Consider the following 142,487-nt stretch of genomic DNA (forward strand, 5'->3'; position numbering starts at 1 on the left):
GAGATTTTTGTATCAAACTCCCACCGCATTCCTTTGCGGAGGATGTTTTCCTGGCGTCTTCCTGCTACTTTCCTCTTCACCTTGACTTTCTACCTTCAGCTCTGCTTTTCGACTGTCGCTCATTCTTGAATACCAAATTGAACGCCCACAGAGCGCAGCCACAAAATGTGTGTAATCATTGTCAGGATGATGAAAATAATTTGCAGGCTTGACGATGAGATGAATGGCAGCATGGAGGCATCGCACGGATGAGGAGAAGAAATATCCTGCATTTGCTATTTTGGTTACAAACCGTGGCCAAGCGAGATGCGGAACAATGGCAAAGTCACGTCAGGACGCTCAAGTCAAGTGACGGTTCAAGGGGAAAAAAAACGTCTGCGTGATGTTATTTGATTTCTCCACTGCTGAAGATAAATCCTCAGCGGTGGAAGTGTTTAGAAAGTGGGGCCAGAAGCTCCATAAATGCCCGCGGGCGCGTCCCTAAAAAAAATTCACCCATCACCTCCAGTGTCTGTGTCTAAATTCAAATCAGGGCGCGGAAGGTGGATTTAAAGCAAAAGTGTGGATTACAAAGAAAAATATTTCATGAATATATCTGCCCCATTTCCCCTTCTCCCACCCGCGCACAATTCCTGTGCAATTAAAATGGAGTTTAGGTTTGAAATACAGCAAATTCTGCGGCAATGGCCTTACGTGCGAAATTCTCAGCGAACAGAGAAATTCTAATTAGGAATTAATGAATTTATTCGATATGAATTAATACTTACCGTGGAGTGAATAATTTGGAACATTACACATTATGCCATACGGCGGAAAATTTCATTTCTCCCTTCATTTATTCAATTCCATTATCAAAATATGTGGAATTGAAATGAAAACTGTGCCGAACATGAGTGCCGGTTATGCATTTTACGTGTTAATTGCACGCAATCAGTCATTGGCTGGAGTGCAACTGTTAAATAAGATTATTACATTTTCGGATAAATCGAATTATTGTGCTTTTGTGCTTTGCATTATGTTTTGCGAACCAATCGAACGGACAACCCACAGATTTTATCGTGCACGTCCGTAAATCCACATCGCCATAGATTTATGTAGTTTCTATAATTACCAGGAATTGTGTAAAAATTTAATTCCTGCTAAATTTTGTATATATATTTGCTTTGCACAAACTGTGCCAACGGCAAAGAGAAAGTTGAACTATTGCATGGGGTTATTTATTATTTAGTATTTACTTAAAGCATACTAGAAGTGCATACTTTTCTAATCTGGAGGTTAATACTGGAATTTCTGTGTTAATCTTCTCTCCTAATGCTTTCTAATCTTCGGGAAAACTCAGTTGAGCGCACACAACTTTTGTTCAAAATCTGTATAAGACTGCTAAGAGAGAGGCAAATCAATAAAATAATTGTTTCTCTTCGTTAAAGAATACATTTACGCTTGTGAATAATTAAAATTGCCATGAAAGAGCCGCGCGTTGGAGTTCGGGTGTTAAAGTCCACAGTGATTGCTTATCCTCTGCTTTGGCACTATCGACCATTCCCAATTTGATTCATCCGAAGAGCCACAGAAGGCAATTGTTGTGGATTTTTTTTTAGAGCATCCACTGAAATATGCATTTAACGATCCTCCTCTTCCCGTACCGAACTTTGTGATATCCCTGGTCAACTCTTTTTCCAGCTCATTCCATTACCCAATTCGTCCATACAATAAAAAACACGAGGGAAAAACATGATGCTCCACTGAATTATGCAGTCCAATTTACATTTTTATTGCAGATAATTCAGTTTATTCCCTACTCTCTCTCTCTCTTTCTCTCTCTGGGATGCAGTAGTTTGTGTAATTGTGTAGGTAAAAATCATGTTGCAAGAAAAAGGTTGGCAAAAAATATTCACTGTTCGCCAAAATGTGCCTCATGAACAGCAACAAAAAAAAAGACGAGCAACTCCCTTGGCTCTCTTCAACTATAGGCCAGGAGCAAGGATGGCAAGGGAGTGTGAGGCAGTGAAATGGGTGGCACACGATTTCTCTCCAGCTCATTGAATTGTTTTCCGAAGTGGGATACCTTTTATATCGCTACAGTAAATTTTATTTCTCCTCGCTGTTCTCGCCTCTGTGCCGTTTTCCACTTGGGAAGAATTAAAAATTTAATTTTTCATTGAACGTAAAATACCAACCTCTCGAGCCTTCGCAATCAAGTGCAGCCGGCAAACTTTCCCAAAAGTCAGAGCATTGTTGAAGGAAGTGAATTTTTCTCGGCACTCAATGGCATAGCAAATATGATCGAATACTCTGTGTTAAAAAATAACACTCATTTAATTGTGTGTAAATTAGGAGGAGTTTAAATAAAGGGTATTTTCAGCTGAAAATAATTACAGCATTTTCAATGAAAATCATTATCCTGATATTATATAAATTCTCCTGCATTTCATTGAGTTTTGCCGTTGTTAACAATATTCGCTGTCTATACATATTAATTTCCCAAAAGCTGCCAGTTCTCGTGTTGTTTACGTCAATATAAAAGAAATTTTCTAATTAAAATATCCAATGAGTACACGAGAAACATTTGCAAATTGTTTGCCAAGAACTCCTCAAATACTTCCCGCTGCCGTCGCGCCCCCGAAAAAGAGCCCAGAGGCTCCAGAGATTGGGATGACTTGAGTTTATGCATGGATATTCTGTGGGCCGCTTGAAGGGCGGCGGCGGATGACATGCCAGACGTGGGAGGAAGAGGAAATGTGATTGGGAAATTAATGCAAGTGAAGGTGGCTACAATGAGGTTTGAATTAAATTTGCATTTTGCATAATTACAATATCGATTAAATGGTTATTCCATCATAAACACACAGGATGGAGTGTGCATTTAGTGCGATGGGAGTTGAAAAGGTGGTAATTCAGCTAACCATTTAAATACAAAAGGACGAGCTCACAATGTGCTGTGCAAGGGTTTTTCCTGTACACACTTTCTCCACCCACCCACCCACACTCCCCCATGCTTCCGGCTGCCACCATCGCTCGGCTCCTGCTCATGCGGTGGCCCACTGAATAATTTCCCATTAATAATCCGGGGTGGGTGTTTGCTCACAGATAGCGAGGGGGTGGATGCCAGAATTATTGGATTGGTGCACCATAAAACCACTCCCTTTCGTCGATTAGATCCTCGATTAGATCCACTAGGGCCACTGTTTTCTCGCATCTAAAGTGATTCTGCACGCATCAACGGATCACCATGAAGTATTACCATCAACTGTTTGCCCTCCGTGGGCTGTGTGCACTCCGCCCGGGGCGCCGGTCGTCGTAAATCATAGCGCTCCGCTGAGGTTTACAGAAGGATTAAACTTTCCCAAAGCGCTGCATAAAATAGTTGATTGTATAAATTGCTAAAATATTGTCAAATCGTCCGTTATTTATTGACTGAAAAACCATTTAAATAACCTTAATATATCAGCCCAAATATTTAAGGAGAATTTCAGAATTAATTCTTTCATAGCACTTCAAAAAAAAAAACATGACAAGAAATTTCTGTGAAATGTAACCTGAAACTACCCCGACTTCTCCTAAGTCTCGTAACTTCATAAACAAACAATTAAATAACTTTCGGAGGAAGTTCAGTAATTGGTTAATACGTTGTATATTGCAGACATAAGAATGGACTTTGTGCTTAAACAAATCTGTGGGAGAATGAAAAGTTGTCAAGCGAAAATGAACCATGCAAAGCACACTGTGAATTTATAAATTAAATGAAAACATTCTGCACGTTTTCAATTAGCCAAATGTTTGATGAAATATGAAATTTCGCAAGGGAACATATTATTTTTTATATCATCCAAAAATTTTTTAATAAAAAACTTAAGCGCGGTTCATTACATTAAAATATTTTCTGTTGCTAAATTGCATTCGCTTGCTATTTTATGCTAAACTATTTAGCATCAATTCGATAAATAATATAATCTTTATTTTTGCAGTGAAGTGAACATTTCGTGTGTGCCACTTTGTTTCCACTCGAATTACACATTAAAACAGTGGCAGGGCAAAAAAACAACCACAGAAATGCAATCGATAATCCCCTTTGAAATTAAATGCATATTAATGAGGATTTAGTGATGAAATCACTGCTGAAATACGCATTGCATTTAATTGTGTATCCCCAATGGGATGTGGAGAAAGCCGAAAAATGTGCACATTACATGATTACAATCAATTAAATACTGTTGCCTGTAATACAGTGATTTGTGAGAATTGATCCGCATTGGGACAACATACTTGGGTGCAAATTGCACAAACATTTAAAGTGTTTGAATTCCATTTGTCTTCAAATTGCGGCACCATTGGGGTTGATAAAGCAATTAAATCGCTTCACACATTGCTGCACAATTGCTATGCACCACCCAACTAACTCTAATGCTCATTAATCACGCTTATTTATCAAATAATTCCTTCGGGAGCGTGATTTATGGCCTTTTAGCGCTCCACAGCTAGAGCGTCACCTCTTTTTCAACTTCTCCACATCTTCAGCGCTGGCAATTGAGAGATTTTCTCCGCCACTTAGTCATCATTGACTCCGTGTCAATTAATTTTCATTCTCACACCCTCCAGATTTATGACTGCTGAAGCAGTCGAGAGCGCGGCGTTCCATCGAAACTCCACTTCAGGCCAAACGCATGTAATGAGTTCAAGCAAGGGCAGAAGCCAGAGGTCGAAGAAGGACACAATTGTGGTTTCATCATAGTTTATAGAATACTCGAATGATCATCAAATCTTGCTCAAATCATACTTTCTTTTGGGAACATCTTGTTCAAATCCCGAAATGCGTGGGAAACTCGACTGCGTTCCCGGGAGTTTCACTGACATCGACGCAATCTCACAAGCACCAGCCATGAGCTGTCCGAAAGGCACTCGCTGGCCCTCCAGCTTAGCCAGCAGATGAGCCAGAGCTCCCACGAAGGCATCCCCAGCTCCTGTTGTATCCACCACTGAGTCCACAGGCGCTATTCTCGCATGGAGAGTGTGCGGAGATGATTTCTCCCGGAAAACTGCGCCATTCTCTCCAAGAGTGATGATTACTGTGTTGGCGCCCATTTCCTGTAGCCTCTCTACAGCTCTCTTCGCATCCTCAACACTCTCCACTGTTAGTTTAGTCATCAGAGCAGCTTCAGACTCATTAACGCAGAAAATCGTGGATAACTTGAGGAGTTCCTGCGGAGTGTTCTCAAGAGCCGGCGCAGCGTTGACAATTGAAGTGCCGGGAAAGAGTTCAAGAGCTCGAATTGTGGCCTCGATGGGAGTCTCAAGCTGACACACCAGGACTCGTGCCGTGAAGCTCTCGGCAGCGGATTTGGCGTCCTCTACGGAGAGGGAATTGTTAGCTCCAACGATAATCACGATATGATTTGCTCCATCGGACTCAGACACACTGATCGGAGCCACTCCGGTGGTTTGACCGTCAATCACGCTCAAGTGACTGATATTGATGCCCTCCTGCTCAAGGTGGTCTCGATACGCCTGGCCCCAGGAGTCCTGACCGAGTTTCCCGACCATGGCGCAGCGAGCACCGAGTCGCGAAGCTGCCACACACTGATTGGCACCCTTTCCACCGAATCCCGTGACAAATCTGGAGCCATGAATGGTTTCACCGACTCTTGGAAGCCGTGGGACGTAGCTGGGGAGCAAGAAATTCATTAGCACTGCAGTTATTGTTGGCACAGGTGAGTGGTTACCTGATCAGGTCCATGTTACAGCTCCCGAAGACGACCACATCGAGATGATCACCCATTTTCACCCACTCGATCTTTCCGTCTGTTTTTTCTGGCGTGTTTGTCAGCGAAATCACTCAAAGATAAGCCGCGTCAACAACTCTCGCATTGTCTACTCTGATCAATTGATTACATAACAAAGAGAGGTTAGGATTCCCCCACCTGAGAAAAACCACAATTTCCTGGGCATTTCGCCCAGCAGTCAAACACCCTGCTTGCCAGGACTCATCGTGTTATTTCCAACTACATAATGTACATGAAATCATTCACCTAAGTTACTTCTTCAGGGCAGAAGGCTGAGGACACCGGAAGGGCGCCAGCTCAATCTCCGCTTCGTGGTAGCTGTGTCTCCCGTACAGGAAGTACTCTGGCACCTTGTAGTCGGCATTGTGAGACGCTCCAGGGCCCACCGGCTTGCCTCCGTCGGGCTTCAGAACAACGTTTGTTGTCAATCCGGACACTTTGGACAGAGGATCCGGCTGTGATGGTGGTTTTCCCTGGCTTCCGGAGCTCGATGGTGAGGCGCTCTGGCTAAAGGGACGCAGCAGTCGCAGAGAAGCCGGAAGCACCCTTGAAGACATCATCCTGAGCACTCGATTAGGGATTCCAAAGATTTTCACGACAAGCACCAAACTTTTGACAGACAGCTGAGATTTCCCCTGCGAAATTCACTTCCCCTCCAAATTTCCGACAGGCCGCGAAAGCAAGCCGAATATTTGTTTGATTCTCTTTTGGGAATAAAAGGAGGAAAATTAGAATTACACCAAAGAATTTTGCACCAAACATGTGAAAATTGCGCTTTTCCTCCTTCCCGCTTCTTCCTTAGACTTCCGGACACACCCAAATGGCTATAAGGAAACAACTCTTGGTGTTGCGTGGAAATAAAGTGAAAATGCATTGGATTTTGAATTACTTTTCGCTTATATTTTCCATCTTCATGCATTCTTCGATTAGTTTTCTTTATAATTGTTATTCGTTTCTCAAATCATATGCAATATTTCATCAGTTTTTTCAATAAAAGTACTCCACATTTCTGCACTATCATTCTCAATTTCACAATAATATAGTGTAAACAATCATAATTCGCGTATTTTTAGTCATTTCTCTTGCATATAGTCCAATTTTTTTTCATAATATATACTCTATATGTAATTTACTTTCTTTCTCATCTATAAGTAACTAAAAATTCATATAAGATAAACATTGTTCTTGTTCTTTTGTATGCTGTGTACTCATTTTCTAATTAATTCATTACTTATTGTTTTACTGACAGGATCGACAGGATAAACTGAAGAGGAAAAATTAAATTGTTAGTCTACGATATAGCAATTGCATGTCTATTATATTCTTGCATCTTCTCCTATTACAGGTGATATAAAAAATCCTTTCAGCTACAACTTAAAATCATAATTTGATGCTGAATGTCAAGCACTGTCAATCTCATCAAATTTACACAAATATCTTTTGCATTTCTCTAAACTATTTTCCTTGTCCCATTCAACACACTAATGCCACTTCTATGAAAAAGAACTTGATCAACTCTCTTGCAATTGAATCTATTTTATCTTGAGAAATCAAAGGCCACAAACATATTTTTTTTTATTTATTAATCATTTTGCACTCTCAACGCCTTCCCATTAAACTTTTCATCCTTTCCTACACAATAAAAAAACTGCATATCAGGGATCATTCAAAAAGGTCTTCCACTATTGACGAATATAATTTATACACAACAAATTATCAATGCCTCTTTCTCCCTCCCTCTTTCTTATATCTCTCGTTACGAAACACAAAAAGTTTATCCATAAAACAGTGTCTATTTAAAAAATTGTGTCCTATCTGCTGCTTTTGGAGTTTATTTCCTTTACTTGGGCTTCTTTTATGTCAACAAATTTGTACTTATTGTTCTTCATGTTTTTTTTTCTCTTCTCTTTATCGTCTCATCTCAATTTCTACAAGCATCAACTCTCTGTTCATATTTTTTATGCAAATAATCTACAAGAAATTATACACACACTTTCGCGCTCTCCTAATAAATCTTCCTCTGTGCAGTCTCAATGCAAAAAGATAATAAAAATGTTAAACAATTCTCTTCACAATATTCTTGCCATTTGACAAATTTTAATACATAGTTTTTTCTTCTTCTTCTTTAATATGAAATGGACATGATAGTAATTTTTATATAGATTATCTTTAAGACTTTAATTATACTCTCTCTTCACCTCTTAGGATAATTTTGACAATGTTTTTCTTTTCTTTTCCTTTTTACTGCGTCGTCCTTCGCAATACATTTTTCTCTCTTCATCCATCGTTAAGATGTTCATCTTCCAACCAATCCTCATCATCTCCTTAACATTAAACATTCGTAGAGTGTACAATGAATCAATTTCAATCTCATTTCAAAGAGAACTTCTCTTAAATCCTTCATCGTTTTCTTTGTGTTTTATTTTTTCCTATCTCTAGCCAGACTTAATTGTACGTACAAAATAAATTGTTTACTTCATGACATTAGTTTAGGACTTAAATTTAAAAGTTCTCATACTTTTTTTTTACCTCTGAAACGCGTGTGTTTCATTTATTTATTGTATAAAACGAAGAGATGATTTTGTTGCTCCTTTTGTCGGCGAGTTGCGTGTGGTTCCATCAAGTTATCATTTACTTTCTTTGAGTCCTGAAATATGCTAAACACTGTCTTGCGGGAAAGGAAGAAAATGTCCAACATTCCTCTACACTTAGTCACAATTTCACACACATTTTCCTTATGAACGCCTCCAATTGTAAGAAAAATTCAGCCATTTCCTCTGGAGGTTTTTCTCTTTTTTTTTACTATTCTTTTGAAGTTATTGAACATATTCATCGTGTCAGGCTTATCGTATTTAGGAAACCAACGAAATTACTTTCATTTTTATCATTAAAGTGTTGCACAACTATTTCGATTAGAGATGCTCCTCCACGGAGAAGTCTATTTAGCAGCATTTGATTTAGTCACACGCGATCTTCACACACTTTGCATTTATCTACTTTGCTCCCTCGTCGCACTATCACTAAGTTTTGATAAAACATCGTTGAATTTGACAAAAGTTACACACAACATCCTCTGTTCTTTTAGCGCTGAGAGCAATCCAACTGTTATTAAATGTTCATTTTATCTCTGAAAAAGGACACTGAGAGTTAGTTTTATGCTTTTATATACTTTTTTGTATTATGATGCAAATATTGATTAAACATCTTCTCTTTCTTCTTATATAGGAAACATCTTTTTTCAATTGTTTTCAAAATGTCCATTTTCCCCTCACTATTGAAACAACTGTTCATCATCATTATTCCCCTTTGTGTGATTTCGCTAATACACTTCCACGCGCTGTCATTTGTGCCTCACACACACATTCTCTCTCTCTCTAATAAATTGTTGCTTGTTGTTGTTTTAGGCGAAAGAAAATAACACTCAATTGATATCATCAAACGCAGTGTTCGCAAAAGATAGAGCAAGAAGGGAAAACACTCTAGTTGCGATGTCCTCTGCTGCCACCACCGGAACCGCGGCCACCCTGAGAGCGCAAGTCAGAAAAAGTGAGCGACACTTCATCTTGCCAGGCTAAAGTCAGGCTTTCTTACCCTGTGATGCTCTCTGTGGCCCATTCCTCGACCGCCGTCGCGATGATTGTAGCCACCGCCGCCGCTGCCGCCGCTGTCGTGGCGCTCCATCGGACGCGGCTCGCGGTTGTTGTTGCGACTGTTGTAGTCCTGCTGTCCGGGATCACGAGGATGATAGCCTCCATCGTAGTGATCTTTCGGCGGTGGCGGAGGACGACGATTGTCGTAGTTGCTGTACTGTTGCTTCCCATCGTATCCGCCACCTGAAAATATCAGAAGAATCAATCAGAGATCATATTCTCAAGTATCAAACCTAATGTACAAACTGTGCTGATTATCCAATGTAATAAATGTGTGAAAAAGAATTCTTCCACTCTCCATCATCATAGACAGTATTTGTATCTCAATCTCTGTGGTTATAATTTCTCATCAAACAAATTAATCAAACGCTATAAAATTAATGATTATTGCTTTCCAAAAAACCGCAGAAACACTTGTGTATCAAACAAATCACTAATTTTCTACCAAAATAATACTTTTCTTATCTCAAAAGTGAGCAGAATAATGATAAATCATCATCCTACGTGTCGAAACTTGAGCGCCAATTACAGATCTTTATTGAAATGCCACACACAAGACGTCAACACTCATTTTCTCAACATCTCTCAGCAGTTGAATGACCTCCCAAGTGTCAGAACTTCAAGTGAGTTTTATTGGCTTTGCCATATTTGGGCTAATCTTATCTCCTTCCCAAATACATTCCAAACATTCCTCCATATGCAGACAATTCCTCTCTGGCAGTAAATCATATTCAAGTGGAAGAACATTTTTCGAATATTCCCTTCATTATGCACGAAGAGAGAGAATAAAAGAAACTATGTGTATATGAATGGTGAAACGTGAGAAACCATTGGAAAATTGCAATAAAGAGCATTTAAATTGCCACCCAAGGAATTTTCGTGTATAGAAAAACGAATGCTTCTTCAGAATATTATTATAGTTTGATTGTGAATAATTGCATCCTCAATTGCACGAATGCAATTATTCCGAGTTTTTGTGTCGTCGTGTGTGTTTGTGTGTCTGTTTTGTGTAAACTTCTTTCTCACCTCGACTGTAGCTCTTCATCGGCGGCTTATCGTATCCACCTCCGCCACCCCCGCGCTCATATCCATGGTGTGGCTTGTCGTATGGACTGTTGTGGTTGCCAAAGTGTCGCTCGTACGGCTGATTGGGCGGCGGCTCGACGTGCTTGCGCGAGTCCTCCTCCTCCTGGCGCTTCTCATAGTGTATGAAGTCATCGAAGATCGACGTGGTGTGCTTGTAGGCATGGATGATCTTGTACACCTGAATCCCCTTGGCATGGGGCACCTCTTGTGTGTCACGCGAGTGCGTCACAGATTTGTTCTCATTATTCTCCAAGCGAATGTGGCGCAACTGCATATTGGGCACATCCTTCACATACACCCACTTCACTTTGAACGTGCCCTTCCACTTATCCTGCGACCACACACTCGAATTCGAATTGTAATCCACATTGCTCAACATCTGGGCAATACCACAAAAGTGTCCGGATCCATTCACGGAAAAGAACAAATACACTACGCCAGTCTCACGTTCACGCTCACGAAACGCCTGATCGAGTCTCTTATTGCCATGTTCAGTGGAGCACCAGATTTCATATTTAATACTACGATGTATGTCGTCCTCAGAGTAGGATTTAATCACGAAAAATCTGCAAGAGACAGAAAAAAGAAAGAATTTCTCATCCACTCTCAGAGATTCACTCGCAACCATTGATTGATGACAGACGAGCGAGAGATTAATCCCACATTACCTCGCATTAGCTACTCTGTCGAGGTCAAGCTCCAGCGGATTGTAGTTGTTCTTGTCCCGCAGCTTCTCGAGAACATTGGCCGGCACGACGCCGCTGGCGGACATCGCCGATGGTGACGGTGGTGGCATTTTTCCCGACGCCGGCGGCGGGGGCATTGCCTGCTGATGACTCGGCGGCGGTCCTTGATATCCACCCGACATCATCATCGGCGGAGGACCTGAAAGCCAATCACATTTCATCATCAATTCCCCATTTTTCACACAAGCACAATCTCCAGAGTCAATTGACTGGATCTCGGTCAGAAGGCACTCTAAACTTGTGCCAGATCATTTCAACAACACAGAGCAATCAAATTGATTAGCGTAATCATTTACAGACAAAAATAACTCGTAGATTAGAAATAGTTGACTCTCTTTAAAATAATTCGCTAGAGAGACTTTGTATTACTCTGCATTTCAATATCATTCTAACATTTGACTTTGAGAATTGATATTTCCTTACGATTTGATGAATCAACAAGTCTGTAATATTGAAAACACTTCTCTCGACGAAAACCTTTCGTATATTTCCACTTTTGCTTCAAATATACTCCTCCAAATCCACTGTGTCTACAACCTTGTGACTTGTTTTGCAAACTTTAAATGATTTTACGCAATATTTATACAACACTCTCATCATATGCTTCTCAAAAGCAAGTCAGACGAGAGACTTTGAGTGAGATCATGGCTTCTTCGAGGCGTCAGTTATTTGTGAGGATAACGAAATAAATAAATGTGTCAGAGAACAGTTAATTCTCACGCCAAAAGTACACTCGCCTCGCTTAACTTATGGAATCTCTCTAGACTTAATGCGGCAAACAAACGCCTTATTTAGGGCTTACAACATTTTATCTTTCTACTCAAATTCAACTCCTTGAGGCCGACAGACAAGGTTTTGAGGGAATTAATTGAAATGGACTCGAAAAATTGCTCTGTTAGGAAAACTTCCCAGTCAACGCTGAAGACATTCTCACCTTGACCACCGTGGCTGCCGTGACCCATGGATCGCTGATGCGGCGGCGGCGGCATGCCCATGCCCGGATGTCCTTGCATGGGCGGTCTGTTGGGCCCTGACCAGGCTGGGCGCATGCTTTGATTGTTTGGTCCATCATTGGGCGGCGGCGGTCCCATGTTCTGGTGCATCTGCGGCGGCGGTGGCCCCATGCCCGGGTGATTGGTGGAAGCGCTCGGCTGGCCGGCGGCCTTTTGATTATTCACCACCAGCGGCGATGGGACGACAGGTGGCGGGGGCGCCGTCACCACAGGCGGCGGCACCAGTGGGCCATTCTTCGACGGCGAGTCCCACGTGCCGATGTCCAGATTGTGCTTGCCCGGCACCATCGGCGGCGGCGGCATGCCAGGACCCTTCTTCTTCACCGTCAACGTGGTCGTGTTCACCTGCGGCTTGGCGGGCTGCGACGCCACCGAGGCCCATGTCATCTTTTTGGGGACACTTTCTTTCGGCTGATGAGACGGGTGATCGTGGTGGGACGCCTTGGAATTGACACTGTTCGATGTGGCCTCCTTGTCGTGATGCTGACCACCCGCCATCTCGAGTCCCAGTCCCTGCATACCCTGCTCCATCGCCTTGAGACTGTCGTGCGCATATGCCTGATCTCTGTAGTAGTCATCATAGTGCTTGCGCTGCGGCGGCTGCTGTTGCTGCTGCGGCGGCGGCGGCTGCTGCTGTTGCTGCTGCTGTGGTCCACCCGCATTCGCATTAACCTGCTGTGAGCCCCACGTGTTGTAGTCCCCGTTCCCCGGGAAGTAGTTGTACGAGGATTGTTGTCCAAAGGACGGACCAAACATGTCGACGCCATAGTTATCATGCGCTGCTGAGTATCCGCCTAGAATTGCTAAATTCTCATTTCCGCTCGACCAGGTGCCATCGCTTACGCCAAATGGTGGATATTGGAATTGAGCTCCTGCATTCAAGGCAAACAAGAGAGAGAGAAAACACACAGAGATACTCATTAATCCGCCCACTCATACTGCTAAAGGAGTTACACTTCCAAAATCAACACGTTCATCGTCCTTTCATTTCACATTACAGACTCTTGCATATTTTCTATTGATTGCTATTGTCTTTCTCCTATATTCTATTCATTGATTTCAATACGACGACCAGCCTCAGGTCATTGTTCTGAGAACGTTCAGAGATCCATAGAGTTCCCCACTTTTTCCAGGAAATCTCTCTCTCTCTCACACACAGTGTCTACACAGAGAATAGAAAACTTAACAAAAACCCCGAAGCATTCCAAGGATAATGACCCGATGCTGTGGAGAAAACACACCTGTATTGTTGTGATCCGTTGGTACATAATTTCCCGGTTGGTGTCTCCACGATTCATATTCATCGCTATGATCTAGATTATACATGTTTTTTTTTCAAACAATATATATTTACATCAAAATTAATACCTTATTTTACATACACTTTCTTTTCGCTTTGTCTTCATTCCGCGCAAAACCCCACAACACAACACATATTCCCAATAAAATGTACGAAGCATATCTCAAGACATATAAAGCAAAAAGACATCTCTAAACAGAGAAAAAAAAAACATTCAGCAACAGTCTCTTCATTTTCTTTCCTCTCCCTCTTTCTCCGTTTTCGCGAATAAGAATGAAACAAGAGATGAACGGTGAATAGAAGACAACTCCTTCTTTATAGTGCAAAATGCTCCCCAGCATACAAATATGATGCGAATTTTAATCACGATATACTCTCAATTTCTCAACCACAACGCTGCAAACACGCTCTTCTGTGTGCCTCAAAATCGACTCACTCAACGCAACATTGTTGCAGACGCAATTTATATGCTCAGAATGCTCAAAATCAAAGAATATCAATCAATCCACATGTCTAGGAAGACGCTCAAACAGCGAGAAGTTCACCAATTAACACCCCATCGTTCTTTTCTCACCGTTTACACAGCTTGTCTGGTAAATAAAATGCTTCTCCAATACAAACGCGAATGCCAGATGAAAACTCTTCTTGCTCAACAAACACTAACAAATTTAATGATGATTCGCGATGCAAAAGAGGAGAAAACACAGTGAAATATACACTCTTCACTGGTAATTGGATCTGACTTGAGAAAAAATTTATCTAAATTGCTTTTCTTATCGTGAAGACTTTTTCATGCTTTTCAATTTCATCTGCTGATTAATTAATTAAAAAAAAATTATCCAAAGGTGCTCATTCATTAATTAGAGCTTTTTGTAAACAAAACTTTTTGAGCTGCTGTACTTTTGTTGATGTTCCACCAGTGCAATGCAACGGATGCTTCAGTAAACAACCATTGGATGCTTACTGGACTTTCACAATTATCTAATTTGATTCTTACATGCTTTCCACCAATTCTTTGGACTTACAAGACCTACTTTTCCTAATCTCTGTCAATCTAGGAATGTGACTTAAAATCCCACTATCTTATCATCAATTTGTCTGTTTGTTTGTTTGTTTGTCTACACACACTTTCCACTCACGATTGAGAGGCTGCGTGTGTCTGATCAAATGTTTTGCAGTGAAATTCTCAATAAACACTTTCGATAGTTTGACGATTTCAGCGTCTTATTGCGTGGAAATTCACACAAATTTCACTTTACATCTTCACGCACTCACACTTTCATCTCTGCAGTCAAATCCTAATGGCAGAAAATGCATTGGGAATTCCCTCCTCTGCACAAAGACGGCCTTTTTCAGAGGGAAGATAAGACTTCAGAGCGTGAGTCGCTTGTGATATTGAGAGCGATAGAGAGGCACACAGAAGGTCAGGCCGGAAGTATTTTTCCCACAAACACAAACACACACTCTCTCGCCGCGACTGAGTCACTCCGGGCGCCCGCAATTGATGTGCATGGAAAGATGATTGACACGTTGATGGATCACGGGAGATCGACTCTCTTCAGCCTCTGGCACTTCTCACAGTTCACCGAACGCCCGGCCAGCGATCGGATTCCCCGGGAGTGACTCCTCGCCCGCCGCCACTGCGCGCCCTCCCACCCGCACCATGACCGATGCCCCGTGGGGGCACCGCGGCGGCCTCCCGGAACTCCGCCGCTAGTCTGCGTAGTTTTTCTGTCTACGTCACAAAAGAGAGAGAGAGAGCAAAAAGGCCTCACCTTGATTTCCTTGTCCTTTCATTCGCTGCAAGGAGACACAGAGAGGTGCATTAGTGAGATTTGCCGGGTGTGCCACCACCCCGGCCGGACATCTTTGTGCACTTCCGAGAAATCCGGCGCGGGGTTTGGCAAAGAAAGGATCGGCAAAGTGAAACTGTACCTGATCTGACACGCCTGCTGACATTTGCAATGGATTTTTCCACAAGTCTTCTGGGCACAAATTGACACTTTGTCCAACGTATCACTTGTGATTGTCTCTGTGGACACGTTTTCTCACCTCTTACACCACTTTTTGTGTCCCTTTCACAGTATTTAAGCACAAAATCACTCCGCAAAGAATGTCTCTATCGCCGCAGACGTAGCAATGGCCTCTCCTTCTTCTTCTTTTTCCACCTCGGCTGTCAAAACTCACAATGGCCGCCGGCTTGTCCCAAAGTGTCCCAGAAAAATATTCTAGCAGTGCTGCCAGAGGCGATGGTGGGAAAATCACCCGAAATTTCTCGAGAAAATTGAACGCTTTTTTGCGGAAACAAAGTGAATTTAGCCTTCTGCAATTTCATACAACCACGGTTTTAGCGTGTGTTGATAGAATCATTGAAGGAAATTTGATATTTCAGCCTCAAGATCGAGCTGTTTGTTTGCCATCTGGCAAGCTGGTGGAATTTTCAAGATTGGCTCACATAACCTCAATAAACAAACTTGGTCGGGCAGTGAAAATTTTCTGAAAATCACAATTTTCTCCACTTTTCTGTGGTTTTCTGCAACTGTGCCTTGGTGTATCCACATTCTCTAGTCATGAGGCGTTGTGTAATGTATTTCCCACCCGTAGATAGTATAATTTAGTGAATTTTGGGAGGAATCTCAGGACACCTTCTGGCTTTCGTGTTATTGTGATTTTCTTCTAATGCCAGCCACTAAAATCCGCGGTAAATCAGCAATTCTAGTCAATAGTACACCCACCGCCCAGACGCTGTTGAAGATCGAATCGGTGGTGCCGAAAATTGGCAGCCGTAGCAGCAAATTGGCAAAAAGGTCACACAGCACTCTGAGTGTGGCTCTGGTGAAGAAGCTCAACGAATCCCGACGGAATGTGCAGCTGGCAAATGGGAGTGAGGAGAAACCACTGTCTAGCTATGGAGTGTCTTGGATGCAGACACAGAATGGTGTGTGCAGGATCAAGAGAACGGATCAGGATAAGCTCAAGCTGCCAGACAGGATCAATCTGGACAGGAGGGGGCTCACGATGATCCCGTTTATTGAGAATGAGCCCAATTTGCGCCTTCTGTCGCTTCAGCACAATCTCATAAATATTTTTCACGTGCCTCATGTCGCTTCCGGCGAGGAGACAAAGGTGGAAGCTCAGCCAGAGACTGAAGTGCCCAAGATTCAGCCAAGCAAGCCACCACCAGCTCAGCCTCCGCCTCCACCAGCACCGCCAGTTCCCACGAGCGGGCCATCCACGGGGAAATTAGTTCCCAGGCAGCAATTGCATCTCAGCCAGCGTCCCGTGCGGAGTCTCATGCCCACGAATCCCACGCCGCTCATCAATTCGATGAAGAGCACCCTCGGCATCAGCTACACCAACTCACCAGGCTTCACGTCGCCCAATTCTGTCACTCCGCTGGTGCAGAAATCCATCCTGTTGTCAGTGAACCAGAAGAACATCCTCAAGAGGTCCAACAGCTTCATGTCCTCCACACTCACACTGGGCAAGACACTGCCGCCCGAGAAGATGCCCACAGGAAAGACCCAGACACTCCCGGTCGCCACGGCGGAGCCCACAAGGCCCGGCAGTGCCGTGGCTACAAGTGAGTCTTTTCCGGTGAGCAAGACCAATATCCCACCCATGCCCGAGGGCGTTGACATGAGCGGCTTCAGCGTGAGTCTGCAGAACCTTGTCTTTCTCGATCTGTACGACAATCAAATAGACAAAATAGCCAATCTCGATGGCCTCAAGAGCCTTACAGTACTGCTGCTGGGGAAGAATCGTATCCACGACATCTCTGGCATCATATCGCTGAAGAACACCCTTCGCGTGCTGGATCTGCACGGGAACAAAATCTCCAGCATTACCCAGAAAATCTGTCGTCTGCAAGAACTCAAATCTCTAAACCTGGCCGGGAATCAGCTTCGCCACATCAGCGCCAATGACTTTTCCGGACTTCTGAACCTCAAGGAACTCAATCTCAAGCGGAATCGCATCAAGCGCATTTCCGGCTTTGACGATCTCCGCAGTCTGGAGCGCCTGTGGCTGTGCCACAACGATCTGCAGCGCGTGGAAGAGATGTCATGCATCGCCAAGGCGATAAATCTCAAGGAAGTCACCATTGAGAACAATCCTGTGTCTCTGGCGGGCGATTGCGTGTCATTCCTGGTCAGCTACTTGCCATGCTTGGTGTCTCTGAGCCAGATGCAGGTCACTGAGCAGGTGAGACGCGCCGCCATGGCGTGGAGGAAGAACAAAGAGACCTCCGACTCTAACTACGTCAGCATCAGCAGTGACGTGGGCCAGAGCATCAGGCGAGAAGAGGTGATCTCCAATGCGAGGACCAATTGGGAGTTGCTGCGCTCTCAGCAATCGAATCTCAATCGATTGGCGAAGAAGAGCCACGGAAGCAGCAACGTGACAACCACAATCCTGGCCGCGAAGGACAATGAGGTGGAAAGTAACACGAGTGAGAGTGTCTCGTCGAAGAAGCCGTCGCGTCTGAAGACTCCTGCTGGTCAGAAGAGAGAGAAGAAGCACACAAGATCATCTTCCCATGAAAATTCCATGTCGACTGTCGAGACAGCTGGCGAAGAGTTCTTCAGATTGCCACCAATTCTGGCACCATTTCTGGACAATTCCTTTCCCTCTCAGAAGACATCATCGGGATCGAGTTTGGGGCCCAACATTGATTCCTGCTCGAGCTATTTCAGCTCCGATGACGATGGTGACACGAAGAAGAAGCCCTCGAAGAATGTGCATCGAGATGTGCGGGATTTTCCGGAGAAAATGGAGAATCCTGAGAAGGAAATCCTCACGGAGGTGGTAAAGAACAAAGACAACGAAGATTGTGGGTCAGAGTCTCCAGTTAACAGTGACACGGCACTAATTGCCACCCCTCAAGTCTCCAATTCGGCTGGTGAGGAGCAAATGGTGAAGAGCTCAGAGGTTTCCAGTGTCACAGAAGTGCCTGAGGTGAAATCCCCACCAGACGATACAGAGAAGTCCCCAATATCTGACGATGTGAACCAGTCAGACAGCAAATCAAATCTCTCGACGACATCCTTCAAGTCAGACACGTCGGTCGTGACGAATTCGTCAGAAGATCATAGAGTGACGAAACTCAAGAACACAAATCCGCCCAGGAAGTACTTCCAGGGCACGTCAATTCGCGCTCAAACGGCCAAGAATAGCTGTCTCATGAGCGCCTCCACGGCCTCCGGAACGGGGAGCAATCTGTCCAGCAATTCAGCGAAATCCCACCGGGTGCAGTCGGACAGAGAGCGAGAGCAGGGCGGAGACTATCTCATCGAGATCTGCGGAAGGTATTTGAACGTCTACGGCGTTGGCGCTCTCAAGTTCATCGACAAGCAGTGGAATGTCCAGAAGGCGAACGACGTGCACACAGTCAAGTTCAGCTATGTTAACTTCAACAGCATCTCCACGATCCTCAGCAAGGTGAAGGTGCGCTTCCCGAATGCTGAGAACTTCATCTTCCGGGAGACGAACATCAATTGCTTGGGGCAGATCAATGCTCTAGCGGAGATTCAGGGCATCAATTCGCTCATCATCGATCCCGAGGGCAACGGTATTTGCACGAAGAGCTGGAGGAGCTACGCCATCTACCGCCTCTCTCATTGGGGCCTCAAGCAGATCAACGGTACAGATGTCACGCCAGATGAGGTCTCCATGGCGGAGTTGGCATACTCCGGACTCTCAGATCTCGTGCTCTGGTCGCTGCCGGAGAGTTTGCTGACGCCGCTGCTTACCAGATTGCGCCTCGACGAGACGTGCTTGGCCAGCAAGAAGAGCGCCAAGGAGTGGCTGATGCAGGCGGACGCCTCGCTGAAGAGTGTGGTGGGCAAGGAGGCGCTTCAGTGGCGCCGGAACAACACATCCTTCCAGGAGGAGACGGCCGTGCGCCAGAAGGGCCGCCTCTACTTCTCCATCATGATGGAGAACACCTGCAACGCCGTAGAGAAACTGCACAAGCTGGAGCAAGTGTGGCCAGTGATGCTGGTCGACATGATCAGGGGCACGCTCATTGACTACTCCCAGATCGAGAACTACGTGAAGAGCCTCATGAGTGAGATTCTCAAGAATCCATAAAGTGTCTCACCTATAGTGCAATTTTAATGGTAAATGCATCAAGTATTGTGTTCAAATTCATTCTAAATCACACTGAATCAAAGATATATCAATAAACTTTTCTGTTTTCACTTAATTGGGCGATTTTTATTGGATTCTTATTGTTCCAATAGGAAAATCAACTGCAATTGGAAACGTGTTGGAGTTTCCCGCCAATTTGCTCTCTTCAGCGAATTTCAGTACAAAACACCCAACGCGTATGTGATAAAATTTCACTGACCCACTTAGCAGTGTACGGACGGGAATTTCTCTCAGTGCAGACGTCATTCTCTGTAAAGAAGTGTGGTTTCGCGTCTGGTCTGCATTAAAAGTGTGATTTGAGGTGTAAAAGGACTTTTTTCTCGCCCGCGACCGTGTGCAAAGCATGGGTGACTCCATAGAGAGCACGGAGCCGCCGGCGGATTCGCAGAATGTGGCGATTATGGAGTACGGGGCGTTCGCGAATTACCTGCGGAAGGCGACCACCATTTTGCTGCCGGAGGAAGATGTGGTGCCGCCCGCTCTCAACCTAGCGCTGGAGGACCGCAGCAATCAGGAGAGCGTCCGCAAGTTCCTCGGCGACTCCCAGGTGCAGGCGCTCTACATCCAGCGCTGCTGCTCCAAAGGTGAGCCTCCGGGGGCGCTCGGCGAAAAATTTGTCACCCAGACGCCGCCATATTGGATGAGTTGTCGAAGAGCGTGACGTCACTGGTGCACCGTTGAATTCATGGGCGTTTTCGGGCGCTGTTCGCCGGGCGGTCGGGTCTCTCTTCTCGCTCTCACGCGTCTCTCACGCGCTCTCTTTGGCTCTCACCGGGCTCTCTTGCCTGCTCAGATTTTTCCTCCTCTCTCGCTCTTTTTCGCGTTCGGCTTTGACCGTGAAAACGAATCAGCTGACCGGCAACCGGCAATCAGCTGTCTTTTGTTTGCAAACAAACGGGAAATGTAAACACAATGCGCCGTGAGGAATTCTAATGCTTGTGCGCTTTGGTTTCTTGCAGAGGATGAGAATGATCAGAGCCCAGAAGGCGATGAGGAGAAGGAGATGGTGACTTACTACATCAGCAACGAAGTCATCTACTCCAACCATCGCATGTCATCTCTGGTGTGCATCAAGCGCGGAGGAGTTGTGGAGGCAGACAAGTCAATCCACACGCAAGTGCGCCTCATCAATTTTTCCGAGGGCTCTCCATATGAGACCCTCCATGCGTTCATCAGCAAATCGCTGGCGCCCTACTTCAAGAGCTACATCAAGGAGTCGGGTCGCGCTGATCGCGACGGCGACAAGATGGTGCCCAGCGTTGAGAAGAAACTCGCGGAATTGGAGATGGGATTGCTGCACTTGCAGCAGAACATCGACATCCCCGAGATCTCTCTCATTGTCCACCCGATTGTGAGTCAGACGATCAAGAAGTGCGCCGACGACGGACACAAGGCGAAAGTGGGTGACTTTGGGGACAAAGTGGAGGATTCCTCCTTCCTCAATCAACTCCAGAACGGCGTTAACCGCTGGATCAAGGAGATCCAGAAGGTGACGAAGCTCGATCGCGATCCGTCGAGTGGCACGGCACTGCAGGAGGTGAGCTTCTGGCTCAACCTCGAGCGTGCTCTCCATCGCATTCAGGAGAAGCGCGAATCCCTGGAAGTGACACTAACACTGGACATTCTGAAGCACGGCAAGCGTTTTCATGCGATTGTCTCCTTCGACACGGACACTGGATTGCAGCAAGCACTCGCCATGGTTGCTGACTACAATCCCCTGATGAAGGATTTTCCCATCAAAGACTTGCTCTCCGCGACTGAATTGGAAAAAATACGATCAGCTGTCCAGTCTATCTTTTCGCACTTGCGTAAGGTGAGGAGCACGAAGTATCCGATACAGCGCGCTCTCAGACTCATTGAGGCGATATCTCGTGATCTGGGGCAACAGCTGCTGAAGGTTTTGGGCACCAGGCGACTTATGCACATCCCTTTTGATGAGTTTGAACGCGTGATGAATCAATGCTTCGAGGTGTTTAGCTGTTGGGACGACGAGTACGACAAGTTGCAGGCACTGATGAGGGATATTGTGAAGAAGAAGCGTGATGAGCAGTTGAAGATGGTGTGGCGCGTGACTCCGGCTCACAAGAAGTTGCAAGTGCGCATGGAGAACATGAGAAAGTTCCGGCGACAGCATGAACAATTGCGAACTGTCATTCTGCGCGTCTTGCGTCCGTCTAGACAGCCTGAGAGTGGCCAGAGTGATAGCATTCCGGAGACGAAGCAGCCTTACAGCCTCGAGGCGACTGACGCCAATGCCATTGAAGAGGTGAATCTTGCGTATGAGAATGTGAAGGAGGTAGAGTGTCTGGACATCACTAAGGAGGGTACAGAGGCATGGGATGCGGCTGTCAAGCGATATGAGGAGCGAATTGATCGCGTGGAGACTCGCATCACGGCGCATCTTCGTGACCAGCTCGGCACAGCGAAGAATGCCAATGAGATGTTCAGGATCTTCTCGAGATTCAATGCTCTGTTCGTGCGTCCGCACATCCGTGGTGCCATCAGGGAGTATCAGATTCAGCTGATTCAGCGCGTGAAGGACGACATTGAGGCTCTGCATGAGAAGTTCAAAGTGCAGTATCCGCAGAGCAAGAGCTGCCGCATCTCCAACGTGAGGGATTTGCCACCGGTGGCGGGATCGATAATCTGGGCTCGTCAAATTGACAACCAACTTACGATGTATCTCAAGCGGGTGGAAGATGTGCTGGGCAAAGGCTGGGAATCCCACATTGAGGGGCAGAAGCTGAAGAATGACGGCGACAGTTTTCGCGCCAAGCTGTCCACCTTTGAGGTGTTCCAGGACTGGGCCAGGAAGGTGCAGGAGAGAAACTTTGGCATCAGCGGAAGAATCTTCACGATTGAGTCCAGTCGTTCGCGCACTGGACGCGGAAGTGTTCTGAAACTCAAGGTGAATTTCCTGCCGGAGATCATTATGCTGTATAAGGAAGTTCGAAATTTGAAGAGTCTGGGATTTAGGTGAGTTTTGATGTGGGAGAAAATGTAGTTCCTGAATAACTTGACATTATTTTTCCAGAGTTCCACTGGCAATTGTGAACAAGGCTCACCAGGCGAATCAAATCTATCCATTTGCAATTTCACTCATTGAGAGCGTGAGGACATACGAGAGAACTCTGGACAAGGTGTGTAAGCAAGTCTTTTGTCTGTATATTTCCACCTATCACTGAGTTTTGTGCTCTCAATTTACCTTAACACGATTTGTCAGTGAGTTTTAATTGAGACACTGCAGTCATGAATCATTTCTCAACATCATACAAATGAGCTTAAGCTTCCACTATGATTTATCTTGAAACAGAGAGCAATGGAGATAATCTCTTCATTGTTCAAGAAAATGCTAAGTGTGTTTGTATCCACATGATCAAGATATTAAAGAGAAGAGAGAGAAAAAAGAAGTACCACAACATTTTTTCTGTATATTCTTTCATGCAGCTAACAAATAGGAGTTTAGCACATAATTCCGTATTTAAGGTAGTTTTTTTCCTCAACATTCAGGCTTTGCACATTTTAATAGCATATGTAGATTTTCTTTTTGCTGAAACAATTTGCAAAATGCTTGTGTGATATTAGCATTTTAATTTGATGTGTTTACGATGTAAATGAGCTTGTTATGAAATAATTTTAATTTTGCTCTCTTTTCCTGTGGCACACAGATTGAAGATCGCGCCAGTATTGTTCCACTTGTGGCGGGCTTGCGCAAAGATGTGCTGGCACTCATCTCTGAGGGTATTCAGCTGGTTTGGGAGAGCTACAAGTTGGATCCATATGTGCAGCGCCTGTCGGAGTGTGTGGTGGCGTTCCAGGAGAAGGTGGAGGATCTTCTGGTGGTGGAGGAGCAACTGGATGTTGATGTTCGTTCGCTGGAGACATGTCCCTACTCAGCGGCAACTTTTGCGGACATTCTGTCGAAGATTCAGCACGCTGTGGATGATTTGTCGCTGAGGCAGTACTCAAATCTCCATGTGTGGGTGGCCAGGCTTGATGAGGAGGTGGAGAAGAAATTGGCAGCACGTCTACAGGCTGGCATTCAAGCGTGGACTGATGCTCTCACGGGGAACAAGAAAGAAGTGGACTTGTCCATGGACACTGACGCGCCGACACAGCCGACACACAAGCCAGGAGGAGAGCCACAGATTCAGAATGCTATCCATGAGATTCGCATCACGAATCAGCAGATGTATCTCTATCCTTCGATTGAGGAGGCTCGCTTCCAGATCATGCAGCAGTTATTTGCCTGGCAAGCGATTGTCACGTCTCAGACGCGTCTGCAGAGTTCTCGCTATCAAGTGGGTCTGGACAAGCCTGTGTCTCAGACGTACAGGAATCTCCTGACCAAATTGCCCACAGGCTCAGAGACCATTGAGCACGCATACGATGCTATTGAGGGCAAGATTGGTGAGGTGCGTGTGTATGTCGATGAATGGCTTCGCTATCAGAGTCTCTGGGATCTCCAGCCGGATATTCTCTATGGACGTCTCGGGGAGGAGATCAATTTGTGGATCAAGTGCTTGAATGACATCAAAAAGTCTCGCACGACGTTCGATACATCAGATACTCGTCGCGCTTATGGGCCCATTGTCATAGATTATGCCAAGGTGCAGGCAAAGGTGACTCTCAAGTATGATTCCTGGCACAAGGAGGCTCTCAGCAAGTTTGGATCGCTCCTCGGCAATGAGATGACCACTTTCCATGGAAAAGTGTCAAAGTCTCGCAATGATTTGGAGCAGCAGAGCATTGAGGCGGCCAGCACTTCCGATGCTGTGAGCTTCATAACGTACGTGCAATCGTTGAAGAAGGAGATGTTGATCTGGGATAAGCAAGTGGAGGTTTACCGCGAGGCACAGAGAATCCTTGAGCGCCAGCGTTTCCAATTTCCCAATACATGGCTTCATGTGGACAACATCGAGGGTGAGTGGTCTGCGTTCAATGAGATCATGAAGCGCAAGGATTCGGCCATTCAGACTCAAGTGGCCAGTCTGCAGGCGAAGATTGTGGCTGAGGACAAGGCGGTGGAGACTCGCACAGCTGATTTCCTCAATGATTGGGAGAAGAACAAGCCGACTGGAGGCAGGATCAGGCCCGATGATGCCTTGCAGCACTTGCAGATGTTCGAGACCAAGTTCTCTCGACTCAAGGAGGAGCGTGACAATGTGGCCAAGGCGAAGGAAGCGCTCGAACTCCAAGAATCGGCAATTCAGAACAACAGTGGCGAGAGGATGAATGTGGTTCTTGAGGAATTGCAGGACTTGCGCGGAGTTTGGAGTGAATTGTCTAAGATCTGGACTCAAATTGATGAAACGCGTGAGAAACCGTGGTTGTCCGTTCAACCGCGCAAGCTTCGTCACTCTCTCGAGACTATGTTGAGTCAGCTGAAGGAGCTTCCAGCTCGTCTCCGGATGTACGAGAGCTATGAGTACGTGAAGAAGCTGCTCCAAAGCTACATCAAGGTCAACATGTTGATCATCGAGTTGAAATCTGATGCTCTGAAGGAGCGTCACTGGAAGCAATTGACCAGGCAACTCAAAGTGAACTGGATTCTCTCGGATTTGACTCTTGGACAAGTGTGGGACATCAATCTGCTGAAGAATGAGGCCATTGTCAAGGACATCATTCTCGTGGCTCAGGGAGAAATGGCTCTCGAGGAGTTCTTGAAGCAAGTTCGCGAATCCTGGCAAAACTACGAATTGGATTTGATCAATTACCAGAACAAGTGCAGGATTATCCGCGGCTGGGATGATTTGTTCAACAAGGTTAAGGAGCACATCAACTCTGTGGCGGCTATGAAGCTATCGCCGTACTATAAAGTCTTTGAGGAGGAGACACTGACTTGGGAGGAGAAACTGAATCGCATCAATGCCTTATTTGATGTCTGGATTGACGTCCAACGTCGCTGGGTGTATTTGGAGGGAATCTTCTCTGGAAGCGCAGATATTAAGACTCTTCTGCCAGTGGAAACTTCTCGGTTCCAGAGCATTAGCTCTGAATTTTTGGGCTTGATGAAGAAAGTGGCAAAGTCCCCGAAAGTCATGGACGTTCTCAACATTCCAGCTGTTCAGCGCTCACTGGAACGCTTGGCTGATTTGCTGGGTAAGATCCAGAAGGCTCTGGGAGAGTATCTTGAGCGAGAGCGTACTTCTTTCCCGCGATTCTACTTCGTGGGTGATGAAGACTTGCTGGAGATCATCGGCAATAGCAAGAATGTGGCTCGTCTGCAGAAGCACTTCAAGAAAATGTTTGCTGGAGTTGCTTCCATCATTCTGAATGAGGACAACACTGTGGTTCTGGGAATAGCATCGCGTGAGGGAGAGGAAGTGAAGTTTGTTCATCCTGTGTCAACAGTTGAGCATCCCAAGATCAATGAGTGGTTGAGTTTGGTTGAGAAGGAAATGCGCTTCACTCTGGCATCGTACTTGGCTCAGGCTGTTCAGGACATTAAGCAGTTCAAGGATGGACAAATTGATCCGCAGAAGTACATGGAATGGTGTGACAAGTATCAGGCACAGATTGTCGTTCTGGCAGCACAAATTCTGTGGTCAGAAGATGTCGAGTCTGCGCTGCAGCAGAGTTCTGAGAACACGAGTGGGAAGAATCCTATGAATCGCGTCCTGACAACCGTGGAGGCGACTCTGAATGTGCTTGCGGACTCAGTGCTGCAGGAACAGCCTCCGCTGAGGCGTCGCAAGCTAGAGCATCTGGTAAGAATCCTGAGATACCATGATAATTTGATTTTACTGAAGTTTTTTTATTTCCAGATCAATGAGTTTGTCCACAAGAGAACTGTGACTCGTCGCCTGATCGCCAACAAAGTGACCAATCCCAAGTCCTTCCAGTGGCTCTGTGAGATGCGCTTCTACTTTGATCCTCGCCAAACGGAGGTTCTGCAGCAACTCACCATTCACATGGCCAATGCCAAGTTCTTCTATGGCTTTGAGTATTTGGGAGTGCAGGATCGTCTCGTGCAGACTCCTCTGACCGATCGCTGCTATTTGACAATGACACAGGCTCTGGAATCACGTCTCGGCGGCTCTCCATTTGGACCGGCTGGCACAGGAAAAACTGAATCCGTTAAAGCATTGGGTCACCAATTGGGTCGCTTCGTGTTGGTCTTCAATTGTGATGAAACCTTCGATTTCCAGGCCATGGGCCGAATCTTTGTGGGTCTGTGTCAAGTTGGAGCCTGGGGATGCTTCGATGAGTTCAATCGACTGGAGGAGAGAATGCTTTCGGCTGTTTCACAGCAGATCCAAACCATCCAGGAAGCTCTGAAGTCACATCAGGACAGCAACAAAGATACTCAGAGTGAGATTTTGAAATTGATTTAGAGCCAAAGATCAGAAAGTGATTTTTGTCAATTGTTTTATTTTCAGGTATCACTGTCGAATTGGTTGGAAAGCAAGTTCGTGTGTCTTCTGACATGGCAATATTCATCACGATGAATCCTGGTTATGCTGGACGATCTAATCTTCCGGACAATTTGAAGAAACTCTTCAGATCTCTGGCAATGACAACACCTGATCGTCAACTAATTGCCGAAGTGATGCTCTTCAGTCAGGGCTTCCGCTCGGCTGAGAAGTTGGCCTGCAAAATAGTGCCCTTCTTCAAGCTCTGCGATGAGCAACTCTCCAATCAGTCTCACTACGATTTTGGACTGCGAGCATTGAAGTCTGTCCTCGTGTCCGCTGGTAATGTGAAACGTGATCGCATCATGAAGATCAAGGATAATATGAAGCAGCGTGGAGAGGAGAACATCGACGAGGCGTCCATTGCTGAGAATCTGCCGGAACAAGAGATCCTGATTCAGTCAGTTTGCGAGACGATGGTGCCCAAACTCGTGGCTGAGGATATTCCACTGCTGTTCTCCCTGCTGAGTGATGTCTTCCCGAATGTGGGCTACACCAGGGCGGAGATGAAGGGACTCAAGACGGAGATCCGGAAGGTGTGCGCTGAGGAGTACTTGGTGTGCGGCGAAGGAGATGAGCAGGGATGCGCTTGGATGGAAAAGGTGAGTTGATGTGAAATATTTAGAATACTAACTCTGTACAAAAGGTTAATCCAAAAATGCACGCAATGAAGGGATTCGGAGAGACGTGGGTGGAAAAAGTAAGTCACTAACACATTTGTAAATAACCATCAAGTGTATGCTTTCGTGTTTGTCCTTTTGGGTAGAAATCAGAGAGTCTTGTAGGTGATCAGAAAAGTGTGGTGTTAAACGTTTAGACTTGGATGTGTATTTATCTTCTAATATGCATTGGTGTTCTTCCTGCAGGTGCTGCAACTCTATCAAATCTCCAACCTCAACCATGGCTTGATGATGGTGGGTCCGTCTGGATCTGGAAAGTCTACTGCTTGGAAGGTGCTCTTGAAGGCTCTCGAGAGATTTGAGGGAATCGAAGGAGTGGCTCATGTTATCGATCCGAAAGCCATCTCAAAGGAGGCTCTCTATGGTGTCCTTGATCCCAATACTCGTGAGTGGACAGATGGTCTCTTCACGCACATCCTGAGAAAGATCATAGACAACGTTCGTGGTGAAATCAACAAGCGTCAGTGGATCATCTTTGATGGTGATGTGGATCCTGAGTGGGTTGAGAACTTGAACTCTGTTCTCGACGACAACAAGCTCCTGACTCTGCCCAATGGCGAGCGTCTCTCACTGCCGCCAAATGTGAGGATTATGTTTGAGGTGCAGGACTTGAAGTTCGCCACTTTGGCCACGGTTTCTCGTTGTGGAATGGTGTGGTTCTCAGAGGATGTCCTGTCAACTGAAATGATCTTCGACAACTACATGATGCGTCTCAGGAACATCCCACTTGAAGATTCTGATGATGACTACTTCGCGTCGGCGACAAAGGAGAAGAAGGATGATGAAGCTTCACCGGCGCTTCAAACGCAGAGAGAAGTGGCCGCTCTCTTGCAATCCTACTTTGCTGCTGATGGCCTTGTTGTGCGGTGCTTAGAGTATGCAATGGAGCAGGAGCATATTATGGACTTTACGCGATTGAGAGCTTTAAGCTCGCTATTTTCCATGCTAAATCAAGCAGCGAGGAATGTGTTGATCTTCAATTCACAACATCCAGATTTCCCCGTGACTTCTGAGCAACTGGAGCAGTTCATCCCCAAGGCTTTGGTTTATTCCCTGCTATGGTCATTTGCTGGGGATGCTAAACTGAAGGTTCGCTCGGATTTGGGCGATTTCATTAGGAGTGTGACTACGATTGGTTTGCCAAGCAACACAGGCGCTCCTATCATCGACTATGAGGTCAGCATTAATGGAGATTGGCTTCCGTGGTCCAACAAAGTGCCTGTGATTGAGGTGGAGACTCACAAAGTGGCAGCTCCGGACGTTGTGGTGCCCACATTGGATACTGTGAGGCACGAATCGCTTCTCTATACTTGGTTGGCGGAGCACAAGCCCATAGTTCTCTGTGGTCCTCCTGGATCTGGTAAAACCATGACACTCTTCTCAGCACTTAGAGCTCTTCCGGACATGGAAGTGGTTGGATTGAATTTCTCCTCAGCCACCACGCCTGAGTTGCTGCTGAAGACTTTCGATCACTACTGCGAGTATCGCAAGACACCCAACGGCGTTGTTCTGGCTCCTGTCCAGATCGGCAAGTGGCTGGTGTTGTTCTGTGACGAAATCAATCTGCCAGACATGGATTCGTATGGAACACAGCGCGTGATTTCGTTCCTGCGACAATTGGTGGAGCACAAGGGCTTCTACAGGGCCGGTGATCAATCTTGGGTGACGCTGGAGCGTATCCAATTTGTTGGCGCATGCAATCCGCCCACTGATCCGGGACGGAAGCCACTCTCGCATCGCTTCTTGCGCCACGTGCCGATTATCTATGTGGATTACCCCGGTGAGACGTCTCTGAAGCAGATTTACGGCACATTCAGTCGTGCAATGCTGCGTATGATGCCATCGCTGCGTGGCTATGCCGAGCCATTGACCAATGCAATGGTGGAATTTTATCTGGCATCGCAGGATCGCTTCACGCAAGACATGCAGCCACACTATGTCTATTCACCGCGTGAGATGACACGCTGGGTGAGGGGAATCTGCGAGGCCATTCGGCCACTGGATACGCTATCTGTGGAGGGATTGGTGCGTCTGTGGGCTCACGAGGCGCTGCGTCTCTTCCAGGATCGCCTTGTGGATGAGTCCGAGAGGAGGTGGACGAATGACAATATTGACATTGTCGGAGCAAAGCACTTCCCGTCCGTGGATCATGATAAGGCCCTCGCCAGGCCCATTCTGTACAGCAACTGGCTCTCGAAGGACTACATGCCGGTCAATAGGGATGAGTTGCGTGACTATGTGAAGGCTCGTCTGAAGATATTCTACGAGGAGGAGCTGGATGTGCCTCTTGTGCTGTTTGACGAAGTCCTGGAGCATGTTCTGCGCATTGACAGAATTTTCCGTCAGCCACAAGGGCATTTGCTGCTGATTGGTGTCTCAGGAGCAGGAAAGACCACGTTGTCTCGCTTCGTGGCGTGGATGAATGGCTTATCGGTGTTCCAGATCAAGGTGCACAACAAGTACACAAGTGAGGACTTTGATGAGGACTTGAGATCAGTTTTGAGGCGATCTGGATGCAAGGATGAGAAGATTGCTTTCATCCTGGACGAGTCTAATGTTCTGGATTCGGGCTTCCTTGAGAGAATGAACACTCTCCTGGCCAACGGCGAAGTGCCTGGTCTGTTCGAGGGAGATGAATACACAACTCTCATGACCCAGTGCAAGGAAGGAGCTCAAAGAGAGGGTCTTATGCTGGATTCCAGCGATGAACTGTACAAGTGGTTCACGCAGCAAGTGATGAGGAATCTCCATGTTGTGTTTACAATGAATCCCTCAACGGATGGACTTAAAGATAGGGCAGCAACATCTCCGGCTCTCTTCAATCGATGCGTCCTGAATTGGTTCGGCGACTGGTCAGAATCTGCTCTGTTCCAGGTGGGCAAAGAGTTCACAATTCGCGTGGATCTTGAGAAGCCCAATTGGACTGCACCAGATTTCTTCCCGTCCGCTTGTCCACTCATCCCAGCAACGCCAAATCATCGCGATGCCGTGATCAATGCATGCGTGTATGTCCATCAGACACTGCACAAGGCCAATGCTCGGCTGGCTAAGCGCGGTGGACGCACAATGGCAATCACACCTCGTCACTATCTGGACTTTATCCATCATATGGTGAAGTTGTACAATGAGAAGCGCAGTGATTTGGAGGAGCAGCAACTTCACCTGAATGTTGGTCTCAACAAGATTGCCGAAACTGTAGAACAAGTGGAGGAGATGCAAAAGTCCTTGGCGGTGAAGTCTCAGGAGTTGCAGGCGAAGAACGAAGCTGCCAATGCGAAGTTGAAGCAGATGTTCAAGGATCAACAGGAGGCGGAGAAGAAGAAGGTGCAATCCCAGGAGATTCAGATACAACTCGCCGAGCAGACGGTGCAGATTGAGGAGAAGAGGAAGCATGTTATGGCTGATTTGGCACTGGTGGAACCGGCTGTTATTGACGCTCAACTCGGTAAGTTTGCCCTTTATGGAAATTTCATTACCCTTTACGGTTGTTTTTTTCTCTTAATTGATTTTCGACCCCCAGAAGTGATGAAGAATAAGATTAATGCTTTTACACTCTCTCACAACATGATGAAAAAAATATATCACTACAAATGTGTGTAATTTTAGCTGTGAGTGGCATTAAAAAGAATCAATTGTCGGAGGTAAAGTCAATGGCAAATCCACCGGCGGCTGTAAAGCTAGCTCTTGAGTCCGTGTGTCTCATGTTGAATACTGAAACGACTGACTGGAAGACAATCCGCCAAGTTATGGTGAAAGACTCATTTATATCGTCGATTGTCAATTTTGATACATCATTAATCACGTACGGATTATTATTGCAAAAAAATTCAATTTACTTCCTAATATTTTGACAATAAATCAATTTGTGAGGAACTGAACAGGGTTATTGGTGAAATGTGCAATTTATTTATCTGATTTATCATTGCAATGTGAATTATAAAATGATTGTGTTGGACATTCTACGAATATCCTTGCTCACAAAGTGCTGATTGATGGCTTTTCTGCTGCAAAAAAAATCACCATTAATCGCCAAAAGTTCCTCACTTTGTCATGACTAACTAATGCAATTTTGTGCATTCTACTAAAGGCTATACTTCTAACTCGTTTAATCATTGCCTCTCGGCCGCAATGAACTTTAAAGATCTCTTGTGTTTACATAATGAGAAATAATTGTGCTTCTGTGACTAATAATTAACTGAATTCATTTGATGTTCTTTTTGAGATGTTTCTTTTTTCTTCATTTGCCTCAAAATCTGCACACCATTGAAACTTGTCAACAGCAAACAATATCAGCAATTTGCAGAGAACAAATGATACACAAAATTAATGACCTGAGAAAGACATTTTCCACACAGACTCTGGCAGAAAGATTTATAATTTCAACGAATGGAAACGTAACAGTTTTTTCTGTTTCAATGCGCTTTTAAAGGTTATTCTTGTGTAATATTTTATTGCTAAAAATTTTTTTGTTATACTCGTGGAATTGAATGGATTTTTGAGTGGCGGAGAGAACCTCAAAAAGTGATTAAGAGAGCCGCTGAATTACTAAAGTTCATGTTCAGGGAAATGTGCATTGAATGAACCTTTGATGGGAATTGTAAATCTTCGGTCAGAAGTGTACAAAATCAATTTAAAGCTAACACAATGATATCTACTGACACTGTTAATACGACAAATTGAATAACTTCTTCTAGCTGTAAAGTCCATCAGGAAGCAGCATCTCGTCGAAGTTCGCTCAATGGCGAATCCGCCGGCTGTTGTGAAATTGGCACTCGAATCGATATGCTTGCTGCTGGGTGAAAATGCATCCGATTGGAAATCGATTCGAGCCGTGATAATGCGGGAGAACTTTATTAATTCCATTGTCTCTAACTTCAGTACTGAAGACATAACGTAAGCAATATAATAATATGGGTTTCTTCTGGCAAATAATATCTGTAAATGTGTGTCCAACACAAGATGTTGCGTAGAAGTAGGTTTTATTTTATTTTGTGTATTTTCTTTTTGTGTTTCCCTCTATAAAATACTTTGGTAGAGTATTTATAGATACTTTATAGTCATAGAAGACACCACAATATACTACACTCTATATACATTGGCATTGTCATTTGGATTGAGGATAATTTGAGGCCAACTTCTGAGAGATGTTAAATCTTTGGATTTTCCCTTGAGTTTCGCTGTGTAGATATTTGCTTGATAAATTGTAGATACTTTTGCATGGATACTTGCTGGTGATGGTCTTTGTGTGCTTTCGCTGTATTTTTCTAGACTTAAGATCAATCCTACTAATTGCAACTTTCTCACACTCCAGCGATGATGTCCGCGAAAAGATGAAGACTCGCTATCTCTCGAATCCAGAGTACAATTTCGAGAAGGTCAATCGCGCCAGTATGGCTTGTGGACCTATGGTGAAATGGGCTATCGCTCAGGTAATTCACCAGCTAGATTAGTCAATGAACTCTGAAAATATAACATCTAATGCCATTGCAGATCGAATACGCTGACATGCTGAAGAGAGTGGAACCTCTTCGCGATGAGCTTCAATCTCTGGAGGAACAGGCTGAAGTGAACATGACACACGCACAGGATATCAAGGATCTAATATCTCAGCTGGAACAGAGCATTGCTGCCTACAAAGAGGAGTATGCACAGTTGATTTCTCAAGCCCAAGCCATCAAGACGGACTTGGAGAATGTTCAGGCAAAGGTTGATCGATCCATTGCACTGCTGAAGAGTCTCAACATTGAGAGAGAGCGCTGGGAAGCCACAAGTGAGACATTCCGCTCTCAAATGTCCACAATCATTGGAGATGTTCTCCTGTCGGCCGCCTTCATTGCCTACGGTGGATACTTTGACCAGCACTACAGAAACAATCTCTTCACCACTTGGTGTCAACATCTGCAGGCGGCTAGTATTCAGTATCGCGCGGATATTGCGAGGACTGAGTACTTGTCCAATCCCGATGAGAGACTCCGTTGGCAAGCAAATGCCCTGCCGACTGATGATCTGTGCACGGAGAATGCAATTATGCTGAAGAGATTCAATCGCTATCCGCTGATCATTGATCCTTCGGGTCAGGCAACTGAGTTCATCATGAATGAGTTCAAGGACAAGAAGATCACAAAGACAAGCTTCCTGGATGATTCATTCAGGAAGAATCTGGAATCTGCCCTGCGATTTGGCAATCCACTTCTCGTGCAGGATGTCGAGAATTACGATCCCATCCTCAATCCGGTGCTGAATAAGGAGTTGAGACGAACTGGAGGACGAGTTCTCATCTCTCTGGGTGATCAGGATATCGATTTGTCACCATCATTTGTGATCTTCCTGTCAACAAGGGATCCAACGGTGGAATTCACACCTGATATCTGCTCTCGTGTGACTTTTGTGAACTTTACAGTGACCAGAAGTTCACTCCAGAGTCAGTGTCTCAACCAGGTGTTGAAGGCAGAGCGTCCGGATATTGATGAGAAGCGATCGGACTTGCTGAAATTGCAGGGTGAATTCCATCTGAGATTGCGTCAGCTGGAGAAGAGTCTCCTTCAGGCACTCAATGATGCCAAGGGAAAGATTCTCGACGATGACTCGGTGATCACAACACTGGAGACACTCAAGAAGGAGGCTGCGGATATTGGTCAGAAGGTCGAGGAGACAGACAAGGTTATCGCTGAGATTGAGACAGTGTCCCAACAGTACATGTCACTGTCTCAGGCTTGCAGCAACATCTACTTCACCATGGACAGCCTCAATCAAGTGCACTTCCTCTATCAGTATTCACTGAAGATGTTCCTGGACATCTTCAGCACTGTCCTGTACAACAATAACCGCCTGGAAGGTGTCACTGATTACGGAACTCGCCTGGGAATAATCACGAAGGATCTGTTTGCCGTGTGCTATGATCGTGTTGCCAGAGGAATGCTGCATGCTGATCGTCTGACATTCGCTCTCCTTCTGTGCAGGATTCATCTGAAGGGCACGTCAGAGTCCAACATGGATCAGGAGTTCAATTTCTTCCTGAGAAACAAGGAGGGAATCGTCAGTGGTCAGCAGAGAGTGGAGGGATTGACTGGAGAGCAGCTGGAAGGTGTCAATCGCTTGGCTACACGTCTTCCAATCTTCCGGAAGCTGTTGGATAAGGTGAAATCCATGCCGGAACTTGGAGCTTGGCTGCAACAGAGCTCTCCGGAGCAATGTGTTCCCCAGTTGTGGGACGAATCGAAGGCACTTTCGCAAATTGTGGCTGCTATGCATCAACTTCTCCTGATTCAGGCTTTCCGCCCTGACAGAGTGATCGCTGCGGCAAATGTGTTTGTGGCCACAGTTCTGGGAGAGGACTTTATGCCTTTGGCTGAGAAGGAGTTGGACTTCTCGACGGTTGTGGAGAAACAACTGACAAGCAACACACCTGCTCTTCTCTGTTCCGTTCCTGGATTTGATGCATCGAGTCGAGTGGATGATTTGGCGGCAGAGTTGAATAAGCAAATCTCAAGCATTGCCATTGGTTCGGCTGAAGGCTTCAATCAGGCTGAGAGAGCGATCAATGCTGCGTGCAAGAGTGGTCGTTGGGTGTTGCTGAAGAACGTTCACTTGGCTCCGCAGTGGCTTGTGCAGTTGGAGAAGAAGCTCCACTCTCTGCAGCCACATGCCGCCTTCCGACTCTTCCTCACCATGGAAATCAGTCCCAGAGTTCCGGTGAATCTTCTCCGTGCTGGAAGGATCTTTGTCTACGAACCGCCACCAGGCATTCGTGCTAATCTTCTGAGGACTTTCTCAACCGTTCCCGCTGGGCGGATGATGAAGCAGCCCAGCGAGAGGGCGAGACTTTACTTCCTCCTTGCCTGGTTCCATGCTATTGTCCAGGAGAGATTGCGCTATGCTCCGCTGGGCTGGGCCAAGAAGTACGAGTTCAATGAGTCGGATTTGCGTGTTGCTTGTGACACTCTCGACACGTGGATCGACGCCACGGCCATGGGAAGAACCAATCTGCCGCCAGAGAAAGTGCCATGGGATGCCTTGGTGACTCTTCTCTCGCAGAGTATTTACGGTGGCAAGATTGACAATGACTTCGATCAGCGTCTTCTGCAATCCTTCCTCGCCAAGCTCTTCACGGCGCGCAGTTTTGAGGGTGACTTTGCTCTCGTTGCCAATGTGGATGGTGTTGCTGGCGGACCGAATGGCCAGAGGCACATTACGATGCCTGATGGTACTCGACGCGATCACTTCTTGAAGTGGATTGAAGGACTGGCGGATCGCCAGACTCCTTCGTGGCTGGGATTGCCCAATAATGCTGAGAGAGTTCTCCTGACCACGCGAGGAACGGACTTGATTAGTAAATTGCTGAAGATGCAACAACTGGAGGATGACGATGAATTGGCGTACAGCTCTGCCGATGAGAGTCTGGATCTCACGCAGACTAAGCAGGAAGACGGTCGCCCGTCGTGGATGAAGACACTGCATAATAGTGCATCATCCTGGCTTGAGTTGCTGCCGAAATCTCTGGCCACGCTTAAGAGGACTGTGGAGAACATCAAGGATCCGCTCTACAGGTAAAGATGAATGTGATTCTAAATTTCCCATTGTGAATTTGTGTGTTTTTACAAATTTTCGCGAATGGCTCATGTTTAGATGGAGAAAAAGATAAGTTCCCAAACAGAGAATATCTCTTCATCAGTGCTTATAAGCGGTGTTCCGATGAAGAGATTCACACAGTGCTTTGCCGAATTGATCTGCACATAAAACATGACTTTCTTGTTACTCGGTGTAAATTATCAAATTACCACACTTTATCCAATGATGATGATCTGCTGAGAGTTAATTTCATTCAATTAAGTATGAGATTTGAGGCGTTTAGTGATAGTTTAGCGAAAATGTTGCGAATTGCAAGCACTGGGGAAGGCATCGAAAGAGAGGTGGTGTGACTACTGTTGTGCGGGTATTGCATAAATAATTGCCACTCTTGGTGTGCTTCTTGATAAATTGAAAGTTTTGTTGAAATTCAATTAAAAACTCACTGATCACTATCGCTGATTAAAAGGGTCCACACACACTTGCCGTGTGATTAGATGCCTTTCCCGAGAGCAAAATGTTGTGTGCATGACCGATATTCTGTCGTTGTAGATACTTCGAGAGGGAGGTGGCGTCTGGTGCGAAGCTGCTGCAGACGGTCATCTCTGATCTGCAAGATGTGGTGCTGATCTGTCAGGGGGAGAAGAAGCAGACCAACCATCATCGCAGCATGCTGAGTGAGCTCGTGCGAGGCATTATTCCGGTGGGATGGCGTCGCTACACTGTGCCAGCGGGATGCACGGTCATCCAGTGGATCACGGACTTCAGTCATCGCGTGCAGCAACTGCAGAAGGTGTCCTCGCTGGTGTCCCAGGCGGGCGCCAAGGAGCTCCAGAGCTTCCCGGTGTGGCTGGGCGGATTGCTCAATCCCGAGGCGTACATAACGGCGACGCGTCAGTGCGTGGCGCAGGCCAACAGTTGGTCGCTGGAGGAGCTGATGCTGGAGGTGACGATCAGCGAGACGAACTCAGAGGCTGACCAGAAGGACAGCTGCTTCGGCGTGGTGGGACTGAAACTGCAAGGTGCCCAGTGCAAGAGTAACCAACTGCTGCTCACTTCCACCATCATGATGGACCTGCCCTTGACCCTGCTCAAGTGGTCACGATCCAGCGGTGAGCATCGCTCTGGCAAACTCACGCTACCCGTCTACTTGAACTCCACGCGAACGGAGCTCCTCTTCACTGTGGATTTGGCCGTTGCACCTGGACAAGATCCGCACAGTTTCTACGAGAGAGGTGTGGCCGTTCTGACATCTACGGCGCTGAACTAAGGTATGTCTCTATCGGATGATGCGAAGGCGTGAGGGCAGGAGGAGGAGGAGGAGGAGGAGGAGTAGGAACGAGTGAAGAAGATGCGAGGAGGAGCAGATGTGACGGGCGAGTGATGAAGAAAATGGCACAGTGAAGGGCAGATAAGATCATGTGAAAGAATTATCCAGTAATGTTTAGCGCGCTATATTTGCAATTCAATGTTATTCTCCTATGCTTTCAACCTAATCCGCAATGTTTCACTTTTATGCTTAACAAATGGAAACACTTATGCGATAACTCGCAGGTATAATATAATCGTAAATCTCAAATATAATCACAATTTGTTCGCTTTATAAAGCACACAATTGATGGGCGCTTTCTTCTGGCGCATTTCAAATGCCACCACAGAAGAAATTGCGCTCGGCTAATTGAAATATAAATTATGCAAATGATATCTATTGCGGGTGTTTTGTTTGTCACTGGAAGGATTAAGAGCGACTGAGATAATCACTCTTGGCTGCGGAGGTGTGTTGGCACGAGCTCCGGAGGTGCTTCCTCACCTTTGCTGGCGCGGAATTTCCCATCATCCTCCAAGCTTGGCAATTTGTCTCAATTTTCCCCGAACATTTGCAACATGAAGAGAATCAGAAGGTCTCGTGTGTCGCTGCGTGCAAACTGCCGATGACTCCGCGGTGTCAACTATTTGACTTAGGCGAAACCGGCCCTCAATGCATTCTTGCTGCGACTTAATTAACTTTCAGATTGAGATTTGGAGATTGTGTCGCTGGGAAACTTCAATTTGATATGCGAAATGCATGTTAAGTTGACTTGAATGGCTTTAATGAGGCTGAGCTTTATGCAGCATTGTCACGGACTGAATTATTGCGAGTGAATTGAAGGAATAAAACTGAAAAACTGCTAAGATAATGGTAAACTGTAAAGTAATGAGGATTAAAAAGAGCAAAGAAACATTCAAATTAGTCGAATTAGTCTGTTGTTTATGAAAGATTTTTTATTACGAAATTGTGGTCTGAAGTTTGAAAACTTCAAACACTAAATTTTCCTTAATAAACTCTACTTGTTAATGGACAGAGAGAAGAATTGAAAAATAAAAAAACGTTTTACATTCATTCGATGGCTTTTATTGTTACTGCATAAAATAGCGTGTATTCTGCTAAATACCTGTTCCACATTCAAGTGCAACATTTAATTAAAACATGCAACAACACGAATTATTTATAGTTAGCAAGATAACACGACGTGGTAACATTAATCGTGAGAGATTCCACAACTAATAAATTCAATTATGTTCTTAGAGCGAAGCTTTTCTGCCGCGCACTTCATGTGGACTGTTGGCGATTCATTGATCTCGCGCAGTGGGCGTCAATTGCCAAAGAGCTCTGAAGCTCCCAAAATACTCCAAAAGGAGAGTGGAGAAGAGAACAATTGATAGAGGCGTAGAAAGCAGACTCCGTTAGGCAAAAGGTCCAATTAGGCGATGATTTACCGTGGAAAGTGTGAGCAAAATGACGCAAGGGTGCCCCGAGAAGGGCCCACAATCACGACAAGTAAGCAATTTTTGTGGCGCGATTGACAAATTGGATTAATTGGAAATGAGGTGGTTTGGCGTGATCAATTTTCGCAATACACAAGAGCTGAGAATTGGAGAAAATCCCGCCGCTGACGCTGTGTCTCTCTTTCCTAATCCCGCACAGCTCGTCTCGGAGTGTGTGAGAGACAAACACGAGCCCGGGCAATTATCTGTGTTTAAGACGGTTTGCAATTATTATTTCTTGGGTATTGCCATTTAACCGGCGGACACGTTTACTGACATGCAATGCGTCTTCGCAAGGCTCTCCGGCTGGGTGATGCGGCCTGAAAAACTCCCACCGATCAATTGGCGATTGCCTATATGAAATATTTACACCGCCAACCAAGACCTTTATGATGTTGAGACTCTTGGGGGAAAATTCCATTTAGCAATTGACTAATATTAATTTTCTATTTATTGGACGTCTTTTTTATACAATTTTTGTTCTTTACATCTCCTCTCCTCTTGTGGATGGATCTGTTTTGTGTGAGAAACTCACACGCTTTCTCACACATATTCTAGCCATTAATATACAAATTACATATTTAATATTTAGGTAAAACATGGCGGAATTCTTATACGTTACAAAGTGGGAAACACACACAAAAGAAGGGTGATTCGACTTGCTAGCTAGTTAGAATGCTGCGGAAACAGATCACGCGGTTTATGCCTAATAGATGTGATTGAAATTTTCGTTTCTTTTTTAGCAAAACTTGTGTGAAGCGATAGTCACTACTTGTACTTTTGCAGCGAAGGTAGCAAATTTACATGAATTGTCGCTCGATGGTGGCTGATTAAATGAGATTTGAGGATTAAATTAGCGATTTTATCCCACACTCTAGTCGCCCCCCAATTGCCGCCCGGGACTCACGGGGTGCCGTGACTTCCCGGGCGTCGTCGCTGGATTGCGGGAGATGCTGTGGGGGTGGGGAAATGCTCAAAGGTTGCTTGGCAGGAACTCTATCCGTCATCAACGGTTGAGTTGTCTCTCATTGCCTACTGCCGGCGCGGCGGCAGGTACTCGCGATTGGGTGGCGTGGCCGATGGGTATCCGGAGTCGGGCTGAGTGGGGTAGCCGGCGCCAGGGTAGCCTGGAGCCGGTGTGCCTGGATATCCTCCGGTGCTGGGGAAGCCGGGTTGGGCGCCTGGGTAGCCCGTCGACGGGCCCTGAGGATAGCTGCCGGGGGCTGAGGGTTGACTGGCACCTGGGTAGCTTGCGGCCGGTCCTGCGGCACTTGGGTAGCCCACAGCGGGTCCACTGGGGCTCTGTCCGAATCCTGGAGCGCCGGGAACTCCGGGCACAGCGCCACCGGGCTGGGCAGCACCTGGGTAGGAGGCTGATGGTCCAGATCCTGGGTATCCACCTCCCGGAGCGCTGCCGGGCTGACTGGGGCCGAATCCACCAGCGGGGCTTCCCGGAGCCTGAGCGCCTGGGTAGCTTCCAGTGCTAGTTGTGGGTCCACGAGGTCCTGGGGCACTGCCTGGGAATCCACCAGCCGGTCCTGATGGCACTTGAGCTCCTGGATAGCTTCCTGGCCCCTGCACGCCCGGTCCACTCACTCCTGGACCCGACAAACCCGTCACTCCCGGTCCCTGAGCTCCACCAGAGCCTGGCTGTCCCACCTTGCTGTAGTCGTAGATATAGGCGTTATTTCCGTACAGTCCAGGAGCGGTTGAGCAGTCAAACTGATTCCACCACACGCAAACAAGGTGTTCCTGGCTGAAGATCGTACCGTTCGGGCAGAGGAAACTGAAGGTCTTGTTGAGGGCGCAAATGTGGAAGACTTGGCATTGAGCCTCAACGTCAGCATAGTATCCTGGCCACTGTTGCTGCACGCAATCGAAGGAGGTCACTGGGATTTCCGTGTAGATGGGATAATCGACGCCAGGCTCTCCGGGAATGGCCGAATAGTCACCACCCTCGTACTGTCCATCATCGAACTTTCCGCCGCCGCCTGGCTGACGTGTTCCGGGCGCGCCTCCGAATCCTGGGGCTCCGGCTGAGGGTCCGCTGGGGAATCCACCGCCAGTGCCGGGGAACTGGGCTCCTGGGGCAGCGCCTGGACGCTGAGCACCAGGGAATTGTGCTCCTGGGCGACTTCCTGGGGCAGATGGTGCTGAGGCACCGGGGAATCCGGGAGCTGGAGCCGAAGCGCCGGGGAATCCGGGAGCTGGAGCTGAACCACCGGGGAATCCGGGAGCGGGAGCGCCAGGAGTACGTCCTGGAGCGCCGGGGAAGCCAGGCTGCGATGGGAAGCCACCAGTGGGGCCTGAAGGCGCCGATCCGGGATAAGATGAGGGTCCAGAGGGGGCGGATCCTGGGTATCCAGTGCCGGGTTGGCTGGGGCCAGACGGGTACTCATCACCGGGGCGAGCGCCGAAGGATCCTGGGCGACCAGTGGCCGGAGAAGTGGGTCCGCCTGAGGGGTAGCCAGCAGCGGGAGCAGCTCCAGTTCCCGGGAAGGCGCCACCACTGGGGCCTGGGGCGGTGAATCCTGGACCTCCTGGCCGAGAAGCGGGGTATCCTGTGCTGCCTGGATAGCTGGGCGTGGTGCCGCCGCCGCCTAAAGGCCGCGAAGTGCTCTGGCTTCCTGGCAACGCCTGATCCGGTCGCGGATAATTGTAGCCATTCTGGGCCTGCAGTGACAAGACACGCGATCACATCCTCACATTCACAATCAGATGGGAAAATTATACTCACCAATGCCGCTCCACAGATGGCAAAGAATGCTGCAAGAGAGTGAGAGAGAGAGAGATTGCAGTGAGATGAAACAAGTAGAACAAAGACCCACCTAATTAATCCATCTCCATCAATGCGACCCTGACTCCATGGGAACCTCATGCCTAAACATGATCCCCGCGGTATTGCACCGCAATTTACAGGAATTAGTGCACCTCTGGCGTGACAAACACGAGTGTGACTCCAATTAATTAATTAAGTCAGAGTTGTACAGTGAAAAGGCACGAGATAGAGATCACTATCGCCCCGAAATGTCTGTCGGGGGAAGCTTGAGACCATTGTGAGATCACACTCGCGTGGGATATGTGATTTTCATGAAATTTACAAGTGACGAAAAACGCCTGTGAAATTTATTCACCAAGGGGAAGATTATAATTGTGAGGCGATGCAGTGTCAGTGTCGCATTGACGTAATTTGGCACTATTTTTTTGCAATATTGACGGCAATGAATGCATAATTCTAATATGAAAGTAAGATTTTAAATTAAGATTGTGATCCCAAACCAAAGCAGAGCAAACAACAGTTTTCAATAATAATATTTGTTGTTAGTGATCTGTATTCGTGAGAAAATGACCTGTGTTTGCTTGCAATTCGTGAAATTTGCACTGAAAATCTGCTGCGCCGAAACACTTAACAATCCATGGATGGATCTTTAGTGCAGCAAAGCCGAAAGCCCTCTCGAAAACACCATCAGCTTTGAGAATCAGGGAATAATAAAAGACACGCTGTCTATTGCGCGACTCTTTGAGCACACTTCGCTCTCTCTGTGGTTCCCATCGCGCCTCATCTGATCCGCTCCATTGCGACATACACCCCATTTTCCTCTCAAAGCCACTCTGCATCCACCACGAGAGTGTGGCTGACATTAATTGGACGAGGGCTAGTGAATTGCAAAATAGTGTGATCGCTGATCCCACTTGGGAGGCTCTGGCTGTCCGGCAGGAAGTGTGATTGAGCTATTTTTGGTGTCACGGACCCACAACTCCAGAGTCACAGAGTGGAGGATTTATGGACTGACGATAGTCAATGGCATCCGAAAAAGTGCCAATAGCCAACCTCATTGCCTCGCATGGCCTGATCGGAATCTTCTTTCTCCCTCTCCTCATCGGAAAATTTATTGCAAAACACGGTGTGTGTGTGGCTTCAGATCATGTACCGCGATAAGGTATGCTCTTCTCTGGCCGCGATCGCAAACACTGGGAGTCGATGGAAAAATCAGGGAAAAAATTCAAGCATTTGCATATTCTATCCCATTTGCCAGAGAACACTCTTTCGCTGTTCAGATGATGTCTCTAACTTGCAAATGGCTCATTGTGAGGCCGAAGATGATCTTGAGGTGATCGAGCTTTTTCACAAGTGCGTGGAGATGAACCGGATATCCGATTTCTTTCCCATCACAGCCAATATTGCATCATTGACGGATCAAAAGTTAATGAAAAACACAGAAATTCCTCACTTTTACATCATCTTTTTTCCAGAGATTTATCCGCGAAAAGTCCATTTTAGAGAAAGCCTTCTCCATCAGACACTTTGTCTCTCTGGCGCCCATTGGCGTGTTATAGAGAGGAGAAGACTAATGAGTCGCTTTATGCGGGCGTCTATTAGTCATGATTAATCGCGTATTTTAGTGTATTTCACGCGAGTCAAAAGGGAATGATGTGTTGCGATTAGCATATCAAAAGCACTCTCATTTAAGCGATTGAATAAGATGCTCTCTCTAAGGTAACAAAACAAGCTTGAGGACTCACCAATGAGAATTGACAACTTATGCATGGTGTTGATGCAGATCACGGGGATTACTAAAGGTACTTTTTAAGGACCTGTTCGAGAAGAAGGAAAGGATTAACCATTAGCACTGATTTTATCATAATATTCCGTGGATTTCAGGGATATTTATATATTCCAGAAGGATCACAACAACATCACACGAGTAAGTCACACTTTCGCGGAATCCTGTACAGTGGAAATATTTAATTTATTATTACCTCGCCTGTGTACGAAGTGAGGTGTAGTGAGTATTTGTTGGGGTGTATAAGACAAAGTCTAGCAGAGGACTGATTCTGCCATGATTTTTGATGGGTATTTATATGAAAGGAGAGGAGCAGCAAAAGCTTCCCGCGTCAATGATTCACAGTCACCAATCCAAATTCATCCTCCCATGCGCAGCATTCGCCACCACCACTGCCACCCACTCCACGGCGCGGAAAAGAGCCCGTACACCGCGAAAACAAATGTCTGGCCGCTTCGCAAGAGGCATGAAACAATGTGGAAAAGTATCGTGCAAGTGTCGAGATGATCGAGAGAAGGGGTACTCCCCAGGTGAGAGACGATCTCAAGCCATCAGACACACTCTTTCCCATCGCTCCTGGCACACAGACTCTGGCCGCACTGTCGGCTCGATGCGTGCCACCAATTTTTCATCAATCAATCACAGCGATCCCTTGGTTTATTGGTTTTTCTCACACATCATCCACTCGGTGGTCGCGCCTCCCTTCTCGTCGTCCCTCCGCTCGATCGCCGCGCGCAAGGTCGCAAAATGTCGAGGATGATCTCTCGGCGCGTCTATTCAACAGGCAAAGTTTACCAATATCTCACTCAATTTTTGTCCCACATAGCGCGAAAGGGAGCGCTCTCGCGCCTAATTGGATGTGCCATCTCGTTAAAATCCTTATCTCTCCACACCGCCGTCGTTTGATTAATTGACCAGAGCCTTTTGCACACTATGCACACACACAATAATGAGCGGAAAAGCTGCACATTTCGTCCTTCGGCGAAAAGTTCACCACAAATGATCAACCTTTGGAACAATCTCCCAAGGCCGCCAGCGCAATCACAGCCACAAGTGAGCTGCACTGAACCCTTAATACCAACATTAACTGACAAGATAATTTCTATTTTTCGCCAGAAATTGATTTGCACATTTTTTTGCAGACGGCTCGCGTCACAAGGCAGAATTTCAGTTTGAAAGAACTGTCGTATCATGGCCAGTGGGGGCAATTAATGTTGAAGAGAGAAATTCAGATGAGGAACTTCCTTGTGCGAAACTTCAGCTGGCAGTGAGACTGCAAACGCGCATGAATTAATGCAAATTTATTAAATTGAGGAGATTTTCCAATATTTTGCACGAAAGTTTCATAACAACAATGTCAATTCAGCCAATTTCGATCGCTACCGATTCTTTTGCTGTCAATCCTATTGTAAATTATTATTTTCTAAATGGTTGTTCTATCCAATCAAAGCGCAAATCTCTTCAATGTATGCTAAACAATCAAAAGAATAGCTCTCAACAATGCGAATCTCTGCAGCAAAGTTCATCTTTAGACGCCAATTTTGCCTTGAGAAATCAATGAATCTACCTTTTCTCATTTGTTCTCCACGCCCAGCAACTCAGAATTTATCAATTAGCCAATGATTTATCGCGGGAAATGGAATTCCGTTGTCAACCATGTCATTTGGCAGTGAAAATAGATTAATCGCCATCACTAGACTGACAGAAAATTATCTTCATAATCGAACACTTGTTAGCTATTTGTGTACAAAGAGTAATCCAGTAATCGTATAATGTTAAAAATTAAGCATCAAACTGTGCAATTGATTCGTTCCCAAGAGTTTGATTGTCATCTTGGTATTCATGGAGTTTTTCACGAGCGGCATCTCATCAAAGGGAAAAGACTGTAAACGTTTTGCTGCGGAGTAACATAAGAAGATTTTAAATTGGTTACCTCTCAAGTTCACACAACTCACCACAATGGCTGAGCCCCATTGTTGCTGATCTAATGCAATTTAGGGCAGGTGCCCGTGAATTCCCTCTCAATGACGAGATAAACTAATTATAGAGAATTATCAATATTCTCTCTCTTTATGCTCTCCCCGCATTGGAAAATCTTTTACGCAAGATCTATTGTCCTATGATGCATGTCGTATGCTATGCAAGAGATGCCGCGCGCTTGAATTTTTGCTACATTATTCTTGTGATCTAACGCTTAATTGCCATCCATCACAGTGATCTTGATGATCTTGACATCATATCATGTGTGCTTGTGACAATGCATTTTGCAAAATAACCACAATACACCCTCCGGTTGTCGCCAATAAATCAGATAACTAACCTCGCACCACAGCCCAAAAATCCACAATTTATGTGGAGCTCTTCATAGAGACATATTGCAACACCCTCGGCTGTCTCTTTCAATTAAACGGACTGTGAATATTGCTTTACCTTCTGCGAAATTGCTCAACTGATGCGTGTTATATACCCATAGAATTCATCCTTTGTAACTCTCATTAGGCCATTAGACTACATTTAATTATAGGGCACCTCCAGTGCGATTATCATACGCAAATTACAACAGCTTTGAGCTCTTCTTTCTGCCTTCACACCCTCGAGCATCACACTTGAGACCAGCGCTTGCAAGAGAATCGAGATTGTGGTCAGTGGAAGCTCTGCCAGTAGACACAGTCGTGGAAATAAGTACGTAATCATCACAATGAAGATTATAATCTTGTCAGATGAGACGGCATTTAGCAAATGTTTGCAAGTTATTAGACATCTAATAGCTCAATGAATATATTTCATATTTACATGAGTGATAAGTTTGAATGGAATAATTGAATCAATCGGAGTGCTTAAATATTCCGGCTACTGTAAAATTTTTCAGCACATCTTGTGCAATTCTGTCAAATTTCGAGAAATTAGCATTTTTCTGTTATTCACACTCACATTGTCTGTGTATGACAGTAAATTTATTGAGACAAATAAAATTCCACCTGAGACAGAACAAAAAAAAGCCAGACATTTTACAAATCGGCCTTTCCTTCCTCTTTAGAATTAAAACACCGAAAAATGTTGTAAAGAAATTGGTCGAGGACAGGTTTCTGTATTTTAGCTGGGTGACTGAGAAACGTGGATTTGAGGGGAAGATTGCAAAATCATACCATCGAATAAACCTCTAATTAATTTCACTGCGAACAACCACACTTGTAATACTGAATTTTTAAAGATGTGAATTAATTCTCCATTGCAATTTGTGGTATAAACTGCGTAATGCATATTTCAGGGGATCTTTTTCTTATCACAATTTTGTATGTTTGGTGTAGAAAATGATCATTTCAGTCTTGTGTCATAGTTTGTGTATTGAGAAAAAGCATTCAGCATATTTCTGTGGCTTGAGTCATCTTGAGCGCGCTCTTTTTTCCCTGTACATGAGCCATCAACGAGCAAAACCACAGAGAGATATTAGTTTAAATGTCGAATGACTATTTCACTATTATGCATAATGATTTAATTACTGTTATTATTATTAACAATAAACAGACGGACGCCTCTCGATGATGGCAGCAAATCTAATTTGCGTAAAATTGACTTTCATTCCGTGCCATACTTTTGCCTTCTGACCTAAACTCCAGCGCCGCAATAGCAGAGCTCTCAGCGATATGGCAAGAGTCGAAGCCCGAAAAAACACAAAGGAGGAAAATGTGGAGAGAGAGAGAGAGAGAGAGAAAAAGAGAATCTAATTAATTTTTCTTATGTGCCATTGCATATTTTGTCTTCACTTCACCATCTTTAACTTCCGAAGTTAATCACACACCGCATCGTGTCACTTTCATTTTCGTTACTTCATAGATTTGTGAGCTCGGGAGCTTGAACTGTGACTGAGATGCTAACGAGGATGAGACTTGAGGCAACTCAGCCGCCTGCGAATTTCTCAAACCATGCATCTTCCTCCTCTGTGCGGTGACAAAAAGTGTTTTCCTTTGCGGACAATGCACACGAGGCAAAATTTGCTCGTGATTATCTTTATTCTTCACACTCAATGCCAAAAGAATAGCGACAAATTGACATTTAAAATATTCTCTCAGTGCCTCAAAGGGAGAGCAAACATCGTAATTGTATCACATCTGTCTCTGCAATTCTCTGTGGTTCTGTTGAGTCACAAAAGGCAGAATTAATTCGATATTTGCATCTGAGAATCTCATTCAAAAGCTACACACGAGCGAAAGTGATGAATCGCAGAAGATAGAGAAGAAATTATTTCTGCGGATGCCAAGAAGGAAGAGAAGCCAATTGTAACGACTATATGCTTAATTATTTTCGTGAAATTGAATAGAGCTTTCCAAATATTTCCCATCTCTTCCTCTTTGGCAATGCTTAAATATTTCACTGAAAGCAATAAAGTTTGCAGAGATCGCCAACAGAGAGGAGTGATAAATATTTAGTCCAGTCGATATTTCTTTTGCATTATTATACTTTACAACGAAGTATGACTCTTCCTATGAATTAAACATATTGTGAGTTCATCCACGAGGCGGAGAAAAATCACACATTTTCTATATACGGTAAATTGTGATATTTCTCGTAAGAGTGGCAAAAGAGGACTGTGAGATTGCAATTTAATATCTCTCAAACAATTTTAATTAAATATATTTCGCGTGGTTGCCTTTCGAGATGCCATCAAAAACTCCAACACCCCAAATTTAATCAATATTAAACAGCAAATTGTGAGCGGGAGTACATAAAATTTAATCCCCGAGTTGCATTGTAAATGTCTCAAAATGAATTAAGAGGCAATATTAGGAGGTGATGAATCAAGGACTCGAAAGTCTCATCTGTCTATTTTTCCATATCATTTCCATGTAAAGCAAGACAGCCAGACTTTCGTCATCGAACGTGATAGGAGTAAAGTGGTGGAATTATTAAAGCATAAAATAGATTTAATGGATAAATAATTCTATTGGGAAATGTCCAAGTGTTTCACTATAGCTCACAATTCAATTCATATAACTTTTTTCCCCTCGCAAATTCAATCCGCCAAACGATAAATTCATATAGTCTCAAAAATACGACCAAGTTTCACCATGATCTGTGGCTTGTTTCCTCCTGCACAACCCACGTGTTTATTGCATCAATTGATCCACATTACTTCAGACAGAACGTCCCATCTCTAATTATTCAATACGATTGTCTCGAATATGTGCCACATAAAAATCACAAAATCCCATTATTCTCATCTTGCACTCGCTGATGCATTCAGACAAACTGTCCAGTTGAGGGAAGACGAGGCAGAAAAAATGCTCTGCATATGCTCTATCACCGTCTGAGATCTCATATCGAATTGCGGACTATAACATTGATTTTCGTCTGCGAAGCACAGCAGCACAAAGGAAGAAATTCACTTTCTGTGGCAATTCTCGAAAAACTCCGCCGCACTCCTACAGACTGGAACAATGGAGCAGAGATATTGCTCTTCACTCCAGCCTTCTTCAGCATATTCATCAGCTCAGTCGCGCCACCCTGTGTATCTCTCCCTCACTGAATTTTGACGCAATTATTTTTCCAAGTCATGAACTCCTCAGCCATGTACATTTCTTAAATGTTGAAACAAAACTGAGAATAGCAATTCTCATTCACATTTCAGTGCAGAATGTGATGTAAAGAGCTCCAAGTCTTTTGCCTTCAAACACCTCTCTTGTCACAATTCCCCACAGTGACAATAAATGTATAAAATGTAATTCGCAATATTTTATATTTAAACATAATGTAATATATGTGAAAAAGACTGCTAAAGATTGCAAGAACAAACACTCCATATCGCCTCAATTTATCTCAATTAATCCCATCTTGTAAATGGCACTATGTTCAACACTTTCTGCGCTCGCTCATTAGTTCTTCATTGAGTTGTAAGGAGGAAAAAAAATAAAGACAAGTACCACTGAATGCGCTGAATGCTAATAGTATATTAATGGTTCAATAAAAACCCCCTCATTAGTAAGTCAACAAGACATCCCGATTGCAGCGCAATGCGAATCGATGTGATGGCAAAAAGAGATGCTGCAGAATTCTTATTAAAATTGTGTGAAGGTAATAACTACACACTATACATTATGGTTGAGCACCATATGACTTTAATATCCATTTAGATGTACTCAAGAATCTGGCTTGATTTATTGCAGAAAAATTAATAAAATCTCAAGTTCAAATTGCTTCCATCCGGTGCGTTAATCTCATGTACATTCAGCACTGTTCTGCCATAGGCTGAAGTCAAAATTAACCAAAAGGCGGATCGGCGTATCGCACGATTGGAGGAGGGACAAGTGAGACTCAGAAGTGTTGAATCAAAATTCAGAACGAATTCCGACTTACGTGAGAGCTTATTAATTGGAAACCAATTTGTATTTTTAATTACATCAAAAATTGCAGATAGAAAGGTCAATTGATATGAAATTAAAAAATGTCTTCTCCAAGGAAATTCAGGCTGAAAATGTCAAATGACTGTGGAAAAGAACACTTACATTGATCAGTGTTTCAGGGCTCGTCTCAGATTCAGATTGTTGACTGTAATTCAAAATTCGTGTTCTCAAAATTGGAATGGCCAAGAGATGGAGGGAAAAATCACTGAAATTGGCAAGAAAGAAAAATCCCAAATCAGTCAAATGTGAAATGAAGTATTCCCACCAGATTCCAATCATTCAATTAAGCAGCTGCAAAGCAACACTTCATTTTCCTGAACTCGGCGACTCGGCATCACTGATAAGGAAGGCAAATTGATTGATGTCGGGTTCGTCGCTTAAGTCTTTTGTTTGGCACCCAAACCGCGTTACAAAACAATTGGCTGGGCAAAAAAATAAATTATTGGTAAATGATATAACGCCAAACCAACTCATCCCAATACTATTTCATTAATCTTTTGCACCCATCAGATGAGATACGGAGCCGCGTGTGGAAGTATTACGAAAACCCAGAGACGAACAATCACCCAGTGAGATCTGTCTCGCGTGCTCCTTCTGGGTATCATCTTCACCGTCAAGTCTGTGTTCTAATAACCTCCTTGCGCACGATCACCCATCATGTCTCCCAGTGTGAATATTTCGCAAACCTTCTGCACTTTTTAAATCAACTTTCCTCCGCGACTTGTGTGGCATTGAAAGAGCGAAACCTTTCGCGCCTGTGGGAAGCCGTGCGGACCGGCTCTGGCGATTGTCTATCGTGGCGACGAAATTACGTGTTGAGTAAAAGTGATGTTCACATAGCATTATTCCATTGCTCTTCTGACCCCACTTGACCAATTTCTCATGCTGTCCATAAGTCCATAAGAGCACAAAAATCGATAACACAAAGCCAACGGCAACCTTATGGAGTGCGCCAGAGATCATGTGATGGATGTGACCATTGTGGCAGATGCAATATTTCACGGGGAATTGATATTAGAGAAAACAAATTTGTCACAGGAAGCCACACACCATACAAATAGCATGTCAAATTGGACATGGCGAAGAAAGAGGTGAATGAGGCACAAAAGACTCCTCCACCGACAAATTGAACTACATGAAGCGCATTCATTTCCATCGCTTTCAATTGCTGACCACATTGCATAATATTACCTCTGCATAATTAATTCATTTAAGATACGACGCGGTGTATTTTGAAAGAGGCAACAATTACTATCAACACTGAGATATTGAGGAATATTGATTAGGAGAAAAAACGTGGCATCTTGCAGACCCTCAATGTCTGCATTAGTTGGAGACTGAGAGGATTGTTGGAAAAGAGGCGGACAATTTATCAAATCGTGCGCTCAACAATGAAGACATAGCCTAAAGCGTCATGTATGAAAGACATTGATAAATAATCGATTCAAGTCAAATTACATTCTTTGGGACAAATCACAGATTGATAAAAAATCATCAAAACTTGCAACTTAAACTCCTCTCGGAGTGTAAAATTCCTTTATAGTGCGACTTCAGTGTTCTGTGAAAAACTAATTAGACATCCATTGTGGAGAATTGAGGAAAAAACACTCAACACTGGTAATTTTCCTGCAACCAACAAAGCATCAGCCAATCGAAGGGGTGGACAGAAAAAGTTTGACTGAAAGATATTATAATTTACTTGACGTTCTTCTTCTTATGCCATCATTTCGCAAGCCCCATTCTCGGCTTTGGAGGACAAAAACTGTCCAATCGATATTGGTTCTGCTGGAGATCTCCTTTTTTCACCTCATAGTCACTCTTCATCGTCATTTTCCAATATTGAAAAACACACGTAAGCAGAGATGTGCACAAGAGAGCGCTAATGCAGAAATAACCTGAACTCGTTTAAAGGTCAGAAAAATTGCAAATTGATGTTCTATCCACGTCTGTAAACTTTTGCGCCAGAGAATCCACGATCTGCCAGCATTGGTACACACCTTGAAAATCTCCTCCATGGAAATGCAGCTCGTTTGGTGCACTTTTATTGTGTCACTGGCACATCAAAAGGCATACATTAGGAATATTCGGTATATCCAAATCATACAATATGACGGAGTATTCATTAATTGTCTGACCTATTGATTGATCAAAAAACAAACATTACACCGTCTGAATTTGAATGTTACTTCTTTCGATGCATAGGCAAATTGGTATCGTGAAGAATGCTAAGTGGTTCATCAAAACATGCATTAAAAGTGCATGAATATCACGTCAAGGTGAAAATATGATCATTTCATTATGCGTCAAAGGTACAGTAAAACGATCCACAACATCACGATATTTTCTCTCAATTTTCGGTGCATTAAATACCAAATGGCACTGTATTATGTACTTCTTTTCAGTTACACCCGCAACATACAGAGATCATGCAATCCACTGTGACGTGAAAAATTAGTGAGACAAACGATTCAAATGAGGAAGATATAGGAATGAAATGCAAATACATTCATCAAGTGAAATATAAACAAGTTAAATATAAATTAAGAAGAGATTTTGTAACTGCTAAATTTGCCATATCCCAGTGAAAAATGCACACATAGACACGATGGAATGAGAGAAAGGAAGTGTTTGTTGAGAGAGTACAGAGATGAATAAAGACTCTTAACTTGGATCACGATTCACCAAACAGAACGCGCTTCGCATTGAAGCCAAGAATTCTCATTGAAAGTAAGAGTATGTTACTGGTAAAGAGACCATCAGCGGCTTGCTGATGTTTAGTACAATGTGGAATTCAATGTGATAACAGTTCCATTTGTAAGAAATTCCACATTTTTGCACAGATGCACTCTAAAACTTTTTGTTTCACACATAAGCGCCCTAAGGTTGTCTGTCTGTATGATTGAATAAAGTGAAGCCAGTCGATTTCCCCAATTCTCAACGCGAAGGGGAACTTTGCGAAATCTCCCGCCAAAACCCATAACTCGGCGTTCTCCTTCCTCCTGCAATAATCCACGAGGTCAGGTAAGCCGATACACTGTGTAACATAGCACTTTACAATTGCATTTAATGATGCACAGCCTCACCATTGCAGGTGGAGAGGCATGGGAGAAGATAAAAAACCCACCACACCAATAAATCGAAACAATAAAGTCATTAATGATGAAATTAATTGGCAATTAAAAGAATATTATGGTGAAGAAGAGCGGATAAATAAAAAATAGTCAGGAAAGATGTACAGCGCCAAAGAAATGGGCTATAACGCAACATATGATTGCACATCATCATATAAATGTTTCATTTCGCAGAAGACAGATCACTTGCACATCGCCCAGATCGGCCATTGGTACATCTTCCCCAAGTCAGTGGAGCAGCAGCGCGAATGAGAAGTGGAACTGAGGCGAAATTCAGTTCGGAAAATTGTGCAATGGCCATTGGATGGCCCCAGAGATCATCATCTCTGAGTGATCGAGTGAGTAAGGTGACTTTTTCCACCTGTATCCTCGCGCCATGAGTCGTATTGGAAAATCGTTGTGGCATGAAAATGTCTACCTCAGGCGAATATATAGAAAATTGATTGATGGATTCCACTCATGAGAGGTGCAAAGGAGTGATTTTTCACATCCGCATACATTTTTTTCCACCATCACCACTAACTTCAAGGCGAGAAAATTATGATGAAATTGAGAAGTCACGAAGTTAATTCCCCATTAATTTCCTCAATCTCACGCCATTAAATTGATCACTAGAGACAAATATTTTGTCATAATCTCCTTTATGCCTCAATTGACGAGTGAATTGGCGATGGGTGTGTTTGGATTTGATTGAGATGTTCAATAAAATGCTTTTGAGAAGTGGTAAATTGGATTTATGTGGATCAAGAGTGATGATTGGAACGTTTTCCCTTTATTCAACCAGACTCAAATTGAGCAACAACTCTGCTCGCCTTTCTTCCTATTTGCGACAAGGTGCAGAAAGTGGTTGGAATTTGGAAGACGTGCGACATTCCAATTCCCCACATTGTGGGTGTTAAATCGTCTGCAACGACTGTTGACGGGGCTCTTTGTGGGCGTTTTGGCGCCCGTGTGACAAATTAATTTCCCATTTTTAACGAGACACGTGAGAATAGAGACATTGCATTGGAATATAAAGCGCACGAGATGTTAATTTGAGCAAATATTTGACGATTTGCACTTCTTACTTCAGCATCTCACCTTGCCCATATATTCCATTCAATCAACCTTTTCCCACAAGCATTAGCCACCCGCTGCAATCTCGCACGCTTACGATTGTTGATTTGATGAATTGATTACTCTACCGAGGAATGTTTTGTCGCATTTATAGGCATACCGGAATGATTTATCGTTTGGTAATAAGATGGTGCGTTGAGTTTGATTTATTTAGATCGAGAGAGGTCACGCTGCTGCTCATCTCGAGAGCCCATTAATTGATGGTCTCCGGATGCCTCATCGCCTCGCATCTCAATGGTGATTGCTGACTTTGAGGCTTCAGCATAATCCCATCATACAGTGCTTCCTGAGGAACAGCGTCCACATTTGGAATATTCGGCATGGGCAAAAATTATGTTGATGAGCGCGACCTCGATGTCTTTCATGTTGCATTAGCCAACAGCTTAACCACCGCATTGCCTAATGGAAAGGGATTAGAAATGAACCTTCATTGCTGATTCTAATTAAAATGATCATTATATTGAAAGTTCATCGATCGATCAACGAGGATTTATGGTGTGTAGTGTGAAAAAGTCCATTACCGTGCCGTGTAACAAGACTTTTGCCAACTCACCGTGAATCTAATGATAATCCCATGTGCGTCCAATTCATTTTACTACACATTTCTGACGGTGATGATAGGAGAGATGAGTGCAATTTTTTCAAATTCCCCACAGTGCCATAGAGCACGACCTGAATCATCACTTGCTAATCTGTCACGTTCCATCGCCTTTTTCACCCAACTTTGCAACGCCATGCAATTAAAAGTCGTTTTGTCAAGATTTATCACACCCACTGTGAAATTGCAAGAGTGCCGCGCATTAGTCAGATGCTTTAGTGCATTATGTATGAAATTTTTCTGTCAAATGCTGCTTAAAAAATTGAAAATATGCATTTTGAGTCACTCCATTGGGATGCAATCTTTCGACTTTGTTATGCTAAAAACTGCAATTCATCTCTGTAACCATTCTCAGCACAGAGTGTGCCAAGTCGACAGTGCTATTTTGTTCAAATTAATGAATCTCTATATAAATTGAAAGCCTCCCCTGCATTTCAATTTATTCACTCTGTTGTGTAGAAAGGAAAAGTGCAAACATGCAACTGCCAAGGCAATGGTAAGGGAGGAAGGAAGGAGAACATGACTTAATTCACGCATTGAGTCATGCACAGTTCTCAATGAAGATTGCATCCTGAACACCTCATCCATCATCTCTTTACACTGTCCTAATCATAATTCACTCGGTGCGCATCTTCAACTCGACTTTTCCCATTTTTCTTTCGCACAAAAACAGGTGATGATTTGCAAGGCTTTTTCATCATACGCGATTTTTCTCTAAACTAACATAAGCACTGAGACCAGAATTGGATAATCCATTAAAGTGTGTCATATTCACACGTAATAATTACACACCAATTACACATGGCATTGATGCTTGTGCCTTTATATCGTGCGCAAATATATTCAATTAGGCAAATGTCGAGTCAGAATGTATGTACGCTTAAAAAAATGACAAAAGTGTACACTTCTGTAAGTCCCTGGGAGTCTCACATATTATACCCAGTGGCTCAGATGAATTTATGTAATATTTGTGAAAGACAATTCCGCTACAAAACGCCGCGGACATTGGCATATTGTTTGGCGGGAGGAAAATCTCAATATCTATTATTATTGTTCTGGCGCGCGAGTCTTGATTTATCGTCGATACAGATCGATGGCGCAAAACTTCGCGGATATTTGGACAAAATTAACTGGAAGCTGCGATGACAACATGAAAGTGTTCATCATTGCAACACACCCTCAATTGTAATCCTTTCGAATCTTTGACAATTACATAAAATTGCCTTTCTGTGCTATATTTAGCAACAATGATCGATCATCGCGATTTGATCTCAGAGCTTTGACCATGGTACGTGCGACCGAAGCCTTCCCACCCAGGAATTTTGCAAAAGGACGTGAAGAAAATCTCTTTGCTCTGACATCACATAGAATGATGGAATTGCTCTGGATTTCAGAGATGATCTCAATTCATGCGAAAGATCATGGATTTTCATTATCTCAGAAGTGATTGAAGGTCTCTCTGAAATGTTACAATTAGCATATTAATTTGTGGCGAACCTTTTAAGCACTCTTCGACACCATTTTGCATCCAATTCGACACAGAGTCGAGAGTTTGTGAAATTTCAAACCTTTCCAACCAATCAAATACAGACATTTTGAGGAAGAACTTGATTCTCGCAATAGTTTTGGATATCGTGAAAAATTGAAATGACTTTTGGCAAGGTAATATGTCTGGAAATTGCAAAATTCTCAGCAAATAGCCGCAACATCTCTTATTAAATTCTCACAATAATTCATTATTATGTCACTTGGGGCTATTTAATTTCATTGATTGATGCCAATTTGCGATTAAATCAATAAATATTGACTCAGGGAGCAGAAATTGAGATGCAGCATGAAGTTGCAATTCACCAAATGAAAACAAAACGCTCAGCCAGGAAAAAAACTGTTATGCTATTCATCTTCAATTAGTTTTTTTTTATGTGGATCAATCTTGAAATTACACGGAAATTGCGATGGTAGAAACAATGTGAATGATTGCTGATCAAAAATACACAAGTCGTGACAAATAAAGCTAATTTTTTGGCGGTTAGAGAGAGAGAAAGAGAGAGAAAGAAAGATATCATGAACATACAGTAAAGAAATCTTACAAATGGATGTTACTACATTCTTTCTGTGATTGACTTTCTTTCTTCTGTTTCTCCCCATTCGACAAGCTGAAATTATAACGCGAGGATTGCATTATCAAATATCGCTTTGACTCGTATTATGCAATGTGTGACGGTTTTATTGTTTCATCGATATAATGTCGCAGAAATGTCTCATCATTGAAGAGAGGATGATGTTTGACGATTGACGTGTTCTAGCGTGTGTGCAACTTCGAGATCAGCATGATGGATTGAAAGGCATTGAATCACGATAAGAATTGTCGCAAGAAGTATGTGGACTTTCTATATTAAATCATCGATTGATTTCTGCAAAGCATTCCATCTGATGGTGCCATTAATTGGAATCTCACAGAGACAATCTAATACGAGAATCATCTGCTTCTCACTCTTGCCATTGTGAAATATACCAATTGTCGCGCTTCTTCTTTCCCCCAAACCATACAAGAGGCGCACACGGGCAGAAATATATGGGATCATCGAGAGCATCGCTGCACAACCATTGATTCTCGAGGCTCTGCCACATCAACGTGGAAATTAAATTTGTCATTTGCAAAACAATCAACAAGGAGAGGAACATTGATAGAGACACGCTTCAATTTGCATTTGCAGACACACAAAAGAATGATAATTTGACATTAATTTGAACACCACACATCGTCAGATCCATTGAGGAGTTGTGATGCTCTTTAGTGGGAATTTCGTGCCGTCGCATTCAGCCTTTGGAGGGCAATTCAACACGGTTCCCGTTTACATAACACCTCTTCGTCGGTCTTCTTTGCCAGGGCAGAAAGATAAGAAAGAGGAGAGCTCGCAAAACATGACCAAATTGTTCCCCATCCATCCCTATCCAAGCCTCTCATGCTCGCTATGTATGTAGAGAGATGAGTGTAATCTAATGGCATTATTGTGGCGAGGAAATTTTCAGAATATCTCACATATTCACAAAGTTACGAAACGTGATGGAGTAAGTAATGACTTTTCAAATATCACTTTTCCCTAATACGCGATGCAAGCATGTCGAAAAGACCCTATATGATATGCTCTGCAGGCAGCAAAGTGAGAAATTATCATGGATCCAATATACAAATATTCAACGACTTCAATCATTCATTTATTTTGATGAACTTTGAGTACTCATTGAGTTCATTGATAAAATTATTGATGCTGTTGTTGTTACCAAAAAGCATCAGCGGGTTCAGTGGTCTTCTATGGCACGTTATTGCGAGTTCTTGTGCATTCCTCTTTCCATCTCTTGTGCTATCCTGAAGTTGCTTTTGAACAGAATATTATGGCGTGTCCCCCACATTGCCGTCAATTGTGTTTATTCAACGCCAATCCACGCAATTGGGCTTTGACATGGCCAAGTGTGCTTGCTATGCGATAACATTTTAATGCAAGTTTCAGATTTTTCTGCACGCCTAAACCTCGTTCATAGCAAAGTCCCAAGTTGAAGGCGGACGAAGCATGGCGAAGAACTGTGGCGGATTTCAGATGAAAGACAGCGTCTTTGAAATGCTTCGATTTTATATTCTTCATAGCGAAATTGAAGTGCGTTTCTGCAATTAAGCGTTTCATATTCTGCGCGGCTTCTTGGAATGTCATTATTTCCGATTCAGCCTCATATTCGCTGATATTGCATGTGTCAAACATCATTCTTTTTTCCTGTAGAATTTCTGTGTCTCGACGCAAGCCCTCCAATACTTCGCTAGTGTCTCTATCAAGTGCATTTCCGTGCTCATCGCGCCAGTCATCATTGCCAGAGTCTGGATTTGAACTCGGATCGTTTTCTTGAGAACGTTCTTCCTTCCCCACTGTGCTCATTTTTCCTATCTAACCCTTATTATAAAAGACTTGCATTGTTTTCTATGATGCAATATCAATTCATTTATTATCACTAGTGCACTCGCATATGAGATAAGCCCTTGGTGCAGAGCAAAAGCTCACTACATTTTTGCAAACTATCGTAATTACTTCATTGTGAGTTCAAATCTGTGCCTAAGCAAATTTTTTCCGAGAATTATTATTGAAAATGATCACGAGAATGATTAATAAAGAAATGTGTAATAAATTATCCTTCCCAAACATGAAGATTCGCTTAATTTGCTTACCATTTTCCAGTTTAGTGGTCATCTTTCGTCGCTCCTGGACAGTTGGCAAGCAAATCATCCATATCATTGTACTTCACGCCACACCAGTGGCAAAAGAGATGCATTGAACGCAGGTAATTGGACAACATGTCCAGTTTTTCAGCCGGCTACAGATAAGTTAAAATAATTAGCCAAATCCTTGGTTAGCCAAAATCGATATTTAACTACCTCAAAGTCCTCCTCTTCCTCCTCATCGTCCTCCTCTTCCGTCTCTTCTGTGTCTTCCTTGCTCTCCTTGGGCTTCGGTGGCCAGAACCACTCCATTTCCGGTTCTTCTGTTCCCAAAGAAGCATCAAGCCTTTCACACGTTCGCTGGCATTTTCTACAAGAATCACGTAAATATTAGAAAATTGCTAACGATAGTCTTTTGAATTTGCATACCCCAAATCACTCTCAATTTGTTGATTTTCCGCCTTCCGGAACATCCTATTGCGGAACTCCTCAGCAGACACCGTTCCAGTTCCTGCTCTCTCCAGTAATCTCTGCTTTAGGATCGCCTGCTTCTTCTCCTCAAGCTGCTTCAGTGCTGCATCTCGTCCTAGACCGCCACGGCCAGTCTTCAGTGTGATGCCAATGGGTTCTACAATGCCCTGACTTCCGGATTTGCCAATGGAATCGCCTTGTTTGTAGCCCATCTTTGCCAGGAGGGCGAAGCCTTTGTTCTCAGTCGTCAAGGCACTGCTGAGGCCTTCCTCCAGACGCTCCCTCTCCTTCACATGGCTGGGCTTGTACTTATTTCTCTCCTCCTCGTCGAACTTCATCTTCTTGGCCTGAACTTCCACTTCCCTCTGACGCTCCCGGTTCTTAATCAGTCCCGGACGGATGTTTGGCACGTTCTGTGCTAGAAACTTGTCCGACATATAATCCTCCTCGTCAGATGACATTTTCTAAGTCAATTATTCAGCGAATTCCTGGTCAAAAACTGTAAAAAGCGCGAGAGAACGCGATGTGAGCCAATTGAAAACAACACTCCCGGGCGATTTGACAGCGCGTCAGTGGTGCTCCCTAACCTAACATTTTCACGTGGTGTTCTGTTTTGTTCCGCACAAATAATCACTTTTGGACACATTTTTGTGAAGAATGGGCAATGTAAGTATCAAGGATATCTGTTGAAGATTCTTTTCCACTGACTTGAGCTGTAAATTACAGAAAAAGGTAAAAATAAGCGCAGCAAAGAGGACAAAACATCTCCATGGGAAGAAGAATGTGGCTCCCAATCAGTCGAAGAAGAAAGCCCCCGTGAAGGGCAAACCGGAGGTGAAAGGAAAGCCTCTAGCGAAGAAATTAGATAAAGGACAAGATGTGCGGCATGGGAAGCTTGGAAAGGGAAAGAAGAAGCGGCCAAAACACTTGGGAATGCCGGAGATTCATGGAGAAGTCTCGAGTGATGTCGACGATGTGATGGACATGATAGATGATGAGGATCTCTCGTACCTGGAAGAGAATTTCGACGGGAAAACTGAAAATGGTAATGCTGGGAAGGCCAAGAAGGGAGATAAGAGGAAAAATACCTCAGATATTTCCCTGGACAGCCATGAGAAGAAGTTCCGGAAGGATTACCAGGAGATTCGTGCCGTTGAGGAGAAAACTCGTCAGCTTCTGCCCATAAAGACTAAACAAGGCATTATTCCTCAATCCATGGTCGTCAGTGACGATGATGAAGACGCTTCAGAGGAGGAAATTGAGGAGGCTGCAGAGGAAAACGATTCGGAAGTGAATGATTCCGATGACGAGGTCATCCGGGAGTACGCAGCTGATGGAACGGTGATCAAGACGGAGGACACTGCGGTATCTGTGGCAGATTTACTGATACACCGGGAGCAGGAGGTGCAGAGGCAGAAGTTCCGCATTGGAATAATTTGTTCGGGCATTTTGGAACGTCCAGAGGAGAGAGTCAAGAACTTCTCCTCACTCTTTGATCTTATGGCACGCACCAGCAAGGAGGGCGTCGTCAATCTCATCTCTGTGAGGAAAGTGGCTCTTTTGTCAGCCCTGGAGGTGTTCAAAGACATCATCCCAGAGTACAAACTCGGCGTTGTGGAGACGGAGAATGTGAAGCTGAAGAAAGACACTCTGTTGCGAGTGACATTTGAAAATGTTCTCCTGCAGCAGTACAAGAAGTATTTGCAGACTCTGGAGATGATGACGATGGCAGTGTCTAAGAAGAGAAGCAATGGAGATGGTCCACTCACTCCTGCTAAGATCAGTCTGGCTGAAGTGGCCACGAATTGTATGTGTGAACTCGTCCTGGCGCATCCAAACTTCAATTTCAGCACAAATATTGGCCAGACGCTCGTCTATCTCTCCAATAGTCGCTTCCCGAAGATTCGAGAGAGGGTAAATGGATGCTTCAGAACGATCTTCAAGACAGACAAGAGGCTGGACTTGACTATTCATGTAAGAAACGGTGTTTTATCAATCTCACTAGATATTTATGGGAATTTTTTGATTTTCAGATCATCAGGAGGATTAATCATCTCGTGAAGACGAAGCAAAACAACGTCTATGTAGAAGTTCTCACCAGCCTAACATCTCTCTACATTAAGGACATCAATTTGGACGCTGAGAAAGAAAAGGAGATCAAGGAGAAGAAGTTGGAGGCGCGCAAGAGTCGCGTGATGAATCTCTCCAAGAAGGAGAGAAAGCGTCAGAAGAAGATGAAAGAGCTGGAAAAGGAGCTACTGGAGACGAAGGCTGAGGAGAATAAGGAATCCAGACAGCATAAACTGACAGAAGTCACCAAACTCATCTTCAACATCTACTTTCGCATCCTCAAGAACGATCCCAACTCCAAACTCTTGGCCACGACTCTGGAAGGCTTGGCAAAGTAAGAAAGTTCCCGCCTGAAAGCTTTATAGAGTTACTTATGGAATGTCTTTACAGATTTGCACATGTGATCAATCTGGAGTTCTTCTCGGATCTGGTGAATGTGCTGAACAACATCATGGAAACTGTGGATTTGGACTATCGAGAGCAACTGCACTGCATTCAGACGGTTTTCGTACTGCTCTCGGGTCAAGGAGAAGTGCTTAACATTGATCCTATTCGCTTCTACAATCACCTGTATCGAAATCTCCTGGTTGTGCATGCTGGGAAGAATCACACGGACTTCCTGGTGATTTTGAAGACTCTCACGGAAGTGCTCGTGAAGCGGAGAAAGGATGTGACTTATCAGCGATTGCTGGCCTTCACGAAGCGCATAATGACAGCTTCACTGCAATTGCTGCACAACGGATCGCTGGGTTGCATTTGCGTGGCCAAGAATATGCTCCAGCTCACCTCTAAATCCGTGGACGTTCTGCTGGACACAGAGACATTCGTCGGATCCGGAAGATACGATCCAGAACTACTTGATCCGGAGTACTGCAATGCGAATTGTACGCTCTTGTACGAAGTGTCCGCCCTAATGAGACACTATCATCCGACGTGCGTAAAGATGGCGAAGCATCTGGCCTCGGGGGCGCCCATGAGCGGCGATGGGAGTCTCAGTGTCGACGTGGCGAAATTGTAAGAACCCCTCATTCATTTGTTTGCGTGGTTATTATACAGTTTGTGCGCTCTTTTGCATGCCAAATTGTATTCCTCGCAGAAGAATTTGTCATACTATGAATTCACAGTGGAATTTGTCCTTTGCAGAGCCCCAGAGGAGTTATTTGAGCAATTCGACAGCTCCACGATGGCATTCAATCCGGCCATTCCGCCGCCTCGCATGAAGGATGCCAAGAATGCCAAGGGAAATTTCTTCTTCCGTGACGACACACTCAAGGCGCAATGCAGCTCTGCCCTGAGACATCCTGTAAAACCGCTGAAATCCACTAATATGGTCGACTTTTGTGCTGATCTGTGCAACAGAAAAGTTCCCTAAGATAAGATAATGTTTCTTATTAAATAGATATTGCTTTATAAATCAATTAAAAAAAGAACCGATAAAGCGTTACTCTCTTGATGATCAATTAGGCAAATTCTCAGGGACGGAAAAAGAAGTTCAGAGACAAGACACATATTCTGCCTTTTGTTAGAGTTTCTTTTATTATCAATTACAAAAGAAAAAAGTTAAATCGTAAAATACTCTTATCATTCAACTGAAGGACAAAAATTGAATGACGACGAAGTAAATTGCAAATCAGTGCCTTTTGCTAGAATGTCTACACATAAAATGATTTTCTCTTGTATAATTCCTACTACGATTTCTCATAAAATCTTTTATCTATGCTGCACTATATATCTTTGGTTTTATCTTCGCATTAAAATTTTATTTAAAGACTTAAATCTTGCTTCACTCTCTATGCCTATAAATTACAATTACACTTTTAATCTTTTCGCTTATATGCGCTTCTCTATGGTATAGAATTTGCGGATCTAGAAACTACTGATAAACCTTATCATTGCTCCCTTTCGCACCCCAACACAGATACAGACACGCGGCGGAATTAATGGGCACTGCAAATGTTTTATTGTTATACTTTATGCTTAATTCGTGTGACTACTGAAACATCTCTTCCTCGTATAATCTGACTTTGTGACCCTTTGGCGACAATGCCAAATGTCAGGAGGGACAAAAAGCTAAAATCCTTCATAATCTAAACGCTAAATCTGACAGTCCTGTGATGAAATTCACAGACGCACAATCTTATTTTCCCTTATTTTACACAATACAATCGGTTCAGTGCAATGTGAGGTTGTTTTTTTTTATAAGTTTATTAACTGACACATAATCAGCCTTTCCAACTTTTCAATCAAGCCCACAATTCCACTGAACCTCCTCCAAAGCCTTGCCTTATCGCTTACTCTTGATTTCAAACTTAAGTGTTAATATTATCCTTAAAATACCTGTCTTAAATGCAAATTGATTGATTCAGGAGGTAAAATGAATATACCTACACAATCTATGCGACACTTTTTCGCTTATCGACCAATTTAACGTCCTGCACATGGAGATTGTGCTTCGACTTGGCTGCAAACTTGATCACAGCTTGGGTGGGCACTTGGGGCACATGCCTCAGGTCGAGACGCGTCAGCGCCTCACATTTCTCCAAATAATCCAGCGAGAGATCCGTCACGAGCTTGCAACTGCTCACGTTGAGCTCCACCAGTGTGTTTATGGCACTCGTCGACGTGCCGATCTGAAAGATTCCCGCATCCGTGATTCGCTGGCACGACGAAATGTCCAGGGTGAGGAGTGAGGGCAGTCCCTGGGTGATGTAGCGCAGCGCCACGTCTGAGATCTCCGTGCCGGCCAGCTTCAGTGTCTTCAGATTCCGCAGTCGAGACTTGGAGTCCGTCAATCCCGGCCGCGAATCCTTGGGCGGCGACAGAATCTCCCTGATGGCGGAATCATTGAGGCCCCGCACGAAGCTGAGATCGAGAATTTGCAGCGGTGGACAGAGACAAGTGTGCAGGCCAACAACCGCTTGGATTGGCGTGCCCTGAAGACTGATGTTCTTCAGTCCCGGAATCCGAGCAATCACCCACGTGAGCTGCCTCTTCGCCAAGCTCGTCCAGTCGAGGATCAAGTGCTCAGGCTGTCGCCTCACGATTGCCGTCAGAAGACTGGCAGACAATTTGTACTGAGCGCAGTTCATTCGACGCCACAGCGACGGATCCACCGACACTGTGGACCAAATCTTGCACACCAGCGAGCACGTGATCAGCGCCTCGGGCGCCAGATATCTGAATATGGCCAGCAAGCATGTGGGATCCAGCGCATAGTGTCCCGTCGGCGAGGGAGTCGTTCCTCCCGCCTGCGCCGGCCTCACCACGTACACAGGCTTCTTCAGCACCTTCGTGGACGAGCTGATGATCTGATGCGCCAACTGCGTCCTCAGCGAGGACTTCTTTCTGGGCACGCTGTGCTCCACCGTCTCCACAGACTCATGCATGCTGCTGCACATGCTCTGGCCATCGTCGCTCTTCCTCCGCTTCACAATACTCCCGCCACTCAAGTGATCCTGCGTCGGCGAATTGAGATCGTGCTCCTGCTTTATCTCAAACTTTATCGGCGTATTGGAGCTGTTCGACGGACTGATCACTCCCAACTTCCTGATTGTAGACTTGCCAGGTGTTTCAGAATCTGATCCACTAGACATCCCACCAAAATCCCCGTGAGTTTCCAGCGATGGCTTGTGATCCACAGCCGATGAGGCGTCACTGCTGATGGACATTCGACGAATCTCCGATGACTTCTGACGAGCACGGAAGTGACGTGGCTGCAAAAGTCACAGATTCTTAGCATTTTGACACCCACTAAATCATCCACCAACTCACCTTGTAATCCGTGTTCTTGCCGGATTTGCAGCAAATCGGACACTCCCAGCTGTTGGGCAGATCCTCATTCACAATTCCACTGATGTTGGGCGCGTGCCGCTGAACACAGTCCGGATGCGTGATCTCGTAGCACACTGAGCACTCCATCAGCGACGATGGGCCCTCCAGGGAGGCCTGGAGCTTCGCTTGTGGTGCCACCGGCGTCTGACGCCATCCGTCGAGGTGGCAGTAAATACACTGCGCCGTGACGGGGAGCATCGGCTGCAGACACTGCCTCATCATGCACGTCTGCTTGGCGCGTCCTGGTCCCCCAAACTTCACCATGTCCAGACAGAAGCTGCACTCCCCACAGTCCGATCTCTGACACGCCTCGCAGGCCTTGCAGCGCGTCCGGCGTCGTCTCGGGCCGCCGGAGTTGTTCTGATTCGGCTGGGAGCGCTGCTGAACGCCCTGAGGGAAGGACTGCTTCTTGTACGGTCCTCGCGGGCCAGCGCGATTGGCCGCGGCGCTCGGCGGGAGGAAATCACCATGCTGATGGCTGGTGCTGGTGGAATTATCGCTGCTGTCCACACCGAGATCATACGAGGACATCGTGGCGGAGTCCGCAGTGCTCGGTTCTGCCCTCAACACTGGACGTCCTGTGATGGCGAGCTCAGGACTGTCTTTGCAGTGTCTCTCCACCAGCGTTCTCACATCCTTGATCAGCGCCACAGGATCCTTTATCAAGTCCGGCACGTTCTTCTTGTTCGGTGGCAAGTCATAGAGGTACATGACAATTTCCTTCAGCCCAAACAACTCGTAGTGCGTGAGGTGGATGTGCACTCTGCCGGTCAGCTCCTCCACACGATCGGACTCACCGTCGAAGTGAGAGCGTCCCAGCAAAGTGTACACGTACTTGGCCAGGACATACCACAGCATCTCAGTGAAGAAGGGATAGCGGAACTTCTGGGGAACCTTCGTCGAGTCCTCCACTTGGGCAATCTTCAGCTGCTTCACGATGCCGAAGGAATGGAGGAAGTTCCCGCCGAAGACCAGAGAATCTGTGGGCGTGTAGACAGCGTGAATCCACCCGGTGGGGATGAAGAATGTGTTTCCCGCCGTCAAATACACTCTGGCACATTTCTCCACTGTGTCCCCAAAGAAGATGTCCGACTGCTTGCCGGACAGCACCCACTTCTCGTACAGCGCGAGGTTCTTCTCTGTCGGCGGAATCAGCCAGAAGACCTTGCTGCCCTTCAGTATGTGATACCACACCGAAGTGCCGCCAAAGTCCACGTGAAAGTCCGTGTAGCAGTTCTTCACGGACATGAGACAGTACTTCTGCACCTTCGGGTACATCATGTCATTGAGGGAATTTGTGCCCTCCACCTGCGCCTCCTTCAGCTGCTTCGGCCACACCACATCCACCCAGTCGATCTGCCTCACGAGCTCCGGACTCTGGATGTAATTGTCCAACTTCGTGTGCGAAAACTCTAGCGAGATGACATTCAGCAGGCGCGTCTTCTCCGAATCCTCATAGTACTGTTGCCACTCCTTCATTGTCATCTCCAGATTCTTCTGCGTGTTCACATCCATCACGTCCAGCACTCGCTTGCTGCCCACGCACATCCTCACGTCGTTGATGCTGAAGAAGCACGATGGCACGCGCAGTCCCAGTCCTGTCTTCTCCTTGAACAGGAGCGGAATGTTGAAGCCGTACTGCTGCAAGTGTCTACAGGAGAGAGAATTCAAGTCAGTCGAAGGAGGAGTGGAAAACACCAAAACCTCTCACTCACGCAACAGTCAAGTCCGATCCCTGCATCTCACGCACCATTCCGGCCTGCGCAAAGCGTGGCGACTCCAGCTTCTCGGCAACACTAAATCCACGTCCACCCTCGTACTCATCGTCAGCCAGAGCCCATTCCTCCGAGTACAGCTTTCTCTGTTTCCTCTCGCGCTGCAACACAAACAACACATATAGAGAATTGTTTAGGGAAAACCATAGTGAAAAGTGAAATTCTTGCAAGGTAAAACAGCTGCTCAGCAACAGCAAATCGTTCGCCAATTGGGGTATCACACTTGCCAACAGTCATACCATGCTTAAAGCACCGGTTCTCGTTCGATCACCGAAGTTAAAAGGCATCGGGCGCGGTTAGTACTTGGATGGGGGACCGCTTGGGAACACCGCGTGCCGTTGGCTTTATTTTATGGCCAAATTGAGTGAAATTTGAATCAAGGAACCGACAAAGATGAGTGTTTTTAAGGAAAACCCCACCAGGATAAGGCAAATAATCGGGATTTGTAAGTGAGATGGGCTTTGAAGATCAATTTTTAAGGGTTAAATTGGCAAAAAGTCGGTTTTATCGAAAAATCAATATCTTCAGTGGATTACCTATTGATAATTTTGAATTTTGAGGATTTTCCGTGGAAACTCATTTCAAAGATCAAAGTGAAATATACTTTTCTCTGTGTGAATATCCCACAAAAGGAGATTGTTTAAAGTCCTTAAGCTTCAAAAGCAATCACTTGCACTAGCTGTGACTTGTTGATAGAGCCCTCTCTGTCTCACTGGGAAGCAAAACGCTCTCTTCCGTCTCTCCCCGTCCCACTCGGCAATTTCCTTACTCAGGAAGTGTGTCGGGCTTGAGCGCGCCCCTCTCGGAATTTATGCAAATCCTCATTAGCTGCAGTCGCCCAAGGATGCACTTGCCCGAAGGAGGAGTCTCCGTCTCCCTCACTCCCGCGGGCTCTTCGCGGACGCTCTCGCTGGGGGAGATTTCCAGATAATTTGCTGAGGATCAATTAGCAAATCCGGGAGCTGCCTGTGCCAGAGCGAGAACGCCGGGGATGCGCTTGGTGCGAGCGAGAGCACACGAGAGCCCGCATTGTTCTCTCACCCTGAGTCAGCGAGAGAGTTCTGAGTGAGCGCGACAGAAGAGTGCCGGACGCCGTGCGCGCGAGCGAGACGACCGGATGTCACTTGACGCAAGTGTGGGGCGAATCTCGAGCGGGGCCACCTCGGTTTTCAGATTCACCTCGACTGCTGCGGCGGGCAGTAATTTCCATGCAGACGCCGCAGAGGCACGTCCTCTGCGCCAAATTGGCCCGTCGATGCCCCGAACGGGGGCCCGCCGCGCCACCAGCGCGTACGCCAATGCGTGGCCCCACCCGAGACGCCGCGGCGACCAGAGATTGGCGAATGACAAAAGAGTGCACTTGCTCCCGTACATTATGGCGTCGACGAGAATTCCATTGTACACACACCAAAAATTCACAACTCACCAACTGTCTCCGGTTGTGGTGGCTTCGTGTGGGCGACACGGTGGAGTCCGACATCGCCACAGCAGCAATTTCGCACAAATCCACCGACTACGGCACCGCGGGCGACTCTTTCACGCCGATTTTAGCACGTTTGAGGAGGAGACCCGGGCAGCTGCGATGTTTCTGGGAAACAGCTCCACACCAGCAATAAACACGTCCTCTCGCAGCAATGGCTACGCCATTAATAAAAAAAAGAAGCGAACGGCGGCGCCGAGTGGCCGCGAAGAGGCCAACTGTGCTACGCCGGACGGACCCGGAGCCACACGAAGTGGCGGAATGTGCCTTAGGTGAAGCGAATAGGCTCTTACTGAGCGTCTTCGCTAAGCCATCTTGCGGAGAATGGCGACATGATGTCTGAGGCATTTAGAAAAATTTCCCGCTCTGCACTCATAAAAAGCATGCTGAATTTTCTATCAGGATTCGAACTCTATTGAATTAGAGCCATTTTCTAACATATGTACAAAACAACGAAAGAACAAATAGAAAAATACTTTTGATACAAGATAAAAGGGTAGGTAAAAATGGTAAAATATTGTTGTTGATATTTGATGATAAAAAGGTACAAAACAAGAGCATTTAGAGATCAGCATGGTTAATAAAACACTTAATGATAGCTAATAACGATTGAGAAAACACGATCAGATATGAAGTAAAAAACCTTAAAACCGGACTAAAGCTTCCTTGTTTCCAAATTGCGCTCAGCGATAATTTAATTGAATACACGATAAAGATCTTTTTCACAAGAAAGAAAGATAAGTATGTTGTTAAGTCATTCGTGGATGATGACAAACTTGTGGGGAGTCTTTTGAGACGCTGCACGAGGAAGAGGAGCGCAGCCCAATAAATAGTTTGGTGGCTTCGCGGCCGAGATCTTTTGGATTGGAGTGACTGCGGCTGCAAGAGAGTGAGAGTTCCGCTTCGCTGCCTTCCGACTCCCACTTTGGCGGCGCTTCCGGCTCGAGTGCCTCTCCTTTGGTGCTCGCAGCCAAGTCAGTCTGAGTCGGATCGCTTCGAGTGACGGTTGGAGTGTTGTTTTGACTTGCCCGGTTCCCTCGCCACCTCAAGTGTACTTCCTGCCAGCGCCTCGCGTTCGCCGTGCACCTCAGAATGCAGTGGAGGGTGAATTCATTGGTTCTGTTTCAGTGAGAGAGAGACTCCGGAGTTTGTGCAAGAATTTCCACAGCGCCGAAGAGCGCACCTCAAATGTGAAATAGCAGTACTCAAAGTGGATTAATTCGATTCGAAACTTGAGAATTTATGTGAAGTGCGTCTCAGCGACACCCACACTTTTCGGGTGACTGAGGAGAGCCGCCGAAAGGGGGATTTTTCAGCACCTCGCCGCTCTGGGTCAGAGAAGAGGCCCAATTAGGCGCCGCTCAATAGGTAATTTGAGCCATTATCGCTAATGAAAAGAGAATCCGAAAGACAGCCGCGGAATTTGCCGCTAATAAGGAGGGAAGAAATATTTTTTTGAGAAATTGTATCGCACGCTTTCATTGTAAGGGAACAATTAAAAAACTTTCATTCAACACAGTCAGCTTTAGACAATAATTTATTTGGTCATTATTGTTTTCTTCTTGCAAACATCAAATATCACTCACTTTGTGATGTTATGAAGGGAGTCTCTTGGCGTCATATTGCAGACTTTTTTTTTTACAATTTTCCAACCACCGAGACACAAAAGTGTTAAATGACGCTGAAACGACTTTCAGTGCCATCAGAGAGACATATTAATTAAGGCAGACACAGAAAATGCGTATAATGCTTATTTGATTAATGAGAAATCCCTTTATTTGTATTCTTTTTGTGGTAAATTTGGCGGAAAATCATTGGCAGCGCCGCGAGTGAAAAGCCATTGAGATGCGCCGTATAATTAAAAATGAAAATCTCGTGGCAGTTTATAAACAAAAGCCTCGCTCTTTAGCTCAATTCCAAGAAGTAGAGTGCAAAATGTGAATTTTACAGCACTTATCATCGCCCTTCAATGGAAGAGCAGTAAATATTTTGATGATAACAAGGAAAGTTTGAAATATGAGTTTACTTAAAGAGGGTAAAATGAAAGAAATACTGTGATACTTGGAATCTTACTTCCCATTGTTTTGGTTTCTTGCAGATCTTCTTCGCGGGAATTCTTCAGCTTCAAGCCAGACTTCAGCTGTGACTCAACACGTGACTTATGGTGACTTAAAGAAGGGATTATTAATGAGGATACCTGAGTCACATCGCAAATTGTACATATACGACAGAAAATGATGCTGATTAATACACTTCCGGAGCTTTTGATTCTTCTGTCGCTCGCAATTGCCGCTCAAGGTGAGTGTCATCATCCAGCCAGAGCGATGAAATGATATGTTAGGAAAAACACACGACGCATGGAAAAGAGCACGATGGAGCCCCATCAAATGCAGACCGTGGAAAAATTTCTTTTCAGTGTCACAAATGGCAAAATAGCAATTCTTTGGCGATTGACGGGAAGACGAGAGAGTTTAAGATGAGGTATTAGCAAAATGCGTAGCGCGAGAACAATGGGGGAAATGATGCAAAATTAGAAAACTCATGAATTTTTGACTTTTTATGTGTGAAACACCAATAAAAATTGACTTGAAATGTGAGTCTCTGAATGAGCTCATCGAGAGACCACACAGGATTTACGCCTCACAGAACCATCCAAAAAATTCGACTCACAAGACAGACGAACCTTCCGCATCGCTCCCACCAATTTTTTCACCATCTGCGCGTCGCTCGCGGAGCGCAAGAACAAATGACCTGATGAGGTAATTAAATGATTAGAATTCCCACTCACTCTCGTTCTCGTTGAAAGTGAAGAATTGTGAATGGCATTCTTTTGGGCGAAAGACTTTTCCCACGCTCAGATTCGCACTGGCTCTGGACAATCCAATTAAAAAGTTCAAGTGCCTTCTTTTTTGGCAAAAGAAGAACAATTCGGCTTTCTAAACATTCCCTCTTCCTATTCATCTTCTGTTTGTATTTGGATGACGTATCATTAAGTCTTGCCATGACGAGGAAGACATTGTCAATGAAGGTGCGCAATTTATGTAGAGGAAACACCATGCGAAGTTGCTGGAAAACAGTAATTTGCTCTAATGAAGTTTATGTTATAAAATTACGCGTCAAGAGATGATGCTCAATATGCTGTAAAATCTAGACAAGAAATTGAATATTGCACTTATTTGAGTTCATGCTCAGGATGCAATTATGCACCATTAACAGTCTCACAGGGGAGAAAGCAAATTTTCATAAAATCATTACTCAGACTCAAGAGTTTCTACATTAAATTTACGCTGAGAAGACTCTTTTCAAGCTTTAATTTTCCTTATAATTCAGTTTGTTTCATTGAAAACAGGAGAATAGAAATAGTTTATCTACAAAAGAAAATCAACAAATCCACTCTGGATTGCTGACAATTTAATGGTAGCATATTGAAGGCGCTCCAAAAGAGATTTACACATTGCAAGCGTATTCCGTGGCATGTTCTGCCAGTGATCCAGGAAAAGACACACACCTGCCGCGCTCTCCAGGCTTCCGTGAGCATTCTAAATGCCAGAATAGTGGTTCCTGTTGAATGCCCACCGAAAAGCTCGACAGTGTCACCTCTCCAGATGAGGTGACACGGGCACAATCCGGAGGGCGAGAGCCTCTTCAATGGGTGCCATCGAGTGGGGTCATCCACCGGCAGAACCATTAGATATGTCGCATGTCTCTCTCCCTCTCACCAAAGGGGGTTGATTTCTCTGTGTCACTGTTGATTGTGCGATAAAAAACGGAAATGTATTTCCAAAAGTGTCTCAATCGCCGTGAATTGCACCACATTTCCCCCATGATTTTTTCCACAACTATTTGTGGAACAATTATAGCGGCGATATAGTGAATGTGTGTAATGTTGGTAAATAATAATCGTGAGTGAGGGAAAGCCGACTCGTCAATTATTGATATCTGGCGGAGACATAATTGATGACATGGCGATAAGCCTGAATGCTAAGTTTAATGCAACTCTCTAGACTATTTTATAGGCTATATTCAATGGAAAAGTTACCCCTAAAAAATTGGAAAGCCTTCTTTGAAGAAGGATTGCCTTAAATATTCCTCTTCCGCCACTTAAGAATCCCTTACAAATGCATTCAGCATATGTGTAGATGTTGCGGAAGTGATTCTAGCGGAGAACCCCGTGTCCCTTCCTGTGCTGGATAGCTTCCTCGGAACGAGGGGAGTCGTTTTACATTTGATTTCCATGCCAACACACTCCCCTTCTCGCGTGTGAATTGTAATGGAACTGGAGACTCTTTTTTGCCGTTTCGCTGTTTATTGGAAAATAAAAACACGGCGGTGGCTTTTTCCTCTCGCCTCATTGTGGTAGGTGAGCAATTGGCCAGAAAAGACAATGTCCAATACTGGACAGATTTATTGGCACTTGCCGGTCGGACAGCCATTGGGGCGGAAAGTGTGATTATTCGGGAAGAGTTAGTCCCGCGTTCGCTATATATTTGCTATTCATTGACTCGTTCAATCATCACATAATACGGGATTTGCTCTCTTTTCTTCACCTCTCTTGTAATTCCGCCAATTCACACCCGGCAGAGCTTTATTGAATTCAAATCCGACGCAATGATCAGATTTGAGCATGAAACGTGATCTAATATTCCTTGATCGGTGAAAATAATAATAGATATATGGCGAAAAGGGTTCAAATCATTGACACGTTGTTATATGGTTTTGGAAGAAAAAAAGAGCCCAAATGAGGGCCTCATTGGATTTCTCTTTATGACTATTTCGTTTTCTTCAACAATTGACCGCACAGGTTGTTATTATTCTGGTGGAAAGTCTTTTGTCGCGGTTGCGATATTTTTTCCTTTCATCACGAAACGCATACGATTTTTTTCGGAAATTGCACAACACTTAATTGGCATCTAATTATTTATTATTTATATATTGCCATTCTCCTCCTCTGCATCTTCTGATGTGTATTGAACTCTAATTGACTCCAAATGGGATTCCCTGTTATTGTCTCGCCTGAGCCACTCTTCTGCACACCGTAATGCCAAAGCCCCCTTGTTTCCGGATGGCGCAGCCATGAGATGCGTGCAATGTCGCCAAGTTGCAGCGTTATGCAATGCCGGATGATATGCAAATACGCATAATATCGCAAGTAATGCCGATCAGTGCGCATCGTGATTGAGCATTTGGGTTAAAAGTGCGTCATCACGGTCGGATTTGGATCACTCGAGCCCAAAAATTACACTAGAGCGTGACGATATCGTCGACTGGCTTCTAATATGCTGGAAGAACATATACACACCTTGGAGGAAAAATTGTGGCAAATGATTTGCCGCCATCGTCTGTGACCAGAGTTGTTAAAGTGCATGTAAGGAAACTCTAGAAGCGCCATAAATGATTCGATTGATTTGTGGAATGTGGGAGAAAGGTAAATTCCTGAAGAGAGTTTTTGATTTGCATAGGAAAATCCCATGAAAAGGATTTTTAAAGAGTCAACAAACCCATCTTCAATCTTCAAATCTTCGAACGTCTCAACTCTGCACCCCTGGAAAATTTCTCGTTACAACGAGTTGAGCCAAATTAACTGTTGCCTCCACTTTGTGGTGTCAGCACAATGCAACTGATGGCGAATTTCTCTCGGCACTTTCAGGTCAGCCGGCGCTCCTGGACTCGCGCTGCTACTTGGACGGCGGCGGATCAGCCGAGAGCTTCCTGGCCAGCGAAGACGTGGCCGTGGGCGCCGTGATCGGCAAGTTGCGCATCAACGGCGATCCCAGTCCGGAGCATGGTGACATCAAATTGTCTCTCCGTGAGCGCGATTCGCCGGTGGCGATCGCTCCCGGCTCCAAGGACATCGTGCTGGTGACACCGCTGGACAAGGAGGGTGTCCGAGGTCCATCATCGGTGTACGTAAATGTGATTTGCGACCGTAGACACAGCAACGATCCGGTGAGTTTGGCTCACTTCTTGAGGCCGCAATTTCCAACGGTTGGCGCGCTGATTTATTTGGTAAAATGAAAAGAATTCATGCTTGAGGTGCGTTCGAATTCGTTTTAGTTTTGAAAGATTGCCAGATTCATACTGACGATATATAGCTTTGCAAAGCATTTTTTCACCTTTACTATTGCAGATGGTTACGGTATTTGTTTATCCGCGTCTGCTGGGGAGCGCATTATGAAATTTTTGCCGACTTTTTTTCTGTATATCGCACACATTCGATGCCATTACACTTTTTTGTGGACTTTCACTTATTTTTTCGGGGTGATTTTGATCTGCATTCGTTACCGTGATCTGTTTTTTTTTCTTTGCTTTGCACGTCAACATCTTGTATACACTTATTATTGGATTAATGCGTGTAATTTTTGTTGTACTTAATAACAGAGTTTCGTCATTCCGGTGAACATTCGAGTGACGGATGTGAATGACAACGCGCCTCAGTGGGTCGGGGCGCCCTACTCCCTCACCCTGTCGGAAGTCACGGTCCCGGGAACGAGGATTCTCCAAGGCGCCAGAGCAATGGACCTGGACCAGCAGGGCCCGTTCTCAACGGTGGAATACTCAGTGCTGCCTGGACCACACTCAGATGTCGTGTCCTTTGTCAGTCCTCTGGAAGGCACCTTGATCCTGCGGAAACCTCTGGACTACGAGACACTGAAGAACTTCACAGTGAAGCTGCGCGCTCAGGATCAAGGCACACCTCCTAAATTCTCAGACACAACTCTGAGAGTCACAATCACGGATGCCGATGATCAGAATCCCAAGTTCCTCAAGGAGTCCTACAGGGGCGATCTGCCAGTCGATGGAAAGACCGGAGAACTGCAAATTCAGCCTGAGCCTATAAAGGCATTGGATCAGGATGAGGGCCTTCGAGCCACTCTTCAGTACTCAATTGCTCCTTCTCCAGAGTCGAGATACTTCTCAATTAATGCCAGAACTGGTGTGATCTCCTTGACCACACCACTAAATCCAATAGACGTGGCTCAGACAGTTACATTGGTCATTAAAGCTACTCAGCTCGACAATCCCGATCGGTACGCTTTAACGACTCTCGTTCTATCTCGACGAGACTCCAAGCAAAGTGGCGCACAGCTCGCATTCCTCCAGCCTCGCTATCATGCTCGCGCTAGAGAGGATTTGGGCGCAGGGAGTCGCATCCTCGTGCTCACGACAAATCGTCCTGGACGCACTCTTCGCTACCAGATCCTAGACAAGACGCAGGCGATGATCTTCTCGGTCTCCAACATGGGAGAAGTGTTGCTGCAGAAGTCGCTGGACTATGAGAATGCCACTCGCCACACCTTCGACGTGAGAGTGACGGATGGCGTGAGCAATGCCACGGCCCAGGTGACAGTGGAGGTGATTGACGTGAATGACTGGGAGCCGAGATTCCGCGAATCTCACTATGAGTTCGTTGTCCCCAAAGCGATGCTCACCGCTGAACCTGTGGCACTGGGCAAGCTCGAAGCGGCCGACGGAGACCGAAACGACAGGATTGTGCTGGACCTTAAGGGATCCCTGGCGGATCTCTTCAGCATTGACTCCAGGGGCGTTCTCTGGCTGCGCCGCGAGAAGCCCAACGTGACGATGGTGAATCTCATTGCAACGGCCACGGACAACGGCCAGCCGCCCAAGAGCACCTCAGTTCCCGTGTCAGTGAGGATGGAGGGCCTGGCGCTGGCCCAATCCACTTGGGCTCCAGGAGTGCTGGGCGCCTTTGGCGTGGTGCTGTCACTCTTCATTCTCGCTACCATCGGACTCTCCATTTACATTTACAAAAGGTGAGGTGAAAGTTTCTTTCCACTGGCTAAATCCATTATTCAATTCAGAGTCACACTGAAGTCTCTTCAAGTTAAAGAGTCTCTATGGTAATTCACTTGGATGATTCCTTGGTCAGAAGACAATCTAGACGGGAAGTCCATTGAATTTGAGAGAACGCGTTTTTACTTTTTTGACAAATAACGAGAGTCTTTCTCCAAAAAAAATGCTGTTGTTGATTATCTTAATTGGGAATAACAAATAGTGAGTAATAATACAATTTATAGTACCGAAAAATCTCATATGAATCAATTGGCACTGTTGCACAACTACAGGAAATTAAGGTGAAATAACTGAACGCAAATGCATAAATTGTTGTTTAAATTTGCCACATTCCGTGAGTGAAAAGCGTAAGAAATCTCTTCAATTTTATTATTAATTATACTGATGAATTGAATCATTTCAGCAAAAATCCCAAAACTGCCAACAGAATCCACAGTCAGGCCAACAGCACAACCTCTGCATCGAATCTCGTGAACAACGAGAAGAAGTCAGGAGTTGCGGCTGGTCTTCAGTTGGCTGGAGGCAATATGACACTGGGAAACCCGATTAGAGGCGGTCACGGAGGATCGGGAAGCAGTCTCAGTGTTGGGGCATCCACAATATTGGCTGCCAGCCTCGAGAGAGAGGCTCAAAGAGAGCGGGAGCGAGAGCGTGACAACTACACAGCGACTGTTAGAAGTGAGTAACAATCAATTTGGAGCCTAGCTTCCACACTTACCCTCTTTCTCATGTTACAGGCATAATCTCGAGAGCTTCAGCTGCGAGAAATGGCCTTTACGATGGCGATATTGAGAGGGATTCCATCTCAAATCCCGACATCGCGCGAACAACCTGGGGCGAATCGGCGTCGAATAACAATTTGGCGAGGAAGAAATTGAGTTGGAGTGGAAATGGTGACGCCGGCAAGAACGAAATAGGTTCCTTAGACAATATCGGTGGTTCCACGGAGAACAACCTGACTGTCTACTTCTGATACTTTCCATCTGCTCAAGCATTTACTTGTGATTCCAACGAACTCATACAACAAATCGAGATTGTCGCCAAAGGTGTGCTTTTCCAAACAATTTACACGTTGTACCAGTATTTTTAAGTGTAAACTCATTAGATTGATAGACTTAAATTAGATTTAGAGCAATTGCTATGTATATTATTTGTAAAAAAAAAACTCGAAATGAATACTTTTAGAGTAACGGACGGTAGCACGTGTTTCTGTTTGAGTATTTGAATTGTCCCAAGTTGTCCCAAAGAGCGAATACCCGGCCATATTTCGCCACGTCAAACTGTCAGTGCGGAAAACGCTGAGTGTCGCAAGAAGTGTTTACTTTCTGTGTTTTGTTCTGAAATACCTCAATTAATTCCTCGAAAATTGTGATAAAGTGCTCAATTAAGTGTCGAAGTGGTAAGTTAATAGATGAGAGTCGAGATGGACTTCAGAGTTGATAAATATTGCATATTTTCCGCATGATTTCCAGCCGTAACCTAAATCCGGAGTCGTTGCCATGGATTTCTCCAGTAAATAACACATCTCCCTGGACATCAAGTCTCCCAAAACATTGATTTAGCGTCAGAGGACTGGATTCTCTAGTGCAATGCATTTTAAAATCTTCACAAATGTGATAACTCTGGTGTACTTCTACGTGAGACCTCTCGTCAAGTGGTTCCTGCACAAGTTCACGAAGCTCTGTGAATTGCAGAGGATTTGCTATGGCGAGCCCACAGGGGCTCCGCGTGCTAAGAGCGTGGAGCGCTGTCTGGAGCTCTCTCGGAACAAGCAAATTGTGGAAATGATGAAGGTTCTCAATGAAATTGTCGAGACGGAGCTCACTGACGAGGACTTCTTCGCCGATGTGACCGATCGCGCCTTGGCAACGGTGTTGAGGGTGAAGAAAATCAAACCCAGGGTGCATCCTGACTTCCCGGCAGCCTTTGAGATGTGTGTGGAGCAGATTTGGGGCTACAGAAGGCTGTATCACGAGGTGGAGCGTCTCCGGAAGACACCTTATGACTGTGACAATCTCCAGCACGAGGCGAAGCTGAACGAGCTGTGGCAGCTGCTGATGCCAGAAGTGGAGCTGGAAGCGAGGGTGACGAAGCAGTGGCAAGACATTGGCTTCCAGGGCGATGATCCCAAGACAGACTTCCGCGGAATGGGAATGCTGTCTCTCGAAAATCTGCTCTTCTTCGCCAGAGAATACCACGGAGCCGCTCAGCACGTCCTCTCGCACTCGCACCATCCCAAGCATGGCTACACCTTCGCCGTTGTGGGGATAAATCTCACCTCGATGGCGTACAATCTGCTGAAGAGCGGAGCAGCGAAGACGCACGTGTACAATGCCGTTTACTCCACGCCCAGCATCAATACATTCCACCACCTGTACTGCTATCTGTTTTACGAATTCGACCGATACTGGATGGAGTGCAAGCCCAAGAACATCATGGAGTTTTCGCACATTCAGGAGAAATTCGAGGCAAACGTTCTCAGGGAGTTGTCCAACAATAGTACAATCTTTAGGATCAACCTTTCCATTGACAATATCTGAGAGAACTCCGATACACGATCTGCGAAGGTATGTCTGCTCATTGTGCTTCAATAAAGATGTAATTTATTCAGGAGAATATTATTTATAAGCATACTTATGTGGAACATGGAATTTAATTCAGCTCATTTCGCAATTAATTAATAAGCTCATTACTATTTTGATGACAGAATACTGAGAACGTCAAAATTTTAATTGATCTTTAATTCCGACTACTATGATTAAAATTGAGTTGGAAGACAGAACTGATAGATAATCAGAGTTGGAATGATTCATTTATATTGGATGTATTGGATATATTGGCAATCAATGGCTCTTGTCATTCGATATCAGGATAATTGAGTGAAATTTCTCTATTTGAAATGGTAATTTACTGCATATATAGATACTTGTCGGTTTTGCTGGATTTCATTTCTCAATTCTGCAACTTCAGCTGAGAACATTTAGCATAAAAATGATAGAATAATATTCTCATGGGGAGGAAAGAATAACGAAATCATTGAGCTACTCAAGACACCTCATCATGGACACAGTGGCAGTGTTATAAACTGTGCTAAATGAGACAATTGGTGTCCCGCTGCCTTTAAAATTGCCAAGAGGGAAAATTACTTGATAAGTTGGTAAAAAGTTCAGCAAATGAAATTTTCCGGGTGAGAAAGTTTCGCACACCCACTGCACGTTACTTTTCACGAAGAACTTGCGCGCGGCAAGTTTGTGGACACTATACAATTGGGGGATGGGAGAAGGAATGCTTGAGGCCTCGAGAGTGTGTGAAGAGGTTCGCGGCAGAGAATAGATAAATTTTGTAATTTTATGCTTTTACAACTTTTGCAAGGGAGAAACGCCGCAGGCGATTCATTGTGCTGGCACTTTTCGGCCCCGGCAAAGGCACGGCGCGCGCGATGCCTTTTGGCATAAACATTGCTGCGAGATATTGTTTTCGCTTCTCTATCTTTGCACTTTTGTATTCATACAAATATTATTCTCAACACAAGAAGACACAACACAGGAGTGGGAGAAGAATCCGAATAAATTCGATTTGTGCGGAAAAGAATGAAAATAATACGGTATTGTGTGTGCAGGAGGCAAAAGGAGCCGAAAGAATGGAGAATGGAGCTGTGGGATAGAAAAATGTAGTTAAAAGGAAACTCTCGCTCGAGGTCTAATTTTTCCTCACTTCTCCGCTGCTTCCTTCCTCTTTTCTCTGGGCCCCCAGGAGAAGTGTAGAAGAATTGGACTCTCCACCCGTGCTGAAGGAGAGTTGCGGAGCCAAAATAAATTCCCGCCCACCCACCGTCAAAGTTTGTTGGGCATTTGCTACAATAAATAATAGCAAATTATTGTTTATGTTGCTGGGTTAATTTAATCTCGCATGTGGGGAGCTGAAATGCGTGCATGGACCAGAAATTCCCAACGATTTTTGCCACAGAAATCGACACTCAGCAATTCTGTGTCGAATTTCACGCCGAAAGCTTTTGCCAGACGCACCAGAAATCGATGGGGCGGAAAAGTGGAGGAGGATGTTAGGACTAAATCTCTAGGTGATTTTTTTTCACCCAACTTCCTGATCTACTCCAAACTCAGGCGATGGTAACATCTTCAATCTCTCAGTGTTCAATCACTTACCTTCAAGGGTATCCAAACACTCTTTGCAAACAACACCAAAAATCTTGCCTTTTTGCTGCCTTTTAAATCCACTCTTACGGCAAGAAAATTTGTGTGAACAAACTCCGTAAAGGCGCAAGAAATCAAAAGAAAATTGTTTTACAACAGCCTTTTGATTTGAAAATCACTAATTTAAGCTTAATTCGACGATTTAATTATTTGTGAGCATTTTACATTACACAGAGATGAAATCAATTACTCAAATATTCATTACCCTGTTCAATGATGAACTCACAATTTACGGTAAAATAATAATGCCCTTTTGCATTAGTAAATTTGCATTAGTAAATGAGGGTCTGTGAAAATTTTGTATTACATTTCAGCCATTATCATATTTCCGAATTTGTCAAACATATTTGTTGTGAGAAATAATGTGCTGAAATCATGTCTGGATATACATTAAAATTTACACTGTGCATATTGGAAAACTTTCTCATTAACACTGGCAGCATTTCAGCAGAAAAGCTTTCTTCTATTCAACGTTGATATGCTGCAATGTGTATATAATACACAAATAACATATGTATGTGCTTTGCAGAAAGTTGTGTGATAGAGAAGTGTACGCTCTTGAAAATAATGCGATTTGTAAAAGCATTATCTAAGACATGAAAATAGTATTGGAATAGTTTTGCGAAACATGAGATATTTTGCGAGAACATTGTTGTTTTCCCAACGCCTAGTTAAAATTTCATTCGGATTTGACAAGAAAAGAATGATACTTTGTGCCTCTTTCGGGTTGTAATTGTTTAATGAGACGGAAGATTCAACTCATCGAAAAATTCGACACATCACGAAAGGAGGAAAGGAAGAACGTGAAAATTACTTCAGTGTGGCGGATGTGCCAAAAATATCACCAATTTCATTTTATTCAATTATCGAGCCTTTTTCTCTCTGTTCTCCGCTTACATGCGGAAACCGCGAGGATTCGTCTCACTTGTAAACTGAGACGATTCAATCAGAAAGAATATTCCGAATGGTTGATTTTGTCTGAATGGGCAGAATTACATGGAGTAATTGGGGGAGAATGCGTGACGCAGGATTTCACCTTTTCTGCGTTTGGGGGCGAGAAAAAGGCTCTGGGCCTCCACATTAGTCCTCAATGGCGACGAGGATTTACACATCTCCCCCGCAGAGTTAATAGTGGTTGCCATTCGTGGGTGGGGAGGGGGTGAGGTTCATGCGCTGGGAAATTACGCAACTGCTCGAGGATTGAACTTTTCCCGAAAACCACAATTTAAGGAGTTCTCCGAAATGGTGTTGATTGAAAAGTTGATTATGTTCTTTGCATTTGCGAAGAAGTGTGTATGTAAATTTGGATTCCCTGGTTTCTGCGCTGTTTTATTAGTGGTCTAATGTGACAGTAATTAAACGTCACTGTCATCGTGATTGTGTGTGAATACATGAAACTTTTCAAACGTTTCATTACATTGTTCCCTCCCCTATTTTCCTGCAAGCTCTGCTCTTCTCTCGGCAATCGAATGAGCGTGTCACAAGCGGAGGTTTGTGATGGTTTGGAGAGCGTGATGCGATTTCCCTCGTGGTCGATGCCGTTTCCAGATGACTCACACAATTCTGCACTAAATAGTTGAGCATTTTCATTTAAATGCGGTCCACAACCCATGAGACCCCGGATCACTCTGCTGGACTGGCGATGGGACCGTGGCACATCCCAAAGCTTCCCCCAAAAGCTCGTATAAAAGAAACTTTGCTCGGGGAGCATCAATTAGTAGTTTAAAACTGAATTAATCACTCCCAAATTGATAATTCATGCGGAAATTTTACACTTGTACGCACAAGTTGCTCCTCTTGCAAGACTCTCCCATGGGAATATTCAATTTTTCACAGAGACAGCCCTCAAGAGCTCTTCAGAAAGTTACCACAAAAGTTGTGCGTCTCATTTTATTTTTTTCCGCTTCTTTATCATGTTCCAAAACTTAGCAACTATGCGAAAATCTGGGAGATTCAAAACTTTTATTCTGTCATAAAATCCAAACTATTTGATTCTTCACTTGTTCTCACATTTTTTTCTCTCTCACTGAGTATATGAATTAAGAAGTATAAGAAGTATTTTATGAGACTTTTCCAACTTGTCGCAGAAACTTTTTGATACGTTCGAAAATGTATTCTCAATCGTATTGTGAAAATCTTTCTTTAATCAACTCCATATCTGCTTTCTCTTGTGATTTGTTTGCATATTGTAAACTGAAGTCCATAAAATGTAGTGAAGTCAGCTTTTGGTTATCGCCAAGGGTCAAATTTGTGTCGGATTCTCAGAAAAGTGATATTTCATAACGCTCGAAGTCCAGCATATTTTCCAATTTTTATCTCATGCTGCACAATACATATTTTACTATATATCGCATTCAGTAAACACCCAGTGAAGTATCGCATTTTAATATGTTGCAAATCAGAAATGCTAAAGTGCTTTTTCCCAAGGATTGATATGCTGGAATTGGGAGTTTTTTCTGGTCACAATTTGCATACTTTAATACATTCTTGTGGATGTATTCGTTTGCACAAATGGTGTGGCAACGGAAGAAAGTGAATTTCTCACTCAAAATTTCACGGTGGAATATAAATGAATTGATTTATGTACAAAAAGTGCTAAATAATTCTATAAAAATTCAATAAAAATCCAACGATTGAAGAAAGTTTTTCCTTCATATTCCACGATTTTCCATATTTTCCATTTGCGTGTTTGAATTTATTTAGCAGAGGCAAAAAATATGTATTCTCCGAGACAAATTCAGGAAGAAGATGCTGCTGCGAAAAAGGGTTTTGCTTCTTCTGATATATTTACATAATATTTAAATATCTCCCTTCGTCGAATCTCTCCGTCTGCGATGGCGAGGAGAGTCTCAGGGTGAAGTATTGCCGCTGGAACATTCTTCGTATATAAGTGGAGGAAAATCCAAATGAATGGTAAAGTTTTCAAAAATAAATTTACTTTCGGTGAAATTCAATGCAATAACACTGGGGATTGGAATATTTTATTGATGAAGTGTATAATGGTAACTTCCACAGAGCTGTGTATCTTTCGCATTGAGCGAGAAACAAGAGCACATGAATAAGATTGCAAAATCTCATGGTACAAAAGTCTTGTTGTTTACCTTCCTTTATTCAATCATCATCAATTTATTATTGGTACTGAGGAGGAAGTTATTAATAACTTTTTTTCCTGTATATCGCACTCAAAGCCTATAATTTCTCACCGAATTGTGGCTGAACTTCCCTCTTTCATCAGATGAAAATGCCAAAGTACTCGACGGAGAGAGGTGATTTTGAACTGGATTGATGGAATTAATGAAAAACAGTGGTGAACAGGGGCGTTTTCTGAGGTTGATGGCCAGACGCGGTCTTCACGCGATCGGGCACAGCAATAGGAGTGAATTTTCAATTTCAATGCAAATATTTTGCGCCGTTTATTTTCTTTTTTGGCGAAATTCATTGAATTTAAATTTTATCAACACCAAAGGCGCAGAGGGAAAATCCCTTTCCGCACACGTAATATATGTATATGAGGAAAAAGCGGGTGAAGTTTAAGTAAATAGACCCAACCTCCTCGTCTCTATCTCTCTCTCTCTCTTTCTATCCCATTTCCAACGCCCTTTCTGTGCCGCTCATTCCGCCCATGGCCTCTGTATATTTATCGCGGCGACAAGGGTCAATGGAGATTTGCCGACCAAATGGGTCCACGGGCACCTGCCCCTGCTCACGCCACTCGAAACTCTCAAATTGAATTGTCAGAATCAGGACATTTTTCTGCCCGTCCCAATTTTAACACTGCCCGCTGTGCGAGGTGACAACATACAACATTACACTCATGCAAATTACACGCTAAATCTATCCCGATTGCCAACCCCACGTGAAAGTTGTCCGGAAATTTGACCTGTGAAGGGTTTTTCCTACAGCAGGAAAATCCAACGAAAATTTGCATATCAGTTGGCTGAAGGAATCTGGAAAGTAAGTTCTACAATAAGGATGTCAGGTGATTTCGTTGCTGTTGCTGTCGTGAATTAATTTATGCTGGCATTGCTTTTATTGCAGCAAATGTCGTTCGAATAAGCACTATTTTGCCGATTATTTTCATTAGTGCAGTGCAGATGCGTCATGGTGAAAGAATGAGGTTCGTGGCACGTGTTCAATAGAGTCAGTCAACTATACTGATACTAAGCGCTGTGCAATTTGACAAAAATTGATATTCCACAAGGGTCTTCTCGCCACCAGAGACACTACTTAGAGGGAAGGCAGTGGAAATGTATTATCGCCCTTCCCGTACGTGAAGATTCATTTGTCGCACAGCCAGAGCTTTCCCACGAATGAAATCTTCACTTTGGTCACACTCACACGATATTGGCGCTTACGATATATTCAACAGTGTGGGCGCTTCGAAAAAGCAATTCTCAGCACTCCAATTCTTCCACACTCGTCGTCCTAAGCTAACAAATTCGCCGAGTCGTAATATGTCATTTCAGCGCTGTCAACATTTATTCGCCACATTTTCAGAATTACACTTTATTATACCAGAACGTTCATATCTCCTGAGTCAATTTGCACGGCTCCGCAATTGGCACAGTTTTGCCCCACGATTCTCATGTTGTGTGGCTTCCGCACGGACTCACCGGCTAGGAAATTCAATTCTGGGCGTATGAATAAAATAAGCGTCAGATCAAATGTTTGTTTTAAAATTTTCCTATTTCCAAATTACACTCTTGTCCCATCTGCTCCTGCAAATTGCTCTTTTTCGGCCGCATTGTCCCCTCTGCTATTTTTTTTCTTCCTTTTTTGGGCGCGCCAAACAAATGCAAATGCCAAAGCTACTCCATTGTTTCCGCCTCACGAACAGCGAAAAGTTTCATTAAAACTGCGAAAATTGCTGTTCTTCTCAAAGCTTTTATTGTGCAGTTGGTCTCAAGCACCGAGATATGATTGTTCGCAATTTCTTTGGACTTGGCTTCAAATTGCAAAAAGAATGAAACTATTTCCCCAGATATTCCTTATAAATGTGTAAAGTTTCTAAATTAAATAATAAAGCTTCGGGACAGCCAGACTTCTACCTGCGCTTCGCGGATGGATGCGTGATTCAACAGAAATATTTGACTTATGGCAAATACATGCGGAAGTGCTGATAAAAGGTCCCAAAAGATTGCAATGTCATGAACATTTTAAAAGGTAATATTTTCACAAATATAATTTATTCCTAAAACCCCTGCCGTGGGATTAATGGTGGGAAGTTGAGCAAATACTGAGCGAGGTGTGTGCCATAAATCGTGAAAATTTGTATGCATTTGATTATGAATCCAATAAATTTAATCATAGAAGCAAGTTTACACAAGTTATCATAATTTGAAATCTATAAATTCAGGCCCCATTGGTCGGCTAAAAGCTCCGAGATTAATAAATTTTACGGAAGTTGTCTGCAAACTTTATCTAATTTGTTGTATATCCGAGAAAGATTTATTCAATGCCCCAACCACCATTTGTCCTTCCGACCATCAGCATATTTCTCCTCTCTCCTTCGGCTCCGGCATTTCGGAAAAGATGCCCAAATCCCCGACCCCGCATTATCAATGTATGGACCTCATGCTTTATTCGTGCGGTGCCAGGCTCTTAGCTAATTATCCCGAATTCCATTCTCCCACTGCTTTGGACTTCTGCACAGTCCTCAGCATACAAGTGAAAATCCCTGATTCTGTCGCAGTCTCCCCACGACGGACCCTCGGCTGGAGGAGCCAAAGGGCCACTTAACAATTGACGAGGGTGGCAATTGCGGCGTCGGGTGACCATAAAGCGCTTGACACGATACGGCTGTTGAGGGCGAAAGTATGGGGTCAAGAGTGAAACTTTTTGGCACGACTTGTGGCAAAAATTGTGCTGAATTCAAAAGTGCCAAGGGCGTCTACCAAATATTATAATTAAATTATTGTCGAGGATGAACTTTCTACCCTGAAATTTGCACAGCACATATAAAAGTCAATCCTTTCGCTGGAATTTGGGCGCTTTTAAACCTCTTTCTGTTTTTTTTCACACCCCTTTTCTGTACATCCGGAGATCAATTCAAATTAATATTTCACCAATTTTAAGTGGCTTTTTATACATTAAATTGGCCACTGATGAAGGTCATCGGAACTGTCCATTTCTGGTCCACACTATTTTATAAATAAATTGAATTAATATTTTATTGCGTCAATGTGATAATATTAATAAAACAGAGTGGTTTTTCAATTGAAGGAGGAGACACGTGGTCATTTGTAGTAAAGCGCAAACATTGTAGTTATTCTGAATATGATTTACAAAAGCACTCCCTTAATTGACATACGTTTTGATTATCTTTTGGAGAACAATAGCTACAAAAGCTCTTGTATTTTTGTAACTTGGTCGACATATAAATTGAGCCCTATCAGCCTTATATCAGCCCATTAAGTTTGGAGCATTCATGAAAGGAACACTTCAACTTTGCAGCGTGATTTCGCCAGAGTGTGACAGTCGTTGTTGCGAGGATCTACATCTTAAAATATATCTTTCTGTCACCCATTCAATGAATGTGGTTTCATTTATAAGAGTTCTCGCCTCATGAAATATTGAGGAGTGACTTGAAGACGATGGGAGGAACAAGATGCTATGCCATGAAGTGACTGTGCGAATAAAGTGGTGGGTTTTCGGGAGCCAAAGCTCCGAGAGTGATAAATATTAAACAATGGGGCAATCATTTACGAAGATGGATGAGAAATTCGATAATATCACTTGGATGTCATCCATCAAGGGCTCAGGTTTCCGATAATGTGTTTGTTTGCCTCATAAATAATTGGGCAAGACCAAGTCACAGGCCTCGCCGTCTAATGCCCCATATTGTTCAACAAGCCCCGATGCACTTCTCCATCCTAATCGCCCCGATTGACACCGAGCCCCGGGCTAAGTGGACTCTCGCATAGATCAACGAGGAAGCACGTTCCCATATTCTGAACCACCCTTTCCTAATCTCTCGCGACTCTCCTCATTTATCCTCAACACTGGAGACACGTTATTCATTACACTCCACTTTATAGTGCGTATAACGTATTCACGTTCACGGAGAGTATACAGAATGATGATATAAAATGCAAGGGCTCTTCCGCCAATGAAAGCTCCTCATATCACATACTATCTCGCCGTCTATCTACCCCGTGAATGTAAACTCTGGAACCCTATTTTAGTCACGTTAATACGCAATCAAAACAATATTTCACCTTTGTCAGTGACATCGTCAGCAGCATCAAGCAATCCACCTTTCGGGCGGCTCTGTTCTGCTGAGGAATGGGATCTCCGCGCGCTGAGGACGATGATGAAGATTCTTCAGGGGCTTTTGATGGATAATACGAAGAACACAAGACACCCCAGCGAGAAGGGTATCTCATCTGCCTCACACATCATCCCATCCCCGCGCAAACGTGTCCTTCCAGCCCCTGAAGAAAGGTACGACGAATACTTGTATTCGAGTCACTCACTCACCCTCCGCATAATGGATATTGTGTATAGCATAGTCTATGGGAAATTCACTGGCAAATTGGGATAATTTCCCTAAGCTAAAGTTGCAAAATTCAATTTTCCCATAAATAGTTTGCCAAACTATTCGATGCTGTGAACCTTTTGCCCTCCTAAAACTCATTTGCTCAATTTGAGAGGAAGGAAGAAAAAAAGAAGAATAATGTTGTTGGCGTGTGCTGCAAGGGAATTTTCACCATAATCATATTTTGCCTGGGTGTAATATTTATATGTTACATTTATTTCACTATGAATTTCTTTATGCGTCCTACACAGTGTGTCTATATCGTAAATTTCAACTTTGACCCATAAAATGGGAGACAAGATGGAAAACATTCCTGCTACACTTGCCCGAATTAGATGTGTTTCACACTGTTCTCCTTGTTTTCTCACAAACTGGGACTTTCTTGTTTTTCATCGCAATTGCGCGTTTGAATGTCTCTCAATCTTAATGCCACATGTTCTACAATTTAATGTTTGATGTTTCTCAACCATAAATATTTTGTTACGCCTGTAGGAAGACCGCTGAGTAAACCACAATTTCTGAATTTGGGTCAAATGAAATTGTAAAGTATACTTGCAGTAGATTTCAATCCGATAATGGTTGAGTCATCATCATCATAAGAATTTTTGTGCAAGTTTCGGGGGAAGTCCGCTCCACATTCTTCACGTACCCTTATGTTCCCTTGGACATTTATCTTTGGTAAACCTTTCGCTCTCTTGTGGGAAAACTGAAGAATAGGTTCTCTCCAGAGCCGAAATGTGCGGTTGCAGCCTTTACGGTGATGCAAGCTACCTTGGCTCTCTGGTGGTGATGAAGAGAGTAAGTTCAAAAAAGACTTCCAAAACTTTAATTTAGTTTCCCCACAGACTCTCATATACATTTCCTTCAGTGGCTGTAATAACTTCTTCCTTGGTAACGGTATAGTTTTTTGAACAGGTATGTAATGGTGTTGAGAAAAGTAAATAAACACTTGAGTAATTGCCACTTCTCTGTGTGTACTAAAAGTTTTTCGCGCTGTGCTTTTTTGCTACGGAGAGAAACCAAAGAAAATTTCGACTTGAAAGTTCACAATTTGCACATGGTAAATGCACTTTTGACGCACCACCTCAGGGAAAACCCGAGAGATGGTCATGGTGTAAAAAGTGCTGTGTGGAAAAATGATGCACGGGGCATGTGAAAAAGTGGGTGTTTGACAAAAAATTCTCCCCGTGAATGAAATAATTCAATTATGACACCAAAACATACATGTCACATTTTTTTCCTTCAAACCCATCTCGTACTAATATATTCATACATAGCATACACACACCCTGTGGATAAAGCTGCGAGTCCCCAGAAGCAATGGTACGGAGGAAATTGAATGAATGTATCTAATCCTATTTCATGTGTAGCACCTATACGAGCTCTGTGCTCAGACCTGCAAAAAAGCAGCCAGAATCACATTTCACAGAAGGCATGAAATACTAAAATATCGGATGGAAGAACCGGAGAGCACATCACCTTCATTTTCGAGGTGTGTGCGAGTATGTGGCAATGAGCCAAGCCCCGAGGCTGCATGGGTTGAAGCTAGAACGACTCTGTCGGAGCAACAACGAAATCCATCTAACTCAAATACAGAAAACCTTCAAAAAGCCGCGTCGCCTATCAGCACAATTGCTGATGAGAGAATGTGAGTAAGGGCCATGCTCTCATGTTCTTTGTCCCTGATGGAAAAATAGCGCCACCCTCCACGAGGAGCGTGTAACCGAGCCTGCAAACACATGTTTGGCGAGGAGCAGCGGAATGTGTGGCGCAATCGAGGGCTTATATGACAACCTCATTTACATCTCTCAGTATTGTATTTATGTACATAGTAATTGGATTCTTTCTGCATTTGAATACACCATCGCGCAATACTTGATATGCATTTATGCGTATTGTGTCAAAGGAGCAGGATATATCCCGCATACATAACCATTTCATCAATCTTCCTCAGCCGTGTGCAATTGTGCAAATGGAAATTTACTTTATGAAGCATTGAAATCTTGCTGGGATAAGAGTGCGGTGATATGTGTGATATAATCTCTTGATTCATCACACCCTTTCATAACTCATCATCATTTTCACATGGAAACTCGAGCATTTTACCCCCGTAGTAAAATGCACATTCCATCTTCGGTGCTTAATTTGACTCAGAGTTGAGATTTAAAAGGATAGCAAATTTATTTCAGACTGATCTTGGCTTCATAATGAATCTCATTTTACGACAAGGCTTTTTGGATCAATATCTGCTGTGCTGAAATTGAGACACAAGAAGCACAGGAGGAATTGAAAATTTTGTCCTCACCTCATCATCGCATTTAACAACTCTGTACTCAATGTCCTCTTGTAAGGTGCACTAAATGCATAGTCGAATGATGTGTCAGATTGTGGAGATTATAAGCCTTCAAACATTTTAATACGGGTTTCTTGTGAAATTCATATATATAACAAGTAAATTACGGTGATGCGAAGTACATGTCGGTGCAGATTTTACAATATATAAAGCGTTCTCATTGCACCACATGCATATTCAATATTCAAACGATGCCGTTCGTGCTCAGCCTCTTCTCTATGGATCCACAAGCCTCTTCACAGTAAAATGGCGTACTTAGATACTTCATAATTCCCATGTCCAATTAATTACTCAGCACAGCAAGAGAGGGGAAAAAAACTACTAAAATAAATTAACACAGTCTGAAGATCATCTGTAATGTTTTTACATGAAACTTTGGTACTGTTTGAGCTTATCTCACCGTTTAAAGTGCAGCAAAGTTGCTGAACACGACGATGTACAATGTTCGCAGTGCAAAAGTGAGATACAACAATGTGTACCCTCGGGAGAATTTGAATCACTCGCATTAGTTCACTCAGATGGTCTTTTTCTTACACAGCACCAACTTCCCACCCCAAAAGTACTCGCAAAGTTTTTACAATTCAATCCCGCCTGTATTAGAAGCAATGAATTGTCAAAGTGTCAGCAAAGTTCCACCCTAGAGTTTACACAACTGCACCAACTGTGGTGAAATCACTGTGGCCATTCTTTTGAGTGTTTCAATAGGAAAACATATTTCAATATAGAAATTCCCTTGGGGTGAAAATTGAATTTTTCACACCCACAAGCACGTACACTTGGCACAAAATTTAAATTACCTTCCTGCATCCCCACATGCAGTTTGCACAGTGACTCATGTGGAGATGGAAACTTCAGAGGAATCCTAAAAAAAAATGTCGTGCACAATGGCTAAAAATGCAATCCCAAAAGGGCCTTAAAATGGCTGTTATTCAATCCATTTTGTATAAAACTTTCCATATGTTCTCCAATTTAATGCCACGCTATGCGAGGTAACGCAGTGGAAGTGATAAATATGATTTATGTTTGCCTATTGAATTAATAACCCAATTGAATTTGTAGATTACAAAATATGAAAAACACCGAAAATGTAGAACTGGCCATTAAAACAGCAATAATTTCAGAAGAACTAATAAGCCCTATTCAGTTTCAGCGCATATAATAGCGTTATAGTTTGGTAATCTAATTAACTAAATGATGCTACTAATTTGCAGGTTTTATTAATTTGCCATATATTTATTTATTTACGCAATACTTGACGCAATACAACAGAGGTTTATTATAGCGATATCGCTAATGTCATGGGAACTTATCACAATCAAACTATATTTGATTGATACTCTGGGATTTTGAGGTGAATGTGAGCGTTATCATTTTGCCAGAAGGCTAATCATGTTTTTATTACAAGTTTGTAATTGATATTTAAAAATATATATAATTGATTGACACTTTTGAGGTCTGGCTTTTGATCAATTTTTGAATGATCAATTGTTCTCTTCCTTTTTGCACATTGAATTGCAAGTGAATCGTATTTGTGCATTATGCAGGAAAGAGAGCAATGAAAATTTCCTTGCATTATTTTCCAATCATTCATGGTAGCCAAAATTGTGTAAAAAGAGAGAGAGAGTGTGTGTGTGAATGATTGATAGACTTTGTGGGGAAGGTTATCAGAGTGAGAGTGGAAAGGCCATACAATCAATCGTTATAGGCGATCATCGTTTTGTCGGGCAAGCCAGTGTATTTTCCCGGACCCAAATACTCAATCATGCAAATAATTTTGGGAATATGAACCCTGGGCATCTTGAGCGGAGAGTCACAAAAGGAAAATCCTTTTCCCAGATACTGTGGGGATATCGGGGAAGTTGCGGATGGGAGGGTCAATATCTCATGCGACTTTATGCATGGAAAAGTGTTGTGACAGTGAAGGAGGGGTTTTTCCCAGTAACACTGTTGCGCGGAAATGAAAGCGGTTGAACATGGTGCCGATCTTCCGGCTTTGGACACACATTTTGTTGAGATATTTAAGTTTCACTGCGTATAGTTCATTCACCCCATGTTTCGCCGCAAACTTCGAAATGTCCATACAGTGGAAGCCAAATTCAGCAGCTGAGTGTCAAACAATTCAAGAGGAAATCGGGGTTTTATGGTTACCATTTGAAGAGTTCAACTTTCAATCCGGAAGAATGACCAATGAAGTTGGATTGGGTGAAGTTTATAGCACATTTGCAATGTTTTTCAATCATTTTCCATTTCAACTGCAAAACCACAATAAAAATATTCGCCAACACTTCTACTCGGTTTGTTCAAATGTCGGTCAAGTGGTCAGCTCAAGCACTTCTTGTTAAGTGTGCAAAGAGTGGATATGGAGTGATAAACTTGGGAGTAGAAAGAACAAGAGAAGAAAGTTCATTGAAATGCATGAAAAAACAACGTGAGAAATCAAAGAAGGAGGCGGTTAGGGACACCGCAGCTTCTTGTTTTAAATGCCAACAATTCACATTAAACTAATTAATGAGCGCAACCCCCTGAGGGAACGCAAAATGTGTACATATTTCTGGTGCTCATTTGTAGCGTAAATGCTAATTTAAGCACTCACTTGTTCTTGCTGCTCATCTCCAGTGCGCCCTAACCAAAATAAGTGGGATGAATTAATAAATAAAATTCACGAAGGTCGTGGATATTTTTCTACCCTGGTGAATTTAATTTGCCCCTGGGAGACACTGACTCAAGGAGAGTGCGTCGTTTTTTTTTCGTGTGTCCTCATGGTTTCCCCATCGTTGTCACTCATTCAACTTCTGGTCCATGCACCCCACGCCTTTCGGTGGGTGGGCGATGCCATTGAGTCAGTGGGGGTGCTGGGAGAATTGCTTCTGATCTTTTAATTAATTTAACCGTCAGCCTCCCTAAGGAGCCACTCTCCGCTGAGATACGAGCGGATAAATTGGACAAAATAGCGACCTCGAGAGTCGAATCGGGGAGGACTTGGGGCATTCAATGGAATATGACACACAGGTGAGTGATTTTCTAATTAAAAGAATTAAATTATACCTCTTTTGGGAGTGATGCCACTTTCTGTTTTTCACGGACAAAGACACCCCGCAGGGATTAATTTTACGTTGGAGGAACACGGAAAATTAGCAGACATTTATAATGAAAACATGGATAAGCTTATACATAGACCCCACGATGGTGCCATAGATGGCGATGGCTTAAGCTCTGCCCACACCCGCTTCGGCTTTTACACCATTTCACAATCAAAGTTCCCAACACCATCAAACTTAATTTGCAAACAAAAGTAATTTCCGGTGGAGAAGTTTCCGCCAACTTTGTGCTATCGTAAATTATTTGGCCACGCTAATACTCCTTTACATTTCCGACACTTTTCTCATGGTATGCAATTTTTACGACATGGGAAAACGAGGGGAAGTGGAGTTGAATTTTCACACACAATCACACACTTGACATGCGGAATTGATTCCGATAGCCTGACCACCAGTCACTCCAGTTGCCACTGCACAAATCGTTCTTCCTCCATTCAAACCGATTTTCTGCAAGTGAGTGAAGCTTCGTAATTTCTCCCCTGAGTTGAAATTAACACTGGAATTGTGAGGTGTCGGCGATAAATAGTTTGCTGATATATAAATCCTTCAAAAACAGGAATGCACCCCAAGCACATTTGACTAATGATAGAATTGCTGCGGGAAAGTGATTGTATTCATGCTAGAGGTGCAATATTGCTCCAAAGCATTGAAATTATGTCTTTAATATTCGCATGCCTTGTAATCCATTTGTAAGCTACTTCGATCCGCCCATTTTTGATGTTTTCCTGATGTGTGGAAATGCTGTTTTTGATGCGCACTTTTTTATTTAACCAGAAAATGCAATTAATTTATTATCATCTTTTGATTCCGCGGCATAATATTTTTATAATCAACATTTTTGGTTTCAAATCACCAACAGGTTTATCATAGCTTTGATGCGATTCTAATGGTTGAATGCGCCCCGCAATACTTCAATTGGATATGTTTGAACAAACCTCTGGATTCCCGCTGGCTAAACTGTCGTTGATTCACTCAAAATCACCCCCAAACTCCTCATGGCGTCGATTGTGAAAAGCATAGAAAGCTTTATCTCCCGCCGATCCCATGTCAGTGTCGAGCAATCGGAATAATGCGGCATAAGTGGCCGAGTGCGAAATTTCATGAATTCACAACCGCAGAGCTTCCAATTGACCTACCCTGTTCGTCCCCCCAATTGATGCTGGGGTGAAAATTTGAAAGTTTTCACCCACCAACGGACAACAATGGCTCATTTGTCCAATCATCACCCATATTGTGAATGCGGACGAGAATTTGTCGAGATTTAGCTTGGGTGTCTGCTGTGGAGATCTGGTGAATAGAGCATAAACAAACTTTTATTTGATGACCTTTCATTATGCAAAATTCAGAATTGACGGTCTACATAATGGAGCTTTTTGACAACTTTCCCTGACAATCATTTTATGTTGTGGTATGAATTTATTCTTTGCATAAAATCTTAGGAGATTTAAACTATAGTTGTTTAAATGCGGTCATTTGTTACACGGAATAATGATTAGCGTCAATTGTGGTTATGCAATTTCCATCACGAAATCCGGGCTGTTAAAGTTTTTACCTCTGACATAATTCATCCCTTTTTACTGTCAATGGTGAATTCGTGTTTTCGCTCACTATTCAAGCGTAGAAAATTAATTTAAGTGATTTCAATAGTGGTTTTCCAATTTCCTCACATGCTTTATTGCAATACTGTGTGAGTGGGTGAGCAACACATACTCTGTATTCTTGTCTGGGATTTTCGGGGATCAGCCACAATTAAGAAGTGCTGCGCACATTTCCTAGCCAAAACCAATTCCCTCATTTGGAACACGGGGAGACGAAGCATATTCGTACAGCAAAATAGAATTAACTTTAGTGCAAATTAATCCTAATTACAGATTGTCTTTCGTGACATAAATCAGTAATCCTCAGCATCTCCAGAGACGGTGTTGCTGCCTCACAAATGGTGTCAGCATCATTCATTTGGAAAATTTCCATTATCCTGCGGCAATGATTTATCCATTCTCACGAGCACCTTGGCGGTTGTGCAATACAAAAAAGTAATGTAGTCTATTCACATTTTTATTTCGTAAATAAATCATCCAGTGTACCCAGTTAACGCACCTTGACACCGTAATTGTTCTTGTATGCCTGATAAAATAATAATATATCATATTGAATGCAGGGCGTAATTGTGCGCAAAGCCACAAAAAATAGGCACCTCTTTTCATTTCAATTGCCCAGGTGGAAAATCAATTCATAATTTTTTCTCAGCATTATTACGCGCCACTGGAAAACAAATGCATAATTCTCTTAATATAATTTTAATAAAAATAAATTGTTTTAATTCGAGCTGAAATTGATTGAAAAAATACAGCAGCTGCTATGAATTTTTAAGCTCCCATGGAATATTTTTCGTGTCGTTGCAGTGTAAATGTTTTATGTATGATTCTCATGATTGTATAGAATAAGGATTTATTACTATTTCATTGCTCTGTGCTCAATTAATCCACGTCTTGCGGTACAAGAGAGGAGCTGTGGCAAAAATATGAATTACTGCTGGAAAATCGGTTTCCTGCAAACTAATACAATTGTGTAATTTTCAATCAGAGCTAGATCTCACGGATAATTAATGATTTATTTTTAATTAAAAGCACACCCAAAATGAATTGTGGCAATTGAGTAAGTTTACAGCCGGAGGTCTCATTCATTTTATCAGTATATTAATGAATGCGAGCTGTGTGAAAGATATAAATTATATCCAACTTGCAGTATTTCCGTTTGCCTGCAGTGCTTTATTGTATGTAGTTTGTCACCGGCTCATTGTCAAGTTTGGGGCGAATCGCAAAGTTCCTCAGTATATCCATTCTGGATGCCTGGGCGTGGATTTATGTGTGTACAAATGTGGTGACTGTGTGAACTTCATTTGTCGCCAAATCCTCCACAGCTTCAATCAATTGCACAACAAGTTTCCCCAGCTACGTGCTCGACCAAGAAGAGGATGAGCGAAACGAGAAGGAATCCCTTTGGCTTATTCACAAAGCACAAGGCAAAACATTTAAAGTCGAGCAGAGTTTGCTCAGGGATTTGTTAATAGATATAATTAATGCATTGTTTCCACTGCAGACCTTGTTTTCCCATCTACACAAATTGTTTTCATATGTCGCGAATTGACTTGATTTTCAGAATGAGTAATTTTTGGATATATTATTAAAATTCTGTCACTTGTTGTTCATACCAAAATTCTCTCTTATCAAAATGCAGTGAATTTAATTATGTAATTTATTTCATGATTGTCAGTAAAATGACCAGGACAAACAAATGGTTTAGGTTTGGAAATTCAATTGTAATTAATTTGTTTTACCAATGACATCACATTATCAATATTGAAAACATCGAAATTATAATTTCATTCCTGCTTGCGGCAACAAACAGTAATTATTGTGTGGAACTTTTAATTGAACTTCTTCGAATACATCCATGAAGGACATTTCCATGACCAAATTTCACATTATCCCGAGAAACAATTCATTCTATGCCTCAATGCAGATAGAAATTCCAATTGAGTGATCATTTCCCCAACGCCACAATTGACATTATTCGGTAGAGAAGAGAAGCAAATCAAATTCATCTCACTCACCGCACAGAATTCATTCTATTTCAACTTCCAGCAAATTTCCTTGGGAAATGTATGTAAATATTTGCCTAATGGATTGTCATTGAACATGAAGATTGAGGACATTATTTTATGGTGAGTGCTCTAATGATTCAATCATGGGACCGGTGAAAATAAATTTGATAAAAAATTCCTGGGAGAATCATCCCTCATCTCTAATGGTGCTTCAGCCCATAAAAATGACAGAGAACATTCCGAGAGCGAAAAGGAGAAAATCTGGTGGGAAGGAGATTCCTCTTGAGCATCAAGTGGGTTGGAAGAAAGTTTCAAGGGTGTATGAATAAAGCTGTTTGTTCCTTTCGTCAGCAAGCCCTCCACTTCTGTAAATTACTAATCGTATCTTAAGCGGAATTGCGTTTATTATGTGTATACAGAGTCGGAGGCACATCGTCTGTCGCAAATAAACAGCTTGAGTGGTTGATGGAATGTAAAAGGCCTACACATATCCTGGGATTACTTTCACTATCGATAATACCCGAGGGGAAAAAAGAAGAAAGCAATTCGCTGAAATTTTCCACAAAAGTTATGAAAAGACGCTGACTTTTCACAGTTTTCTGCTGATTTCTGAGGAAATTTCTGAACTTTTTCCACACATTGGGAAACCCAATGGCCCAGATTACCTATACTACCTCACCTGTCAGTGTTTGGTGTCTTATTTATTTCCATCTTCGTCAATAAAATTGAAGATCAAAACGTGTTGAGAATTCCTGTGTTTCACCAATTGGAGGCCAATAAATAAAATGCACGCGATTTGTGGGGCGAGAGGGAGAGTGAGAGAGGGTGAAAGTGTGTGCGAGAAGGCTGAAATGAGTTGCAAAAATATTCCATTCACGGTGCTAAAATATATTTTTATAAAAATGGAAATTGACAGGATCGAAGGGTCGACATCCTGCCTCAATTAAGGTGCACAGATAAATGTGCTGAGGAGAGAATTTTTCTCATCACAAATTCGGCTTCCACAAGAGGATTGCGTGGTGAGAACGAGCGGAGATGGAAAAGCTCGGATTGGAAAGCACACAAAGAGTGTGGTTATCAAAGGTGGTGCTAAGCAAAGCTCTCAAATATGCATGGCCAGAGCCATCAAATTACAATTTAGACAGGTCAACTAATTCAAGCGCCTTCAGAACCCAAGTCATTCAAACCCGATTACACCTGTGAATTAAACGGGTTGGAAAATTTTGGAGAAACAATTTGATACTCAGGCTTTTTCCACTTGTCTCCCTTTTTTCATCGGCTGACCCTTTTTTTCATCGAGACGACAACACGGAAAACCTTTAATCCCTTTCCGAATGAATTTTCCTGCAAAACGATCCTTTCGCCATGCACTGCCAATTCGTCTGTCAGTGGTGAAAAACACGAAGAATTTTGTATTGCTTTGCGTAGGAGATAAAACTCCCACACAATCAATGGGAAACAACATTTCAATTTAATCACTTTTGCAAAGTATCACCTTTGTTTGCGATGAGCGGTTGCCTTTTTTATTGTAAATATTACCCAAGAATAGACGCTGCGCAATTATAATCAATATAATCAGCACAGATGGAATTACAGGAAGAATATTTCCTGTATTTTGTACTGAAAAATGAAAAATATTTTCAAAAGGATGAAGAAAACAGAACTTGTTTCAGTGATGAAATTTATTTAAAACTGAAATTGATCCGATAAACTTTTGACACTGCAAAAGCCTGATAGTGATCGATTAAAATCCAAATTGGAGTGTCATAATATTGCGACTAAAACATCCCTGGCTTAAACGCAGAATATTAAAGTGTCTGTCACATCATTCGCAAGTCGTACCAGGCGAACGGGAAGTGACGGAAAAAGAGAACTATGTATAGGTCAATTTTGATCAATTTGTCAGAAGAATTCACCCCCTCGAGCAAAATCTTTCACCCTCTGGACAGGTTGGGAAGAGGAGAATTTGTGATAATTATTTTTTAAGCGGTCGTTTGTCGCTAATTTCTCTCAACGTTCCCTGCTCTATCCCAGTGAGGGGATGAAATGTATCCTGGACCCGCCATAAATATCCCCGTGGGGAGATCTATCGTCCATCCTGACCCTCCGTCTCACCACTGGCCACACACCACCAGTGGCATCATCATCATTATATAATGGAGGAGAAGTTCAACTAATCCCTGTGTAATTATCCATCGCCCAGATTTTTCGGGGTGTCTGAGCCATTCGGCACCAGGGGGGGATGAGGGCGACAACTGCAAAGCAGTAAAACGCTATCACATAATTAATTAAATGATGTGCCTTTGTTCTCGCTTCTGAGCCCACGGGACAAACATACATAGCCGGAGACAGGGCAAGTTTTCACTGGGGAAAAGGGTCTCTCAGCAGATCTTATCTAATCGATTCCAAATTAGCAGATATTACACTCCGTCTGACGGATCTCACAACTTAGCTCTGTCATGAGTCTCTTTCGGAGGGCTCTAAATTGAGGGGTTGCCAATGCATTTCGCCCCCGCCATGGCAAAAGAAAAACAGAAACAAAACGGAGGTGATACAAAATGTGTGGACGGAGAAGATGGGCGAGCAAGAAAATTAATTAAAAGTCCCTTGAGAACAATACAAAGATGGGGGTTTTTCTGTGAGACATGGAGTTGCTGCATTGTATATCTTTCGCATACCAGCAATTTTGTCCCATTCACTGGATTAAATTGTTGCTATGTACAGAGTACCAACAAGTTTTGTTGTCTCAAAAATTAATTATGCTCTATGTTCTAACATGACTGAGCAAATTATAGTAGTTTGCTGCGCGAAGAATTTTAGGCGGATTTCACTATAAAGAGCACTTATTTATTGTCAAATATTGTCAAATGAAACTTAATCCAAAGAACTTTGTGTTTCACTTTCACGAGAGTCGCTCTCGCTGTGCTCTCGCCTACAGAAATGTTGGATTAAGAAAAGGGTGTGAGGGTGAATTTCAACAGAAGTGCAGCGAGAATTTCATACAGTGAAACTTTGTGAATGAGAATTAAAATATTAAAATGGAAATTCAGGCTAAACAGTATGAAGCATGATGCTTAATGAATATTTACTGAGTTCTAATCAGATATGAAAACCGAGGCTTATTGGTCATTATGGGGCTTAACTAAATCAACTACTAATAACGTGCCTTAAATCACGTAGTTTGGTGAGCGTGAGGATTAAAGAAAATCACAACCGATGGCCTTGTTTGTTGTATTTAGCGAGCAACATTCTGTGAACTCTCCGTTTCGTGAGTACTTATCGAGGTGGAAGGATTTAAAATGAATTTAACAGCCATTTTTACAAAATTATTTCACCCATGCAATATTTATTTTAAAATATTTCCGTTTCATTGACAGAACAGAGAAGGGCATTAAAAATAATATATTATCGCGTTTCCGATAGGAAAATTAAGCGGAAATTTGTTTGTCTCCCTCGCTTAATTGTAGATATGCAATAAATAATTTAAAAGTTGCTGAATATTTCAATAAATAATGATGTAGTATAGATTACCGTGCGTGTGCCTGGGTCGATGTGAGTCAGAGCAGCAACTCTTGTGGCATAATGAATATTTCATTATGCTTATAAACAATATTCTCTCATCTTATGTGTGGGTTCTAAGTGCCAAGCAATTAATTTGATATAAAACCGTCCCTACGGAATATGTTATGCAGAATATGGTGTATTCGCGTCCGGGATAGGTAAAATGTGAAACTCTGCCGATACGATTTTCCTCTGGTTTATTCTCTGGAAAATTCATCATCCCACACACATTGCGCCGCGTCTGAGGAAATTCGCCCTCTCACTGCACCCCCAATTCTAGGGTGTAAGGTGTATACATAGTCGAAAAAGCCAAAGTACATATATTTCAGCCAAAATTCGATAAAATTCAATTTAAAGCTCCTCTCGTGCTCTCATAAAGCAATTTCCGAGTTAGGTATAATTTTCTCATTTATAAAATTTCCCCTTTTGTGTTTTTCGAGCAAATATGAAGAATAACAAGCGGAATGGAAGATGGTAAATTAAGATGCGCGGAGCGGAGGAAGAATTCTCTCTCTCTCTCTCACTCTCTGGGTGTCGGAATGGGAGGGGGGGGGAGAATGCATTAAATTATTTGATTAGACGAAAATTAAAGTTGCTAAGATGAATTCTCACCACACACCCTCCTTTCATTTCTTATTAACGAATTTCAGCTTTTTCCCACCATTCATCCTTCCTTTTCAGCACAATTTTCCACCACTGGAGGCAACACTGACGATATTACGTGCCCTTTAATAATCCATTTTCCTCCGCTCAATCGATAAAAGCCATCTCGGGGAGTCCTTCATGCAGCCCCAGCCGAAAAATATTCCGCACAGCACATGCGGGAGTACATGTGAAAATAAGTGGTGTAAAGACTATATTTTCTCTCCCCTTTCCCCACCCCTTCGCACCCATGGAGAATGTATTTATGTATGAGATACTTTTTTATCACAACAATAAATAAACATAAAACATGCGGCCCCTTTCAAATCAGTCCCTATCACTAAATTTTTGAACATCCCCGACGCGTCCCTCGCTCACTCTCTTGGTGGTGCAAAGTGTGTCATCATTGAATTGGAGGTGGCTCAATGGGATGCTCGGGGGTGCTCTTTTTATACGCTGTGAGCTATTATAATTTTATGATAGCTGTCGGATGGTGTTTGTGTGGGAAACTTCAATACTTCCTCGAAATACACTGCTGCGTACAATAACCAAAGTGGTGTTCTCTGCGGATCATGATCAATGGTTTCCGAAATTGATTCGCATGAGCCACAAAATCGTAAATGTGCCACTATAATGTAGTCACACACTGTGTGTGTGTCTGTTTTGGTAGGATAAAATGGGACTTTTAACGATACCGATAGGACACGGAGGTCAGAATGAAGGCCAATGCCTTTTGTGAGATGCTCGACTGAGGCTTTTCATTTTATTCTTAAGCTATTCATAAATTCGTGGAAAGAAAACCCGCATGAGTGAAATTTTTCTTATCATTTGACACACTTTTACTGCGTTTTTACATCAAAACAGAAAATTCGAAGAGAAATGTGAAAAAGGCACCGTTGGAAATCTAAGTAACACCGCCTGTTATTCCCCACGAAATTCCCATGGTAACTTGATGATCGTGAAAGAGTTAAGGCCATAAGAGTCTTCTGCCTCAAACACACACAAATATGTATATAGGAATTGTGTGATTTCAATCCTGTTACCCTTCTATACGCGCAGAGCTTCCGATGTAACAACCTAATATTCCGCGCTGTGTAAAGGGATGTCGGTTTATTTGTTTGCTCATGAAATAAACATTTCATTATTAACACGCATCTCGCTGGCATACGCTGTGGAAATGGTGATTTTCGGTCTTCTGCACACTTTTCCATAACCCGCTCAGTCCCCCTTTCACACTTGTATACATACTTGTAATCTGAGCGCGGCCCCCATCTGGGCACCCGCCAGAGCCGCGCGATGGTCTGTCTTTTCGCTCACGGTCGGCAAAATGAAGTGTGGCATGGAATGGAGTTTTCATTGCGTGTTTCGACATTTACTCGGACCATTTATGGCACATAATAACCCCTCTAAACAGTGGAAAATATACAGGAGAGGAGCACACGTGAGCTCTCGTGGGTGGTTGCGGAGGTATTAAATCCCGCAGGCCATTACAACTCGCTACTTTTACCCACTCTGGGGTACCAGAAAGTTGTACACTTTCAGGCAAAAGTCACACTCAAAATTCTTCGCATACACCAGCCGACAGGGGGTGAATGGCTCTTGATTTTCGCCACAAAAACCACTCGTTGGACAGGCTTTCTTGTTTACAGTTTCTCATTAAATAGGGGAATGTTAATTGAAAAAGCTAAGACATGGGCAATTGTCAGAGAAGAGATTCTGCAAATCGTGATTGCAATCTCAAATACTTGATTTAGGGAAATAATTTAATACTTGAAATCATAATTTTCATTTGTATGCTAAGTTTTTAAAGATTAGATTAACTGTGGGGTTTTCGAAATCTTCCCATTACCATAAAGTTTGCAAAATGTTCAAATATGAAACTTTTATCCCTGATAGAAATTTGTCATAACTTTCAGTCCATGCTGTACATCTAGTTGCAGATTCTTCAGAAAGAAAAACACTAGAACTTCAGACTACCCTTCGAATGCATTGCATCGCCAAGCGTATCTGGAGGAAGTCTGTCAATTCCATTAATTAAAACTTCAGTCTCCTTCGTTTTGTCCGGAGTTTCGCAGACTGTTGTTGATTTTCGTGTAATTTTGAAAGAAGTATTATTAATATCATGCGGAGTTGCTCACCCCCTATGGTGATGGAGTGTCCTTGTGGCCTTAAAGTTGACGTAATGACTTTAAGTTCATTATTTCATTATGGGTTGGTTTCTGGGGCGTAAGAAATTCCAGTCTGGGTAATTTGAAGCTGACAGAGTCAGATTAAGTGCTCACGGAAGGGGTTTACAGGGTTTACAGCTTCCTAAAGGTTCAACTCTTGAGAACTTTTCAAATGTGGCCACTTAAGTCAACAAAGTCCACCCACAGCCCCTTCTTGGCCACTGACAGAACAAGATTTTGCCCACTGAATGCTTCCATTTGTCGTGCACAATCAAATGTCACTTATTTGGGCATTCTCTCTTGCCTGCATATGAAAATACCTCTTAACCGCCTTTATTGGGCGTCTTGAGTTGGAATTGGAACCACATCTCTAGCAGACGCTGAGTTTCTCCACCCCACGCTGACTTTGGAGAAAACTCCCAAGTTTTCCACATAGAGCAGTAAAAGGAAGTCAGCAGCAGTGCAATGTTCATAATTTTGAGTTTGTGTGTGCATTTCCTTGAGAGCTAAGCATATTCTCTAGCAAGCAAATATCGAAGCGGAAGGAAACTTCAAAGTCGCTTCAGCAACTAAAATGTTTAATCAAATATCTGAGTGCAAATACTGACCGGGACTTTCCTTGTGATGGTTGATATTCTGAAATGATTGCACGTCTATGTATGAATGCAATAATGGAGCTTCCTCAAGGTATGACTCTGGGCATTTAATTGCAAATAGTTGTCGAGTTCTGAGATCACCTTCTCATCAGTTTCTCTACTCTCACTTGGTCTTCTCCTGTCAAAATATTTGCTCAGGAGCAATAGAGAAACACCATTCGGAAGTGGATAGAAAGGAATCACCGCATCGCCTGTGGAAAATGTGCAGGTTGAATTGAAATTTTCCCATCGCCCGACCGTAAGCTAAATCTATTCCTATCGTGCACAGGGTGAAAATGTGTCGCTCAGGAAGAGAATTCAGTGTGTTAACCCAAAAAAAACCCATTGACAAAATTGAGGAATAATTCTGCCGTACCCTGTTCAGCTCACATGCAAGGTAGGAGAGCGAGTTCCTTTTATACTGTCGCTCAAAGAGATACACATGGTGAGATATAAAATTCAGAGACGGCACAGAATAAAATATTCTATCTTATTGTTATGCTAATTCTTTGGAATCTTCTCCTCATGCGGAGTCACAGGAGGACAGGAAAAAAGGACACGAGAAGAGGAGAGAGAATCAGTGTTCTCATGGAAGTTAACAAACCAAACCCCAGACTGTTTTGCTTTTATCTCACTGACTACCCTGGGATGTGAACATACACTTCATCCGCACACCTTTTCAAGAAAGCTCGGGAAAGAATTTATAGAATTACATGAATCATAGATAAAACCGTGCAGAATTATTTTCCTCCTCTCAAATATTTATTCAGTTGGGGAAAAGTTCCGCCTTGTGTTGTGAATGAGCGGACTTTCTGGCTGTGAAGATGGCTCATTAAGGCAAAATGCGCAGAATGTTCATAAATGGCAATTTGTCTTGCTGAGAGCTTCTCTAAAAGCTTTAAGCTCCAACTTTTATTCATAATTCCCCATGTTCTAAATTCCCATGCACACAATGGAGTGAGCCATTCACATCAACACAGGCCAATCTATTTTAAAACTCTTTCCTCCCATCCGTCGTACGCATGTAAAGACACAAAAGAGGGCTCCACACCATTCCCAATCTTCCAGACGCCACTCGCAATGCGGATGAGAAAGTACCGAGAATGAGTCTTGAGTGCGATGCCGAGGTGATGGAGATACGCTTTCGATGAGCGTCACTGAGCTTATGCGGATGGGGATTCAGAAGCTTTTAGCATTCTTCCAATCTTTCAATTTTGTCATCACGTACATATCTCTATGCACTGCTTCTCTTGAATAAGACAGACTCGAGATTAGGATATGGCATATCCTTTCAATAAATCATCGCTATTCATCGGGAGATTCCACATTCTCAAGCTGAAACTCAACAAAGATTCGCAGAATATTCGTAATGACGATAACTTTCACGCTCATGAGCAATAGCTGCAGAATTTTGCCAAAGTTCCCAAAACTGTGTAGATGAAAACCAATTTAAGCATCAGGCAATCACCTCGTATCCTCGTTGCCACGCACAGTCTTCTTTTAATTCGTGCCTTGAACTCCTTATATCCCAACGCAGAGTCGATGACTTATCCCGCCTGTCTTTCGCGAAGAATTGTAGCGTCGCTTTCGCGCGCGAAGCGAATAAATATTTCAGTCACAATTTTCCCTTTTATTAAATCGTAACCATTTTCTCCTTTGTGATTATCATAAACATAAAATTAACTTCTTTCTCAGGTGTGCGAATGCATGAGCCAACTCCTTTCACCACGTGTCTTCGGGGCCTGGCGCCCCTCCTCGCGCGCGCTCCTTGTACCAACAACACACTGGGCGGTAGGGCGCGCCGTGCCTGTTTCATTCATGACGCAGGGACCAAGAGTGAGGCCGGGGCGGAGGGGCAAGGAAAGCGATTGCATGGAAAACATTTTATTCGCGACCACCCCCGTCTCTCCCCGTGAGTTCGCCCCATGATTTGCATATCAATGAATAAAAATTTCACGATTTTGTTCACTTTTTTTTCTCTCCTTTTGTCGTATGTACAACTCCGCGCGTATATTTAGCATTTCCATTTCATGACGAACGAATACACTCCACAAAAGGGTGCTTGTTCAGTGTGTTTGGAAGAATGGTGACAAAAAATGAATTTCTTTTGTAAGTCAGAGCCTTGTGTTGTTTTTTTTTCAAAATGCAAGACGACAAGGCTATTTTATTTCACTCTCAGCTACTTCGCACCGAGACGACGCTGGTGATTTTGAATTTGACTAAGTCATGAGTATATCGACAAAGGAAAGCGTTGCTGAAGTACACTTAGCGCTGCTCCAGTATCACACTAATGACACTCGAACATCATGAAATTTAAACAGACAAACTGATACTTGAATATGTAGTACAGAATGTCGACAACTGTGCATGCAGATGAAGACATGAATCCATGCAATTTCCATGACATAAACTACAAACGTGCTCGATTTTCACAATAAAATCTACCATGCTAACAAAAAAGTATACATGGTTTGTACGCAGCGGCAGAATCACTCTGTTAACATTTTCTACACTTATGAGTTTTTACAATAGGAATGTTGATGGCCGTGTAAAGGTTAGAAGGAGGGTGTTTAGAGTGCTTTATGTATCGCTATCTGCCATCCGTACGAGAGAGGGTGGGAAAGAGAGCGCGTGGAGGAATGTCAAAAGCATGTATTCCTGAAGGAAAGGCTTCGGAGCATTAGAACTCAATCGCGTATTGCGTGCGAACCATTGAATGGGATTGTGGAAAGGGAGTGTGAATGTTTAGATATTGATTAGGAGGAGACATGTCATCTGCAAAAAGGACTGTGGGATAAATCCAGTCACCCCAAATATGTCTCCACAGTGGCCAGGGCGGAGAACATTTTTCACGAGAATTTGATGAATATCGGGTTATTCTTGTACCAAGGAGGGGCGAATTGATGTATAGATTCCTATTCCTCTCCCTGTACACCCCTTCCTTGCCGGTCATCTTCCTCCCAGCATGCAGAAAGAGCTTGTATATCAACTGCTGGTCAATTTATATCCATCTCAGTGTCGGATTTTTATGTTGGAGGTTGAGGCAAGGGGTGGAATTGCCAGAGATTGCTGTAAGTCTCTTGATTTATCAGCGGAGGGAAAGATTTTTTCGTGAGCCAGAAGAAGTTGATGGGAATAGTGGTGATACTCGGTGGCTCGACTGGAAGATAGGAAAGTCAGACAATGAAATAAAATATGTATGAAGCATACGTTATTCGTAGACAACCTTCCCTCGACTTTGCCGTCGGTCAGTGACTCTCTGGGCTGAATCCCATCAAATTATGAGGTGAGAATGTCTAGTGGAGTGACTCAATCGGCAGGGAGATTAATGATGACCATTATCAATTAACCAATAATTGTCATGAAGCATTTGAGGTGAGCGCAGCAGTGAAATTGCCAAGCCCTTTGATGGCTTCCTGTGGCGCCTCTAATGAGTCCCAATGCATGATCATCCTGATCAAATATCCGGTCCTTCGGCGCAAATTGGTCTGCCCGACTGTTGAATTTGCGGTTTGATTTATGCCCTCACGTACCCATTGGAACGATTTGAGCTGTGAGAGCAATCATTTGCGTAATTGAATTATATTTGGCATGTCATCAATTCCACAACAAATGTTCAAGGCAATCCATATGAATTATTTATCCATCTCTGGTACATCTCACTCACCATAGAAACACTTGAAACCCTTCGCTTCAATCAGCCATTGGAATACTTAGACTTGAAACTTTTCTCCACTTTCCGTGTAGTTTGCGTTGCATCTTGAAAGATTTCCTCAGCAGAACATTGCACTGTCGATTTTGTGGTGAATTTTCCAATCCTCATCACTAAAGGATATAAGGCGTAATTCTGGGGTGGAAAGGAACAAGTCTCGCTTCTTTTCAGTTCTACCCTTAACTTTCTAAATCTCTCTGCCCGTCTACCCTTCACGTGTCTGCTGGGGGATGTCTCTTGGGAGCGTGTGGGTGGGAATCGTCTAAATGGATGGGTTCAATTTTGAGAGACATCACTTGCAATCGATTCCCCGGGGATGATTGAATGGGATGGCATCCGGGCGAGGACGATGAGGATATTGAGAAACTGCATTTTTATCAATCAACTACCGCCAATAATTTATTCACTGAGCGCACTGTGACTTCGAAGTATGCCAATTTTCACACATTCCCTAAGAACTCTCACTCGATGTTATCAAACATTCACTGGGCCATTGAGACTACATTACTCTGCACTTTTGCGTCATGATTCCTGGCAATGGCATCTTTTAGTATAAGGATAGCATAAAATGGAGCTTACATGCTTCGCAATAGCAGCAGCGCCAGAGAAGCTCAATTTAGAAAGCATTCTCCGCACTTCTGCAAACACAACATCAATACATAAATTATGTTATAGCCCATCTTGTCATGATATAAAGCAGGCAAATATTGTGTCGAGGAATTTTAGACGCTCCCAAAACGGAGTGTATGAGAGAAAATTCCAGAGGCACACGCACTTTATTAATATTTCACATTCTCAAGTTGAAAGTTGTACCCATTTCTCTTGTTATCCACCCTCTTATTTGCTCATTTTCTCTTCACGAATTTTTCTTCTTGCTGTATTTCATCTCCACAAGCAAATACGGCGAAGATTAAATGCAGATTATTAAGCGTGTTTCACATAAGCACTACCACGGCTCAACCCACCCAGTGGTCTAGACTTTCTCCCCGAGAATTTATTAATAATTAAAAAAGAGCTCTGAAATATTTATGGGAGCATCCTCATTGTGGCGAATATTGCTGCACAACTCCACTCGTTCACACCATGAAAACCCCACATTTCATCCCACAGTTATCAACTCTTTTGCTCCATTTTGTGCGGGCGGAAAGTGCCTCCTTCAGCCATTTCTTCAGGAATTCTCATCATTTTTCGGTACTTTGAGCACCACATGTGCTCCAGAACGTGCGCTTTTTCTTAGGCGCTTTTAAGTCTCAATTCCACCCTATTTTAATAATGAACGAGTCTCGTCCCAAATTTGCATTCAATTAATTCGAACAAATGTTTACCCGAGAAGAAGAAGGCAAGAAGGTAAAATGAGAATCAGAATTAATAATTTCTTGGTTGGCGTGGTTGGATTTCAAAAAGAACTTTTGTAATTGAAATAAAATACTCTTCTGTGGACTGTAACACTGGTGGCAAAAATTCGAGAAAAACAACTTGAAGTTCTTATATTTGAGATAAGGATTATGGCGATTGTGGTAATGGTTGGGAAATTATACAATTTGAACTGTGACTGTGATTATTGGCTTGCAGTATTGAGAATACGTGTAATTTGGCATGAAATTTTCTACCAGATATTGCACTTTATTACGTATTGTCATAAGCGAACAACGAAAGCATTTTCCGCTCAATATGCAATAATTGCAAATCGGGGCGTGGGAGTTACCGGTGCATCGCGAAATACACAAAGTCGACAAAGAGGGGAATGGAAAATATGGCGAAAAAATAGTCGAACGGGTGTAATATGAAAATTATTCAGGCAGAATGAGAAACACATCAAATGCGATATTTGTTTTAATTAACTGATTTAACATGCAGAGTGTGTAATTTGCATTATGGCGGGTGTCCACTCATATCGAATATGTATATATAAAGCATCGTGACGTGATTTATGCAAATTTATGCAATTTGTGTGCCCAGTGAAAAGTCCCATGGAATCTACGTACACGTTTGCATAATGTAGATGGTGGATTTCACTGGGTGATATGCCATTTCTCCCAAAGAGAAAGTGCCATTCTATACTATGTTGTGATTGGGTAGCGCTTTCAGAATGGGACAAGCCATGTTGAGTATTCGAATCGTAGTTCAATCTATCGTAATCTGTATGTGGAACAAATGATTCAGATCCAAACGACACACTCCCAAAGTGGTGACATCACATCCGCTTCACTATTTCATCGGCAAAGAAGGAGTGATTGTGCATGTCTCGATGTGTGTCTGCCCTTTAGTTGTGGATCCTCAATCCTCCTAAATGTTCCGTCGAATTGATTATTTAAATTCCATCTGAACGACATTGCCATTTTGCCCCATTTGAGTTGGGGCCACGGGAGAGTGGGAAGTATATGCGTGTGCTAGATAAAATGGGAGGCTTGTGTTCACAAAATAATACTATCAAATTCCCCAATCGATCTTTTATGCTCTCGCCATCAAGAAAGGGGAAGAGATGACGCAGGGGCTGACAAATGTACGTTATTGATATTCTGAATGCAAAATTTGTAGGCTGAATGGTAAATTGGATTGCCACTTCCCCTCATTGCATGATTCTCATACGATTATGACTCCACCTACTCACATGCTCCGCCCATTTAAGCTATGTTGTGCCCAATCTACATATTTTACCACGTTTTTCTGTAGTTATTGAATTGAAATGTTGCTTTTTCCTCTGAAATTTAATCGAAAATAACTCATTGAATTTGTTTTACTGAGAAAACGGAAACCTTTCTATGGTAAAATATGAAAAAGCAAATGACATCACTGTGCTACAGACAATGAATTGTTAATTGCAAAAATTTGGCTGAAAAATCTAATCCATCGATATATTGATTGTATGGATTTCCGGCCTCTCCATTCGAACTCCCCGCAAAGTACTTCGCATGGACTGAACTTCCCACATGTTTATATGCATCCTGTGCTCTATATAAAAGTAATGGCAAACACCACTCCATTGTTTGCGAGGACGAACGAGGGCTGAAAGGAGCAAAATATGAGGAGTGTGGCCAAAATGGAGTCTGGAGCAAACAAAAAGAATCCTTAAAGAGGATGGACAGGAAAATTAGGGAGGTGAATGGGGAGCCCGAGGGTTGGGGCAGTGAAAGGAGCCCAATTCCCAAACGATTATTGTTTTTTCTCGTAAATCATGCTCGGCGTGTGATGTGGGTTATGGGTTTCACCATTCCCACATCTATTCAGGCCCACGCCAGCCACCCAAATATTTGCAACGCACATTTATGCTTTATGGCACAGCGATGTTATCATTTCTACTCAAACTGGGATGCCCGTGCGCACACACACACATCCTTCTGGGAGTCTTCCCGTCTCGGAGGAAGCACACTCCCACTCCCGGGTTTGCCTTCCGGTGAAACAAAGTGGAGGATCTGCTCCCCATCGAAGGGGAATTGTGTAGTGCTGAAGTGAAAAATATGGGGATTTTTCCTCAATGCGCGCGATCGAATAAACAAGATAAATTTGCAGCATTGTAATTTAAAATTATAATAAATTGGCCACCAATAAATAATCATAATAAAATATATCATATTGGACATGAAAATTTCCGCATAGGCGAGAGAAAGGGATTGACACAATAAATATGAAAAGGAGTGCCATCAGCTGAGAATATCTCTCTCAATTCAACCAATTCAATGGCAACATGAACGCGGATCCATCCTCACTGTCAACCGCCTCATCTTTCACACCCCATCCGAGGGTGATTTATATCTGTAATTATTATTCCATGGGAGAAAGAATAAAGAGAAGGCGGAAGAGGAAAAAAGAATTCTTGCTTCACTTCCTCCTGTGATGACACAAAAGAGACGAAGAATTTCAATTTCAAGGCATTCAGAGGGAGCTTCATCCTTGCAACACGCCCTACTTTTCCGATTTGGTGCTAGGGTGGATCCAAATGAAAATTGGCGGAATACCCAGCAACTCAAACCACTTTGGCACCGACGATGAAAATAATGATTTCGATATGGAAATGAAACAAAAACAATAACCCGAGATATCTTACTTTCCTGGAATTTTTTGCGCTTCTCATTCTTCGGATTCTAGCCAAATAAGCGAAAACCCAGTGAGATGTAGAGCTTTTTTGTGGCCACCAATCTGCAAAGTTGGAGAGTGGAGTGCGCCAAAAAAAGAAGAGCTGCTCCTCGAAATGGAATATGGAAGAAATCTATTTATATTGAGGTCCTTGGTCTTCATTCAAATTAGAGTAAATCCTTTAGTATTGTGTAGCGTGTTTTCTAAGATGAGCTGCGAACTTGGCAATTTCTGGTACTAATTTGACTGTTAAATGACTGTGAAATTCGTATAATTATTTCACTCTACATGCCTCAAAGTGAAATATATTGTTCAGCTAAAGGATAGCGTAACAGGACTTGACGTGTAAAATTTCAATATGAAGCGTTTTACTCTTTTTCATGATTTTTCATTACGATAAAATATCCAATCTCAATTTGTTTGATTTATCAGTTAATGAGTTTTCAAAAACCATTTTAAACTGTTTGTTTGAATTCGTGGAATAATGGTCATTTGCAAAACATTTGAAAATGGTAAATATCTCTCATTGCTCATTTTACAATAGTTTATTTGGCGAAATGTACAATCCACGCCAACAATATGCGAAGAGGAAGCTCACAAGAGCAGCCGGATGATGTAGTCATATATGCTGAATTTTAATTAAATGGCTGTGTTTTCCAGCGGGATGAGTTTGAGCCAAAGGAATTTCTCAAATGTTACACTCATCAACCGTGGACCAGCCCGATGTGCCAGCTCGTTCTTCCAGTTGCCAGGACAATTGAATTCGAAACAGGAGCTCCGATGTGCGGTTGGTCCGGGGTTCCGGCGGACTGGGGGAAGCTTTATGGGGAAATGTAACTGGAGCTGGCGTAATGGAGATACAGCATAGAGATATTCGTATATTTCGTGTTATTAATTAGCTACAATTTCGGGTCAGACTGAGAGCTCAGCTGGAGCCAAGTATTTTGAGATATTGTAAAATGGCAATTATACCGCATATTCCATTATGGCTGTGCTTTTAATTTATAAGCAGCAACAAAATGTGTAATGTTCACCAAATTTAATTCTCTGCTCCGGCTTTGAAAGCTTGCAAATCACTTTGTTGTACAGTCACGAATTTTGGGCAAATTTGTGACTCCTTCATTTCAACCGCCACTCACGAGGAAATGATAAATTGAAATGCCTCCATGATAAGCACGAACAGTCGCATTGAATCCCAACCATAAAGTGGTGATTGGAAATTAATTTTCTCTATCCACTGTGAATAATTAAATATCAATAGCAGTGTTAAATCAAATATTATTAATCATTAGTTGGAGCTTTCCATAAAATTTATAACAAACAATATATAGTGTAGGAAGTGAGAAAACAGCTCTTGTTTTGTATAATATTCACGCCAATGTGCCTCATAAAAATATGAATATAGTAAATATTTAATGCAATTGTTATCGGGCTACATTGCTTAATTGGTCAACCGCTAGTGCGCTATCCGAACCGAAAATGCGCCACAAAATCATGCGAATAATAGTTGGCATACCATTAATGTTGCATAAGATATATCGATTCTTGTTGTGGGGTTTTTGATCGAAAAGCGAAAATTGGTAACGCATTTTATAGTGTTTCCCACACATTAAGCTTTATTCATCGTAATTCTCTGATTACATGTTAAACATCGACTTGTAAAATAAGCGCCACTGTGACTAAACACTGATAAGAGTTCATCGTTGAAAAACACACAATGCCTCAAACTTTTTCACTTTTAATCCTTCGCGAATTAAATTATTCAAAAAAGATGAAAATCTGATGAAGTGCAAATACCAACCGTTTACATTTTTTGTGCAGTGCGAATATGTCAAAAAGTCCGGAAAGGACTTCCATAACTGATGGAAAATCCTGCGAAAGTAGTGAAAGAAAGTGTATAAATTTGCAGTGAAACAGAGAAATTGCTAAAGTGGTTAATGTGGAAAATCCTTCGTGAGAAAATCACTACACATAATAAAAGTTTAAATATTCCCTCACAACCCATATTCATGGTCGAGATGAAAATGTAGCAGAAAACCCCTTGACATGGTAAGGGTTGTGTGGAAAGGGTGGTGAAATTTAAATGTCAGCGTGAAGCACTCACAATTTAAGCTCTTCAAAGAAACTTTATATGAATCAAATAAAAAAAGGAGGAGAAAAGTGGCAGAGAGACGGATAAAGAATGAGTCGAAAGTCCACCAGACAAGCAATAAATTTCATTCAGAACAGAGCACGTAAATCAAACAAGTATTTTAGATCCCTTACCATTGAGCTTCCGCAAGCTACCAAGTAGAATTTCTCCCCACTGTGGCACACATGTACATATGCCATGTGCTCCGTGTAGCATTCCACACAGCGGCAATGTAATTTGACATGGTTCACTGGACACTGAACATTTATTTCTCAATAAAATTGACTCGTTTTGATGTTTCCATCCATTTGGGAGAGCCTTAAACTAATCCGGCACTTTTCCTTACGCCGTGACGTTTCCTACCACTGCAGATGCTCAGGATGAAAATTGACTTGTGCCGCTCCAAGATTCTGTTCAGCCTGAAAGGGGGTTCTCTGCGATCGTCGTCAAAAGGGAGGAGGCCACTCAACGTTGCCATTGCGATAGAGGAAATCAAATCGCATTCTGACAGGCAATCTCCTCCTCACACAGGAACTCTGCAGAGCAGCTACAGGAGCCCTAAATCCCTCCCTGCCGTTCGCTACTCTCCTTGCACATGCAATTAATATTCAAGAATGATGCAAAAATCCTCGATTGCACTTTATTAGGACAAATTGGGGCTGCTGTGTCGCCCGAAGCTTTCCAGTGACCGGAAAAAAGCATCGGTCCCTAAAGCCCAGGCGAGCGACTGCAATAAATTTCACTCCATTACACTTTGGCTGAATTTTAACGAGGCTGATGAATCAGAAATTCTCCCTAACGTGGACATTGTCATTTTTCTGGCCCACTTTCTCGTAAACAGCATGCATTGGAGTTTTGCGAGCAATTGACACAGAAAATGTACAATTTTAAATTGAACATTTAATGATATGTCCAATTATTATCTCAATTGATCTCTGTCTCTAGTGCAAAAAAAAATTTACAATGCTTTATTATTAATGCAAATTGGAAAAAATTAGCTTTATTAAGTGTTAATTTGCGTATCAAAAAATAATAATATATATTTTAACAACATTTTGGAAATAATAGGATATTTCACATTGTTTTTCCAAGTTTAATCGATTAAAAATACATATCATTATCCGAAAGTATTTCAGGATAAATAGAAAATTTTATACAGAATTGTTTTGCATAATATTTCATATCAATAACTCTGCAATTTACGTTGACGAAAGACTGGAAGTTCAAAATTTGAGGATTCCTTTTATGTGCGCCTTAAGAAATTCTCTCCAATTTGCATCTTTAGAACAATTGTCGACGTGCTATTCTATGTCCCAAATGCATACTTTCAACTCTCCATGCGATATTCAGCACTCGATAGTGAATCCCTCTAAACATTCCTTGCAGCCATAAATGTGAAGACAGTGATGTGCAAATCCGGAGTTGGAACAATACAAATTGCAGAGTTTATCGAAATCAGTGAGCGTTGATCTAATTTGAGCATCTTTGTGAGTGTGGCATTGCCACCATAGAGACGAATATTTGCTTAATTGTCTCACATCGTGGCACCTCTCCTCGCTGCCGAGATATCATCGCTATCAAGTATTAACTTCCTGCTCGCATTCTTATCCGCAGCTGCACCACCAACACCGCCACCCAGTGGGAACTCTGCACCTGAGCAGGTGAGAGAGCTGCTCACCAACTTGGACGGAGAATTCCTCTGGTGACACCCCAGTGGCGTGGCCCACACTGTCACCACGGGGGAAGCGGCGTGCAATTAGATGGGGTTGGTGGGATCTGATAACGTGGGTGCAGAGAGCACGAGGTGGCGATGATAAATTAAAAAGCAATTCTGCTGTCGGCACAAAATTGTAATCTGTCGGATGAGTTCCCATTAATGGCTCAGAGGACGTTATTCTGACAAAATTCCCCCTAATGGGATACGTGTGTTCTCCAATTTGTGATCTCTCTGGTGCTCTCGTGAGGAATTCACCAGCAGCAAATAGCTCTCCCTCAGCTCACGCGCTCCCCCACGTCAATTCCCACCACGACTCACACCGCCCACGAAACTTTCCCATAACTCCGTGTAATGTAGCATTTGCGGCTCCCCCACAAGACATATCTCTTTCAGTTCTGGAGGTGTGTCTGATTTCTTACATTCCACGTGATAAGATGTGTGGGTAATTCTAAACAATTTCTGGGAAATAATAGAAATTTTAGGAAAATAATATCTCCAGCGTCAAAGAAGAGTAACACGATCAGTTTCATCGTGACAAAGATGCGCATCAAATAGTGAAAAGTATGTATTTTCAGAACCTTACTCATTCTGTTGGCTTGACATAAATAGCAAATGATATAATAAGATGAGAACTACAAGACAAAATTAACTGCATTGACACAATGCTTTTACATTTCCGCTTAAAAGCATGTTTGTGTCTATTTTCTTTCAATTATCCTTATATTCGGTTCGCAATGCTTCTGATCTACATCTTCAAGGCGCAGAAGGAGTAATATTCTGAATGGTATGAATTTAATATTGTCATGTTTAATATAAAATATTGCTGAATTGAAATATACGGAAGATACTTACTCTTGTCTGCACTTTAATGACGCTCGTTGGTTGTCGCATAAAAGACGTGAACTCTTCACGGAGTCGAAACACGTTTTATCACACATTTGCTCAGGATGCGCCAAAAGCAGAAGCTCCTTGTGGCAGCATTCCCAGTAATTAACTGAGAGACACAGGGAAGTCTCCTCATTAAAAACCGCATTTCGTGACGAGATTCAAAATAACTGTCACTGTGGCGAAAGTCACCACCAAGAATCACAAATTCTGCTATCGGGGCTGCTATTCTTCCACCAAAGAAAGCTGATGGTTGACGAGTTGAAGGGAGCTGAAGACGAGCTATTTTGTACTGACTTCCTTTTGCTGGGCTAATTAGATTAAATGCTGATAACGAAATTACAATCTTCTTCCAGGCTATACTCAACGCTCTACATTCCTCGGCGCACATGACAAAAGTGCCGAATAGAGGGAACTAAATGAACTTACCAACTTCACCGTTTCGTGTTGCAGAATAGCTAATTTTTATTAACTCCACAGGATAATTCATCGCAACCGCAGGCTATTCATCTCAATAATATATTCTGTGTAGTCCTTTCCAACCGGTGCAGAAATCTTAGAGTGCAACTGAATATTGTGATTTCGCATCGAAGGGCCACAAAGAAAACCCACACTGGGGGTTGCAAAATTAACCCTATCCGCATAAGCTGCCAATAGCAAACCAATTTAAAGTGACCAAAGGGAGGGAAAGCCAACAATACGAGTTTGTTATTATTTCTGGTTGAAATCCCTTTTGCAATTCAATAGACCTTTATTGGGTAATAGCATTTCCTGTGCGGTTCAGCGTAATAGAAAATTCCATCATTTACACACCTCAGCAAATTCTGCATATTTGCAAAAGCAATAGCACAACGCTTCGTGGCGATGCGACGGGAAAACTCTGTGCTCAGCACTAAAGAGGCAGCAGTCTTTTACTTCCGCCTTATTTAAAATGCATTAAAAATTAAATTGCTATTAACCCATATGCTAATCATAAATTCTATTAACTGTTATAATGTTGGAATGGAAAGCCACAATTTTCGTGCATTGTTGATGAGATTAAAAAGGCAAATTGTGTTGTAAAAGTTGAAAATCTTCATGTCCTAATTCCGTATTCCAATCACAGTCTTTCACACACTTGCCAGAGTGAAAGGTTGTACGTAACTCCAGTGAATAGAGGCTTTGGGTGGAAGTCTTCTTTCCACTTTCGACTGCGACTGTGTGTAGACAGAAGTTAAGTTCTTGGATTCGGGTCAAAAATTGAATTCCGCTCTGTCACTGCTTTCGCCATTCTCGACTTTGAGAATTTCTCCAGCATGAAATCCAAATATGTGCCACAGGCAAAATTTTCCAGACAGCTATAAAAAATGATTAAATTTGGGGAAGATTCAATTCAATAAAAAGAGAATTTCTCGGGACTATATAAGATACACAGAGTGTATATAGTAATAAAGAAATGCAAATAATTTGTGACATTTTCGCTCGTTCGTGAAGCGAGGGCATGTACGTAATATAAAGTTGAGAAGGAATCTCGGGGAATCGAAAGAATAAGCCAAAATCGACTGAAATTGCTCACTTGAGTAAATGGAAAGGGATAAGTTTTAAAGCTTCTACAGGGTGATTGAATCGAGTTGTCTCTGAATGTTGTGCAAGCCACAGAACTTCCTCACAACATCCAGTTCACTCTCTGCTGTGCAATTGAAAAGTGCGTGAAATGAGAGGTGGAAAAGTGCACGCTCCAGTAGAGAAAGTCAAAATACACACAAGGGGGGAGTTTCGAGGAGTGGAAATACAGAGTAAATAGAATTTTCATTTATGAAACTTTCTCTTGAACTTCTCTCTCTGTGTGGATTTTGTATGCTGGCGCAGAAAGGATGGAATCCATTATCCGTGGTTCAATTGGAATAGGTCTTTTGATGATCTCGCGCCCTTCACTTGCCCCAGAGATTTCTTCCGACGCGCGATTTCTGTTATGTCTCTCTCTCTCTCGCCCCACCGGAAACTTTTCGCCCTTCTCGTGGATCAATTACATTCTCTTGGTTATGAAATAAAATTATAAATTTCACAACCCACACCCATTCGTGGATGGAGAAGGTATGAACTTTGGAATTTTCTTTACGACTTGTTATATTCCAACATCCGTTAAATTAGAGCTCCCATGCTACGATGGAAGTTGCTGAGAAAGTTCAAGACAAAAGGTTACGTCTTATTTACCTGCACGCCCTTTTTCACTGAAATTCACCTCCGAATTTACTGTGCTGTCCTTTCACCAAGCGAAGGACCTCCCGTGCAATAATTCGCAATTTAAAATCAATTCGTATTCGGCCTATAATCCGATTTTCAACTTGTCTAAATATTTAAAATGAACTCAATTCTCTCCTCAGAATAATGCTGAATGTGAAATGACGGGGAAATTCTCTGTTTGTGAATAATTCACAATTCGATTGTTTGCTGAGGATCACGGTTTGGGGATTCTTTCCCTCTAAACTCACTGATTCAGAGAAATTGGATAGAAACACGACACGGAATTTTGTAAGCATTACTAGGAAGAGTGAACTTTTTACTGGATCAAATCATTATGGATTATTCAGTTTTATTTTAATTAGGGCTGCAATTAGTATCCACTTTAGCAGTTTCCACGAAGTGAAAAATATGGGTTTAGAGGTATTTTTTGTACCAATTTCGGTCAGTAAAATGAGTTAAAAGCATTTCCAGGAAAATATTTGTCTGATCATATGATTTATCGTGAGTAAATTTTATTACTGCTGCAATTAAGCTTGATTATTAGGTGATGAACAATTTTAATCTATTAAATAAAGAGATAATTGCTATTTTAAATAATAATTGACGAATTAACAACTCTAAAAGCAAAGCAAAGTTAACAACTATTCTATCATTATGAAGCTGACATGCTTATTCAAAAATTTCAGCAAGTGCATGCATGTCGCTTGGGAGTGGCGATGGTATCGAGTACGGGGAAAAAAAGTACATATACGAAAGTTTTCAAGTGCAAAAAGCTCGCATGTACTTCAACTTTCGATGGGGGTTTTGGCTTTCAGCATGACCCGAAAAAATTGTTTGCGCTCTGCAACATCTAATAGAGAGAAAAAGAGGAAAAGTTTCTGGATTCAATAAAAATCGCGTTTGGGGTGACCCAGGGATGTGTGCTGGTGAGTGTTTTTATAGGATATATTGGGGAAACTAGTTGGATGCATATTCGGAGAGGAACATGAATTACTGTGCGGATTTGAGTCCATGGCGAATCGAATCTTGGGATAGTTTGATGTAGTGATAGGGCATCTCTATAGCATCTATATATGTCCAGATTACATAATGATGTGTATGTATAGCAGAATGGGATGTATACTACATAATGTAACGCTGTGAATATGCTGAAAAGCACATCAGAGAGGGAGATTGTATGTAAATCAACGAACTCTGATTTCATTATATTCGCTACATTTGGAAAACGAAATGGGATCCCGGAATTTCTGTAATTTGATGTTTGTCTCTATATTCTCGATGCTTGTAAACCCATCTGCAAACTCATATGCACTGTCCTCGAACCGCCCGTTTGCCACCCCAAAAGCTCCGCCATAGAACAATCTCCAGAGCTCTATTTATCTCACCCCTCACCTCGACTCGCTTCTTTGAGCAGTTGCATTCGATTTGGATGTTATTGTGTCTAGAAGCTCAAATGGAATTCACGGACAGAATGTTCCACATTCACATAAATTGCCGGATTAAATGAAATTGAAGTCTGTTTTCCTGTTTTCTTCAATTTGCCATCCCCTGACTTATCCCAACCCCATCTCGTTCCCCATCGCGGTGAGCTGAGCTGTTGTTTTCGAAAATCATTCGCCAAATCTACTGTGGTCTCTTTAATGAGATGTTTATTCTGCTATACAGTTGTGAAGAGAATTTTTGGTTACTCCCTTGGTTACACCAAAAATGCACAAATCCCTTTTCCACTGTTGTTCAACATCACTTTCTCTCGCAAAATAGCTTTTTTCCCAATAAAGAGATCGTCTGGGCGAATATCACATCGTTTCAGTAACAACTGCTGCATTTAATTACTCTGTGTTCAGAACAATACTAACACTTGTGGAACAATTATTGGAACGTACGCTGAAAAATGATGAAAAAAATAAATACAAGCAAATGTAGCAAAAATGTCACTAAAGCTATCTCCTCACTGCATGGGTTCGTAAAGCTTAGGTTAGGTGTTCGGAAAAGCTTTGTTACGCTTTTTACGGGGCCATATTTTTCCGTGGAAATTCCACCCTCCACAGCAGTGAAGTGTAAATTATTCGGCACCAAATAAATGTGCTAACATGACAAATAACATTTCGTATATATTCAGTTAATTCAATTATGTTTATATACTCAAGAGGGATATATTGTGCTCCTCATCTCTCTGGGGAGATAATAATGCATTGAAATAAATGACTTTCTTAATAACCGTGTGTCGTCGTAAAAAATGGGCTCCCCCGCTATAATGGAATATGATGGAAAAGCATCTGCTTTACGCCATCGTATGTGGAATGGCATAAAAGCGCTATGCATCTGTGTGCTTCAAAGCCTCATGAAAATCTCTCTAGTGCTGGATCTCATTAATTATTCCGAACCCATGTTCGGCGCGAAATAAAGTGCATTGGATGTTGGGAGTAGTCCAAGTGCTGTATTTTTATTAAATTGAGAGAAAAAAGTTGATTAATAAAAATTTTAAGATAAGTACCATTCCGCGAAAGTCAGCAATTTCATTCCGTTAGAAGCTTTTCCTCAACTTTCCCATATATCTTACCCACTGACGGAGGAGAGCCTCAACCATAAAATGCACCTCTCTTGATTTTATGTGTATTTTTATTGTGGAAAATTTACAGGATCTCGATACAGCATATCCTATTGTGTGAGTGTGTGGAGTGAGAGGGTCGAATAAAAATTTTCCTCACAATAAAACAATAAAGTATCCCAGGAACAGCACGTCGCGGGTAATTGGTTTTATGATATTTAAGTGGAAGTTATATGCGGTTATGAGTGATGATGCGGAAATTTTTATTGGCTTCAGAGATCGTTTGGCTGAAAGTTTTGAGTACCTAAATATTTGCAACAAGCACATGTTGACTTCCGGGGCTATAATCCTTTCGCCTCCACTTGCTCAGGCCCACACGGCATCCCTTCGTTCCATAAAAGAGCAATTGCGGCGCACAATGCACAGCTGACAGAGCAATTTAGCGCTCGTCGCAAGTTCTGGGACAAACTGTATCGTCATGAAGTGTGTGAAATTGAACTGAGACGATCCAGCAATTATGTGAAATATTGCATTTCGCGCTACAGCAAATGCTGGTCGAACCATGTAATCTCGATGCGTGAATCGCCATTACAGCAATTGCACCAAACTTACACAGCTGAGTCTGACTTTGAAGTTTATTAGGCAATTTCGAACTGCATATTTCGGTAGAAATCTGTGAAATTACACAGCCGATGAATCCTTTGAATCCACATAATCCGTGCCTGAAATCCAAGGATAAAGTCATTGGTGAAGAAAGCTTTTCTCATCTCGTATTCCTTGTGAGAGATTGAGTGGAATTAATTCTAAACTTTAGGCTTTAATATGTAATGAGGTTCTATTCAAAGCCATATTTTTAAATTTTACTCAAAATTGAGAAGCAAAGGGGAGATAATATGCTCTTAATCTGTACAATACTTCTGAACACTTCCAGCACTTCAAATTCTCTCAATATTCTTAAGGTTCCTTGCCACATTTCTGTAAAAATCCACTTAAAATCGCGCCAGTAAAGGAAGCGAACACTTCCACTTCTTAAGTACTCCTGCTGAGCTGTACACCACTTCTGACTATAATATCCCCCCCCCCCCCTTGTCGAGAAATATAATTTCAAACCTATTATGAAATTTATTATAGCCAGAGTAGAATTCAGCGACTCACAACGAGATTCTTTCTCTGGTTTTTTGCGATACAGCATATTTTCATTAATGAAACAACGAAAGCATTTAATTGTCGTTGTGTAGAGAGCTTGGACAGAAAGAGTTTCGGCTCAAATTCACAATTCCACACCACTATCTCCCCACACTGAAGTGGTGGCAATAGTCCTCTTAAGCGCTCACTCGGTCGTATTGTCCTGGGAATTCCTTCCTGTCCGACGACGAGGAGCCTCGCTGCGATGTTGTGCAGAAATTGAGCAGATTCACATCCTAAATATTTAACGGATGAGCGTTTATGCAAATGTAGGAGCAAGCAAATGCTCGCATGCTGTCACATGGTGAGCTGGAAAACGGACAGTGAGGAATGTGGCAGTTACGCCGACTGAGCTGTAACCCAATCAAAAGGGCCAAATTTCAGTAATTGTTCTCCAGCTGTCCCTGAAATGGACGTGCCCAGTCGGCATGGGAAGAGGCCCCGGTGAATTAGAGAAGTGGACACAGACGTGCAATATTGACGTTACGTGGCGCCGGTGGAAGTGTTTGGATTACCGAGAGGCACAATGCGCGCTGCTGGTCTTGGGAAAACTCTCCTGATTTATCTACTTTATGTGCAAATTTGACTCCCGCACCTGAAACGCAATTGACAACATTATGTGGCTCATTTGGAATTGTTTGAGCTCGACCATAAATTACTGGCCTATGTATTTATGAGAGTTTCAAGCACTCTCTAACAAATGGCTAATGCATTCGCTGTGCGCAAGATGGGGGTGAAAAGCCATCCCCTCGAGTGCAACAGGTTGACGTGTGTAAGTAAAATATTTCATGTGCTCTCCATGCAACTCCCCACATTAGTCGATTTTTAGTGTTGATGACTGTGAGGCTTGGGCTTCATAAATTGTTGCAACATGATTTTTATTTGCCCCACAGCTCACGTTTGCGCCCACGCATTAGTGTCCTCGAGTACTGAGAGGGTCAGTGTCAGCACGATTATTTGACTTTCCCACCCACAAGCGGCCAATCCGCATGATGTATGTTGATAATTTGGCGTACACATTGGCAGCTGGAGGAGAATGTGTCTGTAATTAGTCATTACCATGAGATAATCCATGGGATTTTGCCACTTTACCGAGCAATTAGACGGCTACACAGATGACAGTTGTCTTATCCCTCTGCTATCTCACTGTATTATGTAACCGCACTGGATGAAATGCTTATTAATCTCTCGGCATTTTTACCACAATCGCTCCTCCTAATGGGAAATGTATGATTAATGGCAAGTCCCGGAACAATTTCCAAAGCAAGAGGAGGATGAGCCTAATGTTGCTAGATATATCAACAAGTCTTGAGAAATACGGCCTGAATTGTATTATAAATACATTAAATAAGTCATCACTACAAGTAATTGATGTATGCAATTCTGGACTATTGACTGAACCAAAATAGCATTTACTCGATATTTTGCTGGAAAAAAGATTCTCTGGTCTATTTAGTCGAAATTCAAAATTTATATACCCATCAAATGCATACAAGAAAATACTTTTAACTGTTAAATCTCATTTACATAACCTATTTTTATGAAATAATTATAATTTATTTGAAATTGTCAAGCAAAGCCGAAAGCTTTTAGCGTTGTTTAATTGGCATAGATAGAGGTTTTGCTGTTCATCGCAATTGGCATTACGTCAATCGATATGATATCATTTTGTAACTCTTTCGATTTTGCAGAAAATTTTTTAATACATTAATTTGCAGTTTGCAAAGTGAGCAATTATTTGGAATAATCAGAATAAATAACATAAGCTCATTCATTCGTTGAAAAATTAAAACGCTTTGTGGGTATTTTTGAATTTGCAATTCTGAGCAATTCGGTCCTAATTAAATATCGATAAATTGGCTTTTGAACATATTTCTTCGGGAATTTTGCTACAAAATCATTGTAGAAACAATTTATTTCTCCGCAAAGTCCACTGCAAAGAATTGCAACCTAGTTGAAATTGTGCAATATACTGTTGTTCGGATAATTGGAAAAATCCAGCAGGAGCTTAAGCTATTTCCACAGTGAGACTTTGGCTCAAACGATTTTCCTCCAAAGTGCAACGTTGTCAAAATTGAAAACTGTTAGGAGTTGCATAATTGGGGCTTTTGGTGGAGAAAGTGAAGTGAAAAGGCAAGAGATGAGAGACTGGAGCAAATTGTGCGAAACTTTGCAGATGGTAAACGAAATGTATTTCATTGTGTGCGCCTTTTTCCCACAAAATTCCTAATGAGTCTGTCCGGCGCATGGTGAGAAAAGTGGCGCCCAGATGCTTCTTTGAGTGGAAACTTTAGCTTGGAAAATTCATCTTGCAACTTTCACAAAATTTATGGCTGTTTTCACAGTGTGGCAACAAACCGTCTGAAAAATCAATAGCTCTGGTGAAGCTCCAAGGAAAATCTCTAATTTCGGTACTGAAAATGGATGTTGCATCAGTTTAACTTTTCTTTTAAGTTTGTGATAATTTAATTTCCATTGAGATCTTGACCAGAAGTCATTAATCAATTTCCTTTCACTCAGTTTACCAATTGAAGAAATCTCGGCCAATATCAATTCATACGTCCAACGGGCAGAGCACAAGAGGATCTATAGCGGCGTGTCTGTTGAAAAGCTATGCCATTGAAACTGAAAATCCTTTTCATTCAATTCATTGAATCAGTGATGTGATCTGTGGAGATTTCTCCTTTCATTTGCGCTGACTTTTTCTCCCTTCCACTTCGGCAGCGAGTATTTTAATGTGAGCCAGAATCACTTCAGAATTCCTGCCATCGATGTGCCATTTTCCTTTAATTAGAGATTTTATTGAAGAATTGCGCTAAGGAAAAGAAGATGTAAAGATCCTTGAATATTCATTTAATAAGTGGCACAAAGTAGACTGAATAATTTTCATTATGGTGAAAAGAGCTTTTCACCCAAATCCATCCATCAAAATTGAATGCTCGCGCCAATCGCAAGGCACTTTTTCTAAGAGTGATTTTTTGCCATACTTCAGAGTCCTTTCATAGCGAAGCAGAAAGGCTTTATTTGCTCTTTTGAGATACTCTGTCGAAGGGATCATTGGGATAATTATTTTTAAAACAGAGTTTACACAAATGTCTCTTCGTGTAAAACTATGTGACTATTTTCGGCAAAACATGGAAGGTTGTAAATATTTAATCTGCTTGAAGAGGAAATACGTGTTTTTCTGTCCAGATGTCAGAAACTCTTTCACAGAATTGATTCACATGCTTGTTGAAATTCAATTAATGTCTTTAATAATTTTTAATTTCAGAATCCAGGATATTTGCCTAACATGTTGCCATTGTGCACTAATTTGACGATAAAATTGCAGTTCACTTCACTACATACATGCATTTTTCAATTTAACTTTCAATCAATCGTACACACTCATTTCCCATATAGTCAATTTAATGCACAAAAGTGATGAAGCAATAAAGCTGCCACTGTCAGTTCCTTTCAATTATTGAGTGTAATTAAACTTCTCTATTGATTTGCATTTATAGCGAACTCCCATTGTCCTGCACAATGCTCTGTCAACCGCTCATGCTTCCTTGCCCCACCTCACGCGATGCCCGCCGTGGCGCACAAGGACTCCCTCAGTCAGATGATTTACTGTGGGAGCACAATTCGACGAAGCCAATTCACACAATGCCACCCACAATTTTCGATATGGAGCGTCACGAATAAATATGACGGCGGCATCGGAAATTGAGGCAAACAGACATTTTCCTAATCATGTTCGGGCGTAATTAATTAAATATTAATTATGCTCAGGAGGGAACACTCATTAATTCTTGAAACACCATCCGCTTCAATTTATGCGAAATATTTCACTGAGCCATTGTGCTAATTATGATAGTTATCTCCGTGTGGAGCTTGATGGATGCCACAAGCTATTTGTCACTTTTCATTGCACATAGATAATACACTATTTGTATTCCGCAGTAATTTGTAGCAAATAGGAACGTCGTTGCTTTTTATGAATACACTGTGCACGCAAATGTGTCATTGTGCAGAACTTTACCTATGTACATAATGCATTTCCATTGAGGAGAGATATGAATGCCAGAGTAACAAGATGTGCACAGAAATTGCCATTATATGTGGAACAGTTTGTGCAATATACATGTGGTTTTTATGACAATTTTTTTCCGCATCATATTGCAAAAAATCCCATTTAATTTGAAAAACTCAAAAATGCGAAATAAGCCTGTTGCCATCGTTCAAAGTTGCAGCAAAGAATTTGTTTGCAGTGAAAAGCTTTCGCATAAGTTTTGAGGGATTTTGAATTGATTTTTTTCCTCCTATTTTCACATGTTGCGCGAGTCGAACTAAATATTTTGCTATAAATATGCAAAATATGACAAAGCAAGAGCAGTGATGATTTTTTCCTCTAATAACTCAAATTGAAAACTGAATTGACTGAATGGGAAATGCAGGAGTGTACATAAAAGAATATTTCACTAATTTGAAGATCTCCACCATCTTTCTGAATACCTTTGTCCTCATTGCACAACTTTCCACTGCCAATAGCGCAGAATTCTTTTCCCGAGGAAATGCGGACGTGCGGTAGAGAGAGAAGTTTATTAAATTTTTCATTGGACCCACAGCAATATGCTGCTCTTTATTAATAACGTTATTATTTTCATGCTATAAACTTCCTCATTGCACTGGTGAATAAATAAGGACTCATCCGTCCTTTGTGATACTCTGCAACAGCTTTCCCGGTTTCGTCGCGATGAGCGCAAATTGGAAACGAACTTACAATGATATTATTGGAATAATTTATCAAATTAATATTCCCAGATTTCCCAAGAGATTTCCTTAGCGCCATTGAATTATTTCTGCCTCTCTGGCGAAGAACATCTATTGCTTATCAAATTTTACATGAAACTTCAATATTTTGCGAAATTTGTGCTATTGGGAGAAGAAGACAATTGCTTCGTCAGTGGAATGGACGCAACTTCCCAGAGATGTCTTAAGCACTGCCACTCCATGTGATTTTGCTCTATGAGTATAACCATAAATGCTGATGGTGATGTTGAAATCTGGCAGAGCCTAGAGAGGACAGCAAAAAAGGTACAATTCCGAACCACAAACTTTCCATACAATAACACCCTGAGAACAAACCTCAGAGCCATTCTCCCACAAAGCAACCAATATTCTCCAGCATTGGCATAAAAAGTAAAGTCTATAAGTTGGAAACTTTTGAATTATTTATAAGGGTTTTGGAAATGTTAGGGGAAAACAGACACAACTTCCCTGCACTCCATTGCTCCAAATGAAGTGAAAAAGAAACGATTGTGGATGGGGAAAGAGCGCGTTTCCTTGTGTGGCGAAATACTTCAAAAGGCTGCAATTCGTGTTTGTTTTCCTTTCAATGTTTTGATATATTCTTTCATCCTGATTGCCATTGTACATGTGCATGATTGAGCAAAGGCGATAGAAAAATATTTACTCGCTCCGGAAGCGAATCTGTGATTCTGCGAGGGTGAAAGTTTTGTGGGCAGTGCGCGGCGCGCGATCAGTGTGACACACCATGAATCATTATTAATTTCTTCCGCGAAGACAGACGCGATGATGGAGAAATACATCAAAATTGAGTTGTTAATGTTTCCTTTTATTTTCCCCGAATTTTCACATTATACACACCACAAAAGGAGTGGGGAGAGAAAGCGAAAAAAGTTTCGCAAGAAATAAAACATTCCAAAGCTTTTAACCCTCTTTCACATTGATTAATGATGTTAGAGTTGCTTTTTAAGTACCGAGCTTTCACATTTTTCCCCTCCCTGATTATTAAATCGTCACTCCCATAAATTAAATGCAGACAGGTGAGTACCTGGAAGGGTGAGCATCGAAATGAAAATAAATATTAATACAATTCCCATCAAGAGTCCCCATTTTGCTACAATATGACTGAGTTTGACTTCACAACTATTGGATGATAAATTAAAACTTAATTACACTAATGATGTAAAAACGATGATGGGATTCTGAGTACTTCACTTTTATGTACGGTGTCGTTTTTTAAGGTCGGGTCCCATTTCATCCAGGATTTTCCATTTATCTTTACACTTTTACGACGCATGCTGATGAAATTTCCATTGATTAATTTCAATTAAAAAATCCATTTACCAACTAAAATCTCATTTCCCGAAACCTAACAGTGAATCAGTGGCCTGAATTTCCATAAATGTGTGTCCAAAGGGATTTTGAATGGGAAAATTGCGGCGATTTTTTTTTGGTGCGCGTGAGAACGTGGCATTAGAAGTGGGTCAAAATGATTTAATTCCCAAATATTCACCCTGCGCTGTAACTGTCGCAAATGCTCCTCAATACGATTTGACACCATGGCAGTGTCTTGGAATACATTAAATGTGATTTATACATTGAAATCCCAGACCGTAGCTGTGCTAAAAGGGGTGCTGTTCCATTACACTCAACTGGGAATCCCATATAAATCATTAATCAATCAGTTCCTCAGCATGCCTAAAGTGCTCTGGCGATGTCGGTGGAGTTCTATTCAAAGCTGCCACGGGTCGATTTAAAGTATTAAATTATATTGTGTGTTAATCGGCGGATTTAATTTAATTACAAATCTTAAGTAATTACTTGGGTAAACTTGTTTTCGTTATTTCCCCGAGAAAATCTTTTGCCACAGAGACTTCAAGGCAGTGAAAAGGGCTCAGCAGCTGACAAGAGAATCAATATTTGCCAGTGTGTTGTATTATGCACATAAGAAAATACACAATCCGATACATCAGGGAGTATTATGGGAGTGAATATTTGAATCTTGAGAAGGTGTGGGCGATTGAGGATTTCACGAAAAAGTGATATGCAGAGGCATTCAATACACCCACGTATGTACAGGATTACATGGATAAACACCCTTCATATTATACTTAGCTCAGCAAATGCTAAATCCGCATTGCGGGAGAATGGAGCAAGGTTGAATTGGGCTGAGAAGTGACAAGATTCCGCATGATTCTCCCATGCTGGATTAATTTTAAAGGAATACCAAAACGCCCTGATGTTCTCTATCTCTGCCATTGTCGTGTCAATGCAATACTAGTCGTTTCATGTACTGAATTACACATAAACCACGTATGTAGGTTTTCTGTTCGGTAACAAATAAGAGATTATGAGATTAATTTCAATTAGGGTGCGGAGAAGGAAGAGTCAAAGAGGTTAAACACAGAGGGGGAATCAAAGAAAACAACACACATGTTTTTCTTATTTTACACCAAAAGCTCTCCACTTCACCCCAACTTTTTATCCACACACACACACACACTGTTTTCTTTTAATCCCTCTCACCTTTGCCGACCTTCGTGCTGGTGGTGTCGCCTTTTTTGTTCGCAGCCCCCATCCAAGAGCATCGCCCCCGAGCCCCGGAAAATGCACTTACACGTTTTAATTCACCAACCGAGCGGCAAAGGTGAGAGCGTCTGGACAAAGAAAAAGCAGCTCTAATTGCACCTTTGAAGGTGGATGACTTTGTAAATAGATTTACAAGTACTAAACGCCATTCTTTCCCTCAGCACACAATCCACTCAATGCTACATATTGCACATCATGCAAAGTGGTGTGTGCAAAGTGTACCACAAGATCGAAGATAAATATCACGGAAATACATCATTAGACGCATCTACTGGTTGCTGTTCTGTATAGCTGAATAGCTCCTCCAAATTGCACTTGTCATGTAAATTGTGTAGAAGCATGAGCATCACGTTCTTCGAAATTGCAACATTTTAATGAGGAATTTTCAATTAATCCAAACAAGACTTTTCATTATGCACTCCATCTCGTCACGAGTGCGAATCTCATGACAGCATTTTAAAATTCAAGTATCGTCCTGCATTTTTAGTGAAGCTTCAAGTAAATAAAATTTCTCATTAACCATTTTCCACGCTCGCGTCCCTATTCGTAAGTCCTGAAGTCTTGAGGCTGGGATATTTTGCAAATTTTATATTGCATTTTAATTTCATCACGCTGCGCTATCTTACAAAATGTGCCAGACAAGGAAATCACGAGTGCACGATGTCTTGTGAAATTTGTATGCATAGAATGCGCTGAGGAATTAAAGCTTATAGAGGCATTTAGTGCTCCTCTCAATGCATTTCATCAAGTCGATGGTGTTGAGGGGCGAAATTTCACTCAATACACTCCATAAAGAGAAATTATAAATGCGTGCCGTGTGAGGAGAAGACCAACACGAGCTTTAAGTGGGCTCTTCGTGCAGAATGGGTGGAAAAGTTGCTGTGAGAGTCGTGAGAATGGGCGCGAAGCGGCATGAGATATTTGGTATTTCCCTATGAAGGATATAACAACGAATCCTTCACTCGCTATTTCGCTCTATTTATCACACTCACACACACGAATGACGCTCAAGGTGGGTGTCTCGCAAAATGAAGAACTTTCATTACAGACACCTTCCACGAAATTATGAAAGGAGAGCAGTTGGGGGCTGCAAGATGGAAAATAGTGAAAATATGCGAGAGAGGTGAAGAGTATACGTGTGAAAGAAAATCATCATCTACGCCATTGGTGCTGATGAATTCTCGTCACGTTTTAATACTCTCTGTGCAACTTTCAGACGGCCCTCGGATTAGAAATCCAATCAGTCAAAGTCTCTCTGGGCGAGGGCAGATATTCCTGAAAACGTGTCTCACCCACAAACACACCGAAAATGCGCTCCATTTCACCTTAAAGAGATGAACATCGTTCTCCTCACGATCAAAATCTCACTCCAATGCAAATTGCAATTCGATACACGATTTGTCCAGGACCAGAGACTGATTTTTCTCCCCCGTGCGCATTTATCTTCGCGCCCTGAACCAGGTCAACGCGTCGATTGCCATAGAAGGATGACAACCATCCACTCTCGGTTCAGCCAACAAAAGAGAGCATCAATTTTAATTTCTCACCTTCTAATCTTCCTACATTCTGGATTCGTGGGTTGGATTGTTTTCGGGCTCCCATTTGATTGATACGCCATTAAATCGGTTCAGTCCACATGAATAATCAAGTGAAAGCGTTGCCAGGTGGAGAATCAAATCATATAGCGTCATTACACACCTATATATGAGACATTCATAAATAATTTAATAGAAATCAATTTTCGTTGGTACCCAGAGTTATTGCTCCCCTTCGATATACGTATTATACTTTAATGTGTACTCACGTAATTTAATTTTAGCTCACATGACCCAAAAAAACTGCATTGTGCATCAATTATTTTAATTTGATTTTACTCGCCACCCAATGATACTCAAATTTATGGTCATTGATGAGGTTTTACGCTGCCGCATTTTTAAAGTCACGGGAAAAAAAAGTTTAAATTAACAATGGAAACAGTTGTTAAACATTACACAGAAGCACAAGTTTGGTGAACAAATATTCCATCTGCATTAAAGTGTTTAAATGTGTTGCTTGATCTTTCATTTGCTTGAAGAGGTCTTTAAGCTCTGCCATATTATATATGTATGTTTCAAGTGCTAAAAATATTGGTCTTTCATTTTTAACTCTCGTGTTTGTGCAAAATGATAAATTGAAATAAATTTGTGTAAAAAATTAAATTTGCATTTGAAGCAAAAAGCTTTCGAAATGGTAAACATACGAATGTGAAGAATACATGAAGTGCCATTTTTATCAGCAATTCGGAAAGAATACTTGTGGTATTTGTAGAAATTCTTCAGACTGCACATTAAATATTTACTTCGATTCAGAGTCGTGCAGAATGTCCTCTATTGTGGTACAAAATGCTGACAGAGAAAGAGAGTTTCCATTGAAAATTAAAGTGTTATATTATTATAGGATCTTGCAACTGATATTCCACTTAAATAGAGACATTGACTTTCTTGGTACGTTTGTTTACCATTCATCCAATCAATTTGTTAATGTGCTTTGAGATGTAATAAATTGAAGAGGATTTTCCACACGTATTGGAATCCCAAGCTATATACACACATTAGGTCACAAGCTCCAATTGTTTACCTAAAATGTTGCCTAATCTATTGATCAGTGTGCACAGACTATCTATAGATAACATCTTTAGAATGATAACCTCTTGAAACACCGTTAAATTGGGTTTGTGATTGTTTCTGCTCCGGCGAAGTGCAATTGTCCACATGGAATGGATGTGTGAAATGCATTAGCATACATTATTCAATTGTTTCCCACTTCTGGTGCGATCTAAATTTAACCCGCTAATGGCTATGCCAGAACGGGTAGAGAACTGAATTTAGCACATTAAACAGTGCCAAGTCTAATTTTTGTGTCTGAATGTGCAGAAAAAATGTAACAAATTTGCAAACAAGAACTCCGAAAGGGCGTCTTGCCATCAACGTCTTCAGCCGAAGACGAATTGCACTTTTGTATCTCTCAAAACTTTTCACGTCTTTGCGGATAAATCTGTCGCTGGTCTAGCAAATCTTTCTTCCGTCTTCGGCATATCCATACACACAAGATTTGAATTTTGAGGAGGCAAAAACATTCACACACTTTTTTGCCCTCCTCATATGATGGTGATGTAAACAAACAAATCACGACAACCCTTCGCATCTTATTATATCTTAGGGGGGATTCGGGGAACAAGCGAAGATGCCACGTTTTACTGGGGATTTTTCTCTCGCCGACAAAATGCCAGAGAGCACCCCCGTCAACCCCTCCTCGTGTGTGAGCCCCACTTTCCTGGGCGTTATTTGATTTTGTCGGTACAGAAAAACAGGCTAGCATGTAGTGTTATACATAAATGTCTACACCGCCGTATCCATATTATCCTGGAAAAGGATTTCTTTCGATTTTTAGCAAAACGTCTCAGATGGAGGCGTCGAGTGGGTGGTTTTTTCTTGTTGCCCCCAGAGTGAGGTGAATTCCGTGCGCTGCGGAGAGGACTCCCATGGTCTCTGATATTACCCACACAAAAGTATGGATTTCTGCTTCACGACAAGAGAGCCGGAGTGAGCTGTAGAGGAAAAAATATGATAAATGAGGCTGTTACCAAAATTTACTTTTTGTTTGCATCTCCACCCACGAGGCCAGACAGAAAAATCCCACCCCCGAGTTGATTTTCCATCCGAAGGGTCGTCTCAAGTGCGGAATCCGGCAAATGGGGGATACTTTAGCAGGAAAAAAGGCTGCTTCACCTGTGCCGATCCACTTTTTATTTATGCTCCCCTCTTTCTTCTCTGTCTAATATGCCTATGAATTGTATATTTTTCAGCTGTTGTATTCGCCAAGAGGAAAGAAAAACCCCTCACTTTGATGCCATTTCACGTGGCGCTTGAGGGTGGAAGTGGAAGAAAAAATACAGAAAGCATAACTGAAGCTGGCCCCAAAACAAGCGAACACAAATGCCACAGATACAAGTTGGTGTATTTTACTGAGTAAATCGAGAGAATTGAGATGAAAAGATTGATTTTGCTGCAAAATATGTTTATTTGTTTCACCAGAATTTGTCATGAGTTCTGGAAAGTCATTCCAAATTCGCCTTTTGATGTTATATAGATCGTATATATCGCCAACACGAGCACTCTTCTTCTTGCCGGCAGCCAGGCTCTTGCTCAGGAATTAAAGATAACAAAATGCGCACTTATGATGGACGATGTTATCAGTCGCATCCCGTCATGATGATGAATACATTCTTTTAGGCGGAGACGACCACTTGTTGCCGTTCCCATCAGACAATCTCAACGACCAATTTCGAGTGGAATTTTAGGGTTAATCAAATATTTGATCCATCTCAATCAAGACGAGTGGTGAGGCATTTTTCCTGGCGCAAAATGATGGGTGTATTGATTGCAAATCCTGCCTCACGCTGACGCACACACATCTGCACATGTTGAGAAAGGGCGGGATGAATCATGAAAATTGATGAGGGTTCTAGAATTAATGTCAACTTTGGGGTGGGGAAACCAACATTGAGAGCGGAAGGAATTTAAGCGATTTTGCAGTCTGGTTCAATTTACAAGATCTCTCGAGTGAAAACTAAATCAACACTATATACAGACAGTTTCGACTGGCCTCAATATTCATCCTCTCAATCAGTGGCTGATGAATTGAGATGCCGTGAACGAAATGCCGAGATAGAAGTTACGTCATAGGAAATGCGAACACGACATAGTTTAGAATCAATTGCAAAGTCAGAGTGAAATTGGAGAAAATTCAACCCTTACGCTTTGTCACTCAATTCGAGGATTCTTTTCAAGCAATTCTCAGCTGTCCATAGGAGAAACTTTATTATTAACGTGATTGCTTTCGCGCCGTTGTGACACCAAAGACAGCCACAATGTATGGCGGAGCAAAATATTCTATCATGATTCACTTTTATGCCCCATTGGTCGGGGTGTCCTGTGCGCATGGGATCAAGCGAGTTTAATTAAATTGCAAATAACTATGTCCGTGAGCCATAAATTGTTTCGGCCCCACAAAACAGCCGCACAAAAGACAAATGATTGGAGTCATGTAGTTGATAATGTTGGTTCCCACGAGACAGCAAACGGCTCCCAGAATGTTCATTCGCAAGTGCTCCATGTCATTTTTACCCTGAGAACTTACGAGATCGTTAATTTCCGGAAAGTATCGACGAGGGCGCAAAATTTGTTTGGTTTAATTAAAATTCAAAATATAAGCTGCAAACTTGGGATGTTTGCAAGTTCCTTTTGTTTGCGAGTCGAACAGTCGCTCGTTGGAGAATGTTTGTCTCTGGGTTGCAAACAGTTCTCGTGAGCAAGGACATTGCGATCATCTGGGAGAAGTGCGAGTGAAAATTTAAATTGAGACCGAGATTGAGGATTGTAATATTGAGCCATCCACTCTTGGGTTGAACACGCCAAGACTGAGAATTGACTCGTGTTCTGAGGGATGTTGAACACATTCTGTAATTTTCAGTTATAATTGTCTTACATGCGCCACAACGGCCTGATATCCTTCCGCCTACTCTCTTGCCATTTCACATTCCAGGCCGGGGAGCAGCAACATTATCGCAAGAAAATGTATAGTGGGACAGGCCACAATTGGCAAGGGGACCCTTAATTTACAGCCACTCCCAATTAGTCTTTCCGTTTCATCTCATAAAATCTCACTCGTGGCAGCATCTCACTTGAGAACCACCCTCGGCTCGTGTCAATTTTTCTTCCAAGCCGGAGAATTGTCCAAATGTCCCCGGCAAGGAGACTCGAGAACTCAAGAAAACTGCTTGGGAACTATTCTGAGATTTATCCCAACATTGCGCATTCCTCGCAAATGGAGATGTTTGCAAAAGACAGTGAAATCTGTTATACGCTGTTGTTATCTGCGATATGGGAAGAGATTGTCACATACAGATGATTTCGCTCCCTCCTCAGACTGGGTCATTTGCAGACCAAGTAAGTGTCATCAGATAAAAGTACGCTGAGTCATTTGTTAGTGCGCCATTGTTGAATGCAAAGAGAGAAGCAGAGAGATTTATTACACCCTTCTGCGATATGGTTGTCTTGAATTAACTGTACAAGAAGAATAAATCTATTAACTTTTGTTCAATTAAAAGCGATAGAAATCAAGGTGAAGACAAAGCGCACACTTTTCTCCCATGACACAAATAACATTGGAACGCGAATGCAATTATTTCTTGTCAAAAAGGGGTTACAAAAAAATCCGAATGAAAGAACAGCTTTTCGCGTCATCCTCTGCAAATTCAATTAATGGTGAATGTATATCATTTACAGAGAAGCTGTCAAAGTACGCTCGGCAAGAGCTTAAAGATTTATACGCGCATTTATATCGCCATTGAATTGCACGCGATGAATTTTTTTGTCCAGGTGAATGTACATAGCGAATTCAACCATTTGTCGGTAATTCAATTATCCTCGCGTTTGTTCAACAGTGATCGTGGAAAAAGTGGAACAGCAAATTGAAAAAAATATGATATTGCCAATGTATTAGCCAAACTCTCGCACGAGTAAATGGCTATGCAGAATAAATACTTTTCGTTTTCACCTTTCGTGCATTGTCAATAGATTTTTACCATTTATTTACTCATTGCTGGAGTGCACTTGGCGATATTCACGTGCATGAAAGCGGGCAAAATTTGCACAATGCAACCATTTTCGGGGTGGGAAAAGCGACATTTCTGGTTCGCAACAAATCTGGTGGTTTGGGGAGGAAAAACAGCATCGAGTGGTAAAAAAAAATATATTTGCGCAATAAATATTCATTGTAGATGAATTACGATTGAAAATTCCTCGGCTCTCACACTTGTTCAACACGCTCTTTTGCCGGTGAGCTGGAGAGTCCTCCTCGTGTCGCCCTGAATCCGTGCCGCCCAAATTCTGCTCCACGAGCACGGCCCCATTTCCACAGGAGGCGTCACACCATCACCCGCGACAGGGTTAGTCGAGAAGTGGTGGTGAATAAAATATTCACCTCTGCCTCTGTCTCTTCCACAGACCATTCAACGTCTCTGCATACGATCACGCGCCGCCTGCAAACACGTTGACTAAGACTGTGCCAGAACTCGAGCTGAAAGTATAGTAATTTATATGGTTTCAATTAAATCCCCACGGACTTTGGGACCACATCGTCGATGGCGCCTTCTCGGAAAGGCACCCCAACCACTCGAAGGGATGGCGTTAGCGTGATGATTCAGTTGGTGTCGTCGACTGAGGTGGAATTTGAAATAATGGTCGTGTGAAAAACGTGCTTATAAATCACGATATATAAATTTTCACAAAATTCAGGAGTGTTGTGTGGGCGGAGGAGTTCTGGGAAAGTTTTTTGGGCCGCCACCACGAGCTGCAGCGAGGGAATTCGGTCGAAGTCCTTTCTGTCAGCCAACTCCCGCCTCCCCTGAACCATCGAGGGATGAGGAATGTGATATGAATAGCTAAGGGTATAACGAATCGCTTTTTTGCGAGAGTGCGAATTTGACCAATATCAATAGTGTTATTTACACTTTGTGCACATCCCGCAGGACTATCGACCACCTCCATGTCTTCGCAGTCATCGTGCATGGTTGGGTCGGTAGTTGGGCATTTCATTATTCCATTTCCGCAAACCTTCCATCCACATCCGTACGGCAACATGAGAATGTATTTTTGGTATGTGGCGCTGAGAGCAAAAATCATAAACTCTTGGCAATAAATTTAAGTGTCGTGACAGTTTTATGGGCTTCTGTCCAGAAATTCCTACCATCACAATTCGTGACAGTGTGAACGATATAGCGTGGAATATAGAGGAGGAAAAGATGAATAGAACCCTGCCATTCTACCCACACATCCACTGGAGCCACTCACGGGATTTTTATACTGACCTACAAACTGGAAGTTATGACTTTCAGTAACTTCCGCATCGTTGACAAGTGGATGATTTGATGAAAAAAGGAGCTGATTGAGGTGAGCTCCCCGCCATACACGTCGCTCTTCGGATATGTTTTCGCCCGAGAGCCAATCCATTACCCACACGGACCGCATGAGGTCATTTAATGTGTCTTCAATTGAAGATTTCGCCCACAATTCAGCCCATTGCATTGGGTGGGATAAATCACCAAATTGGAATTTTATTCAATGGCACGAGAAACTCATATGGCACGTTTCTGCAATAACAAGAATTCATATACGGTATGTGCTTATTAAACTGATCTCTTCTCATTTTGCGCAATTCGCCACTCAATGTGATAATTTTCATATGTTTTTCACGTCCCTTTTCATCCCGAAATCATGCACCGAACGCACTATATAGCGTGCGGAATAAAAAAAAAATAGCATGGAAAACGAGTTGCAGTGCACCGAGCGAAGTTCTTCTGTATCGCACTCAGGTGAAAATTATACATTTCGCCGTTTTCAGCAACTTTTCCCGGTGCATCACGTCAATGAATTTTACCATATGCCATTGTTGAGCGCCACGACGGAAGAGGATGGAGCGGAAGGGAAAAAGCTCAACTAATTCAATTCACCTGAACAACGTGACTGATTTTGGAGAATGCTAAACATTCTGGGCAACAAAATGATGCACATGCATTTCCTGTAATTTTCAACTCTTTGCAGCTGAGAATAATTCCGTTAACAAATGAAAATTTGTCGGGGAAAAGCTAACAATAAACTAGATATAGAGAGTAACGAAATTTCTGTCGAATGCTGAGCGCGCAAGAGTTCGCTTTGGTGAAAGAATTTTGCATTCGTCGCTTTGCTGGTACATTTTGAGGATGGAAATAAATATTCTATTCAACTCCACAAAATCCACCCACAGCCTCGAGTATTTCATATATAATTTTCTACATTACTTGGCCATTGCTTGCATATAAAATTTATTCAAACGTCCATGGGAAAAGTATTGAGAGACGGCCATTCTTCGCCGTCCTTGCCTACCTGGCCGCCAGCCCACTGCTCAGATTGCCATTCTATATTGGGCTGGCAAACGTGAGAATTTTGCACAAGAGGCAAAGGCGCAGTGTCTGTGGGACGAGATATAACTTTTATCTCTGGTCCATTATATATTGGGATACACAATTTCATTCATCCTACATCGCCAAATGGCATTCACACATACATTTAGTGACACTCGCCGGGTATCTATTTGTAACATGAATGTTGCAATACATTATTGTCCTGAGCACACTGAGAGAAACAGTTTGTGGGATGAAGGAAATGGAATTCAACCAAAATCCAAGCTTGAATCAAGGAATCCTTTGTTTACACCATGGAGAGTAATAAATGCTTCTGAGTTGTTCTTGACTATAGCAGAAGCATAGTGATGGTGTTATTGCAATTGAGAACCATTTCCAACAGTGTTGCTCCATTTACAGATCTGTCCCGGAAACGGCGAAATTGTAAATGAGCCTCATGTGCAATATGTATAGCTTTTGGTGGAACTTTCACACATTTCCACACATGGAGACACCCCCAGTGAGATGTCGCAGACAAAATACACCATTATGAATACTTATGCAATACATAGCACAATAAATTATTTACTTGTATTATTTATGTCCTCGAAAACTTTTCCACCCCGTCCACTTGCATGCATTCGCCACCACAACAATGGAAATGTGAATTTGTGAGGGGAAGAAATCTTCATAAATGGCTCAAGAGAGCTTTTCTGGGTACACTTCAGCCCTACCCAAAAAGAACAGCGCCAAAGTGTAGCTAATATATAATCAAATGAAAGAAGTAGAAAGAAGGGAGAAAATTGATGAAATAAATAAATTGTATGTAAATTTTCGCTTGTAGCGTGATCTCTTATCGTATATTTTAGCCTCCACCTTCAATATCACCCATTCTTTTCACGATAAATTCCACAAATGTAGCATTTTCGCGGGAGAATTGATTTGAAACAACCATTAAAGTAATAAAATTATTGGATTTTCGTCTCGCCCCAGAGGAAATCAGCATCGTAAAAGTAGCAAATCGCTCCAATATATCACCACGAAAGCTCTCAGAGCTTTATCATTTGACAGATACGCGTCATCGCCATTATAAAATATGCAGCAAACAGAATACATTAAATCGATGCTCTTTACATTCTGTCAATTAACCATACGTAACTTATCCGCATATTCCATCTCTCTAGATTATGTTCATGATTCTATCACGGAGTAAGTGAGTTTGAATACGGATTGAATCACTTATGTATGAATAACTACCATGAGCACCTTCTCATTCAATATAAAGCTCCTGCTAGTTAGCTGTTGAAAGCTGGGATGATGATCTCATAATTCCCTCACAGGAAGCAATTTAGAATAATTCTCCGGATGGGCGCGAGGCAATAATTTCAATTAGGCACCACCATATTTCTAAATATCACCAAATTCTCTTTCAAGCCAACACTCTCGATGATGTGAATAAGATACACTGCGAATTCATTTTCGCGAAATTGCACATTTATTGCCTTCTCTTCGCTCGCAATAATATTCTTCTCAGCTGCTGAAATGACTTAATGTGGCACCCATAAAAAATGTCAAGGTGTGTAAATTATATCTTTTTCGTATTATTTATATGGCGAAGAGGGAAAAATCGCAGGACACAAATGGCGGCAGCCGTGCCTGGGCGGGGGTGTTTCAGAAAATACGGCCAAAACGACGGAGGACATTGCAGTTAATGTGAATATGGCGAGCTTTCATCTTGTCGCGAGGACGACAACAACTGGCAACATCTTGGCGAATAGCTGAGGAGCGCTCTGGTAATTACCATTATTCTCTTCATGTAGCAATAACATAGCAATTTCTTGCCACCCTCAACGCCTCAATGATGAACCCGCAAACATACCCTCACGGCTGCATACTAATGTCACATTTCCGGCTGTCTCGCGCGAGCTCGTCCCACTCCGCGCATCCCGCTGTATAATTTGTGTAATATTATTTTAAATTTATTAGCCACCCAAATGTGCGTCATCATTACACGTATAAATTGCCACTGCTTGCTCGGTAGAAAATTGCCACCGCCACGGAGACTGCTTGGCAATTTGAAAGTTTCTGCGGACACTCATTTTGGCCACACATACGCCCGCCGCCCCGTCATATCATTTAACTAGTGAGTTGTTATTACATTAGCACCATCCACTTATGATTACAACACCATGCCGCAGCTCGAAGGAGTGGAACACACCTCCTCCAACAAGTTTAATTAACACCCCGTGCAATGATAAATTGGGCGAAGTCCTGAGTCTGTAATTACTGATGCACAAAGGCATGAATTGGTAATTTATACTTCGCCAATGGATCTGCACTCCATGCCACACACACCGCTCAATATATCGCACCAACAAGCACCGACTGGGTCAGTCTACGTGCTGCACTTCAACGTCAAGTGGCTGAATTAGCAGAGCAGCACTTCGAAACTGGGACGCAATGTATTCACAACTTGTGGTAAACTTAAGATCCACTCTATTATGGTACGCATATTAGATGCAGAAGCCATGGCGAGGAGAAACTTGGAGCTCCTGTGGGGAAAGCCAATTTGCGTATCCCGTTCCTCGTCTGTGAGCGCCAAGGCTAAACACTCATGACTTATTATTCTCCCGAATCCGTTTCTATAAATACTTGAGATATTCGCTTGGATATTCGTGTTCTCAGAGTAGTTATTTGATATGGGAAATTATACTTTAAATCCACTGAAAAAAATCTATTTCTCCAAGCACGCGACGTCTAGGTGATTTCTTTGCCAGTATTACAAATGATTTCAATATACGACTGTGTTTCGGCTTGAAAGTTGCTAATTGAAAATAAATCACGCAAGAATAATATTTATAGAATAACAGTGATTGTCTATTCTGTTTGTATAAAATCTTGAGTCTCTCACGAATAAGTCACTATCCTGACAACAGACATATTTCTTGTGAAGCAAGAAATCAGAAACTCTTTCAGCTCTTTGCTCATCATGAATCAATACTGATGGGAAATGCATAAACTATGGCGAATCTTAACTAATATCCCTATCATTCCAAATAATACTGAGTATTATTTGCCATTTGATGAATTTCATAAAATTTTATTCCGTTTTACACACTCAGTGCTTTGTGATAGTCTTTGACTGAAAATCGAAACGTTATTGAGGTGCTTTCAACCCTGATAAATGAAAAATACGAGT

The 142,487-nt window shown here is 42.7% G+C and overlaps 11 protein-coding genes and 1 non-coding gene across 22 annotated transcripts; 6 read left to right on the plus strand and 6 right to left on the minus strand.

The window, feature by feature from the left end:
• Positions 1-4,494: 4,494 nt before the first annotated feature.
• LOC132265286 (ribokinase) lies at positions 4,495-5,854 on the minus strand. The gene is made up of 2 exons (XM_059765870.1): positions 5,718-5,854; positions 4,495-5,659 (listed from the first exon to the last, which is right to left on the minus strand). Exons 1-2 carry the CDS (start codon positions 5,771-5,773, stop codon positions 4,753-4,755), a joined length of 963 nt encoding a protein of 320 aa, XP_059621853.1. The 5' UTR covers positions 5,774-5,854; the 3' UTR covers positions 4,495-4,752.
• A 90-nt stretch (positions 5,855-5,944) lies between these two features.
• On the minus strand, positions 5,945-6,438 carry LOC132265287 (uncharacterized). The gene has a single exon (XM_059765871.1). It carries the CDS (start codon positions 6,335-6,337, stop codon positions 6,029-6,031), a length of 309 nt encoding a protein of 102 aa, XP_059621854.1. The 5' UTR covers positions 6,338-6,438; the 3' UTR covers positions 5,945-6,028.
• A 903-nt stretch (positions 6,439-7,341) lies between these two features.
• On the minus strand, positions 7,342-15,771 carry LOC132265284 (YTH domain-containing family protein 3). Of its 2 annotated transcripts, XM_059765868.1 has the most exons (8): positions 15,508-15,771; positions 15,348-15,372; positions 13,514-13,585; positions 12,194-13,144; positions 11,182-11,398; positions 10,454-11,079; positions 9,369-9,610; positions 7,342-9,301 (listed from the first exon to the last, which is right to left on the minus strand). In XM_059765868.1, exons 1-8 carry the CDS (start codon positions 15,529-15,531, stop codon positions 9,257-9,259), a joined length of 2,202 nt encoding a protein of 733 aa, XP_059621851.1. In that variant the 5' UTR covers positions 15,532-15,771; the 3' UTR covers positions 7,342-9,256. The 2 variants fall into 2 exon arrangements, with proteins under 2 accessions (XP_059621851.1, XP_059621852.1); XM_059765869.1 differs by lacking the exon at positions 13,514-13,585 and having other exon boundaries at positions 15,508-15,770.
• Positions 15,772-15,877: 106 nt separating this feature from the next.
• LOC132265283 (uncharacterized) lies at positions 15,878-19,746 on the plus strand. The gene has a single exon (XM_059765867.1). It carries the CDS (start codon positions 16,252-16,254, stop codon positions 19,660-19,662), a length of 3,411 nt encoding a protein of 1,136 aa, XP_059621850.1. The 5' UTR covers positions 15,878-16,251; the 3' UTR covers positions 19,663-19,746.
• A 233-nt stretch (positions 19,747-19,979) lies between these two features.
• On the plus strand, positions 19,980-38,090 carry LOC132265447 (dynein heavy chain, cytoplasmic). 8 transcript variants are annotated; one of them, XM_059766141.1, is made up of 13 exons: positions 19,980-20,306; positions 20,682-22,698; positions 22,757-22,862; positions 23,170-23,208; positions 23,391-26,432; positions 26,490-27,036; positions 27,105-27,739; positions 27,811-27,837; positions 28,004-31,262; positions 31,424-31,619; positions 33,129-33,246; positions 33,308-36,363; positions 36,935-38,090. In XM_059766141.1, exons 1-13 carry the CDS (start codon positions 20,066-20,068, stop codon positions 37,650-37,652), a joined length of 14,001 nt encoding a protein of 4,666 aa, XP_059622124.1. In that variant the 5' UTR covers positions 19,980-20,065; the 3' UTR covers positions 37,653-38,090. The 8 variants fall into 8 exon arrangements, with proteins under 8 accessions (XP_059622124.1, XP_059622128.1, XP_059622126.1 ...); XM_059766145.1 differs by lacking the exon at positions 31,424-31,619 and adding an exon at positions 32,512-32,710; XM_059766143.1 differs by lacking the exon at positions 27,811-27,837.
• A 1,543-nt stretch (positions 38,091-39,633) lies between these two features.
• LOC132262832 (spidroin-2) lies at positions 39,634-44,022 on the minus strand. Its single transcript, XM_059762273.1, has 4 exons — positions 43,949-44,022; positions 43,712-43,783; positions 41,925-41,953; positions 39,634-41,860 (listed from the first exon to the last, which is right to left on the minus strand). The coding sequence occupies exons 2-4, from the start codon at positions 43,734-43,736 to the stop codon at positions 40,220-40,222; spliced, it is 1,695 nt and encodes a 564-aa protein (XP_059618256.1). The 5' UTR covers positions 43,737-43,783; positions 43,949-44,022; the 3' UTR covers positions 39,634-40,219.
• Positions 44,023-50,250: 6,228 nt separating this feature from the next.
• LOC132262842 (G patch domain-containing protein 11) lies at positions 50,251-60,246 on the minus strand. Of its 3 annotated transcripts, none has more exons than XM_059762285.1 (4): positions 59,632-60,246; positions 59,419-59,572; positions 59,212-59,357; positions 50,251-50,355 (listed from the first exon to the last, which is right to left on the minus strand). In XM_059762285.1, exons 1-3 carry the CDS (start codon positions 60,132-60,134, stop codon positions 59,223-59,225), a joined length of 792 nt encoding a protein of 263 aa, XP_059618268.1. In that variant the 5' UTR covers positions 60,135-60,246; the 3' UTR covers positions 50,251-50,355; positions 59,212-59,222. The 3 variants fall into 3 exon arrangements, with proteins under 3 accessions (XP_059618268.1, XP_059618276.1, XP_059618284.1); XM_059762293.1 differs by lacking the exon at positions 50,251-50,355 and adding an exon at positions 54,278-54,796; XM_059762301.1 differs by lacking the exon at positions 50,251-50,355 and having other exon boundaries at positions 58,756-59,357.
• LOC132262824 (nucleolar complex protein 3 homolog) lies at positions 60,235-63,181 on the plus strand. The gene is made up of 5 exons (XM_059762261.1): positions 60,235-60,339; positions 60,400-61,647; positions 61,707-62,077; positions 62,134-62,757; positions 62,887-63,181. The coding sequence occupies exons 1-5, from the start codon at positions 60,331-60,333 to the stop codon at positions 63,113-63,115; spliced, it is 2,481 nt and encodes an 826-aa protein (XP_059618244.1). The 5' UTR covers positions 60,235-60,330; the 3' UTR covers positions 63,116-63,181.
• Positions 63,182-63,306: 125 nt separating this feature from the next.
• On the minus strand, positions 63,307-68,979 carry LOC132262864 (jmjC domain-containing histone demethylation protein 1). The gene is made up of 5 exons (XM_059762313.1): positions 68,776-68,979; positions 67,290-67,450; positions 66,104-67,225; positions 65,515-66,052; positions 63,307-65,456 (listed from the first exon to the last, which is right to left on the minus strand). The coding sequence occupies exons 1-5, from the start codon at positions 68,827-68,829 to the stop codon at positions 64,137-64,139; spliced, it is 3,195 nt and encodes a 1,064-aa protein (XP_059618296.1). The 5' UTR covers positions 68,830-68,979; the 3' UTR covers positions 63,307-64,136.
• On the plus strand, positions 67,575-67,693 carry LOC132265484 (5S ribosomal RNA). Its single transcript, XR_009468588.1, has one exon. It is a non-coding gene; the product is annotated as a 5S ribosomal RNA (ribosomal RNA).
• Positions 68,932-77,834, plus strand: LOC132264890 (protocadherin-16). The gene is made up of 6 exons (XM_059765224.1): positions 68,932-69,101; positions 69,800-69,956; positions 74,437-74,775; positions 75,208-76,604; positions 77,048-77,322; positions 77,382-77,834. The coding sequence occupies exons 1-6, from the start codon at positions 68,932-68,934 to the stop codon at positions 77,615-77,617; spliced, it is 2,574 nt and encodes an 857-aa protein (XP_059621207.1). The 3' UTR covers positions 77,618-77,834.
• A 94-nt stretch (positions 77,835-77,928) lies between these two features.
• LOC132264618 (ELMO domain-containing protein 2) lies at positions 77,929-79,424 on the plus strand. Its single transcript, XM_059764872.1, has 2 exons — positions 77,929-78,043; positions 78,117-79,424. Exon 2 carries the CDS (start codon positions 78,234-78,236, stop codon positions 79,182-79,184), a length of 951 nt encoding a protein of 316 aa, XP_059620855.1. The 5' UTR covers positions 77,929-78,043; positions 78,117-78,233; the 3' UTR covers positions 79,185-79,424.
• Positions 79,425-142,487: the final 63,063 nt, after the last annotated feature.

This window comes from Phlebotomus argentipes, unplaced genomic scaffold (genome assembly GCF_947086385.1).
Source record: "Phlebotomus argentipes unplaced genomic scaffold, Phlebotomus argentipes genome assembly contig_2, whole genome shotgun sequence".
NCBI classification, from domain to species: Eukaryota; Metazoa; Arthropoda; class Insecta; order Diptera; family Psychodidae; genus Phlebotomus; species Phlebotomus argentipes.

What these genes read in the sequence shown, in the direction of transcription:
- LOC132265287 (XM_059765871.1), bottom strand. Translation starts at nt 6,337, where the DNA reads ATGATGTCTTCAAGGGTGCTTCCGGCTTCTCTGCGACTGCTGCGTCCC.
- LOC132265286 (XM_059765870.1), bottom strand. Translation starts at nt 5,773, where the DNA reads ATGGGTGATCATCTCGATGTGGTCGTCTTCGGGAGCTGTAACATGGAC. An exon ending in TGTAACATGGACCTGATCAG is followed by an intron (nt 5,660 to 5,717) that starts GTAACCACTCAC and finishes CTTGCTCCCCAG; the next exon opens with CTACGTCCCACGGCTTCCAA.
- LOC132265447 (XM_059766145.1), top strand. Translation starts at nt 20,066, where the DNA reads ATGGGTGACTCCATAGAGAGCACGGAGCCGCCGGCGGATTCGCAGAAT. An exon ending in GTCGCAAGCTAGAGCATCTG is followed by an intron (nt 26,433 to 26,489) that starts GTAAGAATCCTG and finishes TTTTATTTCCAG; the next exon opens with ATCAATGAGTTTGTCCACAA. An exon ending in GAGAGACGTGGGTGGAAAAA is followed by an intron (nt 27,838 to 28,003) that starts GTAAGTCACTAA and finishes TTCTTCCTGCAG; the next exon opens with GTGCTGCAACTCTATCAAAT.
- LOC132264890 (XM_059765224.1), top strand. Translation starts at nt 68,932, where the DNA reads ATGTTTCTGGGAAACAGCTCCACACCAGCAATAAACACGTCCTCTCGC. An exon ending in AGTGGCGGAATGTGCCTTAG is followed by an intron (nt 69,102 to 69,799) that starts GTGAAGCGAATA and finishes TGGTGCTCGCAG; the next exon opens with CCAAGTCAGTCTGAGTCGGA. An exon ending in AATTCATTGGTTCTGTTTCA is followed by an intron (nt 69,957 to 74,436) that starts GTGAGAGAGAGA and finishes TTGTGGTGTCAG; the next exon opens with CACAATGCAACTGATGGCGA.
- LOC132265283 (XM_059765867.1), top strand. Translation starts at nt 16,252, where the DNA reads ATGCCAGCCACTAAAATCCGCGGTAAATCAGCAATTCTAGTCAATAGT.
- LOC132262824 (XM_059762261.1), top strand. An exon ending in GGCTGGACTTGACTATTCAT is followed by an intron (nt 61,648 to 61,706) that starts GTAAGAAACGGT and finishes TTTGATTTTCAG; the next exon opens with ATCATCAGGAGGATTAATCA. An exon ending in AGTGTCGACGTGGCGAAATT is followed by an intron (nt 62,758 to 62,886) that starts GTAAGAACCCCT and finishes TGTCCTTTGCAG; the next exon opens with AGCCCCAGAGGAGTTATTTG.
- LOC132265284 (XM_059765868.1), bottom strand. Translation starts at nt 15,531, where the DNA reads ATGTCAGCAGGCGTGTCAGATCAG. An exon ending in CGGCAGCCACGGTGGTCAAG is followed by an intron (nt 11,399 to 12,193) that starts GTGAGAATGTCT and finishes ATTGGCTTTCAG; the next exon opens with GTCCTCCGCCGATGATGATG. An exon ending in GACAGAGTAGCTAATGCGAG is followed by an intron (nt 11,080 to 11,181) that starts GTAATGTGGGAT and finishes TGTCTCTTGCAG; the next exon opens with ATTTTTCGTGATTAAATCCT.
- LOC132262842 (XM_059762285.1), bottom strand. Translation starts at nt 60,134, where the DNA reads ATGTCATCTGACGAGGAGGATTATATGTCGGACAAGTTTCTAGCACAG. An exon ending in CAAATTGAGAGTGATTTGGG is followed by an intron (nt 59,573 to 59,631) that starts GTATGCAAATTC and finishes TGATTCTTGTAG; the next exon opens with AAAATGCCAGCGAACGTGTG. An exon ending in AGGAAGAGGAGGACTTTGAG is followed by an intron (nt 59,358 to 59,418) that starts GTAGTTAAATAT and finishes ACTTATCTGTAG; the next exon opens with CCGGCTGAAAAACTGGACAT.
- LOC132262832 (XM_059762273.1), bottom strand. Translation starts at nt 43,736, where the DNA reads ATGCATAAGTTGTCAATTCTCATTG. An exon ending in TAAGTTGTCAATTCTCATTG is followed by an intron (nt 41,954 to 43,711) that starts GTGAGTCCTCAA and finishes ACTCTCTTGCAG; the next exon opens with CATTCTTTGCCATCTGTGGA. An exon ending in CCATCTGTGGAGCGGCATTG is followed by an intron (nt 41,861 to 41,924) that starts GTGAGTATAATT and finishes TTGTCACTGCAG; the next exon opens with GCCCAGAATGGCTACAATTA.
- LOC132262864 (XM_059762313.1), bottom strand. Translation starts at nt 68,829, where the DNA reads ATGTCGGACTCCACCGTGTCGCCCACACGAAGCCACCACAACCGGAGA. An exon ending in GGATCGGACTTGACTGTTGC is followed by an intron (nt 67,226 to 67,289) that starts GTGAGTGAGAGG and finishes TCTCTCCTGTAG; the next exon opens with ACACTTGCAGCAGTACGGCT. An exon ending in GCAAGAACACGGATTACAAG is followed by an intron (nt 65,457 to 65,514) that starts GTGAGTTGGTGG and finishes TGACTTTTGCAG; the next exon opens with CCACGTCACTTCCGTGCTCG.
- LOC132264618 (XM_059764872.1), top strand. Translation starts at nt 78,234, where the DNA reads ATGCATTTTAAAATCTTCACAAATGTGATAACTCTGGTGTACTTCTAC.